A 144179-nucleotide genomic window follows, 5' to 3' on the forward strand; every position below is an offset into this window, starting at 1 on the left:
TTCCAAACATAGCCAAGCAGTGAGCCACTAGGGCAGGCTTCCTCAACCTCGGGCCTCCAGATGTTTTTGGCCTACAACTCCCATGATCCCTAGCTAGCAGGACCAGTGGTGAGGGATGATGGGAATTGTAGTCTCAAAACATCTGGAGGGACGAGGTTGAGGAAGCCTGCACTAGGGAGATATACCTATCGTGTTGGCCACTTCCAATCACAATTTGAAGTATTTGTGCTGACCTCCTAAGCACTATGCAGCTTCAGACCAGGGACCCTGAAGGACTGTCTGCTCCCACATCAACCTGCAAAAGAAAGATATTCAGCTGTTTGCTGTTGCTGGCTAGCGTGAAGCTTCTTTGACTGCATGCTTTTTGCTTTGGGGATGGGGGGCTGCCTGAGTGTTCTTCTTCTGTATATTTTAAAACAAATAAACAATTCAGCAACATTTCAAATTTATCAATCAATCATTCCACCTATGACTTCCCCTCCCTCCTTCCATGGTTCCCTCAAAAATTATGCTGTTCTTACTCCAATCCTATTTGCGTTTTAACATGTTTACACTGAGTTTTTGAGTTTTCTGCAAACATTTTCCAATCTTCTTCTTCTTTGGTGATCCCTCGTAGCCAAGTAAGATTGTCTTCCATGTACACGGTCTTAACAGTGAGTCTGAAAGTGACTGTGGAGGCCAATTCTGGATCCACACGTCCTTCCACAGTGGGGTCATAGGTTTCCGGGCGGGAGTTGATCACGGTGAGGGTTTGCTTTCCTCTTAGCACGTTTCTCCCTTGCGTCCTGAGTTCGAGTGTCTTCAAAGCCCACGACACCTTTGGTAAAGGCTGTTCTCCAACTGGAGCGCTCGCAGGCCAGTGTTTCCCAGTTGTCAGTGTTTATTCTACATTGTTTTAGATTTGCCTTGAGAGAGTCTTTTGTTGACCACCAGCATTTTGCTTTCCATTTTTAAGTTCGGAATAGAGTAGTTGCCAGATTAGCATGGCACTGCACACATATGTCTCTTGCAGGATCTACAGAATTCTCCAAACTTCTCTCCTTACAATGAAACTGGTCCTATCAAGGGCTGCGCCTGAAACTTTCTAGCAGAAGTGGTATAGAAAGACTGCAAATCCTGCTTTCCCTTGTCAGAATAAACAAGAGTGGCACCGCCTGTGTAATTTAGCTGTGCGGCGAAGCATGTTAAATTATAGCTCACTTTAATCTGCCCCTTTTAACCACCCCACATTCCATAACTGTTGTCTCAGCCCAGCATTCCAGCTCTCTGAAAGCTTTGATCGTGCACCCTTTTTTTACAAGAGACTTCAGCCTTATGACACACGAATCAGACACATGGCACGACCACCACCCCTGCAAAAAGTTTTTGCAGAGCACCAGACGCTTCCAAACCTTTCCTCCTTTCTTTTTGGCTAAAAAGTAAAATGCATTGCATTTGCATCCAACACTGTCCATACACAGGGAAACAAAGATTATTTTAGCAATTATGTACCCAAAGCCAAGCAGGGCATTTTGAAGCCCAGCACTAAGTGCCCCCTCCCATTGCTTGTGGCTTTAAGGTACGCCAGATTTCTCATAGCCGATGGCCAAAAACCCCTCATTAGTCCAATAAAACTGTAAGTAATTGGAGCCCTCACAGCAAAGTCAGTTTAGCCAGCACTTCTCACCCCAAGGCACAGCAAGGTTAGCCAGGCTTCTGTGAGAAATTCTGCCCCCATAATCAGGTTGCCAACAGCCCAGGAAAATAGTCTGGTGCCTGCTCTTGTGTCTTTTAACTGCCTTCCAATCTGCAGGAATCGGCAAAGGCTGCTTTTTGCAGCATGGAGATGAGAATGTTGCCACCAGCTGCAGCCTGCAGATCACGTTGCAGTTAGAGGTACAGGAGCAGGGGCTGGTTGAAATGTTGGCAACTCTACCCCAAAGCCCCTCAGGGGATTGTATTTTAGTATATTAAGTTCTCTTTCCATTTCTTTTAAAAAAGCCTTTAATATTTCTGTATGCATGGGAATATTTGGGTGAATGAGTCCTTTAACTGCTCACATTCAGAACTGGGGAAGCAGAACTGGATTTATAACTCTGGGTGCCTTCACAACTGCCTTTCTCCAAAGTAATTAATCTGGTTCTGCTTTTTTGTGAATACCACAGTCACTATTTTTATCCCATTTCATCTTAATTCCCAATTTTCCCCATTTGTTATGAACATTCCTTGCTCTGCAACAACAACAACAATTTTATTATTTATACCCCGCCCATCTGGCTGGGTTTCCCCAGACACTCTAGGTGGCTTAGAGAATGTATAAAACATAATAAAGCATCAGACATTAAAAACTTCCCAATACAGGGCTGCCTTCCAATGTCTTCTAAAAGTTGTAGTTTTTTATCTCCTTGACATCTGCAGGGAGGGCGTTCCACAGGGAGGGCACCACTGCCCAGAAGGCCCTCTGCCTGGTTCTCTGTAACATCTCTTCTCACAGTGAGAGAGCTGCCTGAAGGACCTCAGAGATGGACCTCAGTGTCCGGGCTGAAAGATGGGGGTGGAGATGTTCCTTCAGATACACAGGCCCCAGGCTGTTTAGGGCTTTAAAGATCAGCACCAACACTTTGAATTGTACTTGGAAATGCACCAGGAACCAATGAAGATCCTTCAAGACTGGTGTTACTCCTGGTCACCAGTCTAACAGCCACATTCTGAGTCACCTTCAAAGGTAGCCCCACGTAGAGCGTGTTGCAGGAGTCCAAGCAGGAGATAACTAGAGCAGGCACCACTGTGGCAAGACAGTCTGCGGGCAGGGAGGGTCTCAGCCTGTGTACCAGGTGGAGCTGGTAAACAGCTGCCCTGGACACAGAATTGACCTGCGCCTCCATGGACAGCTGTGAGTCCAAAATGACTCCCAGGCTGCGCACCTGGTCCTTCAGGGGCCCAGTTACCCCATTCAGGACCAAGGAGTCCTCCACACCTGGCCACCCCCTGTCCCCCAAAAACAGTATTTCTGTCTTGTCAGGATTCAACCTCAGTCTGTTAGTCACCATCCATCCTCCCAGTAACAGCTTTTGTCTAGGCACAGGAAGGCAGAATTTTACCTGGTGTGGTATTCCCTATTATGCTGCAGCGTAGGAGAAGCCCATCTGGTGAAATACTATATTCAGCAAGTTTTTTAAAAACCCACAATTGCTAAAGCAACAAAAAGTTCTTTGGCACCTTAAAAGCTCATAGGTGTGGGTCTGGGTGTGTAGGAGACAGTAACTGCACAAGCTTTTTGTAGTCCACTAAAACATCTACCACAATAAATCAATGAACCTTTAAGGTGTTCAGTATTTTTTATTGTAACAGAATAACAAGGAACTTCCTGTGGAATTTCTCTGTTCACAGGATTTCTGTGCAGAGAGAACTTGCAGCTGTTGGATTTCTCCTTGAACTCAGGGGTGTCTGGGAGGTAGGAACTCCAAGTTGGGTCTGCAGAAACAAGAAAATGCCCTGGTCTGAATGAGTAAGATACGCAACACCGTAAAGGAAGAAAGCACATCTCAGAGGCAATCATTTGAATTGGAGCCGTGGGATGAAGAGCTTTTCTGGAAAAGAATAAGACTGGTATAACTGGGACGGTTTCCTTGGTTGAAGGAAGCCGCATCGTTGTTGGTAGGAAGGAGTATTGCTGGAGTGATGTGAGGGAGGTCAACTTGGAAAATGAATAAATCAAACAATTTGAGAATGTCTGAGATCAAGACAGAAGGGAAGCAAATTGGGGTGCAGTTCAATGGAGGCTGGAGGGGTGAGGGTACCAATAGCAATAGGACAAGACCTCTGGATGCAAATGGCCACAACCTCTTTTGATTACAGATGTAAGTAGACATTGGGTATGTATCCTGAATAAGCCAATCCTGATTGCTGGCTGATTGTTCTATTAGGGTCGATCCTGCGTTGAAGGATCCCCCATGACGCAATCAAATGGGGCAAACCCACCAGGCCGCCACTTGAAGTTTTATGGCCTGTTAACTCCCGTCTGCAAATTTAAAGGGACTTTTATAAAAATCCAGTACCAGTTGCACTTGGTTCAGTTTGCATGTAAAGGCAAACCTACCAAACTCTCCAGGATGGTGATTCCAGTCACGTGATTTAAGAGAAAACAAACCATTGATCTGACTGAAATTTGAGAAGATCTACAGCATGGCAAGTAATAGATTTGTTAGCTGTTTCTAAGTGACCAGCATATATTTCTTTTCAGGCTGCAGCATTTACAATAAAAACTTGAAAATCTGCTTAGAGGTAAATGACCCCACTGTGTTGAGTAAGATCTGCTTCCATGCAAGTGTGCAGAGATGCAGTCCTTGTTGGTTCATCTGTTAGGTTAACTAGTTTAAAACAGTTTGTCAAACTGAAAAAGTGTTCCAAATTAATCAGGCAATAGAACTGTAATTCACACACACACATATTTATACAAATGGCAAACACCCTCAGAAGAGGCCCCCACTCCTGTATGAAAGAGGAGGATACTTCCTTCTAAAATATTGGTGTTTGTTTCTTGTAGAGTTGAAATATTCATTTTGAGTGAACACCCCTCACTTCCACCAAGAATGAGGTGGGTGGGTGGCATTAGAACAGAAAGAAAATAATCTGACACATTATCACCTTGACTATGTCAGATTTATATAAGATCCTATACCCAAAATATTCCCAGGGAGGAACAGTAGCTCTTTTCAGGCATCTGACTGAATTGCAAACTCATCTGCTGCCAAAATTAAACTGTTTTCTTTGCTCTGCAATTCTCCCTGGTGTGGGGCCAAGAAAGAAGAGTTGTGCTGTGAAATTATTTCATTTTTGCTTGGTGGGCAAAGACTATCCCATACCTAAATAAACTGATTATCATTTTGTATATGTTGTGAAAATATGGCTAGTCTCTATGCAAAGGAGTTCAACTGCCCAAGCTGAAAAAGACAAACCTGTTGCAAGCACTTCCGCTTTACAAAATTGTAAACAGAATGTTCACTGTGATCCCCAGTCAACAGCCGGCCAATTTCTGGTAGGCCACTGATGACCCACATCAAAGGGAAGGGATTCATTTTGCCAGTACCATTTCTCATTTTTCCAACCTTAAGTTAAGGTTTCCATTTGTCTGCATCAGTTTGTGATTTTTCAAATAAGAAGTCTCATGAAAATTTGTCAGCATTTTAGTGCAAATTTCTCCCGATGTACACATTTTTAATGCATTTTTGTCTGATGTAGACATTCTTGCAAGCAATTCCCCCCTGTGCATTCACTTTTTTGTATTTTTAAAGTAATATTTGTACACTTCCTCTAACAAGCATGCCTTTATTTTTTATTAAAGATTTTCTTGATTTACAAAAGCGTGTGCAATGCCCCTCTCTTATATTTTTTTTCCCATGTAACATTTTTACAAATCAGTTTCATTTGTTGAGACATTAGGAAGAAAAGGGGGGAAGGGGGGAGATGGGTGGGGGTGGGGTCAGGTGGCGATGTTTCTATTTTACTTAATATATGTGGGGTTTGGTGTCAGCGTTGCTTGTGCAGGTTCTCTGCTGTTCACTTGTGTTCCTTTGGTGGTGAAAGAGGTTGGGGTTGGCCCAGGGTGTGGTATTCATTTGTGGTTGGCTGTGGTGGTCGTTGTTTTCATGTGTGAGTGGGGTGGGTAGGTGTTTTGGATCAGACAAGCATGCCTTTATACACATTATTAGGTTGGAACACCACATTACAAAATTTAGAGAAGTTCACATTTTGAAGGCTGTGTTTGTTTGTATATTGTTCTGAAAATCTGAACCAAATTGAATTTCTCCCCTATTCTTAGTTGAGGGGTAGGTGAGTTTTAGGTCATCTCCTTACGCAGCACAGTAAACTCAGAGATGAAACACCCCCAGCAGATGGCTACCCACCTCCTGTTGGACGGCCTCCAGCCAGGGAAGGCTCCCCCACTCCTCTAGATAGCAAACTGCTCCTACAGTCAAGAAGCCTCTCTTAATGTTCAACTGAAATATGCCCTCATTAGATCTAGTCCTGAATTATGGATCAGAGAGCAGATCATTGCTCTCTTCTCTGTGACAGCCCCTTCAGGTTTATGGAAGAGGGTGATAATACCCCACCTTTCACAGTCTTCTCTGAGCTAAACATTCCCAGTCCCTTCAACCATTCATCACAGGACTTGTTTTCCAACATCTTCATCTCCTTTCTTTATCCACATCCTTCTTAAAGGGCAGTGTTGAGAATTGGACATAGTATTTCAGTTGATGTCTGGCTAGTGCAAAATAAGGCAGAACCATTATTTATTGTCACCCGGAAACTTGGCTTGTCCTATTTTCAGAGGATATTTTACTGATGTGAGACCACATGGAAGAAAGCATAACACGTGCTACATGTACATCAAATTTCTGTAATTGTTTCTGAGGAGGATGCATTGCAGGGGTCAGACATCTGCGCATGCACTCCATGTGAGAGAGACATTGGATTCAGTTCCCACTTATAAGCTAACTAGTTCCCAAAACAATACATGAGCTGAAACACAGCAATCCTTCAAAATTAGCACTTCTCCAAATTTTGCAATGCAGTTCCCCAGCAGACAAATGTATACAAAAATGCATATGCAAGGGTAAAGTGTGCATAAAAGTGCTTATATTATGCTGTGAACCGCCCTGAGATCTTTGGATAAGGGTGATATACTAATAATAATGATGATGATGATGATGATGATTTCGTGAAAATAACATCTGAGATTGCACTGCATAAGGGCAAATAAGGGTGCACTGTCTCGCCAGAGTGGTGCATGCTCTGGTTATCTCCCGCTTGGACTACTGCAACATGCTCTACGTGGGGCTACCTTTGAATGTGACTCAAAAACTACAACTAATCCAGAACGTGGCTGCCAGACTGGTGACTGGGGTGGCTGCCAGTCCTAAAGGATCTACACTGGCTCCCAGTACGTTTCCAAGCACAATTCAAAGTGTTGATGCTGACCTTTAAAGCCCTAAATGGCTTTGGCCCTGTATACCTGAAGGAGCACCTCCACTCTCAACGTCCAGCCTGAAGGACATCTGAAGACATCTGAAGTTAGCCTTGTATCGGGAGGTTTTTAATGTTTGATGTTTCATTATGTTTTATGTGTTGGAAACTGTGCAGAGTGGCTGGGGCAACCCAGGCCGATGGGCAGGGTACAAATAATAAAAAATAATGTCATTATTATAAAATGGTGTTGCAAAAATGTTTTCTTATTTTAAAAATGTGCATGAGGACTTAAAAAAGAAAGCAATCACAAATAGATGTGGAAATGTGGAGAACCAATCTTAGGATTGGAAAACTGAGAAACTAAGAGAACCCAAAGCCCCTACTCCATGTCTCCCATTACACTGTAGCTCCTCTGCCCCCTCGAGCACAAACATCCTTGCCCGTTTCCAGATGGTGCCAATGGGTCCTTGTGCATTCCGCTCTTGCACCCAGCTCTCCTTGCAAGCAAGGGAAAGAGGACCTGCTCTACAGCGGGCAAACTGTGCCATTTATGTCAAGCCATCCTCTTAAACCAACTCCAAGCCTGACAGCCCTTCCCACAGTCTAAGTGCAGGCATCCATGAAGGCTAATTTCTGTATCACTGCAGTTCCCCTGGGAGGCTGCCTCTTTGGCCATTCACCGTCAGCATTCCTTTCGACTATTCAGTCTGTACTTTGCTCTGACCCGGCATGAGTTTATTGTCAATTCAAGTTAGGACAATAAAGGGCACAGCCCACCCATCCTGTGCAAACCCGATTATCAATATTCGGGACCTGAGTGAGAGCACAGATCAACATGGGAAGCTGCTTTATTGTGCATCAGGCCTTTGGCCTATCTGGCCCAGTCTCATCTGATCTGAACTCCTGCATTTAACATTAAGAACTGGTGTCTGAGTTTGCTTGTTTTCATCTTTCCTCCTCATCTTTTTCCTTTTGTGCCATGTATTTTAGTTTGTAAGCCACAGGCCAAAGATTGTCCTTTTTTATTGATCTGTAAGTAGCACTGGGTTGTTGTTTTTTTTTAAAAAAAAAAAGCTTTAATGAAAGAAATATGGCAAATAAATGTAAAGCAATGCACTTCCGTTCCGCTCTGGCTTCTCCACAAGGTTATGCCTCAGCATCGTCTGAAAATGCCTTACAGGTCCTTGGTCCATCCATTGGTTCTTCAGCAGCAGCAGCAGCAGCAGCAGCTCTTAATTTTTCTCAAGCAGATCACCCACCTCAGCCTTTGCTAGTAGAGAACCTTCTGTCTGCCAATGCCAAGGAAGTGAAAAGTGATAGCTCAATAGTGGAGTATGTAGCCTGAGTACAGCACATGCCTTGACAGCTCCACAATAGATTTCAGGTAACAGAACTGGGGAAGACCTATGCCCCCTAGAGAGTTAGTGTCAGCCAGACTGGTAGGCAGTGGACCAGGTGATCCAAAAGTTTGGGTCATCCTAAGGCAGCTTCATGTGACCATGAAGAGCTATGGGTCCTCTCCCCAGGTGGCTGCTATGTTTGCAAGTGAAACGCGCTTTGCTAACCAGAGTCTAGAATATTGTTGGAGTAGTGCTGAGTGGAAGGGATTGTTGCATTTAAGGGAAGTGTCATGCAAGGCAATAATAAGGGGGCAGCCTTCGCCTATCGGCTGTCTGAGCATCTGGGGCAACTAGCAGCTGCTGATGTCTGTGTTCTGAGCAATATGTTCCCACATGATACTGTGCATTTATTTACTATGTTTTAATCCCCACTCCTACCCACAAGGGGCTTGGTGTCCCCCTCCTGACTCTCACAACAACCCTGAGAAGCAGGTTATTGAGGAACAGAGATGTAGTTTGTGATTGTTTAGCTGGAAAGATCTGCATTGAACTTTGGGCTTGTGTACACGCAGGAGTGACTAAGGCTTTGCATGCAAATAGTCCCAGGTCCAGTCCCCTAGTGTTTCCACTTCAAAGGGAGCAGGCCAAGGGTAGATATCTGCCTGGACAGCTGCTGCCAGCCAGAGCAGACAATACAGTGGTACCTCGGGTTACATATGCTTCAGGTTACATACACTTCAGGTTACACACTCCACTAATCCAGAAATAGTGCTTCAGGTTAAGAACTTTGCTTCAGGATAAGAACAGAAATCGGGCTCTGGCAGCACAGCGGCAGCAGGAAGCCCCATTAGCTAAAGTGGTGCTTCAGGTTAAGAACAGTTTCAGGTTAAGAACAGACCTCCGTAACGAATTAAGTACTTAACCCGAGGTACCACTGTACTGAGCTAGACAGAAGATCAGTGCCCTGAATCAGCATCATAGGTGCTAGAGCCCTGCGTGCCCAAGCACCCACAAAATTCCCCATGAAGGTGCCAGACACCACAAATTTCAGTGCCAGGGCCATGCATGTGGCATGGCACTCATGGCCCCAGGCCCCCATGGTCGCAGGGCCAAGCTGGCACTCCTGGTTGGTATTGGGTGCAGCTCAAGCCAATATATTTCTTTTTGTACCATTCCCTGTAGGAGCGATAACAACTATGCTAACACCAAAGGCTGTCGCTTGCTATTTAAAGTTGGCAGCCATATTCCAAAACCAGCTCAGCCACACAGCAGTAATGATGCTGTATGAGGGCGGGTTATGTGTGGTTGTTCCCAGTTGTATGGCCTGTTGACTGCTTTTCATGTTGACATCCAGCCCAAGTTCATTTTGCTCAAAAAAGGATTAGATAGAATTGATGCTATATGCCCTCCTTTCCCCTTTTCCCAAAGAATGTTGAGCTGTGCACCTAATGAGGACCCCATAAAGGGTTATTAGGTCCAATTGTCCCAATTATGCAGATAGTGGTGAAATTTCAGCAGAACAGAGAGGGTGTGTTTCAGATTAGAAGTTGCAAGCTTCCAAAATCCAGCTGGCCTTTTCTGTTGAGCCAGCATTCTTACAAGTTGCTCTAAGCCACTTGTTTGGAAAAGGGAAAGAAGATTTAACAAATTGGAGATTTGGGTGCTATCAAAGTCAGTATGTTGTGCCTCGTTCTGCCATGAGATGGAAACTCCCTCCAGGCAGGGAGATGAAGAGTCATGGGACGTCTAAAGGATTACCTTCGAAAAGAGTCATGAGACTGGTTTGAACAAAGAATCAACTCACATGCTTATCATATGAGACACTGTTCTTAAAGTGAGGATTCTGGTGGACTTCAGAAAGACTGGGAGTCCTAGCCTTTAGAGGAGATTAAACAACTCTGTAAGCAATAGAAAGGAAAGTGGGGAAAAAGCTTAAACTTTAATTCTGGTTATCTCTGTTCAGTGTCCACCATCTTTCCATTCTTCAAAGTAAAATGTTCCACGGAATAACAGGTAGGCTGACTTATTTCAAATTCTATGTTAGTTCATCATTGCCACTGAAACTTATTTACGTGCATTTCGTTTATCAAGATGATGATGAAATATGTAATTTTGGATGTTGAAAAAGAGGGTGCAAGAGCTGCAGTGATTTACCTTTGGGTGTGTTGAATCTGGCAGAATTACTATGAAAGAGGTTGCCAGAGAAGATAGGATAGAGCAGCAGTGAAGTTTAGAGGCCAGCATGCTAAAGATGCTTTCATGAATATATGTGGGAATGCTGGAATGAGACCTTGGTTTTGCAACACCTCCCCAAATCTATAGCCCCTTCCAGTCTCTAGGATTTAAAAACCCTGACCTCATTGGTGTTTGCCAGGGACGTGCAGTGACCACCACCACATATTGGGAAATAGCCACAGTCTTCCAAACAAAATTCATGCTTATCTTAAATTCTTCCAATATTTCTCCTTGGAAGGAACCTCCAAATTTACCTTGATTTTGCTCGGCAAAATTTAGTCAGTCAGAAGTTCTCATTCCAGATGTGAATGGATAATTTCTTCATTGACTCAAAATTCCCAATAGGACAATCGGTGTAGGCAAGAAGCAGACAACATCCACTGGACTAATTAACAAAATAGACTGTTCTCCGTAAGTCATAAATGTGTGGAGACAAACACAATTTTTCAGAAGTTATTGAAATGCTGCTTGCTTCCTCTGAAATTCTTGTGAACCTTCTCCTGACCAGGAAATACCCAAATGTGTCTTTAAATTGTAATTTGGGTGGTAACTAAATGAGGACATGCACACACCTTTAAAAAACAATTGGTGTCAGCTGCTAGAATATTTTTGGAGGGGCCATAAGATCCAGGCAGATTTCAATGGAAAGATTCATGACCAGAATTGTGACTTTGGGTACCTATTTGTGGATTGGTGCTAAAAAAACACAAAACAAAATTTGCTTTTCTCCAAAGTTATTTCATGGGGGAAGTATATTGTCTTCAAAACTGGCCATGGTTCCCCACCCTGCATGTTTCTCATGCCATATATTTCTACCCTCCCTTGAGCATTGTAAAAGGAGCTGGTGGGGTCCTGCAATAGATTATGATGGGGGGAAACCAACCCCCACACCCTTGTTGCCAGGGGGCAGGAGGTGGAGGTGGCAGGAGGCACAAAGTGGCAGGCAGCTGGTGTCAGAACCATGCAGATCCTCGAACGCTGGCTTGCTTTTGATTCTGGAAGGGAAGGGACCATCCCATGTGAGTTTGTCCTTCTAGCCTGCATGCATCATCCAAGCAAGCAGTTACTCCCTGGCCTTTACATGGCAGCCCAAGGGAAGCTTCATGGTTGAGCCGCCTCCACTCTGTACATCAAAAACAGCCAGCTAGTAAGAAATTCAACAAAAGAGGTTCCAGTTGCATCCTCTTGGGAGCTGCATGATGATGGTGATGCTGACACAAGAGGACAGACCATTGTTAACCACTGACCCGAGGTGCACTTCCAAAGTGGCTTAAACTCTGGTATAAAATTTGGTGTCGCGGTTGATAGTGACCTTGCTGGCTGTGCTACATCTTTTCCTCTCCTGTTGAGCAGGGTAAGACCCTGAACACTGCCATTAATCTGTCATAATCCTTTTAGAGTTCTTTCATGCAAAGGCTCCTGCTGGAAGGATACTTAGTTTGCCCAAACATCCAGGGAGCTACGGCTAGCCGTCTTCCTGGAGAGCCCAAGAAGACTTCATCTTGCAGAACATCCCCTGGGCATTCCACTACTGGGTAGAGGTGAAGCCAAACCAAGAAGTTGCCATTTCTCTAAGACTGTATATGTTTTCACTACAGTGTTTTCAGTGGATTATAATCAAGCTTTTGGTAAGAGGATTAAGCATCCTACAGCAGTGAAACTTCAAAGGCCTACTGTACATATGTTTGTTGGCTTTTCATTCCAGCAATTTATTGCACCTGCTTTAGTCTTCTCATTATCATGAGGAATATGCAGTAGGCAGGTACCAGCCATGGGAAGAAATTAGTTGGCTTTGCTTGTTGATGTGGACCTACCTAAATCACACTTCCCAAACCAAAATGCACACCAAAACAGCTGTTCTTTAACATTTGAATTTTTCCAAATTTTGTGATGCAGTTCTCCAACGTAGGAATGCTTCTTTTAAAAGGGGAAATAGATTTGGGGGAAATGTGCACGAAATGCATGCATCAGTGAAAATAATGTACAAAAATGCATTATATTGAGGGGAATTGTTTTAAATGTGTGCTTTATACAAAAATGCATACAACAATGTGTATGTTGTGGTGCAACAGTTAAAGTGTTGGACTAGGAGGGAACGTTCCCTGTGCGCTCCATGACTGGAGGGTTGTTATGGTCCAATCTCCACATGTGTTGTTGTTTCTTCTAGGGAAATGTAGCAGTTGGAGGGGGGTTGATAATGTGTGTGGAGGGGTGATTAGCTGTGGTAATATGGGGGCAGCAACATTGCAAGAGCTCAAGGTGTCCTTCACAGGCACACATGTGCCAGACCAGTGCACGCACACAGACTGGCGGGTGGGCATGCCAGGGGTGTATGCACCCCAGCGGGTGGAGCGCGGAGGGTGAAGTAGCCCACCCCAGCACCCCAGCCCTCGCTGCTGACACTGCCAGAGCAACCAAGCAGGGCTGTGCTGTGCCACCTGCCCACCTGCGCAGGGGAGAGCCTGACCAGCTGACATGGCACTTGACGGGCACAAAACCAGATGTCCCCATGCCAATGCCCCCAGTGCGGCCCAGTGCTCCTGCTTTGCACCCCCTCAAAAATCCATGCCTGGGGCCATGGCCCCTCTGGCATCCCCTGTGCTACACCCCTGTATGGGGGTTCTCAAGGGTGGGTGAATGCTGCTGGTATAAACACAAGTGTTTATAGGTTTTTGTTGTTATTATGTAAAACGATAAAGGTGGACCTCTTCCTCTCCCTTTCCCATTTTGTCCTCACAACAGGCCTGTGAGGTAGGCTAGGCTAAGAGATAGTGACTGGCCCAAGGACATCCAGTGAGCTGAGTGGGTATTTCAAATCCTTTTTGCTCAAAAATGAAGAAAAGGGGGGAATGATATATTTATTATGAAGTATTCCTAAATACCCACAACAAAGAAACACAAGGGTGCTTTTAAACTGCAGACATACCTCAGAGATCTTGCGGGTTTGGTTTCAGACCACCACAATACAGTACAGCAAATATCACAGTAAAGTGAGAAAGTTGTTTCCCAGGGCATTTGAACGTCCTATTTCCAAGACAGTGCGGTCTGTTAAGCCAGGCCACCCTGGCTGCGGAGGGGGAGGGGGGAACCCGGCTCCAGCCCTCGCCAGCTCCACTCCCCGGGCCAGAAGAGGGGCGGCAGTCGGGGTGTGGGAGGCTGGGCTGCTGCAGCTGCCCCCGGGTCCTTGTGAGGAGCATTATCTGCAAAGCACAATAAAACGAGGTATGTCTGCATTTAGATCTTGAATTTATCCAAGCTTGAGCATCTGAGCAGAATTGCTGTAAATTTTAAATCACTTTTGACACTCCTCTATTTGAAACACCAGGCATAGTCTTGCATGGAATGTTTGTATCGCCAGCCTAATATCTGCTGGTGAAAGACTTCCAGAAACACAACTAGTTGGCAAATCACGAAACCTGAGATCTTTGCATGGTTTAAGGTCGGCACTAGAGGAGATTTTGTGGTCAGCATTGCATGCATTTTTAACAGCTTTGTTAAAAGAGACTGTAAAGAGTTCCCAAAGGACCTCTTCACCGGCAGATAATAAGCAGAGTAAGCTTTTTGGAATGATATGTATGGAGCTATAATTATGGTGAATGATTTACCTGTTGATTTTCTGTCTTTGGGCCTCTCGTTACCTGTGTGTGACCCCTGCTTGATTTTTGACACTGTCTGCACCTGGGAAAGAGGGTTCAAATTCATATGTGATATCCATTTTATGCATATTTGAGCCACCTTTGCTAACTGTAGCAGGACCCAATCTACATATATAGTCTTCTGGGCCCAGAAAATCCCATCCCATTTCCACCCCACCCCATTCACATGCCATAGTCTTCGGGTAATAGATTCAGAGATATTTTAGTCATGGATAAACCTTCCAAAATTATTCTGGGGCAGTAAGTAAAACCTCTTTACTGCTGCCCAGAAAGGGGGAAATTATATTTCTATACCACATCATGTGTAAATGTCTTATCTATCCCAGACAGTGAGAGGACAATGATATTTCTTTATGAACAGAAGGTGCACCCCCACACTCGGAACAGAAGCTACCTGTACATTCTGCTTTTGCTACCTGTGACCACCTCGTCTGGGCTACTTTTGTTCCCAGAAGTGCTCCCAAGCACCTGGGTTTAGAAACATCGCCATTTGGGAAAACACAGAACAAGGAATCCTAGTTTGGGATAGTGAATGGTTTGGATTACTGGAATCGGGGGACATGCCCTTTCTTCCTTCTTCTGTGCAAGTTAATAGCAAAAATTATCCATGGTGGCCACTGGTTTAACATCTTTGTTGACTATGGCCCCAAATCTTGTTCCTGGTTCACTGAATTGCATTTGCCATTTTACTGCCCATTCTCTCAGTTTGGAGAGGTCCTTTTGGAACTCTTCACAATCTCTCTTTTGTTTTAACCACCCTGAACAATTTGGTACCATCTGCAAACCTGGCCACCCCACTGCTCACCCCTTAACTTTAGATCATTTATGAACAAGTTAAAATGTGCAGGTCCCAATACTGGCCCTTGGGGGCTCTACATCTCTCCATTGGGAGAATTGTCCATTTATACCTGTACAACTCCATTAACCCCAGCTGGTCCAGGCTGGAGGGCACAGTTTGGCAGAGGCTGCTCTATGGGTTTGCTTTGATTCCAGCTGTAGGACTATCTGTCAGCAGCCAGTACTGCATAGCTCGGTGCCAGAGGCCATGCTTTGTGTGCAGAAGCCCCCCCATTCAACCCCTGGCATTCCAGTTAGAAGACTCAGACAAGCAGGCAATGGAAAAGGCAAGAGCCTTTTCTGCCCTCTCCTAGGACTCAGGGGAGTTTCTGCCCATCAGAGAAAGCAATACATTAGCAGACCCTCCAAGGGTCCCTATTTTCCAGGCACAGTCCCAGATTTACAGACATCATCCCAGTTTCTGTTTTGAGTCCGGAATGTCCCACTTTTCCTTAGGATGTCCCTATTTTCAGTGGAGAAATGTTGAAGGGTATGGAGTTATCTGACCCCCAAGCCGTCTGAAGGCAATCCTGTATAGGGACTTTTTTTTAATGTTTAATGTTTTGTTATGTTTTAAAATACGTTGGAAGCTGCCCAGAGTGGCTGGGGCAACCCAGCAAGATGTGTGGGGTAGAAATAGTAAAATTATCATTATGGAATTGGACGTCCCTATTTTCAGCGGAGAAATGTTGGAGGGTATGCATTAGTTAGACAAATAATCTGGCCTGGTATATAAGGCAGTGTCTTGTATTCCTACCTGCTATATAATATACCTTTCCCCCATAGGATTGTGCCCGGATCCTAAGGACTTTCTCTGCGTGCCCCCATTGAGGGAGGCCCAGAGGGGGACAATGAGAAAACGGGCCTTCTCTGCAGTAGCCCCCACCTCACCCGGTTGATGGAATGCTCTTCCCAGGGAGGCCCACCTAGCACCAATGTTATCATAATTTTATTATAATTCTGGTGCTAACAAAGACATTTCCTAGGCATTTGAGCAGCACCAATGATATGACACTGTACTGCTAACTCTGGTGGCTGTTTTGTTTACATACTGCTTATGTGATTCTTACTGAGTGTTTTTTAAAAAATACTTTGGTTGTAAAATGGTTCCAGACTTTTTTTAAAGTGGGAAGCAATGTATAAATTGAATTCACCTAACTTAACCCAACCTACTTGTAGTAGTAGAACTTAATGCAGGACTCCGTCTCCACAGTGCAATGTAAAATTTGACTTTCCTAACAGTCTTAAAGTTAAGCACTCTGCTTAGCTGGTTTAAGTCTCGTCAAGATATACTATGCTGCTTTTGTTTTTCTTTTGTATTTGTGGTTCTTTTTTCTGGGGAGGGGGGTGATTCGTTTGACTTCCTTCAATCATTGTTATTTCACATTTAACCAAACCTACTACCATGTGTCAGGACAACCCATCAAAGGGGCCCAGTTTCACACATGCAAGGACCATAGCTGGCAACTTTTCCCTTTTTTAAGGAAAATTCCCTTATTCCGAATAGGATTCCTTGCAAGAAAAGGGAAACGTTGACAGCTATGGCAAGGACTACATTTGATCTTTGGAGCCCCTCTTTTTCTGGTTAATAGGAGGTAGGGGAAAGCCACCACAACAGATGCTCTAGTCTTGATCCTTTTTTCAGGTAAACTTCACTATCTACCATGTGACATCAAATTATTTTTTTCTTCCTTCCCTCCTTAGGGTCAAAAAGCTTGGATAGAAAAAACCTTTTTCAAGAGGGAGTGTATCTACATAATTGCCAACAGCAAAGATGCTACCAGGTGACCCATCTTCTGTTTCTGCACGTTGGTTTTGCGCGCCAAACAAGCAATCTTTTGTCAGCAGCAGGAGGAGCAGCCCTCATGGGAAAATGGGGGGCAGGTGCTCTCCCTCCCCAGAATTTGAGGCAGTCACTTTCATTGCTCAGAAACAAGTAGGGCGTGTCAGCCAGGATCAGGCTCCAGGCAGCTGGGCTCCAGGATCAGGGGGCAGCTGGAGTCAGTGCAAGTGGAAAAAGGGAGGAAGCTGGTCCAAACAGGCAGGTATTGTGTACCAAGGCAAGAGTAGAGGGCAAGAGGGCAAAAAGCAGGTGCACATTAAAAGACATGCAGGGGGCAATTTCTAAGGCAGCTAAAAGGTGCAGGGGGCTATTTTATTGACAGCATCCTACATAATTAAAATGGTGTGGCAGTGTTCAGAAGTTTAGGCAACTTGCTCTTGACTAGGGCTTTATAAACTGTGACTGGCCCTCGAGGTCAGCTGACAGGCTGCTCAGGCAGGCTGGTTCTGCAGCCTCCGTGGTACCCTTGAAGCAGAGAGCTCAGGCTGCCAGTGATTCAGAAGGAAAGATGCTGGAGTCTGGCTTCTTGGAGCCCCAGCTGAAAACCTTCCATGGCACCTTATAACTGAGAGAGAAAGGGCAGACTTCTAGATGGTATAAGCAGATCTGACAGTTTTCTGTGCATCTGCTTGTGTGTGCAGTGCTGCATGGAACTTGGCAGAAGATAAGCATACCATTTTCGCCCCAAAACATGCTCTGATACGTGATTTTTATTCCCTCCTCAGGGTCTAACTGATTTGCTTCATTTTTTTTTATTAAAAAACCCCCAAACCTGAATGCCTGAAAAAGTGCGCTGATTAGTCAGGTGTCAGGATACCCGCACTCAGCATTAAAACTGCAGATGGAAAGCACTGTCTTAAAAGAGGTATTCTCCCCCTTTCTCATTTAGGAGGGAATATCCATTCTAAGATGTTGCAAGCCATGTGCAGCACCCCAAAACAAATGAAGCAAGCCTTTTCTTTTTACTTGTATGAAAATATATGCAAAATCAATCCATTAATTAATCTACTAAAACTCCTGCACCACAAGGGGCAACATCCCTATTAGATTTTTAAACACGAAGAGGGGAATGTTCTACGTCAACTGCTGGCTGCAGGCTCACAGTTGCTCTTTGCCCTCAGGTGCTGCTGTGGCCAGCTTCTTACACAACACACCCCAATTCCTCCGAGTATAACTGCGAACAAGAATGAAGAAGAAGCCACGAAGCAGGTGGATACTCAGCCTGAGAAGTGGTTTGTCAGTAAACACACCCAGGCACTCCCAACTGATGCCTATGGAAATCTTGAGTTCCAAGGTGGAGGCCACACCAACAAGTCCATGGTATGTGGTAACCTCTATTTCACCAATAGAGACAATATAGCCCAGTGAAGAGAGGGGTAGATTTCCGAAGCCTGGCAAGGGGAATGTCCTTAGAGTGGCTGGGGAAACCCAGCCAGATGGGCAGGGTATAAAAAATAAATAGAAAGATGATATTATTATTATTATTATTATTATTATTATTATTATTTATTAGACAATGACCAGATTCCAGTTTTTGTTTAAAGTGAGTTTGGGAAAGTGGATTCTTCCTTTGCAACTAGACCACATTGAGGGAAGCCCAAAATGTTAAGACTGCTGACATTTGTGAAGCAGTGAAGATAAAAGGAGGCTTCCCAGTAAGCAAGGATAGGGGAATCCTCCATATAGCAATTGGAGGGGAAAGGGTCAATTAAGCCCTTCTTCCTTACATCTGGATTTAGAGATGCGTTTTTGCTGTTGTTACAGCTATCAATTGTATCATCAAAAGTGGCACAGTCCTGTCCCCCATAGTCCACCTTTTGTTTAGACTGGGCAAAGACACCTTGTGTCTTTGGAAGGGAGCTGAGCTCCTCCCCCTCCCCCTCTTACTCTTGAACATTCGCTTGGTCTTTGATGGGGCCACAAGACGCCTTGCTGTTTATGTTGCATTACTGATACCTCTGATTCGCCTGCGCACGTGCAGAGGAGCAGTATCTTAGAATGATCATAGAATCGTAGAACTGGACTTCCGGGGGCGGCGCGAACGGCAATGGCGGTCCTCTTCTGAACGGGAGAGGAGGCTCCGCAGGCAACGGGTCGTCCGCTACGGCGAAGCGGAGACCCACTCTGGAAAACCCCAGGCGGCAAGAGCCTGGGGTCTTGAGGCTCGGTGGGCGCCTTGAGCGACCCTCCAAGTGCAGAAGGAACCCCGTAAGGGGCTCCGGAGCGCGGAGGGGGGTTGCGGCGCTGAGAGCTGTTTCACAGCCTGAGGAGCGAAGCCGCGCTGCTACTGTCGGTGAGCGCTGATCCCTTTTCCTGCTAAATTACGGATTCGGACGAAAAAGCAACTAACTTGTGAGTAAAAGACTGAGTCACTTGAATTTGAGACTTTAAAGGGAAAATTTAAATTGGCTTGAACTTGGCTGAAAGCGGAGAGACGTGGAAGCAGGAAGTCCGTCTTCCGCAGCCATTGAACTTGAAAAAAGCAATTAGCTGGAGGAGTGGAGGCTGAAAGAAAGAGATTTTAAGTTTTACAGATCTAAGCATCTATTGAACTTGCATCTTAAAGTAAAGACTTTAAGCTAAAGATTTGGGATTTTTACTTGCACTTGACTTTCCTCCTTTTATTGGATTACAAATTAGAAGGTGAAACCCAGAGTCAGGAGCTGCCTGAGCACTAAGGGAGCTGTCAGCACTGCAGATTTGGATACTGTATATTGGAACTTGAAACAATCTGAGGGTATTGAGACCTTTTAAATTTGAAACATTCTTTTTGGAGATAAATAAGCACTGTCTGCAACAAAGTGACTATTTATAAACTCTGCTAAATATTTGTACTTGAAGGTTCTTGGACATTAAATCAGACTCTGAAAGACAGATTAAGCTCCCTCTAGAGGATTGGACTAAAACAGTGACTTTACATGCGCTTTTTACTTTCGATTCCCTTGCTGTTTGCTTGCTCTGGACCTTTCCATTCCCATGGGAATAACTCAGTGTGACCTTGACTGACAGATAACGTTGGAATGAGTGGCACAAGAAAAAGAGGGAGAGCTAAACAAACAACTTTAACAACTCTAACCTCAGCCTCACAGACACGTAGATCATCTGTGCCTACTTTGCCCTCAGAAGTGGAGGGAGAGGGCGAAGCAGAGCAGTTACAATTGGAAGATATGGCCTCAGGAGCATCTGTTTCTGTTCTAGACAAAATTTTTGAAAAATTGGAAGCTTTGGACAAGAAAGTAGATGCGCAATCAGCAAAGATTGACAAAAACACAGAATGTCTAAATAAATTAACCACACAAGTGGCACAGAATGCACAAGCAATTGGACAGTTAACGGAGGCCTCAGCAGAAAATCGGAAATTGACTGAGGACACTAGACAAAAATTAGAAAATTTAGAGCAAGAGGTAAGACCACTCACTAAACAAGTTGGGGAACATCAGATTTATCTCTCTATGATAGAACTGCGAAACCGTGAGAGCAACTTAAGGATTAGATCACTACAAGAGGCAGAAGAAGGACACCTAACTGAGTTTTTGACCAAAGAATTCTCCAAGTTCTGGAACTTGGAAGAAAAGGACTTTAAAATCGTGTCAGCTTTCAGACTTGGAAGATTCATAAAGAAGGAGAGGCCCAGAGACTGTTTGATAACATTGAGATCAAAGGAGGAAAGGGATAAGATTTTGGGACTACATTTTGTAAAATCACTGGAGGTCTTGGATAGAAGAATTGAAATTTATAAAGATATCCCAAGACTACTGCTTGATCTTAGAGCCGCCTATTCTGAACTTGTTAAACTACTAAGGAGTAACGCAATTCCATTCAGGTGGGAATTTCCCCAAGGAATATCTTTTACCTTTAGAGGGAGAAAGGTTAAAGTAAGAACATTGGAAGAGAGAGACAAATTCCTGTCTACATACGGAGAGGACCTTCAAAAAGGAATTGAACTACCTTCTGGGCCTGAGGCAACGCCAGTACCAACATCAGCATCTGTGGAACCTGAAGATCCTGAGAAGATACCACCCCTTGAAAAATAACCAGATAGTTCAGGATGTCTCTGCAACTGTTGAGCTGGAATATTAATGGTTGTAACATTCCGGAAAAAAGGAAGAAAATATTTCATATATTAAAAAAAGAACAATTGGACATTATTTGTTTACAAGAAACACATGTGACGAGGCTCCACAGAAAAGTGTTAATAAACAAAAGATTGGGCCAGGAATTTGTATCGTCCGACAAAGTTAAGAAGAGAGGTGTGGTGATATATGCAAAAGAGAGCCTGTCACCTAAATTCCTATTTAAAGATGAATATGGAAGAATTTTGGCTATTGAGATACAATATCAAGGAGAGAAACTGCTGATATTAGGAATCTATGCACCTAATGAAGGGAAATCGGAATTTTACAAGAAGTTGCAGGAGACAATGCTGGACTATCTAGACTACAACAACATCATAATGATGGGAGATATGAATGGGGTCGTATCAACTAACATGGACAAGTCACAAAGTCAAAATGTTACAAAAGACGGCAGACTACCTAAAACCTTTTTTGAAATGACTGACAATATGGATTTGATTGACATTTGGAGGACAAAGAACCCACTAGGAAGAGAGGGAACATTCTTTTCTGAAGCCCAACTGACCTGGACAAGAATCGACCAAATATGGATTTCTAGAGGCCTGGCACCTAAGGTCAGAAAAGTGGAAATCTGCCCAAAGACCTGCTCCGACCATAATGCAGTAAAGATGGATATGACACTATTACCAACTGGATCCTTTAGATGGAAGATGAATGACAATTTGTTTAGAGATCAGGAAATTACCAAGAAGGCCCAAAAAGTTTTGAAGGACTATTTTGAGATAAATATGAATAATATGGTGGAAAAAAGAATAATCTGGGACGCAAGCAAAGCTGTAATGAGGGGATTCTTGATACAACAGAATGCAGTAAAGAAAAGAACACAAAATGAGAAAAAAGATAAGATTTTGGATAAAATAAAAGAATTAGAGAAAAAATTAAGAGTGAATCCGAAGTCACAGCCAACTCTGAGAGAAATTAAACTTTATCAAACACAATATTCTAAATTGATAAATCAGGAAATTGAATGGAAGGTTAAATTAATGAAACAAAAAACGTTTGAGTCGGCGAATAAATGTGGAAAACTGCTAGCTTGGCAGCTGAAGAGAAGACAAAGATTAAATACTGTTACAAACTTAGAGGTTGATGGAAAAAACATTCAGAATCCAGTGGACATCAGAAAGTGTTTCCAGAGATATTTCAAAAAATTATACACCCAAGGGCCGCAAGATGATGCTGAGATTAAACAATTTTTGGTAAAAAACGGACTATCTAAATTGTCACAAGAAAATAGGACAATCCTGAATTCTAAAATAACACGACAGGAGATCGAACAAGCCATCCAGAACATGCAACTTGGCAAATCTCCAGGACCAGATGGGCTGACCTCCAAGTACTATAAGACATTAAAAGACTATTTGATACAACCTTTGATGGAGGTCAGCAATGAAATTATGGAGGGGAGGAGGGCACCGGAGTCGTGGAAGGAAGCGTTTATCACATTAATACCAAAGTCGGAAGCCGAAAAGACACAACTTAAGAACTACCGTCCCATCTCTCTTTTAAATGTGGATTACAAAATATTTGCAGACATTTTGGCAAATAGATTTAAAAAAGTTTTAAATGAAGTAATTCATAAGGACCAGGCCGGCTTTCTCCCAGGAAGACATCTGTTTGCTAATACAAGGAACATTATTGACATTTTGGAACTTTTGCAAACAGACATAAATACAAAAGCAGTTTTAATCTTTATAGACGCGGAGAAGGCCTTTGACAATATCTCCTGGAAATTTATGATGGGAAATTTAAAAGAGATGGGAGTGGGACGGGGTTTTGAGAATGGGATCGGGGCGATATACTCAGAACAGAAAGCTAAACTGATAGTTAATAATGTGGTTACAGAAGAGTTTAAAATTGAAAAAGGGACACGACAAGGTTGCCCTATTTCCCCTTTGTTATTTATTTCGGTTCTGGAAGTGCTATTGAACATGATTAGAGAGGATCGGTTGGTGGAAGGAATTCAGGTCGGTCAGAAACAATATAAATTAAAAGCTTTTGCAGATGACCTGGTTTTGACCTTGCAGAAGCCAGAGCCCAGTACGAAAAGAGTATTACAACTGATTAATGACTTTGGTCGGGTGGCTGGATTTAAACTAAATAAACAGAAAACTAAGGTTTTGGGGAAAAACTTGACTGATACAGAGTCAGAACGGTTTCAGAATGAGACGGAACTTAATGTGGTTAAAAAAGTAAAATACCTAGGGGTAAACGTAACAGCAAAAAATCTAAGTCTATTTAAGGACAATTATGAAAAATGCTGGACAGAAATTAAGAGAGACTTAGATAGTTGGTCAAAATTGAAACTTTCTTTGTTAGGCCGAATTGCTGCTATCAAGATGAATGTATTGCCAAGGATGTTGTTTTTATTTCAAACACTTCAGGTCTTGGACAAAACGGGGTGCTTTCAGAAGTGGCAGAGAGACATTTCTAAGTTTGTCTGGCAGGGCAAAAAGCCCAGAATTAAGTTTAAGATATTAACTGATGCAAAACAAAGAGGGGGCTTTGCCCTGCCAGACTTAAAGTTGTATTATGAAGCCGCAGCGTTCTGCTGGCTAAAAGACTGGCTACTTCTTGAGGACACTGATGTGCTAGATCTGGAAGGGTTTAACAATGCTTTTGGATGGCATGCATATTTATGGTATGACAAGGTTAAAGCAAATAAGGCCTTTAAGAACCATATTGTCAGAAAATCATTGTTTAATGTCTGGATAAAATATAAAGACTTGCTGGAAAATAAGACACCAAGGTGGCTTTCACCTTTGGAAGCCAAGGCCCGAAAAAGACCCAATATGGAGGCTAAATGGCCAAAATATTGGGAAATACTAGAAAAGGATGGAGACAATTGGAAATTGCAGAGTTTGGAGAAAATGAAAGACAAAGTGCGAGATTGGTTACATTACGCTCAGATTAAAGAAGTTTTTAAAAATGATAAAAAACTAGGGTTCCAGGTGGAGAAATCGAAATTAGAAACAGAATTGTTAGAACCAAAGATTAAGGTACTTTCAAGGATGTATAACTTGCTGTTGAAATGGAATACACAAGATGAAACGGTTAAATCGGCTATGATAAGGTGGGCACAGGACATTGGGCATAATATCATGTTTGAAGACTGGGAGAGGTTGTGGAACAATGGATTGAAATTTACTGCATGTAACGCTCTGAAAGAAAATGTAATGAAAATGATTTATAGATGGTATATGACCCCAGTCAAACTTGCCAAAATTTACCACCTGTCTGATAATAAGTGTTGGAAATGCAAAGAGTGCGAGGGAACGTTCTTCCACCTCTGGTGGACTTGCCCTAAAGTGAAGGCGTTCTGGGAAATGATTTATAATGAACTGAAAAAGGTATTTAAATATACCTTCACTAAGAAACCAGAGGCCTTCCTTTTGGGTATTGTCGGCCAAGGGGTGGCAAAGAAGGACCAGACATTTTTTATGTATGCAGCAACAGCAGCAAGGATACTTCTCGCAAAACATTGGAAAACTCAAGATCTACCCACACTGGAAGAATGGCAGATACAACTGATAGACTACATGGAACTGGCTGAAATGACCGGCAGAATCCGTGACCTGGGAGAAGAGAGGATTGAGGAGGACTGGAAGAAATTTAAGAACTATTTACAAAAGTATTGTAATTTGAGTGAATGCTAAACAAGACGCTAGATTAAAATAACTGAGCACCACTAAATTTAGAAGTTTTTAAGAAAATAAGTAAGATTGTGAAACTTAGCTCCTTTTGAGAATTATAAGATTATGAAATATAAGGGATATAAGAATTTTAAATAAGATGATAAATTGCTGACAAAACGTTATAACGATGAAAATGGGAGCGGGAGATGTGAGGAAGTCTAAAGAAAATGTGAAAATATGTTAAGATCAATGTTACATTGTTTATTATGTTTATTTTTATTGTAAAACTTAATAAATTGCCTTAAAATAAAAAAAAAAGAATCGTAGAACTGGAAGGGACCCCAAAGGTCATCTTGTCCAATCCCCTGCAATGCCAGAATCTCAGCTAAAACCTATCATGAAACTCTGCATTGCATTATGCTCGGGGCCATCAAATAAAAAAGAACAGCAGTGGATTTAGGATAGACAATAGAAAATATTTATTCATACAACACATACTTTCCTTTCTGCGAGACACAGTGCTGCTGGCCAGTGACTCTGATGGCTTTAAAAGGGAATTGAGTGATCAATCAATAGCTGTTAGTTGCATTAGCTGGCCAAACCTCCATATTCAGAGGGAGTGTACCTCCAAATGCTAGACGTTGGGGAGAAACATCAGGAGAGGGTCATGGCCTTCGTGGATTTGCTTTGTGTTCACCTGCTTGGCCAGGATGGGAAGCTAAACTTGGTGAACATTGGATCTGATTGAGGAGCATCTGATACATATATGCTGCTTAATCAACCAAACCCTCTAAGTGGTTTACATAAAACGACATGAAATATTCTTTTAAGATACTATTAAAATCACAGCTCAGAAAACAAATATACATAACATTTATCAAAACATAAGTAAAACCAGCAGTTTTGCAACAAATATACATATAAAACTACATATCTGGCCAAGAAGTTTTTAGCAGGCACCGAAAGCAAGACAGCAAAGGCACCTGCCTAATATCAGTGGACAGGGCGTTCCAGAGTTGACAGTGCTGCCACACTGAAGGATAAATTTCTTGCAGACGTTAAGTGGCACTTACAAAGAGCAGGCATGGATGGGGTAAAGAGATCCTTTAAGTAAGCTGATCCCAGCTGCTAAGCTGTTTGTGTCCACCTGCCTTGCAGTACATCCGAGTGTCATATGACACAAAGCCAGACTCGCTGCTCCACCTGATGGTGAAAGACTGGCAGCTGGAACTCCCCAAGCTCCTAATATCCATCCACGGGGGACTGCAGAACTTTGAGCTGCAACCCAAGCTGAAGCAAGTGTTTGGGAAGGGCCTCATCAAGGCCGCCATGACCACAGGGGCTTGGATCTTCACCGGGGGAGTCAGTACAGGTAAGAAGTGCGCTCTTAGCCTGCTTATTTATATGCTGACCTTTGGCTGATGAAAACTATGTTGAGAGATGAGCAGGGATTTAATCCAAGGGGCTGTAACTGTGTCATTTTCACCCAGAATGAATTAACTGTGCTGTGTGCTGTGTGCTCTTAAGAACAATGCAGCCTTCCATCCCCTTTCCTCTCCTCCCTTGGCCTGTGCTAGGAGCCTTGCCAGAGAGCTGTATGAAAAGGTTAAGGTACCCCTGCCCGAACGGGCCAGTCGTGTCCGACTCTAGGGTTGCGTGCTCATCTCGCTCTAGAGGCCGGGGGCCAGCACTGTCCGGAGACACTTCCGAGTCTCGTGGCCAGCGTGACGAAGCTGCTCTGGCGAGCCTGCACCAGCGCAGCACACGGAACGCCGTTTACCTTCCCGCTATAAAGCGGTACCTATTTATCTACTTGCACTTAAGGGTGCTTTCGAACTGCTAGGTGGGCAGGAGCTGGGACCGAACGACAGGAGCGCACCCTGCCGCGGGGATTCGAACCGCCAACCATGAGATCGGCAAGTCCTAGGCACTGAGGTTTTACCCACAGCGCCACCCGCGTCCCTAGAGAGCTGTATAAATCCCCGTTTAAGAACCCTGTCTGTTTCCAACAGCCGGTAGTCAAGGTTCAACAGACAACACAGTAACAAGAGATTTTTATACCATTTTCAGTTTTGCGTGGGACACCTCATAGAACAAAATGAAACGATGACATCCTGTGCTTTTTTATATTAAACCTTTGTCCATGTGGATCTTCTTATTGCCAACTTTTGAGTTTTAAAATACTAAACCACCTCAAAACAGACTGAGTCAGGGCAAAAAGTGGAGCGTCACATACAAAGGTGGAAGAAAAGTCATAACCTTGCAGGATATGTGAAGAACCTGGCCAGTGGAACCCAGACCGCCAACACTGGTTGCTTGATAAGGCAGGGTTTATTGTGCTCCTGTGCATGCGTGTGATAGAGGGAGGCTGGGAGGGTGACTGTGAGAACACACTTTTAATGAGCTGTGACTCTGGCATGCCCATCCATGCACACAACTGAAACGGAATGGGACTCAGTCCCAGTTAATAAGTTCCATCACTTTCATTGGGAATAAGTCAAGACTCACTTTTGCTGGGTGGAGGCTTAAAGTGCTCAATTCTTTCTAAAGATTTGGTGCATTTAAAACCTTTTAAGCAACCTTCCTGAAAACACTGAAGAACATGGTACCGGTAAAGTAAGGGCCCAGGTGTATGTGTCTCTTCCATTGAAGCAGATTCATAGCAAGTGCTCACTGGAGTATCCTAATAAATGAGAAATGAAGGGGGTGTTTTTACTGGAGAAGGCTCTTTCTGTCTCCCTCTGTGATGTATGCGGCTGCCCCCCAGGGAAGACTCTAACAGACTCGATCCCTCCTGTAGGTGTCATTCGCCACGTTGGAGATGCCTTGAAAGATCATTCTTCCAAGTCCAGAGGACGCATCTGTGCCATAGGAATTGCTCCGTGGGGCATTGTGGAAAACAAGGAGGATCTGATTGGGAAAGATGTAAGTTCCCACACATTCTGTGGATTTTTGCCAGATTCTCTTGTTCTCGCTGCCTTTGATTTGCTGGGATCCCTTGATTCTTATCAGCAAATCAGACAAAGCATTAAAGGGTTGCTTGTGTCGCCTTATGCAGCGCTGCATCCAAAGGTCAGGGCAGGAGTTTTGAAGGAAGGGGGAGGATGGTGGTTGCCACTTTTTGTGCATTCTTTTGTCAACCATGTTACAGGCAGAAATCAACAGGTGAAGCTTTCCCCAGCTCAGAGATATGCAGCACCATGTCCAGTCATTTAAGAGGAGGCAATCTTCACAGAGCTTTGGAGGCCCCTTCTCACAGGCCACATTCACACAATACATGTAAAGCCCTGAAGTTTATTATGGGTGCTAAGAGTTGTTAGGGGACCCCCCCCCCCAATTCCCCTCTAGAGAACTCCAGTTCCCAAAGTTCCCTGGGAAAAGGGGTTGGCTGTTAAATCGTTCGTTTTCTCTTTGCCTTTAGCCACATTTAGCTCAGGTTGAATGCAGTGCTAAATTATTATTATTATTATTATTATTATTATTATTATTATTATTATTATTATTTTATGTATACCCTGCTCATCTGACTGGGTTTCCCCAGCAACTCTTGGGCAGCTTACAGCATACATAAAAAGATAGTAAAACATCAAACATTAGAAACTTCCCGATACAGTGTGGCCTTCAGGTGTCTTCTAAAATCTGTGGAGTTCTTTATTTCCTTGACATCTGAAGGGTGTTCCACAGAGAGGGTGCCACTACTGAGAAGGCCTTCTGCCTTGTTTCCTGTAACTTCGCTTCTCGCAGGAAGGGAACCAGCAGAAGACCCTCGGTGGAAGACCTCAATGACCGATGATAATCTCTTAGCATGAGGGGGAGGGCCCAACTTTTTCTAGCCCAAGGGCAAGATTTTGTTCTGTGCGGCCTTCCGAGGGCCAGCTGCCAGCAGTGGTCAGGGCCAAGTGCAAAGGTGAGCAGAGCAATTACTGTGAATTTTGCCTTTGTGCAGCAGGCTGTTTTCTACACACTTGCAGATCCCTCTTTATCCTCCAGGCAAGCGAGAAGCATTGTCCTTCCAGCCAGCTGCAAAGCAGGACTGGTGTTGGGCGTGGCTTCAGAGCCTGGAGAGAGCCCCCCCACAAGTCAAGCAGAGAGGCTGGGGGGGGGGGAGCCCTGCATTTGGCCCCAAGGTCTAAGGATTCCCAGCCCTGGTTTAGTGTTACATGAATGACATATCCTCCAAGTGTCCCGATTTTCCAGGGACAGTCCCAGAATTACAAAAGCTATCCTGGCTTTTGATTTGATCCCATTTCCTCCACTAGTGCCACCGACACCAAGCTCCGGGAGGACGAGGAGCCGGCACTTCTCTGGAGCGACGGGGGGGGGGGGCAGCTGCCAGGGAGGGAGCAGCCTGTGGCCTCTCCAGGGCTGCTGCCAGCCTCCTCCCTTGGGCAGCTCATAGAGGAGGAAGAGAAGCCGCCAGCCCAGAGGCCCAGCCCCATGCGACGTGCCAGCTCTGAGGGGCAGGGGCCCCCTGGGTGGGAAACAAGGAGGAGCAGAGCACAAGGGGTCTTGTTGTTGTTTTTAATGCTTTGTGCAGCCGCATTTAATATTGCCCCTTTCTAAAATTTATTTATTGGTGTGTGCTTTTCTTTTTGTAAATCTACCAAAGAAAAAAATAAAATAAAACCAAGATTAAGGGGTTTTCTCAGGATGGTGGCGGGTGGGTGTGCTGTGTCCTGTTGCTGAAGGGGGGGGTGGAAATGCTCTGTAGGGAGCCTGGACAAAAATGGGAGATCAAGGAGGATCGGCTGGGGGGGGTGAGAAATGTCCCTATTTTCATCTGAGGAATGAATGAGGGCATGGAACGAGCCCCAGCTGCCCAGCTCCCCACTCCTCAAGGGAGGGCTCAGGCGTTTCCACTTGCAATCAAATGCGTGGATCAGAATATGGCTTATAATTCAGATTTTGCACATCTCTGGACAGTGTTCTTGTCTCTAAACATATAAAAATGCAATTTGAAACACATCTTTAAAGTTTAATCTGTTTTTAAATAAATGTTTATTTTGAAAGGAAATAAATATTCCAAAGTATGTGGTGTATGAATATGCAAATATTCATGGAAGTTTGAGGAGGGGTGGGGATGCAGATTAATTCGGTAGTGGGACAGAATAGGTTTATGCACAAACACATGCAACAATGACATTATGCACTGTCAAATCCACATTTAAAGTAACCACAGTTTCCCTGAATTTTTCAGACATAAACGGGACACTGCTTAGTATGAAAGCAATCTGCTCCTTGCTGCTGTGCCAGAGGAGCAGGGCAGGTGCAAGTCTGAGTATGGCTGGATTTCATTCATCTAGTGCTTTAGTATTAGGTCTCTTGTGTGCAGAAAAAAGCAGAATGCAAATATTAGTATCAGTAAATCTTAGTGTTTGGAGTCTTATGGCTTGGATAGCTGGGATAGAAGAGGAGAATTCAACAGCTGCATTTTTCTTATGCCTGTATGACAAGCTGCAGCTAGCAAACGTCTGCCTCCAACTTCACTCTTCCCCTTTGCACCCCAGACAGAATGAAGAGCTACCCAGTGGCTGACAGCTACAGTTGTACCTTGGAAGCTGAACGGAATCCATTCCGGAAGTCCGTTCTGCTTCCAAAACGTTCAACTTCCAAGGCGCAGCTTCTGATTGGCTGCAGGAGCTTCCTGTGCTCAATCGGTAGCCACAGAAGCCCCATCAGACATTCAGCTTCCAAAAGAATGTTCGCAAACCAGAACACTCTCTTCTGGGTTTGCAGTGTTTGGGAATCCAAATGTTCGACTGCTAAGGCGTTCGTCAACCAAGGTACGACTGTATACAGTCATACCTCGGGTTACAGACACTTCGGGTTAAATCTTTTCAGGTTGCGTCCTGCAGCAACCCCGAAGTAACAGAACGGGTTATGTCCGGGTTTCGCCACATGCGCAGACTCTCAAAATGCTGTCATGCGCATGCGCAAAAGCGGCGAATCGCGACCCGCGCAGACGCAGGTTGTGTTCTGCTCAGGTTGCAAACGGGGCTCCAGAATGGATCTCGTTGGCAACAGAGGTACCACTGTGTTCATCTGGGCCACTGAGATTGCCATTTACTACTCCAAAGACAGGAGCCTTTTATACTAAGCTGTCTTTCACTTTCTGAACGTGGCTTTACTGGAAATAGTGTTCAGAGGGGAGGTCCACATTGTAAACAGTTTTATACCAACTTAGCTTTATATCAGTGTTGGCTGAGCAGTGAGATCCTTAGCTTCAACTTTACTTCACACACCCACAAATTCACAAGAAGGCCTTAAGCAAGCCAGAACCTTTCTGCCCTCCCTTTGCACTAAGAAGATAATAATGCTGGCCTACTTTGCAAGTGAGGAAGGGCTGCTGACATAATGTACCGTATTTTTCGGACCATAGGACGCACTTTTTCCCCTCCAAAAATGAAGGGGAAATGTGTGTGCGTCCTATGGAGCGAATGCAGACTCCTCGGCTTCAGCGATAGCAATGCGAAGCCTCCGAAGCCTGCGCTCCGGAGGCTTCGCGTTGCTTCCGCTGAAGCCAGGAGAGTCTGCTCTTTGAGGCTGGCGGTGGGGGAAAGCAGCGCTTCCCCCATCGCCAGCCCCAGAGGATGGGGGGCAGCGAGAAGGCGCGCGACGCCTTGCCGCTACCCTCCAACCCGGCTTCGAGGCTGGCGGTGGGGAAAGCAGCGCTTCCCCCATCGCCAGCCCCAGAGGATGGGGGGCAGCGGGAAGGCGCGCGACGCCTTGCCGCTACCCTCCAACCCGGCTTCGAGGCTGGCGGTGGGGAAAGCAGCGCTTCCCCCATCGCCAGCCCCAGAGGATGGGGGGCAGCGGGAAGGCGCGCGACGCCTTGCCGCTACCCTCCAACCCGGCTTCGAGGCTGGCGGTGGGGAAAGCAGCGCTTCCCCCATCGCCAGCCCCAGAGGATGGGGGGCAGCGGGAAGGCGCGCGACGCCTTGCCGCTACCCTCCAACCCGGCTTCGAGGCTGGCGGTGGGGAAAGCAGCGCTTCCCCCATCGCCAGCCCCAGAGGATGGGGGGCAGCGGGAAGGCGCGCGACGCCTTGCCGCTACCCTCCAACCCGGCTTCGAGGCTGGCGGTGGGGAAAGCAGCGCTTCCCCCATCGCCAGCCCCAGAGGATGGGGGGCAGCGGGAAGGCGCGCGACGCCTTGCCGCTACCCTCCAACCCGGCTTCGAGGCTGGCGGTGGGGAAAGCAGCGCTTCCCCCATCGCCAGCCCCAGAGGATGGGGGGCAGCGGGAAGGCGCGCGACGCCCTCCCGCTACTCTCCAACCCTCCTGCGGGCTTTTGCGGGAGATGGGGGAATTCCCCCACCTCCCGCAAAAGCAGGCAAAAGCCGCGCGCTCTTTAAAGGGGCTCCGCGGCTTTTCTAGGAGGTGGGGGAATTCCCCCACCTCCTAGAAAAGCCCGCAGGAGCCACGCACCCTTTAAAGAGCGAGCGGCTCTTGGGGGCTTTTCCCCAAGGAGGGAGAAGGGACTGACTGGCCGAGTCAGTCCCTTCTCCCTCCTGCGGGCTTTTGGGGGAGATGGGGGAATTCCCCCACCTCCCGCAAAAGCCCGCAAAAGCCTCGTGCTCTTTAAAGGGGCTCCGCGGCTTCTGCTGGCTTTTCTAGGAGGTGGGGGAATTCCCCCACCTCCTAGAAAAGCCTGCAGGAGCCGCGCACCCTTTAAAGAGCGCGCTGCTCTTGGGGGCTTTTCCCCGAGGAGGGAGAAGGGACTGACTGGCCGTTTCAGTCCCTTCTCCCTCCTGGTCGGAAAGCCCGCAGGAGTCGCGCGGGGCTCCTGTGGGCTTTTGCGGGAGGTTGGGGAATTCCGCCACCTCCCGCAAAAGCAGGGAGAAGGTCTTGGAGTAGCGGACAGGCTGCGTGCAGCCTGTCCGCTGCTCCCAAAGCTGCGGGGGGGAAATCATATTTTTTTCCTTGATTTCCCCCCCTGAAAACTAGGTGCGTCCTATGGGCCGGTGCGTCCTATAGTCCGAAAAATACGGTACATGAAATGCTTCAAACCCTCTTTAAAGTGCCATGAAAATGCCAAGCAATTCAGAGCCCGTGTGGAAGAGTGTTTAGTGTGTTAGATATGGGGAGGCAGCCTAATCTACTTCAAAAGAAGAAAGAAAATAGAAGAATGGGGGTGTTGTGTGATGGCCGAGAGCTTTACAGGGCAAAAAACAAGTAAATGAATAACTGCCATGGTTTGCCTCCCCAAAGGATTCTGGGAATTCTAGTTTGGCAAGGTTTTTGAGAGATCTCTAGCTCCCTGATTACAGTTCCCAAAGATTCCTGAAGGAGATGAAATTACTGTTTAAGCTAGTTGAAGTCCAATATTCCCAGAATCCAGGTGCAAGTGCAAATATGACCCAGTTTTTATTTGTTTCTATTTTCTTTTTAAATTAAAAATGCCCTTTTCTTTTTGACAGGTGACAAGAGTTTACCAAACCATGTCAAACCCACTAAGCAAACTCTCTGTGCTCAACAGTTCCCATACGCACTTCATCCTGGCCGACAATGGCACCTTTGGCAAATACGGGGCAGAAGTGAAACTGAGGCGCCAGCTGGAGAAGCACATCTCACTCCAAAAAATCAACACACGTAAGTTGACCAGAGATATATAGCTCATTCACAAAACAGGTCACTGCTGAGTGCAGAATACAGTGGTGCCTCGCAAGACGAAATTAATCCGTTCCGCAAGTATCTTCGTCTAGCGGTTTTTTCGTCTTGCGAAGCAACCCTATTAGCGGCTTAGCAGATTAGCGCTATTAGCGGTTTAGCGGCTATTAAAGGCTTAGCGGCTTAGCGGATTAGCTGCTAAAAGGCTATTAAAGGCTTAGCGGCTTAGAAAAGGGGGGGGGAGCGGAAAAAAAATCTCAAGACTCGCAAGACATTTTCGTCTTGCGAAGCAAGCCCATAGGGAAATTCATCCTGCGAAGCGCATTGAAAACGGAAAACCCTTTCGTCTAGCGGGTTTTCCATCTTGCGAGGCATTCGTCTTGCAGGGCACCACTGTAACCTCATGGGTATAACCCCCTATCAAAAATCCGTAGAAGATCAATAGACCTTACCAGGGCCAAGCCAGCAATGAGGTAGCAGGATCCATAGGGCCATCTGCCCCCCAAGAAATGCATCACTCTTGGATCCTTATCCCCCCCCTTGTGCTTAATGCAGAGCTTCACTCCCCCTTCTTCCCTGGAGGGGGGCATTTTGTGGTTCATCTGAGATGTCAAAATGTCTTGGGCCAGCACTGGACCTTACTGGGAGAAGTCCAACAGGAAGAGCATGGGCATCTTTCCTCTGGGAGGCCATTCCTCAGTTTCTGTGGGGGCACAACGTAAGAGTGCAGGTGCTGGCGACTCCTGCTTTGCCTCCCCTGCCCATGCACTTGCCCACCGCTGCCCAAGAGTGATGAAAGTGGCTGGCAGAGTGGGCTGTATTCGTGGTGGTGAATGCAGGTGTATCACCCTGAGCAAATGCAGCAAGGAATCATGGGAAATGCCAGTTTCCTGCCATGGATGCCTATATGATGCCCATGGCTGGTAAATACACATTTGTTGCACCCACATGTTATATGTATTGACTTGTAAGTGCATATTTATTTGTTTATTGGCCTCAGCTGCCAGCACTTTCTGTCTTCTGTAGATGTGCAAGCGCACTGGTGGTCTGAGGCAATATATCCTGTATAAATAGAATGGGTCCTCTTTCTTTCTCTGTTCTTTGTACACTGAATTACACCACTGCCTGTGAAATCAGTGCCCTGAATCTGAAAACATACCGAAACTAACAGGCCTTCTACTGCCAGACCCATATTAAAAACTGTGCATGGATGCTAATTGCTGCATTTGTTGGCAATTCTGGCAGAAAGGTGGAGGCATCTGCTGGGCACATAGGTTGACTTGCCAGCTCAGGCTCAGAACCTGCTCTGGTGCCCAGGCTCAATCCCAAAATATGGTTAGGGAGGTGTTTCTCTCCCTCTCCTGTAATTCTAGAAGTGTGGCTTATCCCATGAAAATGAGAGGTGGTCATTTTGGGACATAAATATGGAGTTTGTTGCGACAAGATGTGAGGAGAGCTTAGTTATCTTTAAAAATGGATAAGAGAAATTCATGGAAGAGGAGATGAGGCCTGTCTGTGGCTTCTCACCAAGATGACTCTATGGAGCCTCCTTGTTCAGAAGCAGCAGGCTGCTGAATACCAGCGCTGTGGAACAACAATACTTCCTGCTTGATCCTCAGAAGCAGGGCGTTGGACTTTGTGGAAAGCATGGCCTCCATGGGGCCATCCCTGAATAAGTTTGGCCCAACTCATAGTCGTGAACATGCCTTAGACCTGGTGTTCACCTCTATGGATGTGGGTGATCTGACACTAAGTAAAAGCAAAACAAAAGCCATGGTTGGATCACTTCCTGGTGCAACTGGACTTCTCTGCGCCCCTTCCCCTCTGCAGAGCGGTGGGACCGATTCTGATGGTCCACCCCTGCCACTTAATAGATCCAAATGGTTTCCAGAGAGTGGAAGGGGATGTGTTATCCCATGTTGATGGCCTTTCAGCTGATTCCCTGGTGGTCCGCTGGAAAGCAGAGTTAACCAGGGCTATCAACTGTCTGGCTCTGAAGCGCCCTCTCTGATTGCATGGAGCCCGGACAGCCCCGTGGTTTTCCGTAGAGCTAAGGGCGATGAAACAATCGCTGAGACGGCTGGAGCACCGGTGGCGGAAAACTCATTCTGAATCCGACAGGACACGGGTTAGAGCTCAACATTGAGCCTACCAAGTGGCGACAGCAATGGCGAAGAGGACCTTCAATTCAAAGTGTTGGTGCTGACCTTTAAAGCCCTAAACAGCCTCGGCCCAGTATACCTGAAGGAGCGTCTCCACCCCCATCATCCATCCCGGACACTGAGGTCCAGCTCCGAGGGCCTTCTGGCGGTTCCCTCGCTGCAAAGAAGTGAGGTTACAGGGAACCAGGCAGAGGGCCTTCTCGGTAGTGGCACCTGCCCTGTGGAACGCCCTCCCATCAGATGCCAAAGAAATAAACAACTATCTAACTTTTAGAAGACAGCCCTGTTTAGGGAAGCTTTTAATACTGGATGAGTCATTGTATTTCAATATTCTGCTGGAAGCCGCCCAGAGTGGCTGGGCAAACCTAACCAGATGGATGGGGTATAAATAAAAATTATTGTTGTTGTTATTATTATTATTATTATTATTATTATTATTGATGGACCATTGGCCTGATACAGCAGGGCTCCTCTTATCATTCTTATGCCAGCTGGTGAGAGTGCCTCTGAGCATGCCCAGAGTGTCCCTGGGGACTAAGTAAGCGCAGTTTTCCTCCACCTTTCTGACCCAGCACAGGTTACATCCAGCTGGAAAACTGCTGATTGCTGAGTGATCATGACACACATCAGTTCCTGGGGGACTTGGTTCTGGCATCCTTTGCCCTACTTGGCCCAAAAGCCAAGGTGGGACTTTCACCCTTTTTTCCACCCACCTGCTGCCACAAACTCATAACTACATTTTAGCTTTAGATCCCCTTTTTGCAGAACAGGAGTCATAACTGCCCCTTTCTAGGGGTCAGACAAGGTGTGGTATTAGAGGTGTCTGAATACATTTCAGTCGTCTTTTGATTTACAAAGAGTAGCTGCTGAAAGTAGCCAAGCTGTGGGCTCCTCTGGATGACCACTTTTTTGAGTATTCAAAGCTTGTACAAAGGTTAGACCATGTCTAATCTTGAATGAGCATTTGTTCTGATGTATTTCAATCTCTCCTGCAAAACAGTGGCACTTGGAGGGTCAACTCTTTTCATGCAGTTCATTTTCCTGATTAAAATCATTGGCAATTAAAGAAACAAAACAAAACCTATGTGTGAATGGACTGCCTATTTGATGGAGCTCAGCAGTGGAAGCGGGATATTGGTGACCTGCCTCATGAACCACTTCTGTGCGCATAGGGTCCATTAAAGTACCCAGGGGGTCGGAGTTCCTTATCCGGAGGCTACAAAGTCTGACCTTTTGAGCCCCACAATCTTCCAAGCGCCCCTGTGATTCTGCTTAGTTAGGGCCGGCCCTATCATTAGACAGAATGAGGTGTCCACCTCAGGCAGCAGATGGTAGCCCTTCCAGAGCCCTTCTCTTGGAAGGCAGAGCTGTATATGGCACATGGCCTGTCTCTGGTCCGCTATACTAAGCTGCCACCTCAAAGTGCAATACAGGATGCAAGATTCAGCTGCCGCTCCAGCTGGCTTCTATATGTGGAATGGAGAGAGAGAGAGAGAGAGAGAGAGAGAACATACCATCTTGCCTTTCACCTCAGGCAGCAAAATGCTTGGCCCATGGATGAGGCATGGGGAGCCTGTGACACTCTAGGGTCACATTCATACCATACATTTAAAGGGTCACAATACCACTATAAATAGCCCCCCAAAGAATTATGGAAGTCATTCTTTGTTATGGGTGCTGGGAGTTGTTAGGAGACCCCTATTCCCCCCACAGAGCTACAATTTCCAGAGTTCACTGGGAAGAGGGATTGGTTGTTAAATTGCTCTTGGAATTATAGCTCTCAGCACCCTTAACAAGCTCCAGTTCCCAGGATTCTTTGAGGGAAGCCACAGCAGTTCAAAGTGGTAGTGAAGTGCTGTAGAGTGTGGTGTGAATGTGGCCTGGGTTTTGTTGGACTCTGATCAGCCAGTATGGCCAGGAGTCAGGAATGATGGCAACTGGAATCCCACAGCATCTGGAGGGCCACTGGGTTTCTCACCCCTCCGTAGAGAGACGTCTAAATTAAGGGTATTGCTGGTTTGGAAGTAGGGATATGGTGCTCAAAGTGTTCTCTCCCCCATTTGTCTAATGTGCATTAAAAAGAGAATGTGGGTTTTCTTCTGCTTTTTGTTGTTGTTCAGCTTTTACTACATCTTGAGACTAATCTCCTTATAACTCTGCCTGACCCCCAGCATTTTGAATTTAAGCACCTACTTCCTGAGGACATATCATGCCAAGTGCAAGATCATTATTTTCCTACTTTTAGTCCTCCAACTTCCTGACATGTGACCAAGTCTGCCTGGATCCTGTGACCTATGGGCTTCCCTTTGTCATCCTATGCCTGGAGATCACAGTGAGGCAGGGACAGCAAAGGGGTGCTCAGCTGTCGTCTCCAACGCCGACCGACCATTATTTGCATCCTAACAATAAACAGCTGGTAGTGCTCCTTAGGAGAGCCTTTAGATGGCTGTCACTTTACAGGCAGCATGTCTACACAACAAACACATGCCATTTCTATGCCACTGTAACTGCTGTGCCCTCTGTTGAGTTTTACAAGCAGGTTCTGCTGTTCATCAAAAGTACTGTGCAGTTTCACAGATTATTCAGCAGCTTCTCCTTGTCTTATGCCCTGGTATTTGTACAGCATCCTGCTTCATTGAGAATCTGAAGTTTCCACCCTTTCAAAACATTCACTTGGTGTTTAATGGCCTGCTTGGTTTGTCCTACAGGGCTGGGGCAGGGGGTCCCTGTGGTTGGACTGATAGTCGAAGGTGGTCCCAATGTGATATCCATCGTCTTGGAATGCCTGCGTGAAGAGCCGCCACTTCCTGTTGTGATCTGTGATGGCAGCGGACGAGCGTCAGACATCTTATCATTTGCACACAAGTACTCAGAAGAAGGAGGGTAAGAATAACTGACATGTTAGAATTGGTGTAATGTAGTGGTTAGGAGACTGAGTCCCTATTCATACATAGTGCCAAAGCATGCTGTGACCAGTTACACAAAGAATGTTGTGCCTGTGCACACTCTCCTTCCTCTTGCTTACCTTATTTCCATGTTCTTGAGAAACCACAATTTGCCATTGTCCCGGTGCGCACTTATCACTGAACTTAGCACTATGTGAACAAGCTTGATCAAGCCATGAGCTCGAGTGCCCCTGCTCCCCGAGCACATGCCAGAGGAGATGGGAAGCACCTTGGTTTAACCTAACCACAGTTTGCTGCTACATACAAACTTGGACAAATTATGTTTAGTTTCAACTTTAAACTTTATTGAAACAAGCCATGGCTAAACCATGATTTCTGATCTTGACTTGTTTTGATGAACCATAGTCTAAAAGAAACCACCGTTTCAGCTTTGGAGCTTAAACAGGGAAGTGGACACTTCCAATCTCTTCCTTGTGGCTGGACTGGATGAGGAGAGGGGAGCTGAGAGTACTGAAGTTAGAGGCTTGTTCCTCATATGGAGCTAAACGGTGGGTTTAGTGTAACATCCAAACCAGACTTACGTTCAAACAAATCAAATAGTGCATGTGAAGACTAGGAGAGGAGGGAGTGCACAATGGAAGTCTTATTTGCATGGTGCAAAACCTGAGCTGTTGACCAAGGTTCCAATATTGTCTCCTCTATGAACTTGCTGGAGGACTTTCTGTCAGGGGTGAGAAACTTCAGGCTTAGGGGCTGAATGTGGCTCTCAAGCCTCTCTATCCAGCCCTTGTGACCTTCCCCAAGCTAAGACCCCTCCCCAGACCACACCCCTCACTAGCCCTGCTTCACACCCTTCACAAGTGTTTTTGCCTGGCTGGAATGCATCCTTCAGCTGCAATAATTCCTTGTGTGGATGGAGCAATGAAACCTCTGGCTTTTGCATGGCTGGGGTGTTACCTACTCTACATCTGTTGCTCTGCCCACGTTTGCTGCTGGACATGCCCAGCACAGCTAACGTGGTGTTGGACTAAGAACTGGGAGACCCGGGTTCAAATCCTCACTCAGCCATGAAGCTCACTGGGTGACCTTGGGCCAATTGCTGCCTCTCAGTCTAGCCTACCTCACATGGCTGTTGTGGAGATTAAATAAGGAGGGAGAGAACAATGTACAGCTCCTTGGAGAAAAAAGGTAGGCTATACATGCAATAACTAAATAAATGTGGCATCCAGAAAGTTGCCTGCAAGGGAATGCAGCCCTCAGACTCCAAAGAGTTTCCTCCCCCTGCTTTTTAGGCACTGCTCGGTTTCAGTCCTTTGTCCTCAAAGGAACAATCACTACAGCCTGTAGGCCAGATCCAATGTTAGTTTTGCTCACAGTAGACCCACTGAAATGAATGAGCACAACTATCTTTTAATGGGCCTACTCAGAGTAGGACTACCTTAGATACAACCCTTAATTCACAGGGTGGTTGCAAGGATAACCAAAATAATGTATGCAGGGAGCTTTGAAAACCCTCAGGTATTATATAAATGCTAAGTATTACATTATTTAGATGTATTAATAAAAATGGGAACTTCTTCAGTATGCTCCAGAGCAGATGTTCCATTTTTAAATATATTACTCACCAGCTTAATTTTCACAATTTCACCCCCACCACTTTTTTTAGAGAAAACCAAAGGCCTCTTCTCTCTGAGTTAACCTCAGAAGCTTCTTGCTGATCTGGCATCTCTGTGCTGGATCTCTCAGGCCCTGTCAGGCAAAGTCCAGGATCTGATGAAGGTTCTCAGGCTAAACAGCTTCCCTGATAACAGGGGCCTTTGGGGAGCTCTCTCACCTCATTCTGATTAGAGAGCAGAATTTCCCGAAACTCAGCAGGCCCACGAGTCTGAGTGAATTGCCTGCTGGCCAAATTGAAATAAGAGGGAATTGGCCAAGGTTAGAGGGCTCTCATCACAGTGTGCTCAGGGAGGAGTGAGATAGCTTTTGAAGTCTTTTTCAGCCACATCTGATGTACTAGGACCTGTTTTTATGAACTAGCAAAACACCTGGCAGTGTGGTATTGTAGGACATAGATCTGGAAGACGAGGGCTCACAACTCCCACTTGGCCATAAAGCTCACTGGGTGACCTTGGACCAGTCACTGCCTCTCAGCCTAACCTACCTTGCAGGGCTGTTGTGGGGAAGAACCATGTATGCTGCCTTGAGCAGCTTGGAGGAAAAGGTGGCATATAAATGCAATCAGTCAATCAATAAGAAATTAAGAGAGTAATTCTTAAATACATTGTTGTTGTTGTTGTTTAGTCGTTTAGTCGTGTCCGACTCTTTGTGACCCCCTGGACCAGAGCACGCCAGGCACTCCTATCTTCCACTGCCTCCCGCAGTTTGGTCAAACTCATGCTGGTAGCTTCGAGAACATTGTCCAACCATCTCGTCCTCTGTCGTCCCCTTCTCCTTGTGCCCTCCATCTTTCCCAACATCAGGGTCTTTTCCAGGGAGTCTTCTCCTCTCATGAGGTGGCCAAAGTCTTGGAGCCTCAGCTTCAGGATCTGTCCTTCCAGGGAGCACTCAGGGCTGATTTCCTTCAGAATAGATAGGTTTGATCTTCTTGCAGTCCATGGGACTCTCCAGACTCTCCTCCAGCACCATAATTCAAAAGCATCAATTCTTCGACGATCAGCCTTCTTGATGGTCCAGCTCTCACTTCCATACATCACTACTGGGAAAACCATAGCTTTTACTATACGGACCTTTGTTGGCAAGGTGATGTCTCTGCTTTTTAAGATACTGTCTAGGTTTGTATTCTTAAATACATACTTGGGTTAAAAGTGGGTCCTGGGTCTTTAAAAAGTTGAAGACTACTGTTCTAATTTGAGGGAATTTGTCATGCACATGACGTGGCTTTACACCATATGCTCAGACAAATAAAGATTAAACAGTTAGAATTGGTTAAACTGGTTAAAATTATATAATGAAGACTTGCTCTGAGGAGAGCAACACAAGTTTGTACTCCAAGGGTTGTTTTCTGAAAACCAAACAAACAAATCCATTTGCCTTCATTTCTGAAGTCCAAGCATGAAAATATTTGTTTTCTGTTTTGTCTCTTGACTTTAGCATCATAAGTGAGTCTCTGAGGGACCAGCTGCTTGTCACCATTCAGAAAACCTTTAACTACAGCAGGAACCAAGCTCACCAGCTGTTTGTTATTCTCATGGAGTGCATGAAAAAGAAAGAACTTGTAAGCATCTTACACTTCACTTGCAAAACCAATTGAGTATCAGGGCCAAACATGGCATGGGGGACACTTCTCAAATGAGAGGCCCTGGGCACATTCTTTTTCAAGGAAAAGCAGCCAGAACCAGATCAAGGCCACTGCTGCACAGCGGGAGGAGAGAGCAAACCCTTTCCTCCCTGAGCCAGCTTGCTGCTGAAAAATCACACACCACGCGGTGGAGGAGGAGGAGGAGGAGGAGGAGGAGGAACACTCGTGATGGAAGCCACAGCCGGGGCAAAAGGGTGACAGGCACCTCCCAAAGCCTGACCCACCTTCCTCACTCGCAACCTCCAACCCTCACTTCTCGTTTGGACCCAAGAGTGAGATCTGAGGAGTTCCAGGGATAGGCAATGTGGTGCCCACCGTATGTTGTTGGGCTACAGCTCCCAAAATCCCCGATCATTGGTTTTGATGGCTAGGGCTAATGGGAGCAGGAGTTCAACGTTGTTATCTTTAAAATTGATTTGTTGCTCAATAATGATTTGGGACATCAGAGAGCCACTGCTGATCAGTGTGGGCAATATTGCCCTAGATCAGCCTTCCCCAACCTGGTGCCTTCTAAATGTTTGAACTATGACTAGAACTATGGACTAGAAAGACAAATGGGAATATGTTACTTAGCCTGATCCCATTTACATCCATGTTGGAGTGACACTGGTAGGGGAAAACCCCTCTTCCACATTAACTGGATTTAAGTCAATACCATTCTTTGGCTAATCAGCATTTTAGGACTTTGCCACCCCTTTAGATATTTAGCCAGTCACGTGGCACCACCATCTGGGCTAGTAGGGAAGCCCTTCTGATTACATAATCTGTCCATCAAGCTTCTTAAAGGCCTCCATCAGCAAATGACTTTTTTCGCATCTCCCTCCTCACAAAATAAAGTAAGCAAATTACAGAATGTACATTTTCCAGCAATAGCAATTAGAGGACATTTCCTCTTTTATTTATTTGTTTTTGACAAGAAGTTAGGAGACAAATTTGATCAGATTAAATATAAATCCCAGTGTTCCAGTCTGAGGATAAATTGTCTCCCTCTCCATCTCTCCTGTGCCAATTGAATGATACTCTTTATGGCTTTGCAGACCTCTCCATGGACCAGAGCAGCATATTATTTAAATACCAAGGCTACAATCCACGGCTGAGTGGCACAGCAGCCTATAAGGCAGCCTTATTCTACCTGACTATGCTGATTGGGGCGGATGGGAGTTGTAGTCCAGAACATTTGGAGGGCACAAGGTTGGCGAAGGAGAAAGGCTCAGGGCAGACATGATGGCAAAGTCCCGCTTGAACCAATCCTGCTGATACTCAACTTCACCCCACCAGTTTAGTTCCTGCCAATGCTTCTGCCGTGCAACACAGCTGTGTTGTGCAAGAGGCATGCTCAGAATCCTTGGAAGCCCTTCCCTGTGTCCTGTCTCCATCTGAGGCCTGGCAGATGGGCACGCATGATGACATGGCTTTCTTGGTGGCCAGACCTCATCTACAGAACACCATGTTCTGGGAAGCCTGCCTAGGGCAATGCTTGCCTGACTTCCTGAGCATGACCAAAATTTGACTTTTTGGGACTGCTTTGGGAGATATTGTGTTCAGTTGTTCGGAGCATCCCTGATACATGCAAGCAGTAGAGCTACACAGAAGAGCAGAGCTGCACCAGAGGGATATGGAGATGTTGTGCTTACACTTTCCCTTCACTTTTTGCTGAACTTTTAGATCACCGTGTTCCGCATGGGCTCTGAGGGGCAGCAGGATATTGAGATGTCCATCTTAACAGCTCTACTTAAAGGTGAGCTATCCAAGCAAGAATACGGAAAACTGATGAAATATATCACCTCCATTTGCATATCCGGCTAGCAAACCAACTGACTCATAAATCTCTAGGTTAATTATGTACCAAATGTTAAATGTTTATTTGGGCTCACTTAGAATATAGAGAAGCACAGCATCTAGAGGTTACATCTGCTACTGAATTTTCCATTACATTCTTTTTCCTGAACTTTTCCTTCTACCCTGAGATCATATGTGCTAGAAGATATTGTTTTTATTTTAATGCAACACAATAAATTATATTGATGGCCACTTGTGGTAAATGTTTAACAACTGATGGGAGGAGACGTATGCTAATGAAGTTTTTTGATAATCTAATATGACTCAGGACATGGAAGAAAAGAGGAGCCCTTCTTTGGTTTTAAAATTTGAACATGTTTGACTCTTGGCCTGTTCCACCTTCTGCAAATGGTTTACGCTGAATACAGAGTCGGCACAACCAGCCACGCTGACTTTCTTCATGCACAATGCATCCTCTATGGTCTGCTCCATGCAGCAGCGCTTGAACCAGCCATCCCATACACAAAGGCCACTAGGTGACCTGTAGGAGCAGTGATCTGATTTGCTGTGACCAAACAAGAGAACAGTGACATATGTGACAGCCTGTGTCTTCCTCAGTCACTCGGCCTTTCAACTGTGAGACAGCCACAATAGATCACAGTGCTGCATGGTGAGAAGTATTTCAGCAGCTTATGCAAAAGTTCACAGTGCTAAAACGTTTTCACTTTCAACTCAGTTCTTTGGATCCAAGCTATTGTTTTTGACAGCAGCTGCTACAGTCACCCAGAGGCCTCTGAACACTTCAGCAGCTCCTGGATGAGTAAGACATTAATGTTGCAAGCATGTGTGCCTCCCTGCATTCATACCTTCTGTGTCAGACGTGCATAGCAAGCATACCAGTGGAGACAGAGGAGATACGCAGTTCCCCACCAATTCTATGTTTTCAGTTCACTCAGTTTGCCAAAGATAGGAAAAAGACATCTCTCATTCTTGCCTCCCAGCTGAAGCTGTTTTTTTCTTGTAGCTTTTGAAACTAACAATTTGATATATTTCTTGAGGGAGAAAATACTTCCATCGTAGTGAGTAGGACTGGAGTTCTGATTTGCTTGCTTGCTTATTTAATTGGCAGAAAGCTGAGATTCTATACACTGAGTGGTAAATACTTGCTTGTTTGCTTAGGTACTAATGCATCTGCACCAGATCAGCTGAGCTTAGCACTGGCCTGGAACCGTGTGGATATTGCACGCAGTCAAATCTTCGTCTTTGGGCATCATTGGCCGGTAAATCTTTGCATAGAGAGGTTATTTGTTTTTTAAATAAAATAAAATGTCACCACACTCCCACTTCTAGGTTGGACAGCCATATGATTGGACATCAGGGATGATTGGGCAATTAGCAGTAGATCAGCACGGATTTCAGTAGCAAGTAAAGTTGCATCAGGGTGGGGAGAATCCTTGCAATTGCAGGTCTTGCGTGCTAATTGCTTCTTTCTCAGCCTCAGTGCTCCTCAACTGTAAAATGGAAGTATTAGGAGCACAGGAAGCTGTCTTCTACTGAGCCAGGCCATTGGTCCATCTAGCTTAGTGTTGTCCCCCAGAGTTTTGGGTAGAGGACATTCCCAGCCCGACCTGGAGATGCCAGGGATTGAACCTGGGGCTTTTTGCAGCCCCTTCCATCAGTCTTTCACCTGGTCTACTGGCCAGTTTTTTGTTAGAATCCCTGATGCAGACTGAAATGTTGATTGGTATATGCATAGGCAGGGAGATATGGGGCTCAGCAACCCCTGAACCTCCATTTCGTGTCCTGTTAACTGTAGCCATTGGGAAGCCTTGCAGTTACGGATGGGACAGCCCCAGAAAAGGAGAAGAAATCTCCGGCACCTCAAGCAAAAGCAGCAAGAGGGAAAGGAAAAGGCAAAAAGAAAGGTGGGAAACAGAAAGAAGAACCGGAGGAAGAAACAGATCCAAGGAAACTTGAGCTACTGAACTGGGTGAGCTTAAAAATGGCATTGCCCTTCCACTGCTCTGAACGCCAATTGTCTTCACCGGTTCATTTACTCCTTTATGCTTTTCCAGTTTCACAGCCAATTTCAGATGTATCTTTCTATCTGTGTTGGCAGAGGAGAAGTCTCCTGAAGAACAGCTGGGCCTAAACTGCACTGTGGCTTTGGCTGCCCTTTTAAAAGAAAAGTATTTCAGTGCACCTTTTAGCCATCTTCATGGTGTTGGGTTTTAGAGGCTTCACCCCCTGTTTTGTGGCTATGCATCACAAGATGACTTCAGAGATGCTGGTCCTTTCTGGCCTATCACTCATGTATAGCTTGTGGGCATAACGTTTCCCACCTCCATTGGCACCATGTGTAAATGACAAGTATGCCTGAATGTGCCCTTGAGATGTAGGCTCCAGAAGCCAGAATCTTGACCTGAAGTGGCCCTTCATGTGCTTACAGAATGGATTTTATTCCATGGTTGATTCTCTGGGCTTTAAAACCAAAAGGCTGGTGTAATACACAGCACCTGAACCTTGTGGCTATAGAAGCAAGCTGCCCTTTGCACATTTTGGAATGCATGTAAAACCTTTGTTTAGATGGGCTTTTGGTGAATCACAGAAGTTGATTGATCATCTGTAGCCCTCCAGATGTTGTTGGATCCTGGCTCCTGTCATCCTGGGCTGCTGGCCATGCTGGCTGGAGTTGGGAGTTCAACAACTTCTGGGGGCCACAGCTGTTCCCAAACTGTGGTTTAACAGATAAATAATGTGCTTTATCCAATGCCTTGTTTTAACTCCTACAGCCCTCTGTTTTTCTTACATTGTAGTTTTAAACTGCATTGTATTTAATGGCTGGTTTTAAATATTGACAGCTAGGGATGGGAGAGAAACTCCGTTCAGATCACATTTAAATGTGATCTTACCTAATTTGAGCTTTCTGAAACAAAAGGTGAGCCAAAACACAGCCATCCTTTGAAATTCACACTTATCCAAATTTTGCAGTGGAGTTCTTTACTGAACTGTGTAATGTAAATGTATTACACGTCTTATTGAAACTAACTTACAAAAGTGCATTAAATAAGGGATAATTGCTTTGCAAAAATGTGTATATGCGGGGACACTGCATTTTAAGAGGTGCATAGCAGGGGAAATTTGCACAAGAATATTCACGAGAAGCTACTTTGAGTTTTTTAAATCACAAACTGATGTGGCAATGCGGAGAGCTGAACTTAAGACTACAAAAATGAGAAACCGAGAGAAACCAAAATGTACACGTTGCCCATCCTTGTTGGTAACTGCCCAGAGTAATGCATAAGCCTTGTGTAGGTGAGAAATTAATAAATAGATGAGGTCTGGCTCATGCTTGTGGGAGACCTTGTGTGCTTCAAGCATGCAGGGGATGGGCAGGGACTGCTGCCAAGCAGGGGCGGGGGAAGGGGGGCGGTGGGGGCACGTCACCCCAGGTGTCACCGCTGAGGGGGCACTCACCGCGGGGCCTGTAGCATGCCTGCAGGCTCCACGCTGCCCCAAACGGTCTGCCCACCCAGTGGCGTCGCAATGAGGGGCGGGGGTGGTGTGCTCCCAGTGCCACATCTCCAGGGGTGACAAGGCAGCGCCCCACTGCGGCGGCGCAAACAGCCATCATGCCGCCGCCGCAAATGGAGGATCCTCTACATGACGTGCACCCGGGGGTGGGGCATTGCTATGTAGCACGCATGTGCAGCGTCACTACGTACTACGCATGCTCCGTACGTAGCGAAGCCGCACAAGCACGCTACGTAGCAGTTTGCTGGCGGCGCAGTGCAGGGATCCTCTGCTCGTGGCTGCAGCTGCATGTAGAGGAGGCAGACTCCTTGGAGTCCCCGCGGAGCATCCTGCCCTGGCTCGCCCCACCCCTGCAGGTGGCTGGCTCCACCCCTGGGTGCAGGGCATGCACACCACCCCAGGTGCCCAATCGACTTGCTCCGCCGCTGCTGCCAGGCAGCACTTATCTGAGAACACTGTAGTGAGAATCACCATCTTCACATGGGGACTGTCACTGTATGACTTGCACAGTCATTCACAGCAGCCCCCACGTGCTCCTGGTGCATGCATTAGGAAGTGGGGGAACCACATGCAAATCTGTGCTCAATGTGAAATAAATGTAATGTGTAATGAAATAGACCACAGGCAGTGTTATTTTTCTGGGGAAAGAGGTGCCAGAACTCACCACAAACCCTTGTTATCTTAGAATGGCAATGGCAGCCACCTGAGAGGTGCCTGAACTGAGTTCTGGTGAGTTCCAGCTGAAAAAAAGTTCTGACCACAGATGATGGTGACACCTCCCAAACAACAGCCTTTGGCAAAGCAGGTCTTCCAGCATGGCGTCTTCACACTGTTTCTATATATTTGGAATGTCAATTCATAGTGCATTCCATCCTCTCTGCAGGTAAATTCTCTAGAGCAAGCGATGCTGGATGCTCTTGTGCTGGATCGGGTGGACTTTGTGAAGCTACTGATTGAGAACGGCGTCAGCATGCAGCGCTTCCTCACCATCCCACGACTGGAAGAGCTTTACAACACTGTGAGTGAACTTTCTAGGAGCCCTTCCAAAGCATAAAGGGGGCGGGTGTGCTCTTAATGCTAGGGCATTTTGAGATAATATGCCAAGAGATGATATGTGCACAGAGGCGGGAGTGCACAACTCCCATTGGTTGTGCTGCTCTGATCACTAGTGCAACTGTTCCATTTGATTCTTCTGTTGCTCTACATTAAAACTCGCCCATCCACTAGTGCAAGAGGACTTGCGGTAGTGGACAGAGTGTGTGGGATGCAGCCCCACTTTTGGAAGAGAACATGGTTTGGAGGAATGAAGTAAAAAGCAGGAGGAGTTTGAGAGAGGAAAAGTATGAAAGGGAATGGGCAGCAATGAGAGGTGGACGTGGTCAGGATCTGGTACAGTTCCCATATTGGTGCAAATGGGCCTTCACCAACCTGGGACCCACCAGATGTTTTGAACTACAGCTCCCATCTGCCCCACCATCACAGGCTGGTGTAAATAAGAGAATGCTTTTATTAAACCATTCCCAGATTAAATATCCTCCTGACAGTGCCTGGCCATGTTGTCTTTTTCAGAGACTGGGTCCACCAAATACCCTTCATCTGCTTGTCAGAGATGTAAAAAAGGTATGGCAGAAATGTTTTCAGACTGGGAATGGAAGCAGAGATGAGCAAAATGTTTTTTCACACTTATCTCAATTGCACAAGTCAACAGAAAATCATGTGTTATTTGATGGTGTGTCACGTGATCTCCAAAATGTTTCTTCAAAAATTGCATGTTTTCTGTAATGATAAAGTCAGCTGCTTGCATATGTAGTTATTTGGAAGTGTCATTGCAAAAACATTGAATGATTAGAAAGTAGGATCTAAGGGAAACCAGGGTAAAATTTGGGAAGGGGGTAAAATGGGGGGGGGGTGTAAAATCATTCTGCATTTTCCCAAGAGTAGGGAGCTCCTATTTGTCTGACACATGAAGTAGACGTATGTGTCAAACCCATTGGGCCCACAAGATACTACTTATGGAGAGAAGAATATGTCAAAGACAGTTTCTCTGTTTCTCACATTTCCAATCTGTGTTCACTTCTCCACAATTCCACGGCAGTTTTGATGGTGGGGGATCCCAATCCTCACAATAATTCATCAGCATTTAAGCGTGGATTTCTCTTAATAAAATTTGTATGCCGTTTTAATTAATACACACATTTTGAAAGCAATTTTCCTTAATAAAATGCATCTTTTATATGTTATTATCACCAATATGTGCATTTCTATGCACACTTTCCCTCATATGTATACATTTTTGTGCACATTACCTGGTTGTAGAACTGCATCACAAAATTTGGGGAAGTGCAAGTTACAAAGGATAGCTGGGATTCAGTCCATGCAATGGTTCTTGCAGTGTGAATTAGGTTATAATGTTTTATTTATTCTTTAGGACTACTTTCGTTATGTTGTAGTTATGAATTTTTTCATGCTGTAAGCCGCCCTGAGCATGCTTTGAACTCTGGAAAGGCAGCATACAAATAAAATGATGTATGTAAAACCATAAAAGAGTCACATATGGGTTAAGTAACAAAGTCCAAGGCTTGAAAGAAAATAGTTGTGAATAAAAGTTGTCTTCTACTTATATGGCTTTTAAAAGTGATAAGACACATTCATGAAGAATGGAAGTCTTAAAAAGTTTTTTGTTAGCGATGATAACTAATGTGTGGGAAAGCCTGCGTTCAATGGCAGGAGACTTCTGAAGGGAACAGCGAGGGGAGATGATGCCCTCCCTGCTGGTGAGCCCCCAGAGGCAATGGGCTGGTTGCTGCTGAAAACAGAGAGTGAGACTACCCTGGTCTCTGGTCTGATCCAGCAGAACAGCTCATATGTTCTTTGGAGAGAAGGGAGACTAGCAAATAAGAAAGGACACCTTGCATTCATGGGGGTCTGGGTCATAGCTGGTCACATTCATGGTGTACTGGGTGCATGTTGTGAACTCATATCTCATGTTCCATGGCTAGCATTTTTCAATGTCATTAACACATTGTTGTATGTTTCTCCATCTCTCTCTCTCTCTCTCTCTCTCCCCCCTCCATTGCATTCCCATGGCTCATTCTCATTCAGCGACAAACTGGGGGATTTGGCTGGGTTAACATGGAGGTGAATGGCTTAGAGTGTTTCATTTTCATCTTAGTTAGCTATTGTCCCATGTTTTTGTAAACTAGACCTCATTGCGCATACTCGGGCACATAAAAGACAACCAGCTTAAACAAGGAGGCATTGTGTTCAGATCAGAGATTCAGGATGCATGCCAGATTTTTAAATGTAACCATCCAATCTTCAGCAATATGACAGAGGAGGTTATACAACCTACTTGTTTGCCAAATCAGGGCTGCAGATTAATCAAAAGCTTGTTTGGCATCGAGATGTTGTGAATTGTTATGAACATGAGTTTGCTTAATAGCACCAGGTGGTCAGATTTCTCTGTACCAAAGGGCCGCCCTGATACCCTTTGTGTGTCTCTGAAGAGCAGAAGTTGGGGAGGAGGGGACAGAGGAGGCATCTCCTACCCAAACTGAGATGGGGAGCACTGTCTTCTCCCAAGTTGTGGGAAAGGAATCCTTTTTCTCACTCTCCCTAACCATTAAAAAGCAGTGGGTCCCAGTTTGAGAATCCTGAGCCACAACATCCCGATGGACTGTTCACTCAGCAGCCCATGAACAAGTGACTTCTCTGTTCTTGGAAGAGATATGTTGCTGCAGTGGAGTGAATGGATGGGGATCAAAGGTGCTGGGAGGGAGGCTCTCTGTGTTGCCTGCAGCAGCTGTCAGAACCAAGAACACCCAGAGATGTGTTCAGGCATCTGCAGGCTTGTGAAGCTCATTCACAAGCAGCTGCATAGGCTAACACTGAAGCTAGTGAGAGGAGAGGCCGGCTGCAACGTTTTGATAGGCACTCAACCTGGTTTTCCTGCTTGCTGGTTTTCCCAACTGTGTCCAGTAACAGCAGCTGACTACATCACACACTCCTGCTCACACCATCACTGGGCTACTGGAAAGGATCAAGTAGTGCTTTTACACAGCTCCTGCTCATTTCAGTGAGGGTTTTTCCAGGACAGCTTCCCATGAATGTGTTGATCCTTCCTTCCCCCCCATCTGAGAGGCTGGTACAAATGTAATATCAACCAAGGGGAGGGGGAGCTTCCCTCTGCTGCATTATTGAAAGAACTTTGAACCGCCCTTAAGAAAATTGAATTCTTGAATGGATAAAAGCTCCAAATAGACAAAAGCTGATCAGATTAGGTGGAAGATGTAAAACCTAGTCAAAATACAGCCACTTCTAATGCTTTCAAAGATGCCATTTCATAGAGATAAAAAACAATGGTTTGCTACAGGGGGAGCCATCCGGGAGATTCCCTCTCTGGTGAATCAGTCCTAGTGGCGAGAATGAAATTCTTGGTTAGTGAGTGAAGATTTTTGACAGCAAAGGATTTTGCAGAGCAAAACATTTGTGATATTCCCTCCATTTTTAATTATTATTTAAAATTGATAAGAAATGGGAGTTAGTCTGAGAGCCTCCTAGTCATACCCTGGTGTAGTTCTGTTTCAGTTTAACAGAGTGAATACAGACAACAATTTATTGTGTCAATTTACCATGGTGCATATATCCATGCAGGGAACTGTTTGTCTGCCCATCCCCAGAATAAGGGAATGAGCGCTCACATCTTCCTTTGTGGGCACCCTTTGCAGGACCACACACGTCACCTCGGCCCACATGGGACCCACCAGCTGGTTGGGCTGGCCTGTCTCCCTGTGCTAGTCATTGGAGGTAACAGCCAGTTCAATCAGATGTCAGTCCTTCTAATTCAGAAGTCATTTCTGCTTAGGCATACATTTAACCCCACTGAGTTTAATGGGAACTACTTCCAGAGAAGTGTGTATAGGATTGTAGCATTAATCTACCATATATTTTGGAAAGATGTTTGTGTACTGTGCATTTGGATACCTCTTGAAATATCATAACCACATTTTGCATGATGGATCCTGAGATTAAAGAGCAGATTTTTGTCTATGCTTGGGTACAATTAGACACTGTAAATCTCATAAATGTGTGTCAGATTGTGTCCTAAATATATACCCTCGTGCTTACATTTTGCTTCAAAACAATTATTTGGGGGTTTTCTAGGGAAATCTGCCACCAGATTACCACATCAGCCTCATTGACATTGGCCTGGTCCTTGAATATCTCATGGGAGGGGCATATCGTTGCAACTATACACGAAAGAGCTTCCGAACCCTGTACAACAATTTATTTGGGCCAAAGAGGGTAAGAATCTGTCACAAGATTGGTGTCTGTTTTCTCCTTCTGTTTGATCTCTGCATGCACAGCAAGTACTGAATTTGGCTTGATCCCATCTTTAGCATTCTTCTATGAAACTAGATCAGATTTATTAGAAAAGAGGTACATGTTCCATTGGACTGGAAGGAAGGAAGGAAGGAAGGAAGAAAGGAAGGTGTTTGCAACTGAAAAAAGAAAATGAAATGTGACACAGGTTGATGGTTGGGTGCAGGCTAAGATTGGCCTGCCTTTGTCAAAACCCCTTTAAGGAAGGGGGAAGGAGGTGTGTCTTGTGCTGTGAGTCCATGGATTACATGGACCTTAAGTCTGACCCAGCAAATACCTTTGTTCTTAAGAGCAAAGGACCATAGCTCAGTTGCACAGCTCATTAGTAAAGCACATGCTTTGCATGCAAATGATCCCAGCTTCAATTCCTGGCAGCATCTCCAGGTAAAGAGGGATCTAAGAGCAGGTGATGGGGAAGACTCCCCCCTCCCCCTCCCCATAGTGCAGGGGTAGAGAACATTTTTCAGCCTGAGGTCTACAGTCTCTTCTGGAGCCGCATGCCAGTGTGCTAAATCTTGAGGTGGAGCGGGGAGGGGGGATATAATTATGAAAGCCAGGCTTTCTTTGAAACATGCAGCAGTATCTGCAATCTAGAAGATGGACAAAAATAACATTTCTTCACAAACTAAAAGTTTCATTTCTTTTTTGAAACATGCAGCCTAAAGCTCTCAAGCTTCTAGGGATGGAGGTAAGTCTTTTTTGTTTTTTTGTCACACAAGTTTCTTCTCTAATTAGGGGCAGGGGGAGTAAATTTATCATATGGTATGTTTGGGCAAGACCCAAACCAATGGATTCAAATGACAAGAAAGGAGATACTGACTAAACATCAGAAAGAACTTTCGGATGGTAAGAGCTGCTTGAGAGTTTTAAAGCAGAGGTTAGGTGGCCCCCTGCCAGGGGTTCTTTAACTGTTATTCCTGCATTGCAGGAGGTTGGACTAGATGATCCTTGGCATCCCTTTCAACTCTCAAGTTCTTTGATTCTTTTTGGATCATCTCATTTTGCTTCCAAGTTTATTGGCAGGCAGCGACTTGTGTTCAAGCTGTATGCTTTTAGGTGCAGTAGAGAAAATCCATATAGACTGCTGGAATCACATATAGATAGATTACCTCATTTGGTCTGATTCTTCCAGGACAGAGCAATGGATGCAAACCTGCAGTGAGTACTCTGGTAGCAGCTGTTCCACATGTGCACTGCACCTATTGCATTTCGAAGGGAGCAGCTGTTTGCGTGCGTCCCCCCCAACTTCATCCCATTATGATCCTCTTAAATAACACATAGGTTTTCTGGAAACCTCAGACCAACCCATGCTTTCTGGGTGCTCCTTGAGCTATTAGGATAAAGGGGAGAGTGTCCCTGTGCAAAGTGTATAAGCCTTTATTCTAAATGGGCAGAAGAACTTATTGTTATATCACAGATATAAAATATATAAATACAAAGCAAAGCCAGGCGCCCTGAAAGCTGGTAAGCAGCTTTGCCGTGTTCAAAGGAGGCATCAACAAGGCTTAATCTTCTTTGACATCTCTTTGTCTTTTCTGATGAGTGCATGACAAAGCATTCATCCCTCCTGAGACAGGAGATGGCTGGGCCTAAAAAGCTTAAAATGGGCAACAGTGGCCCAAATCTAGAGATATTCCACGTGCAGCTTGCCAGGCACCATTGCAGGGCTCGTGCCTTTGCTCCCAGGAGGTGGCAGCATGTTCACATGCGAGTCTTAGCATGCCACTGCCTATTCTGAGAGGGGTGGGAGACTGAGGCCACACAGGAAGAGACAATGGGACTAAATTCTGGCCACTTTAAATAGTCCCCCAAAGAATTCCAGGAGTTGCAGTTTTTTAAGATTGCACTCCCTTCGAAGGAGCAGGTTCACAGTTTGGGGGTGCCTCTGGATTCAGCTTTGTCCCTGGAGTGCCTTTCAGCAACTGCGACTGGTTTGACAGCTACAGCCATTCCTGGACCAGCCACAGCAGTTCATGTGTTGGTTACTTCAAGACCGGATTATTGCAATGTGCAATCAAGTCCCTCACACTTGATCTGGAAGCTGCAGTTAGTGCAGAATGCTGCAGCATAATTGCTGACAGGAGTGAGGCCTTGTCAATAAATAACACCTGTGCTCAGAGATCTGCACTGGTTGCTGATTAGCTACCAGGCCAAGTTCAAGGTGTTACTATAAGTATAGGAAGTCCTGAACAACTTGGGACCAGTTTACCTACAAATTGCCTTACCCCACATGTGCCAAATCGACCTATCAGCAGAACTGGCACTACTACAGGGGCCACATAATAGCCCTTCTGTATTGGGGAAAACTTGATCATTTAGTGTGGCAATGCCTATACTTTGGAACTCCCTGACTCTTGAGATCAAGCAGATGCCTTCACTGTACAGTCGTACCTTGGTTTTCTAACAGCTTAGTTCTCGAACGTTTTGGCTCCCAAATGCCGCAAACCTGGAAGTGAGTGTTCTGGTTTGCAAACTGTTTTTGGAAGCCGAACGTCCAAAAGCCGAACGTTCCACGGCTTCCGATTGGCTGCAGGAGCTTTGGTTTCTGAACGTTTTGGAAGTTGAACGGACTTCCGGAATGGATTCCGTTTGACTTCCAAGGTATGAATGTACTCTTTTCGCCCCCTGATAAAAACATTATTGATTAGGAAGTTGAGGTAATTTTAATCTGTTTAACTTTTGTATGTTTTAAAGTATGGTTGTGATTTTTTCTTGATTTTACTGTTTTACCTTTTGTAAGTCGTTTTGAGGTTGTTGCTTTTGTTACAATCAAAGCAGTGTATAAATTTTATTAAATTAAATAAATAAGGGTTTCTAGGATACCCCTGTTCCCCTCAAAGAACTACAACTTACAAAGTGATTTAACAACCAATCCCTCTTCCCAGGGAGCACTGAACTGTAACTGTGAGGGGAATAGGGGTGCCCTAACAACTCTCAGCAGCCTGGTAGGTGATTCTGGGACTTCCACGTGTTCTCCCCGTTACCCACTGAAGAACAATAACTGTGGAAAGCCTCCCTGTTCTAGGCTGTCAAGAAATGGTTAGTATTTGGTATTTCCCCTCTAATTATGTTTCCCTGCCCCGCCCTTAGCTGTGGCTCCACTGCCCATGCTGTCTTTCTGTTACCTCCTTCCTCATTGCCTCCAGTTCCAGTCGTCATGCTCCGTCCTCCTTCCCCATTTAGGAGATGGGATAGTTCTCCCTTTGCTGGGTCCTCTGGAGTAAGATCTCATGTTCAAAGGTGAAATTTCCATTCAGCCTCCTTCAAGACGCTCTTTGTTGCCGCCTGCTTTGCATGTGACTTGGCTTGCCCATGTGCTCATTCTAGCCTTTCTCTGCACCAAGAGTGCCTGCGTGACTCAATCACACTTGAAACAGGGATACAGCAGGATCAGCCATGCCTAGCAAGCGCTGGTTGAAAGGGCCCCAAGCCAGATCAGCGATTCATCCAGAGACAGAATAGGTAACCCCCTTTAAAGGCAAATAGTTGTGTTGCACCTCTGCACCAAAAGGCCGAGCCATGTGTGATGCTGAGATGCAATAGTATGACCTGTGTCCAGCAGAGGCTGCCTGGAAGGCAGTGGGAAGGGGGCAGATAATCATGCAGAGGTGCAGGGGGTCAGCCTCATTTACAGAGGGCACTTTGAGCTCACAGAAGCCTGTAGATCAGGGGTGCACAACCTGCAGCCCTCCAGATGTTGTGGGACTACACCTCCCATCATCCCTGATCACTGGCTATGCTGGCTGGGGCTGCTGGGAGTTGTAGTTCAGAAACATTTGGAGGGCCACAGGTTGTGCACCCCTGCTGTAAATAATGAATGGATTAATTTCTCAGAGATCTCCAGCAGTTCTCTCATGGCACTACAGTGTACCTCAGCCACAGTTTGGGAATTGCTGGGTCATTTATTTAGAAACCTGTTATTTAGAAGGTTTAGGTCCTTTTCCAGTGATTTCATTTGAACTCCAACATCATGTCAAATGATTTGAAGGTAGGATGACTGATGCATCGGTCTGAAGGACCTGCATCTGTCTATGTGCCGTTTGCACAGGTAACATCATAAGCTGTGATACCCACAAAAAAGCACATGTTGTGAATTTGCAGTGACGCTTTGCATGGAAGCATTGTCATCGCCATAAGAAGGCACTCTTGTACTAACAATTCAGGCACAATGATTTTGCATGCTTGTATTTCCCGCTTAACCTTCAACTTAACAGCAGTGCATGGCCTTTTCCTTAAGCATCTATCTTTATTCATGGGCACAACCTGTAATAATCTGCAGGAATGCCAGTAAAATGTAGCCTAAATGTGAAATTAACTCAATTGCTCCTTCCTAGGATGATGAACCTCCAACCAAAGGGAAAAAGAAGAAGAAGAAGAAGAAGGAAGAGGAGATAGACATTGATGTGGATGACCCAGAAGTCAGCCGCTTCCAGTACCCCTTCCATGAGCTGATGGTCTGGGCAGTGCTGATGAAGCGGCAGAAGATGGCTCTCTTCCTTTGGCAACGTGGAGAGGAGACCATGGCCAAGGCACTGGTGGCCTGCAAACTCTACAAAGCCATGGCCCACGAGTCTTCAGAGAGCGAGCTGGTGGATGACATCTCTCAAGACCTGGACAACAACTCAAAGTTAGTCACCCAGAGTGTAGGGCCGGACTGTGTGGTGTAGCGGTTAGGTTGTCAGACCAGGACCTGGGAGACTAGGATTGAAAACCCCACTCAGCTATGAAGCTCATTTGGATGACGTTGGGCCTGTCCCTGGCTCTCGGTCTAAGCTGAGACCTTCTGAGATAAGGCCCTTCTCCAGTTCCTGTTCTGCTTTTTTATATTTATATATTCTTAGTATATAGTTTATATTTATATTTTCTTAGTATTAAACATGAACCTGCCCCAATGTTACAATGATCTACTGACTGAGTCCTTCAGCTCTCTCAAGTTGAATCAGACAGAAGGGTCTTCTCTGTTGTGGCCCCTGGCTCTTGAATGTCCTCCCCAGGAAGTAGCACCTGGTACTGAACCTGAAGTCCATTCAGATCCAGCTGAAGACTTTACTTGCCCTGGTCTTCCAGTACATCCTCAAGACTGGTTTTAATAAGCAATTTTAATAGATTTTACTGGCTTTACTGCTTTGACCTGTTGCATTGTTCCTGTGATGTTATTTTTACTACCATGTTTAATTTGTTAGCTGCTAGCCAATCTGGCATTCTTTATCTCTCCAGAGATTTTGGCCAGCTTGCTGTTGAGCTGCTGGATCAATCATATAAGCATGATGAGCAAGTAGCCATGAAACTTTTGACATATGAGCTGAAAAACTGGAGCAACTCTACTTGCCTGAAACTTGCAGTGGCAGCAAAGCACAGGGACTTCATCGCACACACCTGCAGCCAGATGTTACTGACAGACATGTGGATGGGGAGGTTGCGCATGAGGAAAAATCCGGGCCTTAAGGTAGGCATGGACTGCTTAGGCCTTCAGGCACCTGGGCTTGCTATATAGGAGGGAGGGGGAATGTACGTATATGGAGGAGAATAGTATCGGGGGCAGGAATAATACCTCCTCCAGAGCCACAGTCCTGCTCCAGTTCCCCCTCCCTTCAATACATGCTGGCTTAAACAAATACAACCACGAGACAGGTGATGTGATCACTGATCTCCAATCAGACATCTCCAGGAATTTCTAGTTTGGCCCTGAGCTGCATCCTATGCAACTAAACCATAAATTTCAAATCATAAATGGCTCTTGCCATGCCCTGAACCACCCTTCTTCCTCTCGTGCAGGTTATCATGGGGATCCTCTTACCTCCCACCATCCTGTTCCTGGAGTTCCGTACCTCTGATGACTATTCCTACCAAACGTCAAAGGAAAATGAAGTCGGGAAAGAAAAAGAGGAAGAAAATGTGGTCAGTGGCAGCCCATCTCTATAAGCCTCTCAACACCACAAACGTGTCTCACCTTTATTCCCTGTTTAATAGTCATCATGGCTTCCCCAATTGCCAAGAATGCTGAGAATTGTAACTCAGCCAGGGATGCTGAGGATTTTGTATTTGAGATTCTTGCTCTTCCTTAGAACTTCAGCAAGTTCCAAGGAAGGATATTGTCAATCTTTGTTTCTCTCTGTTTTCTTATTTTTCAACCTTAAATTCAGTGCTCCACGTTTCCCCAGCAATCTGCTGAGAAAATCTCATGAAAATCCATCAACATTCTAGTGTAAATTTCCTTTGATGAACACATTTTTATTCAGTTTTGAACAATATACACTTTGCAAACATTTCCCCCTAACTTAATGCATTTTGAAATATTTATTTCAATAATAACTGCATTTCGATGTGCACTTTCCTTTTTTTTTTTTTTAAAGCAATTTATTAGGTTTTACAATAAAAATAAACATAATAAGCAGTGTAACTTTGATCTTAACATATTTTCACATTTTCTTTGGACTTCCTCACATCTCCCGCTCCCACCTTCATCGTTATAACATTTGGTCAGCAATTTATCATCTTATTTAAATTCTTATATCCCTTCTATATTTCATAATCTTATAATTCTCAGAAGGAGCAAAATTTCACAATCTTACTTATTTTCTTAAAAACTTCTAAATTTAGTGGTGCTCAGTTATTTTGATCTAGCATCTTATTTAACATTCACTCAGATTACAATACTTTTGTAAATAGTTCTTAAATTTCTTCCAGTCCTCCTCAATCCTCTCTTCTCCCAGGTCACGGATTCTGCCGGTCATTTCAGCCAGTTCCATGTAGTCTATCAGTTGTATCTGCCATTCTTCCAGTGTGGGTAGATCTTGAGTTTTCCAATGTTTTGCAAGAAGTATCCTTGCTGCTGTTGTTGCGTACATAAAAAATGTCTGGTCCTTCTTTGCCACCCCTTGGCCGACAATACCCAAAAGGAAAGCCTCTGGTTTCTTAGTGAAGGTATATTTAAATACCTTTTTCAGTTCATTATAAATCATTTCCCAGAACGCCTTCACTTTAGGGCAAGTCCACCAGAGGTGGAAGAACGTTCCCTCGCACTCTTTGCATTTCCAACACTTATTATCAGACAGGTGGTAAATTTTGGCAAGTTTGACTGGGGTCATGTACCATCTATAAATCATTTTCATTACATTTTCTTTCAGAGCGTTACATGCAGTAAATTTCAATCCATTACTCCACAACCTCTCCCAGTCCTCAAACATGATATTATGCCCAATGTCCTGTGCCCACCTTATCATAGCCGATTTAACCGTTTCGTCTTGTGTATTCCATTTCAACAGCAAGTTATACATCCTTGAAAGTACCTTAATCTTTGGTTCTAGCAATTCTGTTTCTAATTTCGATTTCTCCACCTGGAACCCTAGTTTCTTATCATTTTTAAAAACTTCTTTAATCTGAGCGTAATGTAACCAATCTCGCACTTTGTCTTTCATTTTCTCCAAACTCTGCAATTTCCAATTGTCTCCATCCTTTTCTAGTATTTCCCAATATTTTGGCCATTTAGCCTCCATATTGGGTCTTTTTCGGGCCTTGGCTTCCAAAGGTGAAAGCCACCTTGGTGTTTTATTTTCCAGCAAGTCTTTATATTTTGTCCAGACATTAAACAATGATTTTCTGACAACATGGTTCTTAAAGGCCTTATTTGCTTTAACCTTGTCATACCATAAATATGCATGCCATCCAAAGGCATTGTTAAACCCTTCCAAATCTAACACATCAGTGTCTTCAAGAAGTAGCCAGTCTTTTAGCCAGCAGAACGCTGCGGCTTCATAGTACAACTTTAAGTCTGGCAGGGCAAAGCCCCCTCTTTGTTTTGCATCGGTTAATATCTTAAACTTAATTCTGGGCTTTTTGCCCTGCCAGACAAACTTAGAAATATCTCTCTGCCACTTCTGAAAGCACTCCGTTTTGTCCAAAACCTGAAGTGTTTGAAATAAAAACAACATCCTTGGCAATACATTCATCTTGATAGCAGCAATTCGGCCTAACAAAGAAAGTTTCAATTTTGACCAACTATCTAAGTCTCTCTTGATTTCTGTCCAGCATTTTTCGTAATTGTCCTTAAATAGACTTAGATTTTTTACTGTTATGTTTACCCCTAGGTATTTTACTTTTTTAACCACATTAAGTTCCGTCTCATTCTGAAACCGTTCTGACTCTGTATCAGTCAAATTTTTCCCCAAAACCTTGGTTTTCTGTTTATTTAGTTTAAATCCAGCCACCCGACCAAAGTCATTAATCAGTTGTAGTACTCTTTTCGTACTGGGCTCTGGCTTCTGCAAGGTCAAAACCAGGTCATCTGCGAAAGCTTTTAATTTATATTGTTTCTGACCGACCTGGATTCCTTCCACCAACCGATCCCCTCTAATCATGTTCAATAGCACTTCCAGAACCGAAATGAATAACAAAGGGGAAATAGGGCAACCTTGTCGTGTCCCTTTTTCAATTTTAAACTCTTCTGTAACCACATTATTAACTATCAGTTTAGCTTTCTGTTCTGAATATATCGCCTCAATCCCATTCTCAAAACCCCGTCCCACTCCCATCTCTTTTAAATTTCCCATCATAAATTTCCAGGAGATATTGTCAAAGGCCTTCTCCACGTCTATAAAAATTAAAACTGCTTTTGTATTTATATCTGTTTGCAAAAGTTCCAAAATGTCAATAATGTTCCTTGTATTAGCAAACAGATGTCTACCTGGGAGAAAGCCGGCCTGGTCCTTATGAATTACTTCATTTAAAACTTTTTTAAATCTATTTGCCAAAATGTCTGCAAATATTTTGTAATCCACATTTAAAAGAGAGATGGGACGGTAGTTCTTAAGTTGTGTCTTTTCAGCTTCCGACTTTGGTATTAATGTGATAAACGCTTCCTTCCAAGACTCCGGTGCCCTCTTCCCCTCCATAATTTCATTGCTGACCTCCATCAAAGGTTGTATCAAATAGTCTTTTAATGTCTTATAGTACTTGGAGGTCAGCCCATCTGGTCCTGGAGATTTGCCAAGTTGCATGTTCTGGATGGCTTGTTCGATCTCCTGTCGTGTTATTTTAGAGTTCAGGATTGTCCTATTTTCTTGTGACAATTTAGATAGTCCATTTTTTGCCAAAAATTGTTTAATCTCAACATCGTCTTGCGGCCCTTGGGTGTATAATTTTTTGAAATATCTCTGGAAGCACTTTCTGATATCCACTGGATTCTGAATGTTTTTTCCATCAACCTCTAAATTTGTAACAGTATTTAATCTTTGTCTTCTCTTCAACTGCCAAGCTAGCAGTTTTCCACATTTATTCGCCGACTCGAACGTTTTTTGTTTCATTAATTTAACCTTCCATTCAATTTCCTGATTTATCAATTTAGAATATTGTGTTTGATAAAGTTTAATTTCTCTCAGAGTTGGCTGTGACTTCGGATTCACTCTTAATTTCTTCTCTAATTCTTTTATTTTATCCAGGATCTTATCTTTTTTCTCATTTTGTGTTCTTTTCTTTACTGCATTCTGTTGTATCAAGAATCCCCTCATTACAGCTTTGCTTGCGTCCCAGATTATTCTTTTTTCCACCATATTATTCATGTTTATCTCAAAGTAGTCCTTCAAAACTTTTTGGGCCTTCTTGGTAATTTCCTGATCTCTAAACAAATTGTCATTCATCTTCCATCTAAAGGATCCAGTTGGTAATAGTGTCATATCCATCTTTACTGCATTATGGTCGGAACAGGTCTTTGGGCAGATTTCCACTTTTCTGACCTTAGGTGCCAGGCCTCTAGAAATCCATATTTGGTCGATTCTTGTCCAGGTCAGTTGGGCTTCAGAAAAGAATGTTCCCTCTCTTCCTAGTGGGTTCTTTGTCCTCCAAATGTCAATCAAATCCATATTGTCAGTCATTTCAAAAAAGGTTTTAGGTAGTCTGCCGTCTTTTGTAACATTTCGCATTCATTGCTTTTGTCCCACTGTTGTTGTTGTTTTGGCAAACAGGCTTTGCAGGTTTTTGAAGCATGAACAACCTGACTACAGACAAGTCTACATACCTTAAGTCAGCCTTTCTCAACCTGTGGGTCCCCAGATGTTGTTGAACTACAACTCCCACATCACCCCTAGCTAGCAAGGCCAGAGCTCAGGGATGATGGGAGTTGTAGTCCAACAACATCTGGGGACCCACAGGTTGAGAACCGCTGCCTTAAGTAATGAAGGTTCTAGTATGGCTCTTACAACTGAATAATATGTGCATGTAGAAAAACAAGCAAACAAGCAAGCAAGCAAGCAAGCAAGCAAGCAAGCAAACAGGACAGTTTGTCTATGTTCAGACATTTTCTCTCCCCACCCCCTTTATAACCTTGAATGGATGAGAGCCCTCCAGTGGGAACAATCTATGATCCTAAGCTACCTGTCTTTCAGGATGCAAATGCTGATACTGGTTCCCGAAAGGGAGATGAAGAAGATGGGAACAAAAAGCAAAGGAGCCTTCCCATTGGAACAAAGATCTACGAATTCTATAATGCACCAATTGTGAAGTTCTGGTTTTACACAGTGAGTGAAAATTATTTTCATCCTTTGGTGAAAACAAGATGTTCCATTCTCTCCTGCTGATGTAATGTGTCACTGCTGACCATTAGCCATGCTGATGGGAACAATGGCCTAGAACATCTGGAAAACTCAGTGTTGTGGTAGGCTGGCCTCTCACTTCTTTATTCCCTACTCCAAAATTACTGGTAATTACTGGTTTCCAAAACACAACAAAAAATTGTAAATGGTAGGGTGGGGGGAGAACCCTGCAGAAGTGTCATCATCATTGTGCAACCAACATCACCCAACATCCCTACAAATGAATCAACCCAAAAATGCAGCGTGGGGTCTCTTTTTATTTCTTTTTCCAGATATCCTACCTAGGGTACTTAATGCTGTTCAACTATATAATCTTGGTACCGATGGATCGTTGGCCCTCACTCCAGGAATGGGTTGTCATTTCATACATTGTGACTCTGGCATTGGAGAAAGTAAGAGAGGTAATTTCAACCATTCTGGCAACTGTTCTTTTGAAATTCTCCACCTGCTCTGATGTCACAAGAAAGGAGGAAAGCAGTTAGGGATGCAAAAGCCACTCCCCCTGGCATAACCCTACAATCCACATGTTCACTGGGGTGTCTGAATGCCCAAGGGACCTGAAGTAGGATAAACCGGCTGTAAGAAGCTAATAAGTCTCAAGCTTCTTTCTCCCATTACCACATTAAACACCTTTCTTTCTCCCTTCCCACCACTTTGTTTTCAGATTTTGATGTCAGAACCAGGTAAATTGAGTCAGAAAATAAAAGTGTGGCTACAAGAATATTGGAACATCACTGATTTGGTTGCTATTTCTGTGTTCTTGGTTGGGGCCATTCTTCGTTTGCAAAACCAGCCTTATATGAGTTATGGAAGAGTTATCTACTGTGTGGATATCATTTTCTGGTACATCCGAGTACTGGACATCTTTGGTGTGAATAAGTACCTGGGGCCTTATGTCATGATGATTGGAAAAATGGTAAGTAACTATGTTTTGAAACAGAGAGGGCAGGTGTCATGGCAGGTATTAAAGAAAGGCAGAGTGGCGCTGCAGCTTATCCGAAAGCAAGAGGCCCTAAGAAACTGAATAGAGAACTGGATACTTACTGGAGGACTAGGAGCCAGAGAGAATTGTTACAACCCCATATGAATTGGGGTATTTCTATGCAATGTTTCATCAGATGGCTCTCTGCAACCTTAGCCCTCCATTTTAGCACAAATTGAACACTGTTGCAAGGGTTTGCTAACAGAAACTTGGAGACATTAAGGTCACGATCCAGCCAAAGTGATGCTTTTTTAAGATCCATTGAAGTTGATGGGAATGTTAATGATGATTTAAAACTTTTTTAGCCCAGCTTTCAGTTTTTTTAAAAAACTTACAACATGACTTCCAATTTAAATGATAACTATATCATCAAAAATACATTGCAGTTTTTGTTTTTTTAGCAGCAGTCAGAAACAATCAACTGTCATTATATGTGACAGGCAAATAAAAGCATTAAAGCTGGTTCCTTGAACTCATAAACTTTGGTTCCAGATAAATAATCCTGGGGAGACTGTTTCATAATTGATATGACACCACTGAGAAGGCTCTTTCCATAGCAACTGCCCACCCCCAGTCACAGAAGAGGGGGCACCTAGAAGATTAACCAAATTATATTTTAAAGGTTTCCATAGGAGTACATTGTCATGCCCTGAGAGTTGGACAGGTATTAACGAGGTGCAGATCTGAGGTCTGGAACTGATTGGCTTCATAGGAAGTGATTCATAAATGAAATATATAACAGATCGTGTTCATATTGTTTTTCAGTAATTTCTACGCTGATCCTTTCTTGATATGTTGCTCTACGCTCTTTCTTGGTGTAGATGATTGACATGCTGTACTTTGTGGTGATTATGCTGGTGGTCCTGATGAGCTTTGGAGTTGCCCGTCAAGCCATCCTGCATCCCGATGAGCAGCCGTCTTGGAGACTGGTCCGCAACATCTTCTACATGCCCTACTGGATGATCTATGGAGAGGTGTTTGCTGACCAGATAGACCGTAAGAACAGAATTCATAGTAAGATTCTGTTTCCTGTTTCTGAGGCAGATGATCGGGTCCAAATTAATCAACATTTAATTTGGAATCGGCATCACTTTTTCTACTTACGATTATTGTAGCTTTGTCTTTGTGGCAGACATGATTGAACTCCTCTGAACTTTGCCATCACCCTCAATCAATTCCCTTTATTTTGTAGGTTAAACAGAAAGAGCATGCATATCTTCTTCTTGTTGTTGTTGCTGCTGTCATTACAATTATTTATTGCCCACCCTCCCAGGAGAGGTTGTGGCAATTTAAAATTCAGAATGACAAACAGTTAAAGCAGATTACGTATTATAGGGTGGTTCCTGAAAACACACATTTCAGGTGTCCAGAGACCAGGGCAAAGAGGCACATCATCAGCATTTGCTGAAAGATGCATAATGAAGGTGCCAGGCACACCTTTGCAGGGAGGGAATCCCTTAGCTTAGGGGCTGCAACAGAAAAGGGTGGGGTGCCACCATCACCAAATTTCAGAGGAATGTGGAACTACCCCTAGGGCTCACTCTGCTGATCTCAACACCTAGAAGGGTCTGTACAGAAGGAGACAGCTTCTCAGATATTTGGGGCCAAAGCCCTTTAGGGTTTTGAACACCAACATGAGCCCCTTGAATTGGACCCAGAAATGAACCAGCCTTGTAGCTTGTCTTTGTGGCGGACATGAGGATCTCTTTCAAACTGTCTTCCCTTTATTTTGCAAGTTAAAAAGAAAGAGCATTCATATATCCCTTCCCTTTTACAGAAAACCTCTTTTCTGTCAGCAAATCTTAGGCAAATTTGTGTTATGGACCTGTGTGCATCTTGAGTCTTTTAAGAACCTGATGATACAGTCAACAGGGGGAGGAAATAGTCCCGTGAACACACAGTTCTCTAGTGAAGAAGCCCTGCCTGTCAGAGGAAGCTTTTGTGTGCCCTACACAGTTAAGGAGCAGCTGAGCATTTTTGCACAATGAAATGAGCATCAAGGAAATCACCACCACCATATTCTTTGTGAATGACCCTTGCATTTCTTTCAAGTGGGGTTGTTCAAAAACCATTGTCTCATTTATTTATTTTTAATGGCATGACTGAAGGTGCGAGCCTTCTGCATAGTTTTAATTTTTTTAAAAAAAGAACACCTCAATTTAACATGGTGTGCATATTTCTATAGAAATCCAGCTTTTTACGGTTTGTAGCCTTCTTGGCTTTACAGTGTGTGACTGATGCTTGCTGAAATCTTCCACTAGCAGCTATTCCTCTCTCCCTTCTGGACCTGAGCCGTGTGGCGCCCCTGACCCTTGCTGTAGCCTGAGATCCCTCTCTGTGAAGCAGATCTAGACTCAAGAGTGTGTTTCCAGAGAGCAAAAAGTGTTCCCAGGGCAGCCACACTGTCCATCTTGTGCAATTGCCTTGTGGTGCTTTGTGCTTGTGGTGAGAGTCTGCCCACGTCATCCTTACATAATTGAAATAGCTTGAATATTTACATGATCATCTGCCAGCTGCCTTTTGTAATTATCTTTTGATTGCCACAAATGCGCTGCCATACATAATGTTTCGGAAAGTCCAAGAGAAAAGGAAATTGCAAGGCCTTCTGGAGTCCTGACAAGAGCCATTGTTTCAGAGCATGTCTCTTGCCTGTTAAAACATTTGAAGGCCTTATCTTTCTCTGGCAGCTGAAGAGCAACCATATTGTCAGTCACATGTGTGTTTTTCCTTCCCTACTGTTCTCTTGTTCTTTTATCCCTTTTTAAAATGCTGCTTTTTGCATTTTTATTCTTTGCTTTCGGAACGCTGGGTAGTCTATGCCATGGAAATTAACCGTAAGTCTTTGCAGGGAGTTGACAAATCAATTAAATGTTTTTATTGGTGGATTCCACCCCCCCACCCCCCGTGACCCTTTAATTAGAGTTCATCTCAGCTTTAGTGCAATACCTGCCACTGCCATGTTGTCATGACCTGGTCCCCAAAATCACCACCATCTAAACACCTCATACACCCACCTTTGCCAGCTGAAGATTTGAGGTGTGGGTCTTGACCCATCAGAAACCCAAATTTTGCAACAAATCTCTGCAGCATCTTAGACAACCAGGGCAGGGTTTAGACCTATGCTGTTTCCATAGCAATAGTCCAAAATCCCCAGAAGAGGCTTTTAAACCTGTCCAGCTGTTTGTGTGATTGCTTTTAAAAAAGTTCCAATATCTGTGATAAAGGAAGTGAATCTTGGCTCTGTAATAGTCATAGCTGTCAACTTTCAGATTTGAAAATAAGGGATCAGCAGCCTCACCTGTCCCGGGGACAGTCTACGGGATATCTAACAATCCGGGATAGCAGCGGGAAACGGTGCTGGAATAAGGGAATTTCCTGCAAAAAAAAAGGGAAGGTTGACAGCTATGGTAATAGTATAACTCTGAATGTCTTTAAAGGAGCCTGCTTCTGTGAGAAAGGTGCTTCACAGACCCATTGAAATGGCCCTAAGTTGGTCCTGTCTTATTAATTTCAGTGGACCTACTCTGAGTTAAACGTACACTGACCTGGGTACCCAATTAGTTCTAGTCCCAGCCAGTAAAACTGTGCTTTCAGATGACCTAATAAGCCAGTGAACTCTAGACTGTGCCAGGCTCCACCCACCTCGTTATGCCCTGATCCTGCCCACAAGCCAACAGGCTGCACCCCCTCCCCTCACATTCTGCCCTGACCTGCCAGATTTCACCAGTCTGCCCCTTACCAGATTTGGCCCCACAGAGTTGAATTCCTATGGAGGGTGGGGGGCTGCTATTTTTTGAAATCAGAAATGTGCATGAGAGGGAGAAGGTGGTTGTTTGTGTAAACCCACCTGGGTGTGTTCAGAGGCTGGACTGCCCCACAAAAAGGACAGTTACTCAAGCATGTGCCCTGTGCCCTACAACAACCTTGGGCTGGGTCCCTCTGATTTCTACCTTCCCCCAGTTACACAGAGCCCTCACTGTATGTGCTCCATGTTGAATAACCATAAGCCAATTCCATCCTCAGCTCCGTGTGGGGAAAACCTTTATGATGAGGATGGCAAGCGTTTTCCCCAGTGCATCCCTGGCGCATGGCTGACTCCCGCAATCATGGCCTGCTACCTCTTGGTAGCCAACATTCTCCTGGTCAACTTGCTGATTGCTGTTTTCAAGTGAGTGTTTTGCTTATGAGGGAGATACTCACTCTGGATTCCTTCCTACTGTGAAGAAGTCTGGTGGAGTTTATTAGGGGGACCCTGAGAAAGGTAGGTGAAGAATCAACTGGCCAAAGAGAGTGAGGCGCATGCACAAGAAATGTCAGTTTTCCTCAATTTGGAATTGTTTGTGCTCTTCATGAGCATGCTGCTTTCGGTCTAGATGCTATCACCCTGCTGTCAGCAAGGGGGGGGGTGGATACTTGATACACACTTGAAAACCCTCCCCTTGATCAGGGTATTCATGCCTTTTCCTCCCTGCACATGTCCCAGGGAAATAGAAAAGCAAGGAGTGACTGTGATCTTGGTACACACCAGACTTTGGGCAGGTGAGAATACACCCTGGCATTGCCAGGGCTGCCTACATCCATCTGTTTTCTGATTAAAATTTTGCAGGTTAACGCAGAAGCAACCTGCAATGAACATTTCTTTTCAGAATGAAACCAGTTTCCCAAGAAGCCCTTTTCTGGGGTGAAGCATATGCAACAGATCTAGACTGTGTTTGGACTGTGTACTCAATCTCCATTGATTCTAGAATAAAGTGTTGTGTGTATGTAGGGCAAGGGCAAGGGAAGGGTAGAGCTTCATCTGTTTAGATTAGGACTGAAACATCCGTGGGCCTCCAGGTAGGAGCTGTGGTCCAGCAACAGCAGGAAGACCACACAAGTTGCCCTCCCTGGGTTTAGATGAGCTGCTACTAGCATTAGGTCTCATATGGCTGCTTGCTTTAACACGTACACACAAGCGGGGGAGGTGCCTATATTTACTGCTCAATCACACTGTTATCTTTTGCTGCCAGTATCCAAAACTGGATTGCTGGTGGGTGTAGATCCATGCCATTGTCCTGGGCACTGTGCCCGGTTTGGGTGCTGTCCTTTGAAATCAGACTTGCTCACAAAGCTATCTTTTATTTTGCTATCTACAGTAGAATATTCAATAGCTGAAAAGGTCGTGCATTTTAAAAGGAGTCACATGCCAGTTGCAGAGCTAAATTTAAAAGGGAAAAAAGAAGAAGAGAGAAAGTGATTCTCTTGCATGCACAATGGTAGTTATCTGAAGGGACTGCAAATAAAATCAACATTGTAGGAAGTAGGTCATGCAGTTAACCCATCCTTGCTTGGTAGTCACAGGGATGGGCCATGCTTTGTTGCATTGCCAATGCTTCTCTTCTCCTGCAGTAGACTTGGGGTCTACAGTAGATTTGTTGACTCTCACAAAAATGAAAAGAGACAGTGCAAGAACAGTGAAAGGATCTACATGGCCAAACACCATTGCACCAAATTGTCAAGTAGTAAAATATAACCATCACCATTAGGGATGAGGGAGAAAAACAATACACAAGCTGAAATGCAGCTACCTTTCAAAATTTGCATTTCTCCAGTACTTCTACAGCCAGTTTTTGGCATCTGTCAAGAGACAATGGAGTGTGCCTCTGTGGGTGAAGTCCAATGGCTGCATTAGCAGCACTGAAGTGACCTCCCTGGGGTGCAAGCCTGGACAGTGTGTATGGAGGCTGCCTCTGGCTGCCCAGATCACAAGACAACCCTCTTGGCCTCACTGATGTGGTCCAAAGGAAAGCAGAGCAAGATGTTTGGCAGTAGCTTGGCTGCAGGAGTTGCCAGAAGGAGGTGTACAAGATACCATCCAACCGTCTTACGGACTCCACTCCAGATTTGTGTAGGGTTTACTCCTTAGACTTTTCTTACTTATCCTACAAAGCAGTGGAGGTTTAGAATCACAGTTTTCCTTCTCCTAGAAGGGCTTCCTTCCCAGGTTGACAAGCCCCATCTGCCCCTCACTTCCCTCTACAGGACATGCAGAAACCACCTTATTGGCCATTGGACCCACTCTTGCTTTCATTTGCTCTGCTCCATCCACTGGAGCCTGTCTTCACATGCAAGGGAAGTGTCATAGACTGGCAGGGTGCTGAGGAGTGTATACCGGGGGAAGCAGGGCTGGATTCTGACCCAGGAGAGGCAGGAGGTTTGTGAGGGCCTATACTAGCTGGGAGGTGAGAATCAGAGGCTGAAGAAGTTTCAGAGCTGGAGAAAGAGGAGGAAAAGGCAGGCCAGGCAAGTGAAGGATGAAGTGCTTCCCCACCCTCTCCTGCACCACTGTCTCCCAGAATCAGGAGGGAATAGAAGAGGGACGAGCAGAGGAAGTTTCCATGCAGGCAGAGTCTCTGGCTACATGAGCACAGCCCAACTTGGAAAGGTACATAAATTGGTAGGGGTGGAACTGGGAGTAGCTGCCTAGATACCAGATTGATGTGTGTAGGTATCTGGAGCAGTAGAAGCAAAGCAACTATGTTATCTTTGACAATAAAGAGTGAACTCTCTGCCATGCACATTCCTTTGACTGGAAGCACCCTTGACAGAAAGTCCCTAACTCACCAAGGTTTTGAGACCCATCAGCTACCTTCATCTGGTTTAGCTGGCCAGTTAAAACCCTTCCTGGGTTGTGGCTGCTGTTGCATGCTGACAGCTTCTAGGAGCCACCAGTGAGAACTGAGTGCAGGATGGGGACCAAAGGTGGACAAACAAACCCAGAAGGAGCACAATGTGTCCCCCACCTCAGGCTGTTGGTCTCATTATAATGGTTCTAGGGGTTGCTCGTGCGTAAGCTTGTCCCAACCTCTGGCTGGGTTGCCTGAGTGAACCTTTCCTGTCCGGGCAGCCACTCGCCCGTGACTGTCTCAATCGCTGGCAGAATCCGTCAGTGGGCGTTTCTTAAACTTCTTCCAGCAAAGAAGCTCTTTGACGCCAAGTCTCCTCCTACTCTCCCTGCGCGGAAGCCTTCTGCACAAGGAGGGCGTAGGCAGTGGAGGACCCCTCCTCTCCCCGCTGGTCCCCGGCAAGGAGTCATGGGACCGCCTTGCCGATTCCCCCATCTGCCCCCCTTCTCCACTGGAGCTACGTTGATTCTCTTCCCCAGAAGATGGGTTGCCTCTCCCACTCCCGGGACGCTCTCTGGGATCCCTTTGGAGCTTGCTCTCTCCCTCGGACACTGATGGCAGTTCCCTGACACTCATGTATTCCCATTCCTGAAGAGATGCAATTGCTATGGATTTCCAATCAGATTCCTGAGAGTAGATTGATCAGTGTGGTCTTCCCAGAGGCAATACTCGGTCAGAGTTTTGGACTTGACAAAAGGGATATGTCTCCATGGTAATTAAGATGGCCCAAAGAAGCTAGGAGATGGTTAGAGAAAATGACGCATCCTTATTTTTTCCTCTAGCTGGGGGTGGCAGAACAAGCTACCTGTGAGTAACAGCAGATTAAAGTTTGGTACTAAGAGAGACCCAGATAGCTGAAACAAGAAAGGGTTTTGGGTCACCTGAAAGACTAACAAGTGTATCATGGCAGAAGCATTTGTGGACTCAAACCCAATTGCCTAAGTTCAGGAACACTTGCGCCATAACAAATTTGTTAGACTTTAAGGTGCCACAAGACACTTTCATATTTTTGCTACCAGAGCGTAACACAGCTGCCCCTCTAGAAGTGTTTTTCAGAGAGAAGTGTTTGGGATCTATAAGCAAACAGCTTCTGGGGGTGCTAGCTGCCTCTTTCCAGGTCTGGTGTGGGGGCAGTGGACTTCTGTGCTTCTACCTATGCTTAACCTGTCCACTTGTGAATAAACTCAAATACAAAATGCCAATATGTTTCCAGTAACCTGGTTTAGCACACACCCTGCACTATTGGCATGCAGCCCCCAACAAACTGACCCCAGGGGAATGCAGTCCTCAGCAGAAAAAGGGTTCCCTGCCCATTTTCTGTGAACCAAGTTCACAGAATATATTTCTGAGAGAGATTTGCAAACATTGCTATTTAGGTCAATCTGATCAGCATTTTAAAAAGCAAGACAATGTAGAGCTTCTATGGGCTTTGATGTTACAAAGGGCCTTTCATGAGTTGAATGTTTAATGTCACATCAAACGCCAGGAGGTGTTGTTTGCAATGCTCACTTTGAGCCATGCTTCAAATAATCAGCCCCAAAAGAAATGATATTTTGCAGAGGTCCTTTGTCAGTGGGCAACTGGTGCAACTCTCTCCCCAGTGGTTGCCCTTCTAGTCCATACTGAGACATTATCTGGGCATGAGAGCAGCAATTGTTGGGCACCACCCTACTCTTGAAATCTCAATAGAACAAATCTGCCCATTTCAGTTCCTCATTTTTCCAATCTGAAGTTCAATTTGCCTCATTTCTGCATCAAGTTAGGGATTTCTCTTCCGTCTGCACTTTTGTCTGCATCCCTTCTGATGAATTTTGGACATAATTTTACCGAATATATGCATTTATGCAAGCAGTTTTCCCAATATAATGCATGTTTTTAAGGTTATTTTCACTTACAAGATGCACTTTCGTGCACACTTATTGGTTGGAGAAGTGTCTTGCAAAATTTAGAGAAGTACGAATTTCACAGGGTAGCTGTACTCTGAGATTTACACCGGACAAGAGTGTAAACAGAGGCTGAACATGGAGCCTGGCACACTTCCCTTGCGAAACTCTGCAAGCTATCCGTGCCCTGCGAAAGTCCTCCTCAGGCCTCTTTCTCTTGCCGGTAGCAGAGCGTAACACAGCGGTGAGAAGCGGATTGCAGCACGTGTGTAATAAATCAGAGCAGACACAAGGCAGTCCTTATCTTCCCTTGTCTTTAATCATGAAGAATAACACCATAAATTCAGACCTGGCGAGAACTGACACATTCTCCCTCTCGCATAGCGTCCCAGAGTCAGACTAAAACACTTAGAGTCAAACCACTCCCTTAAGTGTTTCTAACCACGCCTCAGGAAAGAGACGTCACCAGAACTCTTTAACTCTGTGAGTTCTGAAACCAATAACACCCCCTCTCGTCACGAATCCTGAGGGAAACTGTGAACCCCTATTTACAGACCTCTTTGAGTTCAACTCACCTCCCATTGCCTTTTGCCTCCCACTGGCATTTATCCCAGGCAATTGTTGAATCCCTTCCACACTCCCAGAATCACACTGTGCGAAACCAACCCACGCACTGGTGACCTGAAACCTCTTAGGTGGAATCCCCTTTGTGGTCCGAGTTGACCGCCGGAGCACAACCTCGGGCGCTCCTCCTGACCCACTAGGGTCAGCAAGTGTGTCTCCAGCAAGCTCAGAAGACTCCCCCTCTGACTTGCTGCGTCTTCGGGCCTCCTGCACTTGGCTAACAGGAGATGAAGGCTCACTCTTGGGTTCCCTCTTAACCTGTGGAGAAACCCACCCCTGTGCTTGACCATCATCGGCAACCTGGTCTTCAGCAACAGGCTCCGCCTCTGCCTCTCCTTCCTCCCTTTCCTCCTCCCTTTCCTCCCCCTCAGAATCGGACAAGCATTCTGAGAGAAAATCAGAACCATACCTAGGCTGTGACCAACCACCCTGCTCAAAGAACTCAGCATGTTTGCTGACCAGCAGCTTGGTCTGATCACCCTCTGGGTATGCAAACTTCCACCCATTTGTTGCAGGATCATACCCACAGAAAATCATGTCCTGGTACCTAGGACCACCCTCCTTCCGTTGCGCTGTTGGTATTAGCACTGAAGCCTTGGAACCAAACGAACGGAAGAAATGCACCTGTGGCTTCCTCTTGTGCAACAGAAAAAACGGTGTGTCACCTACATCGTGATTGTAGGACCTGTTAAAAATAAAGCTGGCAAACTTCCAAGCCTCACTCCAAAAGCTCTGAGGCAGCCCAGAGTCACACAGTAAAACCCTGACAACTTCAGCCAGTGCTTCACTCCTGTGCTCTGCCACGCCTCTCTCTTGAGGAGACTTTGCACCCGTCACCTGGTGACGAATTCCCTTTTCCTTGAAGAACTCCTTCAGAGCAGACCCAGTGAACTGTGACCCACGGTCGCTCCTGAACTCTTGCACCTTGGTGGAGAACCTTAGTTCCACCTCCGCAACCCAATCTTGGGTGAGTTGCGCCGCCTCTCTCTGCGACCTGAGAGAAAAAGACCATAAATTCTGAGAAAAATCATCCGCTATCGTTAGCAGATACCTGGCCCCACCCAGACTCTCACACTTCATTGGCTCTGTAAGGTCTGTGTGAATCAACTCAAAAGGTTTTGTGGTTACCCTCTTTACCCCGGGAAACCTGCACCTTTGAAACTTGCTGCATGCCCTGCACACTAGGGATCCCTCACATGGCGTGATTTTACAACCTTTGGTGCAGCCTGGCAACCTTTTAACATCCTCCAGACAAGCATGAGACATTCTCTTGTGCCATACATGAACACATGAATCATGGCTGGGAACACTAGCACACTGCGCCTGTGCTTTCCCTGCATTCCCACCACCCTCCAGAGGTGTTTCCAGAACAAAGAGATTGTCCTTGCTTTCCACGTTGACAAGTTGCCTCCCCCCTCTGAAAATGGAACAGGTATCATTTTCAAAACAAATTTTGTATCCCTGCTTCGCCAGAGCAGAAACCGATAACAGGCAACACTTCATCCCTGGTACAATGAAGCACTCCAGCTCCGCCTGCAAAACAGAAACATAGACATTTGCTGCTTTAGATACATTTCGTTTTGTCCCGTCAGCTAATGTAACAGTCATTCCAGCCAAAACAGCTCTGCAATTCCGCAGCTCCCCAGCAGATGGCGTTATCAGGTGATGACTCGCTCCTGAATCCAACACCCACTTCACAGCTGTGTCCCTGCTGGCATTGTTGTTCAAAGTTGCCAGAGAAGCCGCGAGATGATAACAGTCTCCCTTCTCTGAGTCACGTCCTTCCTTCGCGTTCCCACGCTGGCCTCCTCTCCGAGACTGGTTCCCATGGGAAACGACCTTGGAGACATCCTGCCCGGCCTCTCTGCTCCTCTGCGGACAAGCCCGTTTTAGGTGGCTGTTCGATCCACAGACATAACATCGACGAGTGGAAAAAGCCTGAACACAGCTCTCATCTGGCTTGCCCCCCCCACCTCTGCAACCGGTGGAGCTGCCTGCGCCAGACCTGCCTTCTCGGACACGCCTCTCCTGTTCGTCCGAAAGACGCCCTGTCACGTACGATAGCGTCAAATCCTGTGGACTCATCGATTCCATAGACAGACACAAATTGTCATAGCTTTTGTCCAGAGAGCTGAGCAAAATATAAACCTTCAGCTCTTCTGAAAAGTTGACCTGCAACAGGCGCAACTCATTGAAAACAGATAGCATCTCAGTAACATGCTGTCTGATGTTCCCACCGGGACGCAGCTTCATCTCAAACAAGCGTCTGGTGGTGTGGATCTTTGCACCAGCCGTGGTTCTGTGGTGCACCCTCTCAAGGGCTTGGTAGGCCTCCTGAGCAGTCTCAAGCCCTTCAACCAGAGGAAGTTGGGAGCCCTCCAAACTGAGCACTATAGCTCCCAGGGCTTTCTGGTTTTTCCTCTGCGACACGTGAGCAGCCGCTATGTCCGCTGCCGCTGCTCCTGCTGCAGGTGGTGGGAGAGGGGGCCCCTGGGTCGCCTCCCACAACCCCTTGGCTACCAGCCAGGCCTTTAGCTTCCGGCTCCATTCGGCCCAATTTTGTCCATTTAATTTCTCGAAGGGAACTGAGAATGATTCACGATCGTCTGCCATCTCCTCCCCCGGGGGCTAAGCTTACTCACGTCTCCCGGCAGTAGCTTCCTCCGCCTCCCGGCTCCGGCAGATCGCTTCTCCCCAGCGAGCTCCTTCCAGCTTCAAAGACACAGCTCCAGAGCTCCAGCTGGCCCCAGCAACTTTCCTGCTGGCTTCCCCCACACGTGGGACGTTCCTGCAATGCTTCAAAGCGTTAGCGAGCATCCATAACCTCTGAGATTTACACCGGACAAGAGTGTAAACAGAGGCTGAACATGGAGCCTGGCACACTTCCCTTGCGAAACTCTGCAAGCTATCCGTGCCCTGCGAAAGTCCTCCTCAGGCCTCTTTCTCTTGCCGGTAGCAGAGCGTAACACAGCGGTGAGAAGCGGATTGCAGCACGTGTGTAATAAATCAGAGCAGACACAAGGCAGTCCTTATCTTCCCTTGTCTTTAATCATGAAGAATAACACCATAAATTCAGACCTGGCGAGAACTGACACATTCTCCCTCTCGCATAGCGTCCCAGAGTCAGACTAAAACACTTAGAGTCAAACCACTCCCTTAAGTGTTTCTAACCACGCCTCAGGAAAGAGACGTCACCAGAACTCTTTAACTCTGTGAGTTCTGAAACCAATAACATGTACTTCTATTTGCTTATTGTTTCAGAAAGTGTGAATTAGGAAGGTTAACTATTGCAAACTGAATCAATCCCCTTCAGTCCCTAAGCTCAAGGAGAACTGGTCCCAGATCTGTTGGATCTGCACTATCTCTGAACGGATGCCATCATTTGCATGGCAAGGCAAATAGGGTTCACTCTGGAGACAATTTCCCCTCTCTGTGCCATGTTCTTGTCCCCACCCCAAATGTGGCAACTTTAAACTGGCAACATGTGAAGAGACGACTGAGTTCTCACAACTTTCACTTAGCTCTCTGGCAATTTTGTAGTGAAGCTACTCATCAGGGGTGTATCTTTTGCAGCAACACCTTCTTTGAAGTGAAGTCCATCTCCAACCAAGTCTGGAAGTTCCAGCGGTATCAGCTGATCATGACCTTCCATGACCGGCCAGTGCTTCCTCCACCCATGATCATCTTTAGCCACCTTTACATCATTATAGTTCGTCTCTGCTGCCGCTGCAAGAAACGAAGAGAAGGGGACCAAGATGAACGCGACCGAGGACTGAGTACGTGGGGGGACAGACATTCTCTCTGTGCTATGAGTCTGGGTTGACTGGGCACCATAGCAGGGGTCAGGCAGGGGTTTGAAGGTCCCATCCATAGACCATCTGCAAGCAGAAAGTCAGCACAGAGGGGCTCCAACTGGAATCCTCCTTGTTTTGACTTTCTGCCCACCTTTCGTTTTTGAAAGGTGGGGAGAACTCAGAAACATCCCCCATCTATAGCCACTTTACTGTCTCATGCTGCTGTGTGGAGAGACCAGGCTTAGTTGCACTAAATCAAAAGCAGGTGGGGAACCTGTAGCTGGACTACAACTCCCATCATCCCCGATTGCTATCCAAAGTGGCAGGGGCTGATGGGAGCTGTAGATGCTGGAAATGGTTGTGAAAGGGGTACACAGAATGGGATAGGATATTGAAGGGATAATCTGTGTCCCTGAGTCAGGTGAACCAGCCCTAAGCGGGCAACCTTGAGCACACTTTCTCATTGAGCATAGTGAGTAAGCATGCATAGGGTTATTTATGCATGTATTTCATAAAATTCATAGAGGGCTTGAATGTTAAAGAAAAAACCCTCAAAGCAGTTTACAAAAAGGATTGGGATGCATATCTCAATAAATACGGTGGGCTTGTTTCTGAGTAAACATGATCAGGATTGAGCTGTTGATATTTTAGACTACTTTCCAATAGTTGAAAAAGTTTTTCTGACACAGGACTCCAGATTGGATTTTAATTTCTGCAAGGGACAGTGTGCAAACCGCCATACTATAGAAATTCAGTGTTTAGCTACTGCCTGCTTGCCAGATTTTTGCCATATAGGGCTCCAGGCTAGAATATGCACCGAACTGTACCTTAACATTGCAAGCCTCACCATGTCTACTCAGATCTATTTACTCCCAGAAAAGTGGGGTTAGACCTGCAGCATTAGAGCCTAATGTTCATTACAAGTAGCCTGAAAATGCACATTGAGGTGGTAGTAGTCTCTTCCGAGTTTAGGGGGTTTGATAGACATGGTAAAATACATGCTTTCCCTGCCTCAATTTCTTTCAGAGCTGTTTCTAAATGATGAAGAGTTGAAAAAACTGTATGAATTTGAGGAGCAATGTGTTGAGGAATATTTCCGACAAAAAGAAGATGAAGAACAGTCATCAAATGATGAACGTATTAGAGTTACTTCAGAAAGGTAGCCAGTGAATTTGTTTATTTTCTTGCCAGTTGCAGTAGGCAAAGAGGAAGCATGGACTTCAACACTAGTGTCCTTTGGAGATGTTGAAGGAAAGAGTAAGTCTAGGGCTTGCCGATCAGAAGGTCGGTGGTTCGAATCCCCATGATGGGGTGAACTCCCATTGCTCGGACCCTGCTCCTGTCAACCTAGCAGTTCGAAAGCACATCATAGTGCAAGTAGATAAATAGGTACTGCTCCAGTGGGAAGGTAAACGGCATTTCCGTGTGCGGCTCTGGTTCACCAGAAGCGGCTTAGTCATGCTGGCCACATGACCCGGAAGCTGTCTGTGGACAATTTTGAAGGAGAGTTGTGCTTAGGATCACATATTGGTTTGAAGGCTATGAATTAGGTCCATTTTCATTCAAATGCAAACAAAATATAATTTCTCTTCCATCCCTAGTAGCCCCCCCCCCCATGGCAGGGAATTGATCTGTAACTCTTGGGGTTCTTCTTACTCAGGAAGTTGGGATGATTTGCAAGGTGTCACCAAATATGCTGGGGAATCACAAGCTGCCTGTGGGCCCTCTGGCAGCGTGGCAGTGCCCACAGTACCATGCAAAAATATTCTAAATATCGTATGAATTCAACCAAAGGAAACTGCAACAGAGGAATGTGTGACGTCTAGCTAAATTACTGTTATAATCCTTCTAAGTTATTCTAACACTCTCTGGTTCTTTTCTTTTCTTGGTTTTATTATAATTAAGTTTGTGGCAGCCAATGGCATGAAGAAATGAGTAATAACCTACTGATTAACTGAGTAAAACTGGAAGCTCTAATAATTAATAAAACAGCTGCCCTCCTCATAAGTGCTGTTCTGAGCTAATAATGACAGTGCAGGACAAATCTGTGTTGCTTAATGAATTTATTCCCCCCCCCTTTGAATTCTATAGAGTTGAAAACATGTCTATGAGATTAGAAGAAGTGAATGAAAGAGAACATTTCATGAAAGCCTCTCTCCAGACGGTTGACCTTCGACTTTCTCAGCTGGAAGAACTCTCTGGCCGGATGGCGAATGCTCTGGAGAAACTGGCAGGCATCGACAAGGCTGAGCTCACTCACACACGTTCCCGGGCATCCTCGGAATGCGATGCTGCTTACCTCCTCCGGCAAAGCAGCATAAACAGTTCTGATGGCTACATGTACAGGTACCACGGTGATGATCTTGCCTATGATGACCTGCCTACCCCAATGTCTCCAGCCTTGGCATTGCGTAAAGCAGATTCAAAGCTACAGCTGGCTCCAGAACGCCAAGGAAGTATCCACTCTGCCACAAGCGCCTCTACAGATCACAGCAAAAACACTTTAGATGTTACGCAGAATGTTTCTCTATCCCGTTCTGGCTCAGTTGACAGGCAGGAACACTGTAAGAATGAAGAGACAACACCCCAAACTCTCAACCAAATGGATATGGTTGGGAATGGGCAGCCTGGAACTGGACCAAAAATTCAGAACCCTCATTTAGCGTTAGAAAAGACCAAATTAGAAGCCACCATCTCCTATCCTTTGGACAAACCTAGGGCAATGAGGTACTACCCTTCTGAAACATTCAACGCTTGCGAAGCAAGCATGATGAAATCAAGGAGTTACATATTTGCACAAGGTGGAAATATGGTTGGAGGAGTTAACAACCGGACCATTATGGACCAAGAGTATAGGACCATCATGGATGAAGTGTGCCCTTCCACAATTGAACAATGGACTGCCGAGTGGAAGTATGAGGTTCAGCAGAAACTAGCTAGTGAGCCTCCTCCTGAATATCCTGGCATTGTGTCTGAAGCGGAGATGCAAGCTGAGCGGAAACAGCTACTGACTGACACCGAAGAGGACAGTGATGTTGGTGAAGTGGTGGGTCTCAGTGCCTCCCATCCTTCCTCACCTGTCACCAAAAGGATCCACACAGACAATTTGTTGTCAGTGAAATCTGACAGGACTTGTGGTTTTCCTTCCGTACGGTCAAAGAGTTTACACAGCCATTCTCGAAAACCCAAATCCATTAAGGACAGGCTTAATAGACCAGGACATGCCAGCAGTGTCAGCAGCCTAGTGGTGACCTGTGGAACTGCAACGGAAGAGCAGAAAGCAAAACAAGAAAATGCCTCCGCAGAAACTGAATGCTAAAATGGCCTTTTCTCAACAAGCAATAGTTGGGAGACGTGGTTAAGCCACAGGTAGAAGTGACACCCCCAAATGCCCATCCTTTAAAGAGCCAGTTTGCATTTGGTAGCTCACTATGTTCGCTTTTACAGATGCATTCATGTCCAACAGTTCCTGCTTCAAAGCACTTCCTGCTTTTGTGAAGGGAAGGTGTGCTCTCCCTGAGGGTCATAGCTACCTCTGGAGGGCCCGGCCAACAGTGTCAACATGGATTCTTTAATTCATTATGTCAATGATTCTAAAAGCAATGTAGTTTAGTGAGCTGGAGGCTGGATCCTCCTGACCCATAAGAGCACCACTGCTTAAAACAATGGGTCTCATTGAGCGATTGACAGGCCAACAGCACTCTTTGTGTGCTTCAGGGCAATGCTGCAGAATGAATCACCAAGAGGCCCTTTTTTAACACACATAAAAAGTGGCACAATCACCAGCTCTTCTTCTTGCAAAAGTGAATGTTGTGTGTGGCAAGTGTATATTCCCTCAGCACCCAGTACAGGTATTTATCAAGGATATACCCACATATAACACTGTATGTGATAATTCCTGTCTACATTCACTGCCTGCAAACTCAAGGAGGATCCTTGAGAGACAGCAGTTTCCCATATCTATAGTGGCACCAAGGAAGAAAGTGGGGGGCAAGAAGGAGTACCTTGTGGAAGAGGTATGACTTTGTGAACGGAGTCTTACTGGCACTATTTTTACACCACTGTTGTTGTTGTTGTTCTGGTCAGCCAGTTTGGGCTAGTGGCAATCAGATAAATCTTTTTTTCATGCGCAGTTCAGCCAACTGCAGACTTAAATAAATGTGTTTTCAGAGTTGGTTTTTTAAAGATCATCAGTGTTGAGGTCAAACATATCTCCTTGTTCCAAAGCTGAGAAAGTCCTGTTCTTGTACCCAACAGTCTCATTGCTCTTAGGAGAGGACCAGACAGCAGGGCCTCAGAAGCTTCATGCTTAGGCAGACTCACTTAGGTGTAAGTAGGTCATTAAGATAACATGGTCTCAAGCCATTTTTGAGGTAGAAATGTCACCACAGTATTATTTCTTTCACAAGAGTAGGTGGTATTCTGGAACTGCAGTCAGCCAATTAGATAAAGTGCTTGGAAACAAAAAAAATTGAACTAAAAAACTTGCTCACGAGTATGTGACATGGCTTTGGGGTTTCTCCCACCCACCCACTCCAGTGCACCAGTCCAGCTGGTGTGCTTATAAAAACTAGTACCGTATTGGCCCAAACAGAAGCCACTTTCCCCCCAAATTCTGATTGTGAAAAGTTAAAGTGTGGCTTATATTTATTACCTTACGGTATCGATGCTGAAACAGCTGCCCACAAGGGCTGTCGGGGGTGCGGGACAACGGCGCCCGTCTCGATCGCATCTCCCAAGCCTCCCCCAAGCCACAGTAAGGAAGGGGGAAGGGGAAGAGGCCACCGGCAAAGCAGCGCAGCTACCGCCCCCCCCCCCGCCAGGAAGCAGCCCGGGAGCATGGGGCAACAGTGCGCAGTCCACCTGCCACTCCCAAGCCCCCCTCGGTGCCAGTTTGGGGAGGTAGTGCCGGGAGGCAGGCGCACAGCGCACTCGGAACCAAATACCAGCACCAGCCGCCCCCCTGCCCCCCGTTCAGGGTGGTAGTGCCAGGAGGTGGGCCGCACCCACAAATAAGCCTTGAAATTTAAAGATGCAGCTTATTTGCGGGTGCGTCTTATATTCGGGCCAATATAGGAACTTCTAAGCTTGTGATTTTACTGTTTGGGGACGCTTTCGCTTCAGGTGATTCCCATACCTCAAATGCTATCATGTGACTCAGCAAGTAATGTCCTTGGTTTAAGGCAGTGGTGTTTTTTGGTGATCTGCAAGCAAAAGGTGAACGACAACAATGGGGACTTGAAACTTTAATTGCATCTAAGGGCAAAACTAGATGTTACACTCAGCTGCACATGGCATTACTCGGGTGGCCCTCTTTATATTGAAAAGATTATTTCTGGAAATGCAGTCAAGATTGGAGAAATGGAGAAACTTAACTCACACCCCTGATTCAAATGATGTCCTCTCTCTACAACTTTCCCAACTGCATCTATGCCATTGCAAATGGACATTAGAACTTCCATGAGGGGGAAAATCCAAGGTGGAGGTGATCTGCAGCAGCATAATGGGGCCGGGGAGCAACCTTGTCCAGTCCCAACTGCCCTTCGAAAAGCTGCTTTTTCTGCTCAAAAAGGGGCATCAGGGTAAAGGTAAAGAGACCCCTGAACATTGGGTCCAGTCGCAGATGACTCTGGGGTTGCGGCGCTCATCTTGCTTTACTGGCTGAGGGAGCCGGCGTTTGCCCGCAAACAGCTTCTGGGTCATGTGGCCAGCATGACTGGCGAACCAGAGCAGCGCACGGAAACGCCGTTTACCTTCCCGCCAGAGCGGTATCTATTTATCTACTTGCACTTGACGTGCTTTCAAACTGCTAGGTTGGTAGGAGCAGGGTCTGAGCAACAGTAGCTCATCTCGTCGCGGGGATTCGAACCACCAACCTTCTGATCGACAAGCCCTAGGCTCTGTGGTTTAGACCACAGCACCACCTGTGTCCGGGTAGGAATGCACAAATTTGCCTGATTGGCTTCTCTTGGTTTCTAATTTTTCCACTCTTAAATTCAGTTCTCCACACACGAACCAGCATTTTTTTATTAGTCCTTATGAAAATTCAGCAGTATTTCAGTGTGAATTTACCATAAAATACAAATCTTTGTATGCCTAAAATACACACTTTTGCGAAAGTTTCCCCAAATATACTCTATTGTGTGCTATTTTCACTATTCCATGCATTTTTTTGCACATTTTAGTACTGTCGTACCTTTGAACGGAATCAAAGTGCGGCTTCTGATTGGCTGCAGGAAGTTCCTGCAGCCAATTGGAAGCTGAGGAAGCCCCATCAGACATTCAGCTTCCAAAAATAGTTCACAAACCGGAACAGTCACTTCCAGGTTTGCAGCGTTTGGGAGCCAAAACATTCAAGTACTAAATTGTTCAAAAACCAAGGTACGACTGTACATGCATTTTTGTAAACATAGGTTGGCTAGAGAATCACACTGCAAAATTCAGAGAAGTGCTAATTTCTAAGGAAGGCCACATTTCAGTTTGTGTATTGTTTCAGAAATCGTGGACTAAGATATCTAATTAAGATATTACTACTAATCCAGAATACAGCAGCTAGACTTGTGACTGGGAGTAGCCACCCGGACCATATAACACCAATCCTAAAGGATCTACACTGGATCCCAGTACATTTCCAAGCACAATTCAAAGTGTTGGTGCTAACCTTTAAAGCTCTAAGTGGCATTGGCCCTGTATACCTGAAGGAGCGTCCGCACCCCCGTCATTCAGAGTGCACAGAGATCTAGCTCTGAGGGCCTTCTGGGCAGTGGAGCCCTCCCTGTGGAACACCCTCCCATCAGATGTCAAGGAGATAAAGAACTACAACTTTTAGAAGACATCTAAAAGTTCCTTCCTATATCAGGAAGTTTTATTATGTTTTTATGTGTTGGAAGCTGCAAAGAGTGGCGGGAGAAACCCAGCCAAATGGATGGGGTATAATAATAATAGTAATAATAATAATAATAATAATAATAATAATAATAATAGTAATAATAATAATATCTCACACCCCTACATCAGGCTACTGTTACACGTCTGCACACATGTCTTGGCCTTCACAGTCTTGTATTATCTGTTTGGCATAGCCCCAAATTCCTGCACCTTCCTAAAAATCATTTTTTAATGTACCCTGTAGGTCTCTATACTTCCTGATCAAATTATGTCGAACAGAGGTGATTGCCTTAAGTGATAGCATCACATAGGTGCTGCTGCCTTGTGGAAGAACTGTTAATGGACATTTGATAGGAAGGGACTGCTTCAGAGCACTCCAAATGCGGTGGGGGTGGTGCTATCTTTGAGTTACAGTAAGGGTGGATAGGTAGACTCTAAGGGAGAAAATTGAAGATTTGCTTAAGGGACATTTGTATTCAATGATTGCAGAAGCAGCAAAAGAGGAAATGAAACTTGCTTTATGAATAGAAGCAGGTGAAAGTTATGAGACCTGCTCAAGAAAAGAAATAGCAGCTGCATTGTACCCTGATCTACAAGTCAATTGCCAGAATCTCCCACAGAAATGCTGGGAATTGGGAGAAATTTAAACAGAGTGGTGGGTGTTCCTTTTCCCCTCCCTCCTGCATCTAGCTCCCAGTGCCAATGTGACAAACACCAGCAGGTGCAGAATCGTGTGCTGGAGAACCAGATGATACGTACCCCACAAACCTGCTTTTGCAAGCATTTCCATTTTGCGCACACCAGAAATGCACAATCTATTCACAACTAGCTCTGCACCCTTATGACACAGGAGGAAAAGAAGATGAAGCTTCATACCGAGCCAGACCATCTAGCTCAGGATGGTCTACACTGACTGGCAGCAGCTTTCCAGGTTTTCAGGCAGGGAGTCTTTCCCAGCTTTACCTGGAGATGCTGGAGATAGAACCCAAGACCTCCTACATGCAAAGCAACTGCTCCACCACTGAGCTCTGACCCCTGTTTATTCAGATACAGCAAATGGGGAGTTGGCAAGTGGTTTTTTCTTCTTTAAAAACTTACTGGATGTTTTTGTGGAAAGACTAAATCTGGATTAAATGTGGGGAAATCTGGGCTGGCAATGATGTTCATGTGGACGCTGAGAAAAACGTGCATGCAAGATAACACTAATCCCACAATAAACCCTTGTCTGGAAGCACTCTTCATTTACGGATAAAAGCCTTTAATTTACTACAGCTGCTAGAGACATTGATTCAATTTGCACATACACTGTAGAACCAACATGCTAAAATCTAGATTATTTCATATTCATATTGTTATTTCTAAGAGAAACTTAGCATTTAACAATGAATAAACAACAACTAAAATCAGATTAAAAAATTTGAAAATCTGATCTATTTTTTTAAATTTAAAAACCTTACTTTTTAAAAAAAAACAACCGCGATTTTTATTTATTTGTCTTAGCAGAGCTTGCAGGAGGCTTCCATGAAAGGTACACATATATGCACCCTGTAGTCTCAAAGTTGTGCACTGGGACTGAGTTGGATGTGCTCCTACACGGGCATATTGCTGGCGTAGCACAGTGGCCACTGAATCCTGTAGCCTCCTGAGCTTCAGCACAGAACGGCACAGTTACTTATCCAAAGGTTAGCTTTGTAGCATTACAACTAAATAATATATGATAATTTATTTCCTTTTGTGAATAGCATTCTATTATGAGTAACGGAAGTTCTTCCTATTCTTTCCAGGAGGCTGCTTTCCCCCCTGCAAAGGTGGAGGTTTTTTTCTTTTTAATCAAACCATTAAGCGCATTACCTAAGCAAAAGAGGATTTCAGCTATTGGGATGGAAAAGTTAATTTTTCACAGATTAGAGGTCAAACGTTTATGTTTAACTCCTGGTAGTCCTATTATGTACAATAAACTTAAAGGTATTACAGCTGGATCCTGAGTTGCTTTGTATGTAGAATCCCATTTCAGTGGCTCTCCTCTTTCCCACAGTCCAAGGGGTTTTTATTGGTGGTCACTCTGTGTCTCCTCCCTACACTTAGCATTTTGATTCCCCTAACTCTTAGGCTTAAGGAGACAAGTCAATCTTAAGCCCCTTCTTCCCCGGCAGAAAAAGCAAAAAGACAAAAATAGGAACCCAGACACATGACAGGGAAACCTTCCCCAACCTGGCGCCCTCCAGGTGTTTTGGACTACAACACCCATCAGAGCAACTGGAGGGTATCAGGTCAGGGAAGGCTGTTATAGAGTGTGCTCACAATGGAATCCAGAAACTGGCTTCACATACATACACCCACGCCCCACTGATATATTGAAGCAAAGGCTTTCTTTGAGACTCCTTTTTAAGCATTATCTCAGAAGTTGTTTACAACGTCATGATTACAACAATGACATGGAATACAATTTGGTAGCATTGCCTTTCACAGTTTACTTTTGCATAACAGTTTTGTGCAATTACATGATCATTTGGCTTTGCATGTCTGGTAATGCTATTTGATATAATATGCAGATGCCTTTCATTGTTTGCCTGTATTCCATCAGCAAAAAACAAACAAAACAAAACCCCAAATCCAGCAACATCATTATGAAGTGATGTGTTAACTAAGCCTTTATCCTTTGTTTCTAGTACTGAAATGATTATCATACAAGTTAATCCAAGAATAATATGGAACTCTCTGAAATGACACCTTTTCTTATCTTTGTATTTTTGTGTAAAGCATTTTAAACAAAAAATATATATTAAGTAAGGACTGTATTTTAAAATGTAATAGCATCTTAATAAATTCACATTTTGTTTTTAAAAATTTGTCATGGAAAATCACAACTCACTTTGTTTTCTTAACTAGATGTTGAAAGGAAGGAAGATAAAAGAGTATATGGAAAAATATATCAAAGTTCTCCAGGCTTCAGGCTAAAAATAGGTGAGGAAGGAGGAAGGAGAGGGCACAGAAGGTGCACTGGCATAAGCTCCCATTGTGGCAGGGAAGACATTGCTCTCTCACCAATGCACATACAGAATCTGGCCAAACTGGTAGAATTTAACAGGGGTGATGGGAGTTCTTCATTCACTGTACCTAAGCACAGCAGGCTAGCTTACAGGAACTAAAGGAGCAAGGGGTAGTGGCTGCCACCCACAGCATCTGCCACCTAAGGTAATTGCCTTCATCTGCTTAATACAGTGCTACCTCTGGTTATGTACTTAATTCGTTCCGGAGGTCCGTTCTTAACCTGAAACTGTTCTTAACCTGAAGCACCACTTTAGCTAATGGGGCCTCCTGCTGCTGCCGCGCTGCCGGAGCACGATTTCTGTTCTTATCCTGAATCAAAGTTCTTAATCCGAGGTACTATTTCTGGGTTAGCGGAGTCCGTTACCTGAAGCGTATGTAACCTGAAGCATATGTAACCCGAGGTACCACTGTAGTAGAACTGACTATTAAGCACAAGTTAAGTTTAACTAGGAAGAAAATGCCTTACCCTCACTCAGGCATGCACACCCACCCTGTGTTTTCTGCCATGTCCCCTCCCACACTTTGTGAAGTACAGCCATAAGAAAAATGCTACTCTGGAAAGGCTCTGGTAATTCTTTTCTGTGGAATGAGGATCACAACAGCCAGCATTCTTGCAGAGATAGTTTTCTCCCCTAAAATAAAAAAGGTTTGAAGCCTAAAAGGGCAAAGGTTGGAGAAACTGGGAAAGGGATAATTTACCGCTGTGTGTTTAAAACTGTTAAACAAAAACTCTTAATGAGAAAACACAGGATGAAATCGAAGTGCATCTGTGAAGGTGAAATGTGGCCTATATGCCAAAGTTTAATCCAAGGAGACCTCCAGTTAACCGTTAAACAGAGGGATGAATTCTGTGCTATCCGCTGTGTTCATACTGACCAATAAGCAACCTGAAAGTGCACTGCTTTTGAAGCCAATATTTGTCTTAACACTACCAAAACAACACATACCAGTAAATTCAAGAAATTCAAGAAAATAAATGTCTAATATGCCAAAAGTACACTTTTGGCATATTTTGACACTTTCCTCAATAAACATAAATGTAATAAAAGAAATGAATAAAAAGGTAGTAAAGGGAATTTTGTTTCATTTTGCTTCTCTAATGTTTGAAAATTCACCAACATCACAAAGATAAAATTTTGTTGCACCAAATTCAGATACTTAGGGATACATATAACCAAAAACCTCAACAAACTATACATCCACAATTACAAGCCCCTGTGGTGAGAAATTAACAAAGACTTCAGGAAATGGAACAACACCAACTTCACCCTCTCAGACAAAATAGCCGCGATCAAAATGATCACTCTCCAAAATTAACCTACCTATTCCAAACCTTCCCAATCTGGATTCCCCCAACCCAACTCTGTAAATGGTAGAAAAAAACTACACTCGTTTATTTTCTTGCACAAAAAGCCAAGAATAAGCTCCAAATATCTGTACCTCCTTTCTTCAGAATGAAGATGGGGAATTCCCAGCATAGAACTACATTGCCAACCAAGTGCACCACATAATCCCATTCATTCAAGAGGATGAGATAAAACAATGAGTCCACTGTGAGAGAGACATATTCAAAAACACCCCCATCACAGCATACCCATTCCTCCAAAACAAAGGAAAATCCCCACAACGCTAAACAGGTTTACACAAACTAGGGGACACCCAAATACCCTGGCTAACACACCACCAACTGCACGCCTTCTTAAGACAACCCAGCAGTTAAATCAGCTGCCACTTGGCCCTTGACCACCGCAGAAAATCTCCTCCTAACAGCAGAGGGACATGGCAAGGGGCTGGTGCAGTCAAACCTCGGTTTTCGAACGTCTCGACTGCCAAATGTTTCGGAAGCCGAATGCCGAAAACCTGGAAGTAAATGTTTCTGTTTTCAAACACGCCCCGGAAGTTGAACAGCTCCTGAGGCACATCTTTTATTTTTTTCCGTTGACTTTGCAGCCAGCCCGTTGATCCTCGGTTTTTGAACATTTTGGAAGTTGAACGAACTTCCAGAACGGATTATGTTCAAAAACTGAGGTTCCACTGTATCCACAATATACAGAATGCTGCCCCAGAATCCAACAAACCCCCTCAACGCAATCAAAAAACAATGGGAGCATGACTTGGCCACGAAATAAACCCTAGGCAGTGGACTAGAGGGGAGCTGGCAGGCAGCCCTGCCCCAAGTGAGCCAGGACCAGGCGGACATTTTCAAGGCCCCCTCCCCACACCAGGCTGGAAATGGGGAGGGCAGGAAGGGGCAGAAACTTGCTTTATTTTCTGGATACATTTCCCCCTTAAATTATGGAATAATAAAACATATAATCTATGGATTTAAAATGTTTAATGCATTTTGTTAAGGTTCAATTTCTTCGATGAATAAAAATAATGTCTTTTACGACCATTTAATTCAATAAATGGTTGCCTATAAAAATGAAATAAATTCAATGCATGTGTGCCTTAGCAATATTTGCCTTGACTGAAAAGGAAAAAACCTCCCGATTATTTTTTCAATAAATGTTTGCCTTTAATTTTTTTAAAAATGAAAAGGAAGCCCTCCAACGGCCAGGCTGGCTCCCCCACGCCTTTTGCGGCGCCTCCTGGAATGGCCGCGGGCCGAGCCCGGGGGGGGGGAGGCCCCGTTCTCGCGGAGCGGCCCCCCCGCCCGACCCCTCCCTCCTTCCGCCACGAGCGTTGCTGGGAGACGAGAGGCGAGAGGAGGGCGGGGGGGGGAGAGGAAGAAGCGGCTGCCCCGCCCCGCCCCGCCCCGCCCCGCGGCGCCTGGCTCGTGCTATTGGCCTTCCCCGTGGGCTGCGGCTCCTCCCCTTCCGGGGCGGGGCGCCGGAGCCCCTAACTCCCGCCTTGGTAACCTTCAGAGCGGCGTGAGGATGGCGGAGGCGGAGTCAGGAGGGAGGGAGGGAGGAGCAAGCAGCGGCAGCCGACGCGACGACGGCCGCGGAGGGAGCGCGAGCGCGTGACGTCGGGGGCGTGGCTTCTCTGGCGTAGTAGCCGCGGGCGTGAGGTGGGGCCAAGAGGCGAGCCCGGAGCGCCGAGGGAGAAGGAGCCCGCGAGGGGCGAGCGGGGTCGGCCTGCTTCGGGAGTCGCCGCCGCCGCCGCCGCCGCGGTCATGTTTCCTCTCAAGCCCCCCAAGGCCACCTTCAAGTCCTACCTCTTGCCTCAGGTAAGGCGCGCGCGCCCTCCGAAGTCACTTTGGGTCTGAGGTGCGAGGAAGCCCCTTTCGGAGCTCCGGCTTGAGCTGGAGGGAGCCGCCGCCGCCGCCGCCGCCGCCCTCGCCCTCCTGCTGCTGCTGCGCGCTGGGCTGCCCCGCGAGTCTGGGGCAGGAGCGAGGGCGCCCCCGCCACCTCCGTGGGCCCCCTAATAGAGCAGCGCAGCCCCTGTGTCTTGCGGGGGGGGGGGGTCCCAAGCGGATGACGGACCGTCTGCAAATCCAAGAAATAACAGCGATGATAATAGGAAGCCTAGATTCATGCATGCGCGTGTTTCGATGTCGTCGCTCGCCCTGGGACCTTAGAGTGGAGGATGGGAAATAAATAATAACAATAAGTGCAATTCGCACTGAGCTCAGTGGGACTTGTTTCAGTGGGTATCATGATTTGGTTTGTTTTTTTACAGCTGAAGTCACCCGCTCCTGTCTTTGCTTGGTGGGACTTGAGGAAACACTGAGTAATGCACAAGTTTAATAATAATAATAATTAATAATAATAAACGGATTATTGCAGAAGTTGCTTAGCTAAACATCCGCACTCTGAAATGTAGCAGGTGCTCCAGTGCAGCAGCATTCTCTGCACGTATGGAAGCTTCCTTGGCAGCAAGTCAACTCCATGGGCTGATTTCTGGGGAAACGTCCTGGAGCAGGGCTGTCACCTTGCAGTCCTAATGCATTACTTTGCAATGAGCCCTCTTCCCTCCTTTCCCTTAGTGCAACTTAACTTTTGAGGAAAGTGTGTCTAGGAAACCAGCTTGCAGTCTTGTGGGATTGACTTTTGCGTTAACATGTTTAGGATTGCTTTCTTATGCCCTGGTAAAGAATGCTATCCTACACATACCTCTTCTTGGAATAAGCCCCATTGGGGTTTGAGTCTGCATAGGCATGCATAGAATGGCAGTGTGTGAGGCATGCAGTTTGTTTTACTGTTTCCTCAGAAGCAAGCTCCATTGTGTTCAGTCTGTGTGGGCTTGTTTGTTAATAGCCTGAAGGATCAAAGTACAGTGGTACCTCGGTTTACAAACTTAATCCATTCCAGAAGTCCGTTCTTAAACTGAAACCATTCTTAAACCAAGGCACGCTTTCCCTGATGAGGCCTCCTGCCGCCGGTGCCCTTCCACCGTTCGGATTCCATTCTTAGACAGAGGTAAAGTTCTCAGACCAAGACACTATTTGCGGTTTTACAGAATTCGTAAACCAAATCGTTCTTAAACTGGACTGTTCTTAAACCGAAGTACCACTGTATCACAGTCCCACTTTCCCAGAAAGTGGGCTGTGGAGATTCTAAGAACAATTGTGCTAATAATTTTAAATACAATGTTTCTGAAATATATACAGAGCTTGATGGAAAACTCTTATTTCAAGCAATACAGTACTAAAATTATGCCAAATTTGGAAGAAAAATAGGCTTGTTGGTTCTGTATCATCCCCATGAAAGTGACAGAATAACACATTCCTTAAAACTCACAACTAACTTCTTTCTTTTCTGTAAAGCTCCAATTTTCTCCTGTAGTTAGTGAAATGGGACAGCAGCCAAATGGCTCCTTAAACCAAGGTTACAGTCGCCAAAATGGAATGTCTAGTTGCAATTTTTGAGCAGGACGGCTCTAAAGTCTTGTTTTTCAAATAATGCACTGGCTGTGCTTGATTATCAGTTAAACATCTGGCTAGTTCAGGTGACAACCTTGAACTAGGTTAAGAACTTTGAGAACTGAAAGAAGAAAAATCACTTTATCCAGGGACAGTCCACATATATTCCCACCTCTTTTTCTTAATGGTGACAATCCCATTCACAATGTAAGAATATTCTTCACAACTTTGAGCAGGGCCGTGGGGTGGGGTAAGTGAAGATAAGCTACAACAATTGACTATAATGTTGTTCACTGCTCTTGCTCAGGCTTTACAGAAAAAGCATTTTGGTTCATGAAATTCATTCTGATTGTGCATGTAAAATATAACAGATAGAATTCTACAGGATATGGTATGAAAACAGTCAAGATCCAATGATCCCTAGACATGCACCTCCAGTTGGTAGAGATGTCAGGTGCCATCCTGGCATCCAGGCATCTTCACTTGGTTGCAAGTGGCCGATAGCCAGGTGCAAAATGCACCTGGTGTCTGGCTGATTTTGAGCACTGACAAGGAGCCAACAGTTGCAGGGTGAAGGTCAGGCAGACTGAAGCCCAGAATGAACACAGACTTTAATCTTTGAGAATTCTTGGAAAAGAAGTGATGTCCCTGCAGACTGGAGGTGTTGTCCCTATCTTCAAAAGGGCGGGGGGAGACCCAGTAACTATTGACTAGTGAGCTTGACATCAATTCCAGGAAAGGTTTATAAACGACTTGAATGAAGGAATTGAGGGGATGTTCATCAAATTTTCAGATGACATCAAATTGGGATGGGGGAGCTAATGCCACAGAAGACAGAATCAGGATTCAGAATGACCCTAACAGATTGGAGAGGTGACACTAACAAAATAAATTTCAATAGGAACAAATGTCAGGTTCAGCTCTTGGGCAGGAAGAACCAGCTGCACAAATATAAGATGGGAGACACCTGCCTTGTTAGTTGTACATGTGAAAAGTATCTAGGGGTCTTGGTGGACTGCAGTGTGATGCAGCAGCAAAAAAGCTAATGCTGTTCTAGACTGCATAAACAGAATTATAGTGTCCAGAACAAGGTAAGTAATAGTACCACTCTACTCTGCCTTGGTCAGACCACACCTGGAATACTGTGTCCAATTCCGGGCACCACAATTTAAGAAGGATATTGACAAGCTCAAACATGTGCAGAGGAGGGTGACCAAGATAATCAAGGGTCTGGAAACTAAGCGATACGAGGAAAGTTTGAAGGAGCTGGGTGTGTTTAGCCTGGAAAAGAGGAGACTGAGAGGAGATACAATAGCCATCTTCAGATATCTCAAGGGCTGTCACATGGAAGTGGGAACAAGCTTGTTTTCTTCTGCTCTGGAGGGTAGGGCCCAAACCAATGGCTTAAAGTTGCAAGAAAGGAGATTCCAACTAAATCTATGGGGGCAAATTCTGTTAGTTAAGAGCTGTTTGACAGTGGAACAGATTCCCGAGGGAGGTTGTGGACTCTCCTTCCTTGGAAGTTTTTAAGCAGAGGTTGGATGGCCATCTGTCATGGATGCTTTAGCTGAGATTCCTGTATTGCAGGGGGTTGGACTGGATGACCCTTGGGGTACCTTGCAGCTCTACACTTCTATGATTCTTTGTCACCTCTTTTTGTGTATAATGCCTCTTTGCATACTTCCCTTTCCCCATTTTTTGGCAACTAGTTTAAATATGTGGCCTTCTTATATACTTGGCAAAATTTGTATTTCAGTGTTACAACAAGAAATAGAGTTGTCTGGCTCTCCTCAGACTATCCCTGCTTTTAAATGTCCAGTTCATAACTTGGAGGAATGGCTAATATGTTTATAAGGATTACTTTAATCACCTTTTTATCATTAGACATTCTTTGCTGTTAGCAACTGCTTGCTGTTAATAGCTCAGCAGGTACACAATTTTATATCACAGTATCTTGAAGTTGAATAAAACCTGCACCTGTTAAGTGCTGAAGGCACAAACTCTAGCAAGACAAAAAATATCAACCCTGGAGGTACTTTAAATTGCCTTCAAAGTACAACAATTTGAGTAAAACATTGCTTGTATCTTGTATTTCTTGCTTATTTTTAAATTTAGCTGTTTGTTAAACGAACTTCAGCCTGGACACTGAGATCCAGCTCTGAAGTGAGAGGTGAGGTTACATTGAACCAGGCAGAAGGCTTTTTTGGTAGTTGCTCCCGTCTTCCCACTAGATGTCAAACAGATAAACAGCTATGGGATTTTTAAAAGACATCTGAAAGCAGGGAAGTCTGTTCAGGGAAGTCTTTAGTGTGATGTTGTATTGTGCTTTTACTATTTTTTTTGTTGGGAGGGGCTGGGGCAACCCAGTCAGATTGGCGGCTGCATAATAATAATAATAGTAATAGTAATAATAGTAATTATTATTATTATTATTTTCTTATTTTTTATTATATAAAAAACTAGCCTGATTTTTTTTCTTTTTAAAATTCCTGTTTGAAGGATTAAAGTTAAAATGCTACTTGATTCATGTTACTGAGAGATCTGAGGTTAATTTTTTTGGTACATCTAACTCTGATACAGCCAATTTAAACTGTATTTTAAACAGGAGCTTTTTAGTAAATGTGAAATACCCTGCTTTCAAAAATGATTTGCCATTAAACTTAAAAGTTGACTTCCTGAAGCAAAAAGGTGTTGGTTAGTGAAATTAAAGGGTTGGGAGAAGTTACTATTTTTTCACTGTGACATCAGATAAATTGGTGAGTAAAGTAAAAACCCTTGGAGTGGGGGTTGCTCATTTTTAAATAGGGTGAGTCCTGTTTCATACATGCATGGATGGACACAACCAGAAAATGAATGGAAAAAGAAAAGCTGACACATATGTCTGTCAAACCTGCTTACCTACTTTCCCACCCTTAGGAGTGAACAAAAGTCTTCAACAGGGAGGGGATGTTACCTCCCTTGCTTCCACCGCATAGAGAGGGCCCTGGCAGTGTGCTTCATCTGCCTCTGTCACTTGAGTTCTGTTGCATCAGACAAAAGGCCAATGTAGTTCAACTTAGTTCAACCAGATGATCTGGGAAGCGCCCCCCCCCCAGAGCATGAAGGCAATAGCCCCCTTTTTCTATTGTTTCCTCGCAAATGGCATTCAGTTGCATACTGACTCTGAATTGTATGGTACACATAGCAATGACATTCCCTGAACTTACTCTCATGATGCCATCTCTTCTTGGCAGATGATAGATCTTGTGGAATATTGTTTCTAATTTTGCACCATGTGACAACACCATGTTGCTGTGGCAGAGCTTCTGATGAAAACTCTCCCCTGATATCACAAAAAATTGTGAAATCTGCCAATTATCCATTCCTGGATCAAGGTTAACCATCGTAATTACTTTTTTTAAAAAAAAAATCTGTGTCCCACTTCTTGACATAAAGCTTCTTCTTTTCTCCATCGTGTTGCTAATCAAAATGATTTGTTTTCCTTTTGGCCAAGCACAATTGAAATGCATTTGCTTAGATTTTTACTCAGTTTTGGAATTAAGCTTTTTTAAAAGATAGATTTTTTTTAAACCCTTGTAAGAACTGTGGAAGAAAATGCAAAGAAATAGAACATGTGACTAAAAACAGCATGCCAAAAAATCCCAGTAAAAGTGAGGCTGTTCCAAAGGGCTTACACCCTCTTCTTATGCCTGAGGAAGTTTTTTCAAAGCTTCATGGCATGCTTTATGCTGCAGCAAGGTGTCCAGGAGGGTTGCAGTTGCACATGCAAAGTTGATAAGACTTCCCCTATTAACCCACTTGCATAGAAGCCAGTTGTTCTGATACTGCAGATAGTTGCCAGCCTTGTTGAAAGCATAATGTTTATACAGCAGTGGTCATGCACTGTATTTGCTACAGACAGTTATGTCTGTGCCATAACAGTCTCAAATTGAGAGCTAAGGGCGGCTACCTATGTTTCTTTTATCTTTCTTTAATATCCTCTCTCCTTCTCTTCATTTGCTGTCTCTCTTGGTCCTTTTCTTTTCTTTTCTTCTTTCTGCGCGCATACACACACACACACACACATCACGAGAGCGAGCTATGGGTTAGGTTAGAATATGTATTTCAGACTAGGATTCTACAAGCAATTTAGATTAGTTCATGTATATTACATCTCTCTTTTATCACTATTGTGTTTCAGACTGAAGACAAGATAGCACCGGAGCCTAGACTTAAAAAATTGGAGCCAGTTCTTTTGCCAGGTAAGCATTCTATCTGTTGCAGTGTTTTGGGGCCCATATGGGTATATGCAGGAACATGTTTGTCAATCTTTAAGATGCCTCTTCCTAATTCTGACATCTGATCCTGTTCTACTCGGTGTTAGAAACTGGGGTAAAAAGGCTATTTGCCCCAACCTGAGCACTAAAATAGTATGTCTAGTTGCATTTTTTAAAAATTCAGCAATACTTTTTATTTGTTTGCTTCATTCATTCATTCAGCCTTTATTGGCATAATTTAGACAATAAAATCATAAGAGAGAGAAATCATGCATGAAACATTGGTAATCCAGACATACTAAACATATAAGACGTATAAAAGACTCAGTAGCCACCATAAAGTAAAATCAAGTAGTTTTAAATTTGACTTTAAAAATCTTGGCTAAATATCCTGAATAATGTTGAAGAGAGGGCAACCCAAAATTATATGGTATATTGCATCTGGTGTATTCATACCACAAGAGCAAAGTCTATTCTGGAAGGGTATTTTTTGGAACATTCCAGACAGTACAAATGAGGGGGATGTGTTTGAATGGGTTAACAAAAAAAGCTTTATGATACAAAGGGGTAGCTAAATTATAAAAGTAGTTGGGTATCTTTCCATGACAAGGCTGCAAACCTAAGTAAGCAGATGTGCATACAGAGGGCTGAATAGAATAGTCTTGAAATTCATGATCTAACAGCCTCTGCTTAATGAGAGAGCAAATATGTAACTCATCCAGTAAGAGGAGAGAATCTATTGCAATCCCTATTTGTTTTAGAAATTGATCAATCAATCAATCTTTATTGTGGTCAAAGACCAGACAGCAAAATTAACAGCAGCAACGTACGCTTCATCAGCATCAAGTGGCGGATTTAATTAAAAATTCCCTATAAACTTATTTATGTTAAAAAATAACATTCCTTCAACTAAAATCTGTATTCCAAAGTTTAAAATCAGTGCTTATTCGTCAGCCATCACTGTCACCACACTGTCTTGTCCTTGTTGCCATAAAACAGAATTTTGTGACAGGCCTGGTGATATTCAGATAGTTGTCGGCAAGAAGGTATTTAATATAGGTTTCTTCAGAGCGGCCAGGTAATTTCCTTAATAATGGCAAAATTATCTCTCTTCAGGTATCATGATACAAAGGGCAGTATAGAAGAACATGCACAATGGATTCAATCGCATCAGAGTTGCATTGGCATAATCTCTGTTCAGTTGGGATGCTGTGATATCTGCTCTCTAATAATGCTGAAGGGAGAACGTTAAAATGGGCTCTGGAAAATGCCCAATGATGTTTAGGGTTGTCCAGGGCACTTAAGTGGGGACGTGGGTGGCGCTGTGGGTTAAACCATAGAGCCTAGGACTTGCTGATCAGAAGGTTGGCGGTTCGAATCCCTGCAACGGGGTGAGCTCCTGTTGCTCGGTCCCTGCTCCTGCCCACCTAGCAGTTCGAAAGCACTTCAAAGTGCAAGTAGATAAATAGGTACCGCTCTGGCAGGAAGGTAAACGGCGTTTCCATGCGCTGCTCTGGTTTGCCAGAAGCGGCTTAATCATGCTGGTTACATCACCCGGAAGCTGTACGCTGGCTCCCTCTGCCAGTAAAGCGAGATGAGCACCGCAACCCCAGAGTCGGTCACGACTGGACCTAATGGTCAGGGGTCCCTTTACCTTTACCTTTTAGGGCACTTAAGTAATTTGCTGGGCGTGATCTTTCTATGTAAGGATTTATAAATTTTAGAGGATTGGTTAAGATCATTTTGGTATTCTATATCCCAGATTCGTTCTTTAATTAATACTGTATTTTTTGCTCCATAAGACGCACTTTTTTCCTTCTAAAAAGTAAGGGAAAATGTCTGTGCATCTTATGGAGCGAATGCACTGGTCGGCAGAGGGATCCCTCGGCTACAGCTGCAGTCACGAGCTGAGGGATGCCTCCGCAGCCAGAGCCATGGCTCCTGTCCGTCGCTCGCTGTGAAGCCAGCAGAGCAAGAGCCGCTGCACAGCTTTTGCTCTTGCTCTGCTGGCTTCTCAGCGCAGCGGGATGAGGGATGGAAGGGGCTCTGTGTAAGGGCTCCCTTCTGTCCCTCATCCCGCTTTGCTGGGAAGCCAACAGAGTAAGAGGCACTGCGCAGTTAACGCTCTTGCTCCGTTGGCTTCAGCGATAGCTGAGCAGCGGCTCTTGCTCTGCTGGCTTCACAGTAAAGCGGGAGGAGGGACGGATGGGAGCAAGCAAAGCAAGAACCGCTTACATGGCTTCTGTCCCGTGTTGCACAGCTGTCACTTTGTTTGCCCATCCCTCTCCCACCTCGCTGTAAAGCAAGCAAAGAACCTGTCCCGGTATCTCCTCCTCTTTCACGGTGAGGCGGGAGGAGGGATGGGCAAGCAAAGTGAGAGATGCGCAAAGTGGGAGAGAAGCAATGTAAGCAGTTCTCGCTTTGCTTGCTTTAAAGCAAGAAAAGCAAGAGCCGCTTACATGCTCTGCGCAGAATTTTTTTTTCTCTTGCTTTCCCCTTCTAAAAGCTATGTGCGAAAAATAAGGTACTTCTAGCCCTTCCTGTTTAATCTCAACTTAAAAGATATTCTGGATAAAGGCCATATAAACTCAGTTTTCTTGTGATTCTCTTCCACCATTTTGTTTGAGAATTATCAACCAGCATCAAGGGGAACAGCCCAGTTGGGGTCTTATTGAATCTTAGCCATGTATGCAAAGTTACTAGCCACTGTTTTTGCACTATAGGCCCTAACCACTGCAGGCACATTCTGATTACAATCATTTAATTCGTGCTGCTGAACACTTAGCTGAGTTTGTTATCCTTTTAGGATGGGTCACCCATTTTATATTGTAATGGAAGACTCCTACGTACTTAAAACATTTTGCTCTTGTTTGAATTCTAACTTTTTACTTGTTCGATTTCTTGATCAACAATACGCCATATTTAAATAGGCATCAGCTCTTTGAAAATAGCAGAACCTTAGATTTTGTATAATTGATCGCTAGATGGTTTCCTTGACAGTATTGGTAGACTACTTTTAAGTACCGTATTTTTTGCTCTATAAGACTCACTTTTTCCCTCCTAAAAAGTAAGGGGAAATGTGTGTGCGTCTTATGGAGCGAATGCAGGCTGCGCAGCTATCCCAGAAGCCAGAACAGTGATCCCTCTTGCTGTTCTGGCTTCTGAGATTCAGAATATTTTTTTTTCTTGTTTTCCTCCTCCAAAAACTAGGTGCGTCTTATGGTCTGGTGCGTCTTATAGAGCGAAAAATACGGTACCTTTAAAGCCCAACTCTGGTAAAAGAGAGAAGGGCAGTGTCATCTGTGTATAGAAGTGTAGTAACTGCTTTAGATCTTAACATGAGGGGTAGCCTTTGACAGGGAGTAGGTGATGGCTCATATCTTTTAAGAATAAGTTGATTAAATGTGGGACAAGGATGCAACCTTCTTTAATACCTTTGGTGTTAAAACCTTTGGTAGATGCAAAACTAGAAGACTTATTTTTAATAAATAAATAAAATCTTATAATAATAAGATTTGTTTATTTATTGTGGCCCTCCAGTTTGGACCACAAGCTTACCATGGACTGGGGAGCCAATATGCTCAAGTTTTTTGCTTAAAGCCTTCCCACCTTCCTTCACATCCATCAAGTACAGTGGAACCTCGGGTTGCAAACGTGATCTGTGTGGGAGGCACGTTCGCAACCTGCAGCGTCTGCACACATGCAGGTCACAATTTGGCACTTCTGCGCATGCACAAATTGTGATTTAGTGTTTCTGCGTGAGCGCTGAAACCTGGAAGTAACCTGTTCCGGTACTTCCGGGTTCGGCGTGGTGCGCAACCCGAAGACACGTAACCTGAAGTGTCTGTAACCCGAGGTACAACTGTACTAACGCCTCTCCTTGCCCCAGGACTACTTTTCTCTTTCTGAAAGGACGTGTCTTGTGCTACATAATTGCAAAGCCATGACGGGCACACTATATTCTCCTTTATTTTGGTGTGTCCCTCACAAGAGAGCAAAAGGTCAGCCCTGCCCCCTGTCACTGCTTTCCCACCTTTGGCATAACTTTTGGCCAGGTTGCTTCAGCGTCCCTTTCCTCAAAGGCATGTTGCACAGACACAGAGGTGCCGCCTCCCCGCATGTGGTTTCCAAGGAACCCCCCTTCCACATAAGATAGCTGACATGCCTGCCCCACCGCCACTGCTGCCCCCATCTCTCCCCTTTGCTTCTGACCCTTCTCTGCTCCCTACCTTGGTATGAAAGGCTGAAGTGCACACCCACCACCAGAAGGAGAGCCAAGTAGACTGAGGAGCTCTGCATGTTGAACTTGCCCAGGCGCCCCTTTGGCTCCCACTAGAAGGCGGCTGACATGTGGGCCAGGAGCAAGCTCAGGGAGGGGTGACTTACACCGAGCAGGCAGAGGGACTCCTGTTAGAAACTCCTCCCTCTGCATCCTCTTCCCACTGAAACTCTCCCCACCTCTTCCCTCCTGCTCACCCCACCTGTGTCACACAGGACACCAAGCCAAGCTGCAAAGAGCACTGAGAGAGGCCAAGATGGCCGCCTTCCTAGCAGCATCTGTGCAACACTCTCAACTCACTCTCTGCTGCCTAAGCCTTCTCTCTCTCTGTCTCTGTCTCTTTCCACTCCAGGATTCCTTTCCAGTTCCAGCAGTTCATTGGTTAAAAACCAGATACCAGCCCTAAGAGCCCTGCCCACCCCTACACGTGCATGTGCCTTCTGACCCCACTGTACTTGGAATGGAGGCATGTGTCCCATGAGCCAGTACAGGGTGCATTTGCTTGGAAGTAAGCCCCACACAAGATAATGATGCACAAAAATAAGCATATTGAATGGGACTGCTTGGGGGGCTCCCTCCCACCCCCAGCATTAAGAAAGAAAGGAGAGGTGAAGGGTAGATGGCAAGCCAAGAAGGGCGGAGGGGATGAGGAGGAGAAAAATAGATCAACCTTTTCCCTAAAAAGCAAACGGGGAAGTGGGGTGCAGATGAAGGCTGCCTACTTGGTCTCTTTCCACCCCCGGCCATACACAGCCTACATTTTTAACAGTTGCTATCATGTGGAGTAGATGAATATTTATTTCCCAGAAGGCTCACTGTGAAACTCCACTTTTTCTCCAGTCCTATAATTTAATGTGAGATTAAGCAATAACTGATTGCCACACTTGGGTGCTGATAAAGCAAGTGATGAAGCTTGCCTCCAAGCGTGGAGTTTCCTTTTTACTTGGGCTTTAGGTGAAGAGAGCTCAGCATCCAGCACTTGAGTAATGGTCCGTGTTCGTTGCTCATGTATTGTGTGGGAAGGGGCCAGAAATTCATGGTAGAGCACCTGTATGCAAATGGTCCTAGGTTCAATCTGCAGAAAGGGCTGGAAATGCATCCTTTCTGAAACTGTAGAGAGCAGCTGCCTGTCATTTTGAACAATACTGAGCTAGATGGACCAGTAGTCTGCTTCAGTTGAAGGCAGCTTCCTATGATGTTGTTCCTATGTTGTCTGTACAGCACCGGTGACATGCACTCAGTCCAGGACCGCCACTGAATTGTCTAAAACTCTGTATAAAACATGTAACTATTAAATCTGTAAAAGATAACTGGCAGTGCCCCATCTGTGGGTATAGTAATCTAAAGTAACTATGGTCTCTTAATTTGCCTAATTATGTGCTGAACTTTGGTTTACAGCCCAATGGGTCTTTCTTTTATCGGTCAGAAGCACAGAGAGATGCTGGCTTGTCCTGCACACAGCTCAACTGCATTCTACCATAGTCGTTGCGCAAAGCTTAGTTTTCCACACTTCATGATTTATTGGTATTTGAGATTTCTCCACACTTGGCAACAGACTTGCTGTTTCAACCTACTTGCAGGGTAGGAATAGTTGCCGGGTCATGAACTGCAGAGAACATAAATAAATATCATACAGGAGGCGGCACACTGCCCCCCTCCCCCTGGGAGCTGCTCCCAGATTATTTAAGCATACATTGCAAACAGATAAAGCAACTCCCTCTGTTAGCTTACAAGCTTAAAAGTGCCTCAGATCCAAGTTATCAGAATTCAGTTTTCCAATTAAAATAACAGCATAACTTTCGGTGTGTGTTTTCACTGAAGCTTTGACCCATGGAATATTTTTGTGAAGCATTCTAAAACTGCAAGCAACATGGGAGGCAGTTGCTGATGTGGGCTGAAGAATGAGTCATTATTGAGGCCAGCTGATTCTGCAAAGGACAGTCTGACTAAAGAGGAATTAGAATGTCACATCAGAAAATAGAGAATTTAAGTGTGGGGGGACTGAAGATTGATATACTGTTAGGATATATAGTGAATATTTTGCATTCTCTGTATAGTGGGAGTGCGTCCAGAGTACAACAGTGTCTTACTTCCCTGTTAGAGGAGAAAAAAGGAGCTCCACCTCTGTGCGATAGTTCTCTATCCTGTTGAATGCAGCTGCAACAGGGGTAGGGGAACCTCCAGCTTGTGGGCATGTAACATTGGCCCTCCTTGAATCCCAGGTTGGCCTGTTAGGCCCTTCCTTGTTGGAGTATGGCACGTTCTCCCCCCCCCCCCTCTTATGGGCAATGCAACTTACCTTGCTCCAGGATCTTGAAGGAGTGTGCAGTGAAACCAGCTGCAGTGGAGGAGAAAAATTCAATTTTAGCAGAGGTTTCACTTCAAACCCCTTTGTGTTCCTAGAGCAAAGCCTCCTTGAAGCTTCGGAAAGCTGTCTGGACAAACGCTGGCTCCCTTGGCCTGAAGCGAAATAAGCTCTGCAACCCCATAGTCACCTTTGGTTCAGGGGTCATTTACCTTTTACCTTTACAGGCAACAAGCAATTTACTTGTGTCCAATTGACTTGCAACTCTGCACACAAACATTGCGGTGACACAGAAGTGGCCAGAAAAGGGTGCAGAACAGTGGCTGTGTGGAGCGGAGCATGCAGTTACCCAGAACGCAACACCCACACAAATTGGGGGTTGCCTGTAATGTCAAGTGCTTGGTGGGTGGGTGAATTTTTCAAATTTGGCCCAGAAGGGGTCGGTCAGATATAACTGGCCCACCACACCCAAGGTTCAAGTTTCATTTTTGTCTGTACTAGAAAGAATGTCATAGCAATGAGGAAGGTTTTTAATACTTAAGCCCCATTTTCTCCTCACTTTCCAGACAGCAAATTATACAGTGTAAGTTTGGGATTTCCCTCCAGTTGTAGGAAGTACCGGTAGTTATGAGACTTAATTGGCCATCGTTAGTAGGAGCTTACCCTCCAGTGAGTTGATATTGCTGACAGCATAGAAGAGAAAGAGGCATATTGACTGTGACTTGTGACAACACAGGTTTCTATTGAATTCTGCAGAAATTTAGGGTAGCATTTCCATGGGAAAGCTATTGCTAAAGTCCTAACAAACTTTGGCCAAAAAGAGGCCTCAGTTATTTTTCATGTTTCATCTTTCACAACCAGTGTACAGAATGCATAGTTAACCAGCTAATTCAGGATGCAGGCAGGTAGCATTGTTCCCTGCTAGATCTTCTAATTTCGTCCTAGCTACATTCCATTACTTATTCTATGCTTAGTTCTCTATCTCTAAATCAGAATATTTGAAGAATAAACTTCGTTAACTTTCTATCTATGAATGTTCTGAAATTTGCCCATTTTATCAGAACTCTGCAACTGTCCTTACTAACATCTTGAAAAGATGTAAACTCTGCTGCTGACACACTTCAGCAAGTTTAGTTGCACCCTGCTTGCTTGTATTACTGTTCTGATCAGAAGTGAGTTAGTCACTGTCCCTATTTAACATGCTCTGTTCTCCTGCTCCCAAAGAGCTAATGTAATTGGGCAGAACCAACTGATGTATGTAGTTTAGTTAATTGGTTAGAATGTCTTGATAGGCAACATTTTGTAAATTCAGATAATAAATGTTCATCTTTTGTTACCCTTTCTTCGCACACTCTACTTCCTTCTGTTGTGTGGGTGGGTTCAACGAAATGTCCTTTATTTACTGTTCTCTCACCCCTCTTTTCTTCCCACATTGTCAAGATGGTAGTGCTAGATTCATAACAACAGTGTGGATTCCTGTACGTTAAACACTGAACCCCAAAACATGAAATTTTAAGCCAAGTTGGAGTTGTACTGCTGTAAGTTTTTGGTAGTGTTTTTGTGGGTTGTATGTTTTTAAAAAGCACAGATTTAGAACGTTCTCTCTTTTTATATTCCTTCCCCATCAGTTGCTAGATGCATCATCAAACACAAATCACAGTATTCTAGAAGTATGTATACAGTTGAGTTATGCTATATTTCCAACTACCCCAAACCTGGTTTCTGTGATTATTATTATTTTTTACATTTATAATAAAACACTTGCATTTAAAGGAGAGTTTAGTTTCGGAAGCATCGGTATGGCATGTGTCTAGTTCTATATTAAGCACTAAAATAATTTCTTACATTTGTGGTTCAGTGCAGGAAGTTCAATGACTGCTTTGGTTGTTCTGAGTTAGGAATGATTCATGTGCTAACATTCTACCCCTTACGCTTAAAACTTTTATGCAGGCTCTGTTAGAGGAGGTTGCATTTATGCATAGATGGGTAAAATTATAGGTAAGAGCTATCATCTCTAAACTAAGCTTGGACTAGTACAAATCACTGAATTATCTGAGAATGCCCATGTTCCTATTGATTGTATACTTGATATAACTCATTTTTATAGACATACGGAAAATATCCATAACAAAAGTTTTGACTGAAACTGAACCCATTTTCAGATTATTGTGGTTCTTTTCCTTTGTCTACTATTAAACCTGTGAACCTCTTTCTTCAATCAGATGAGAGCAGTCATACATATTTTATGCAACTAATTGTGGTCTGGATTTGGAACTGAGTGTAATGCACAAGAGGTTCTTTGTGCATATTTATAGTGGAGATCCTGACCTTAAATGACATGCAGATGATGGTTGGTTAATTTACAAGTGCTTGGAAAGGGGCATTTGTTCTCATCTGAGCCAATGAATGGTCAATAGCAGACCAGGTTGGGATACCAGTTAGTGTATGCCATGGTTTGCTTCTTTGGTTGTGCTGGAACAAGCTCTTACTTGGCACTACCAAATGTAGATCAGAGCTTTAGGAGACAAGGAGTTAAAGGACATGCTCAGGGTAACAAAGATGATCATGAAAATCAAGAACGGTGTGTGTAATAGCGAGCCTTCTGGGGCTTTGAACTGGTTTTCTGAGTGGACATTTTAGAAAATGATTATTAATCTTACTATTTCATGAGTTTATATCATGTGTATATTTGGCTAATAAAACAATCTGTGGCCTTTTAAACTGTGGGGGGTATTGTTTTTGTTTGTTACTATGCTATGTATTTTTGGGTTTTATGTTGTAAATTGCGCTGTGATCCTAGGATGAAGGGTGGTATAGAAATTTAATAAATAAACAAAATAAAATATCCTACATTTATCCCAGGTTGGAATTCAGGGTGGCTTCCAACATTTTAAAGTAGTAGTATCAGATGCAAAGTTTTTATTTATTTAAAAAAACTAGTTAAAAACAGTAGTTAAAATACATTAAGACCCATTAGAAAAACAGTTTGGCCTGATAGCCAAGTGATCAGCATCGTCTGCAGCAGGAAGGTCTTAGCTTGCCGGCAGAAGGATAACAAACTTGGAGCCAATCTAATCTCTCTTGGGAGGGAATCCCACACTATGGGAGCTGCTAAGAAAAGGCTGCTGACTTGTTTTGATCCATTAGGCAGGTGAGGGGGTGAGGGAAGAGGAAAGGTTGGGGAGTGGGGAGCCTTGTGGGTGCCTCATTGGGGTATGGCATTATAACTTCAAAGTAGGGGTTTGCTTGATGTACGTCTTCTGGTTTGTTGTGTGTTGTGGGAAATGATTGACTTATCTGGGGCAGCGATCAACATTGCATAATATTAAAAAGTAATTTTTGTGACCAATCTGAAAAGCCCTACTCTTTTGCTCATTCTTATCACTTCCATCCTAATCACTTCTCTCTCTTTCCTGTAAAATTTAAGTCATCATATCAAGAGATCCTACTGAACAATGTAAACTGTTACTCTTTCTGCAATGTCCAAATACTTTGGTTTCCATTCTGAATTATAAAATTGCCTCATTTTGAGCCTAGCCCCATGTAATCTGCCATTAGCGTCAGCATCTTAAGCATTAATTCACAGGGAAGGATATTGAATAAAATCTGAACAGGTGGCAACAGTTAAGATAACAGCATGCAATTACTTCTAGATCTCTTGTGGGACCACTAACACATTGTAAGAGCTCATGAAAATTCCCTTAAAGGTTTCTCAAAAAGCACTTAATGAGTTTACAAATAGAATCTCACCAGAATGCAGTTTTTCTCTTTTGAACTTTAAAATAGCTACTGAGCAAGCTGAACAGAAGATTCATTTAAACATGGATTAGAGGAAATTTACATATAAATGCTTGGTGCATGCTAATAAACCCATCCTGTTTTAATATTCCACTCTTCAGTAAGAACTTATGTGACTGAAAATGCTGTGAGACCATAATCAGGTCAGAAAGCAAATTTATTCAAGGTTTTTTTCAGTTTAATATACTAGTTTGCTCTCTGGGTATCTGTTTATGTACAGGGCATGTGTAAACCATTATATGGTTGAGAACTACATCCATCTAAATATGCTATAAGCTGCTGCTGCTGTACCATAAGTGCACCAGTTGCTGGGAGAAATTGTGAGAGTTTTCCCTAGAGAAGTCCTGTGTCCTAGGTAAGACTGAATGATTTGCTGGGATGATGTGCTGGAAGTTCCTACTTCAAGTCACTTCACTTCATGGGTGGCCTTAGCAAACCACTATTTCTGATCCTCACTACTTTTTTGCCCGCCCTCCCCCAAGCTACAACTGTCTTGTGGCAGTAATGGTATACAGGTTGATATATTCTGGATTGTTTTATTTGATGTTTTAATGTGTTGTAAACCGCTTTGAGATGGTTTTCTTTAAAATATTGAGCAATATAGAAATGATGATGATGATAATAATAATAAAAAATATAAATGCCACCACAAAAATAGTGCCTCAACATTCCGTTGTGGTGACAGCAACCTAGGTTTAAGGTGCCATTTGGAGATAAGCTTAGATATCTGCGTTTCTGATAGTGGCAGGAAGGCATCATAGGGCCCACCTCCAATTCAATACTACAACTTCTTATTTTTCCACATGCCTATATCCTTTCCCCAGAATATATCCTAGGACATTTCCCATGTCAGCTGAGTGCATGCATTGGTGCTGGATTCCTAAAATGTACTGGAACAAATGAGCTTTTACATCAGAAATAATCCAATTGTAGAAATGTGCAGTAAAAAAAAAATTCTTAGTCAAAGATTTTGAAGTTTTACAGCAAACATAAGCACGTGTTTAAAAGCACAGATACTGCTAATATGACAAGCAATATGGTACCCACCCTTCAGCCTAAAAGAAAATCTTGCCCAGCTTTCAGAAAGACAAGTCATGTTCAGGATGCAGCTGTTGAGTTTTGCTCCTACTTGACTTTCTTGGTTGCATTTCTCTTTGATACTTACATGACTTCCTTCCTGTTTTTGTCACATTAAGTAGACTTATTACATTACAATGCTTTTGGTACCAGTTAATTTTGCTGGCAATTTGCTCAACAAAACCTAAACACAGAACCCTAAAACATCAGAATACAATGCAACATAGACATGGGGAAAGGGATCTCCAACAAACAGTTGACGATCAGGTGTTGTTGTTTTTAAGGTGTCCCATTCAGTCATTCATAGTACAGTATTTACGTGGCTTCAGTGCTCACTATGTGAAGTAACTTTCAGTGTTATGTCTCTGCTGTTTAATAAACAATAAGCTTTCATACTATTTTTCTATTGTCTGTTAACATGTTGAGAAGGCATAGGATTTATATATCTGTAGTTTACTCTTCAGTTTCAAGCCCAAGAGCACACGACGGGTGCCAGGTTTTTCATTTGCTTTGCCATATTTGCACTACATCTGGGGACCTTGTTCAGCAAATTCCTCCCATCTGTACAAGTTGCTATGTTCAGTTCAGCAGGTGACTTTATTCTATTTCAAACGAGAGAGAGAGGTAGTATATATTGAAAATACCATATTGAAATAAAAACAAACAAACCTTAACTGTGGACAACATAAAATAAATCTTGATTGAGGTGGAAGCCCAAGTGTTGGGGCTGGTTTCTGAAACCTAAAATCATACTCTCTGCTTTTTCTTCTGACCTCTCCCATCCCTCCCCATCTTTTTATAGCATGCTGTTGCATAGTGATATTTCCTGTTTTAGCATTTTATGCTGCCTCACTTCAGAAAAATACAGTGCTCACTTTCATACAGTGAACTGAGGATAAGCTATGTATAAGATTTTGAAAGTTGACATTAGAGCAAGATGCCAGCTAGCAAAGTGTTCATGGGTGTACTTTAAACAGAATCTTTTAATGAAATCAAATTGTTGCATGTGTTTTCTGAAAGTATTTGAAATGTAACTCAAATTTGAGAGAATGTAATTTGGATGTAATCCTCTGGCTGGATTAGTGAGCATGTCTCTGTGAATGTCTTCACAGTAATGTGGTGGGTGGGTTGTTTTCTAGTTTCTTGGCACTCGTCTCCTGTTTCTGCTCTTTGGCTGTTCAAGTCACACACAAGTGACTGTCGTTCTGCCCTCAGAACAGCTTATGCCATGGAAAAGGAAAGTGAAGGAAACTGCACTGTTGCTCACTTTAAACATTATAGAGAGCAAATACCAACTTTGCTGCTTACCTTTCCCTAGTGAAGCCAAACTCCTGAACTGTATTATTTGGCAAATAAATAAGGTTGGTGGGGGTTTTTGAGTGGTTATTGCAAGTCAATTTATCGCTTGCTGGATCATGCAGGTTTGGGATGGGAGAGTAGGACAACAAGTGACCTATGTTCTTTCTACCTTTTTGGCCTTGCTGGTTGAATAGAAGATCAAACATCTTCCCTCAGCCTTGCAAATAAGGATGGAGGATGACCATACTCCCCTGTCCAGTCTCTTATTGTCATTTTCTGTTGGGGGGGGGCATAGACACAAAAGCCATTTTTCTTTAGTCTGGCAGCAAGCAATGCAGAGTAGTTTTCACTGCCACCTCTGCATACTCTGCTGTGGTCTTGTGGTTGTATCTGTCAGTATATTTCTAAACAAATCTGATGATCTCTTCTTTGAAATTGAAGTCTGCAGATCTGGATTAATTAACCCATTAAAAGTGGTGTGACTGTCTAGAGGGATGGAATGATCCAAGGGTTGAAAGGCTTTATAGAATGACCTAAGAGCAACAGTGTTGTGAAAGGAATAGGAACTCTCCTCTTCTTTTTTATTAGCTATTGTAAACAGCCATTGAAAGATGATGTATATATTTAAATAAATTTTATATCATGATGAGGATGCAGTTTAAAATATTTGGAGGGCTCTTGGTGTATAGAAGAGAAAAATAGTTTTTAGTAACTGGAGATGAACATCTTGAAATTCAGATTTTGCATTGGATTGAGATGGGGAACCTGTGGCCTTCCAGGTGTTGCTGGACTCCATTTCCCATCATCCCTGACCATTGAATACGTTGACTGGGGCTGATAGTAGCTGGAGACCAACATCTGGAAGACCACAGGTTCCCCCATACCTGTGTAAAGATACTTGGGTATCATGAAGCTTTTTATTCTCCAGATTGGGATTACTTGATTAATAGGTTCTATTTAGTAATTCTTTATGACCAAGCAATACATGACCCAAGCAATACATACATTGAAGTAAAGCTTAAGCTCCTCACAAAGGAGATTCAGTATTTGCTTCACAACTAATTCCCCCTCCCCCCAAAAAATTACTTCGTAAAATCACAGATTCATGGGTGTGAATTTTCTCCTTGCAGGTTGCTGTGATTAAGACATTGAGTGAATCTTCTTTTAATCTGCTTTCCCCCCCTTTTTAAAGGTGAAATTGTGGTGAATGAAGTGAACTTTGTGAGGAAATGCATTGCAACAAATACAAGTCAGTATGATTTGTGGGGAAAGCTGGTTTGCAGCAACTTCAAGATATCCTTCATTACAGATGATCCTATGCCACTTCAGGTTGGTTTCTACGCCTATTGAGTTCCATAATACAGTTGCCCTTGGCTGACAAGAGGACCCAAGAGACAGACATCCATTGTGAAGGTCCTTGTACCCATGACCTCCTGCTTAGATTGTCTGCTGTAGCAGGACTCATCTGTAGCCAGCACACTTGCAATCCTGAGTCCATACATGTTCCAGGAGTAGGCCTTTTAATTTCCCAAACCATTCCAGGTTCCTTATCTTGAACCAAGCTTAATACCTTGGCTCAGAATTACCTGCATTTGCTGGGAGGGGTGTGTAGGCAGGGAGAAGCAGCAGAATAGCCACACATAGGTCTACTGGGCTCCTCCTGATGTTAGCTACCATATGTTCTCCTGGATTCTTCATTCAGCCCTAATGTGCCAGATTTTGAATGCTTAATATTGCGTTGCTTACCCTGACCCCAGTGTGTTAAAGTGGATAGAGTGTTGAATTTGCATGGAGACCAAGGTTCATATTGGCTTCCAATGGTAAATCTTGCTAAGTGGTCTTGAAGTGCTTAGGCTAAGTGCTTGGCCTAACCTACCCCACAGGGCTTCTGTGATGGGAAACTGTGAGTAAAAATATGATAAATGAGTGACCTCAAGGAGTACCCTCACATCCATCCTCTTCTTACTGGCCACTGCCAGCTCATGCCAAAACTGTTGGTGATGCACTTTCCTTGACTTGGCTGCAGCTGCTTTAATGGACAGAAAGTTGTGGGTTCCACAACAAACATGGAATTGCAGCACATCTCTGAATTACTTGGCTGTCATTTTAATGGCCTCGGCAGTGTGCAATACCAGGGAAAGACAAGGCTGAAGCAGATGGATCTGCTTCCTAGTACTGGGCACTTCCCTTGGTGGCTTTGCACATCCACTGAGAGCTAGGTAGCCCATTGATGCCCAGATTCAGGTGGATAGCCATGTTGATCTGTCATAGCCATAATAAATAACAAGATTGAAACTCAGGCATACTTGGCTTCTTTAGATAGCTTGGCTTAGAAGCTGGAGAACAGGGACCTGGCCTGGCAATGAGGGGTGGTGTTGGTTGAGAGATGGGCCACTGCTCGTTCCTGACCTTGATGAAGAATGCTTCTGCTCTGATAATAATAAAGATTAATGTATCTAACATAAGAAGAGTCCTTCTGGTTTACTTAAAAGGCCTCTCTGTAGGCCAGGTTATAGAAGTCTTACTTACCAGGTGAAGCGGCCTTGGAGGGGAAGAGCCAGAGTGCCAGTGGTCCCAACTCTTACTGTGTACCATGTGCTCAGCATCTTAAGAGAGGCACACCCTCTCTGTTTTTTAAAAGAAAAGATAAATAATTGCTAAAGCATCAGTTCTTTCCCACACTCTTTGAATTTGAAAATCCAATCCAAATAACTTTATTGCACTAGCCATTGGCCATGACAAATCTGAATAAAAATTATGAGAGTGCTATTAAAGAATTAGAAATGGTGCAAAACCAATTTCTCAATTTGAAAATCGGTGCAAAACAAAGTGCCTGGAATGAAAATAAATTTGATGTAACTTGCCATGCACTTCAGCAACAATGGTTCCCATTCATCAGCTCTTGTGTGCACTGGGGCTTCCTGATTTTCTTACATGAGGAGATAGATGTCTGGTGTGTACAAAGTGGGGAATCGCCACATGTGCAAAGAGCATTTTCCTAGAAGAGAACAGCAAGCCTGGGCTTTGATCACAATTTACATTGCTTATTTTGCAAATGTAGTCTTGTTTTGTTTATAAACTTAAAAGTAGACACTGGAGTTTGATAATGATGCAGGTCCTGCTGATTTGCCTACTTGCGTGTTGAAATTTTAGCGGGGAATGTTACTGTCATACATCTAGATTATTGTTTTAGTTTACAAGAAAATAGGAATAGTTTGGAATGAAATTCCAAAGGTACACAACAATATGATCAGTGCATTATGAATTAAAGTTCTTTTAGGGCACTCCAAATAGTAAACATATCTAGCATGATACAGTGGTACCTCGGGTTACATACGCTTCAGGTTACAGACTTCGCTAACCCAGAAATAGTACCTCAAGTTAAGAACTTTGCTTCAGGATGAGAACAGAAATTGTGCTCCGGCGGTGCGGCAGCAGCGGGAGGCCCCATTAGCTAAAGTGGTGCTTCAGGTTAAGAACAGTTTCAGGTTAAGAACGGAACTCCAGAACGAATTAAGTACTTAACCCGAGGTACCAAAGTACTATCAAAACAGTTGCACAGTATAAGTTAAAACTAGTATTAAAATATCAATAAAAGAAGGAAAGAGACAGCAGATATCTTACCAAATGCTGAAAATACTTATATGGACATTAAAAATATACAAATAAGAACTAGACCAAATGAAATTTAAAAACTGCCAGATGATAGTAATGAGATACTGCCCTAAAAAAAGCACACCACCATGTTCTTTGGTGCAGGTTAATTCTGTGTCCAGGGCAGCTGTCTACCAGCTCCACTTGGTATGACGGCTAAGACCCCACCTACCTGCACCCTGTCTTGCTAGAGTGGTACTTGCTCTGGGGATACCTTTGAAGGTGACTTGGAAACTACAACTGCTCCAGAATGCAGCAGCTAGACTGGGAGTGGCTGCCAGGACCATATAATGCTGGTCCTAAAGGCATGAGCACAATTCAAAGTGTTAATGCTGACCTTTAAAGCCCTAAACAGCCCCTGCCCTGTATACCTGAAGGAGCGTTTCCACCCCCATCATTCAGCCTGGACACCGAGGTCCGGCTTTGAGGGCCTTCTGGCCCACTGCAAAAAGTGAAGTTACAGCGAACCAGGCAGAGGGTCTTCTCAGTTGTGGTGTCCACCCTGTGAAACACCCTCCCACCAGATGCCAAGGAGATAAACAACTCGATGACTTTTAGAAGACATCTGAAGGCAGCCCTTCAGGGAAGTTTTTAATATTTGATGTTTTATTGTGTTTTTAATATTTTGTTGGGAGCTGCTGCTACTACTGATTGCTGCCCCTCCTTTGGTTTCTCTAATGTAGTTTGCAGGAGAATATTTTTAGCTTAATGTTACGCTGAGTGGCGATAAAATATTGACCCTCAGCCCTCAAGATGATTGCATCTAACCAAACAAAGCATACATCATACTTCATCTTCACAATTATTAGGCCAAAATATAAAGTGAGTTGTGGTATTTATCATGAACTTATTTCCTGTATTCCAGAAATTCCATTACAGGAACCTTCTCCTGGGAGAACATGATGTTGCTCTAACATGCATTGAGCAGATAGTGACAGGTACGTATTAAGGAGCTGGATACGAAAGATAGAATTTTTTTGCTTTGGAGGGGGGTACATTTATGTTTAGGAAATTAAAACAGAATAGTCAGAATTCCCAGCTTCCAGTTCTGCCAGCGACTATGGTGGCAGCTCTCTGGGGCTCAAGAGAAGCTTTGATGGAGTGGAGGGGGATAACTGAGGTGCTATGCATCCCAAAACGCTTCGAGAAAATTCCAGGGGATCTGTGGTCCCCATTTGTGCCTGCTCCCTGCCTCCATGAGGGACAGGGAGGGTGAGGCGCTGGGTCTTAAGCTTTCCATCACAGAGTCAGCCTCCATGTCTGCCATGGCAAATGACAGATTTCTTTTTCAATTCGGATAATTGGATATAAGTTAAAGGCACCCTATGGAGAAGATGAGAACAGTAAGCTGCAAACAGTTTGGCTGTTAAGACTGAGGTTTTGTGAAGAAGGTAATTCCTGCCGTAGATGAGAGCTGGAAGCGCAGAGGGGTGGATGTTTATATTTTGTATTAAGGTTTGCAAGCTTTTTGTCGCATCTATGCCCTCTTGATTAATAGAATAAAAGTTAACAAGTCTAGTAAACTTCTAGTAAAAGAGAATAAATCTGAGATTTGGTTGGAAAGAAACTGTGTATGTGAGTTGGTGGAGTAATGGCAATGGGGAAGGGACGATCTGCTTTCTTTTTCTTTACCAAGAGAACACTACCTACTTCACCTAAGAATGTTGAAATATAAAGAATTTAAAATAAATAATTAGTAGTTCCAAATTATGCCAAATTATGCCAGTAGTACAGAGGTGGGTTAGATTCTGACCAGAGGTGCAGTTGTTAGCGTTGAAATTGAATGAAGGAAACACAAGGGAAAATTTTATTTGTACACCACTTGGAAAACTTTTATCAAGTTATTTATACATTTTCTAATTAAATCGTAATAAATGAATAGTAAGCAGGTCAGTGTGCTCTTCAGATGGGAGCTGTTGTATATCAGTTTGTTTCTGTTAAGCATTCATAACATGGTTATTTGTTATATGCATAACTGTCTCCTTTTTATTTTAAAAAAATCTCTCTCTTGCAGTAAATGACACAAAGAGGAAACAGAAAGTTCTCGGCCCCAACCAAAAGCTTAAATTTAACCCAACAGAATTAATAATTTACTGCAAAGACTTTCGTATCGTCAGATTTCGTTTTGATGAAGCAGGACCCGAAAGTGCAAAAAAGGTATTGCAGCAGGTCTGATATTTGTCTTGAGTATTGCCTAGATAGAGAATTAGCCAACAATTTATGGTTTTTCTTTCAAAATGAAAACCTGCCAAATAATTAAATACCATTCTGGTGTATCTGAAACTGGTTACTTGTGTTTCATCCATGGGTTAATCGTTCCATTTATCACCATAAACATCAGTGAATAACTTTGAAACTATAGAGGTAAGATGATAGTACATGCTAGAATCTTGAAGTTGCTTGAAGTGACAATGGAAATGTGTTTTTACTTAGACCTGGCTCTCATTGAGGTGGTAGATTTGTGTGTGAACTATAACACTTGCCTCTGCAGATGGGGACTTGCATAATGGAATGTACCTTTGTATTTAAAAAAATTCCTTCCGCATAGCACATCAGGGAGAAGCTAAGCTTGAACCCTTGGAGGGAATTGGTTTGGGGGAGATTCAGTCTTGTGATCCCCCACCTTCATTCCAACACCAATGGTGCAGCCCAGACCACAGTGAGAACGAGGTCATGGGGTCCTAATCTCTGTCACTCACATTTATACACATCTGGCTTACAAGGTAGGAATAGTAACTCTTATCATAGGCTGATTCTGAGGAGGAGCTAGCTAGCTCTACTGTATCCCATATACACATGAAGCAAGTAATTAAGTGATGAAATCTTGCTTAGCACTTAAGCCCATTTAATGTAACGTTAAGGCTTATGGCTAAATAAATTTCCTTGTTTATCTTAAATGTAACTTGCATATCATTTTCATGAATCCTGCAGTTGCTAAGCCAAGTCACTTAATAGGAGATGAAAGATTTTGGGTAGTGTTTTTAATGCTGGTGGCATTTGGAAAAACATATACTGGCTTATTCAGCCAATATATTTGCAAGCCTTTTGCCTGCATATACAGTCATTTTGCTCCATCTTTCATGGTGTGTAGCAGCCAGACCAATAAGTTTGTGTTATATCCTGGCTTGTTCCAAAGTTGGTAACTATTGTTTGTAAGAAAAGAAGAAACCATGGTTAGAATCATAGAATCATAGAGTTGGAAGAGACCACAAGGGCCATCGAGTCCAACCCCCTGCCAAGCAGGTTAATTAAAGACTTAATGGTTTGATTGCTGTGCACTGCAAAGGAGTGGTGCACTCGAGCAAAAGACTTGTGTATCCATTTCATAAGCAAACACAAAAATACAGTCATCCAAACCAGGCCTCTGTGTTTTTTCTAACCCTTGAAAAATATTTTTCATCACCACCATATTAGGTTTTTTTCTGGTTCTTGCAGTTGCAGAATGTATTCCTTGCCTGTCTTTGCAGCAACCAGTCTTCTAATATCTTTGTTCCTTAAATGTTTAATACACAGTAAAAGGGGCTTCTGTTTTTTGGGAACCACAATTCAGGTAAATGAACACTTGTTTCCTCTCACTCAGGCTTGGGTCCACCTTCTAAAATGTCACTCGCACACCTTCTGTGACCTAAGGCCAACCATCTGTTTTGGTGTCTGTTCCCTAAACTGCTGAGAGCCAAACTAGATGCAGTATGAGTTCATGATGGGATTGCCCAGAACCTTCCGCTTTAGTAAAAAATAGCAGTGTTATTTATCTAGGTTTATTTCCCCATTTGTCAAAGCAGTTGCATGGACATGGTAATTTAAAAGAAAAAAAAAACAGGTAGGTAATTTGGGTCATAGGTTTCCTACATCTACTTTGACCTCTAGTTTTAGTGCATTAGTCTTCAGCCAATAAAACCCACTTCTGGGTCATCGCCCAATCTAAAATGCACCCCATTTCAAATTATAGTTTGAAAGTGTAGGGATTGAAGACTCAAATACTCTAATGGTTCATTTTAAACCCCCTGAGACTTCACAGTAGAGGTTTTGTTGATACTAGAAATGGAAACCGTTGGCTTTATGCTGACAGTGGCTGTCCTTTGAGCTGCCAGTAGTCAAAGGTTAGGACATGAAAATTTACACGTAGCTCCTGGAAAGTTGAAGTCAGAGTTTTCTCTGGCAGATGCTTAGCATTTTGCACTTGTTTTAAAAACTACTGGATGAATATTTAGGCTTGGTTAAAGAAAGAACAAGAAGTCCATTCAATGTGGCATCTGCTGTTATATTTGCTATTTTGGTTTTAAATTTCTCATAGAGCTATATGTAGAGCTAAGGCTTTACTCAAAAACAAATTTCAAGTGAAAACTGTAAATACTTAATATCCAGAAACCAATACAGAGACTGAATCAGCCTTAAGCATGCTTTCTTGTGCAGCACACTGGTATTTTTTGTATATGAAATGCTTAAAATTTCATTCCCATAAGAAGTAACTAGGAGACATTTGGACTTTGAGATCTTTGAAGATCTCAGTATATACATTGCAATATAAACATTGCTTATATTGATAGTATTAGCAGAATCTGTACTTGAAATGCATGATTTGGGACTCAAACTTTGTGCATGTGTGATTGAGGGAGCAACATGACCAGCACATTGATAGTGAGATGCAGAATGCCGAATCTCCTAACCATGATTAGGAGATCAAGAACATGCCAAAGGCTGAAAAGCCACTTATCTGTGCCCGTCCCATTCTTCAGCTTGCTTTAACCATAATGTAGCATTATGTTATTTTAGTGCTAAATATGGTATTGTATGTATTCTTTTGTGCCCAAGGCATGTAAGGCCACTTCCAACTCTGGTTTGGCTACAAAAGCAATGCTTGTTAGCGTCAGCCAGCAGAGGTGAGAATTTGCGCTATAAGAAGGAAGCAATGAATGCCCACAGTCTGTTCCTGATACCTTAATCACAGTTCAGGGGGCCAGAAAGGTTAAAATCTGCACCATCTGAGCCTTACCATCTTTCTTCAGTTTTTTTTGGTTTTTTTGAAGAAGTTGAGGGGTTGCATAGGACCAATGGTGGGAGCCAGTTCATGCTGCTCTCTTTCTTGGTTGGTATTGATCACAGTTTCTCACTTAACAGGCAGATGTAGATTTTGGGAACTGGCCGGTGTTTGGGCTGATCTCTACACTTCTGCTTTTGCCATAGTATTTCTCTCTAAGCATTTGTAGCCTTGCGTTTTAAAATCACATTCCTATTTCCTTCTGAAAACGGAGGAAGCCCCCTAGGCTTTTCTCTGTTGCAGAAGAATTCCTGATAAGTTTTGTAGCTGTTTGCATGGGACTAATAAAGTGATCCAAAATATTTATTGGTAATTTTCCTTAGCATTTTTTCTGTTCTGCTTAAACAAAGCTAACCGGCCTGGAAGGAGGTCCCTGTTACAATCTGTGGGAAGACAGAAGAGGAATGCTAATGGTTTTTCTTTTCTACAAATAAAGCTGACTGTGTTTGCACACTTGGTTCAAGTCTCCAAAAGTACATCAAATCTTCCATTGCTTCCTTCCTGAGTCTCTCCTCTGGAATGTGACATGGGGAAGAATCCCCGGTAGTAGTTGCCAAGGGAGTGTTATTGTTCCCTGGTCAAATCATAAAGGCTGTATGTAGCAGACTGCATCTTCTGTATCTGGTGGCCTTCATATCAAAATGGGTGAGCCTAGTTGCATACCATCTGCATGCTGCAGCTGGGGGGGGGGATTGCAGTCTTGCCTCCTCCCTCTCCAGAACCCCTTTATTTAAAAGCAAATTAGAACATGAAGATTTAGAAAATAACTTCTACTATATTTGCTTTTTTTTTTCTTGTCATACTGAAAGAATAGGAGACAATGTCCCATAACCTACTGAATAATAATAAAAATCCATCTGCAGTGAATTAGCCCTTCTGTTTTCAGTTTCCCTGACCATATGTGTACATGTTCATAGTGACTAATTAGCTTGAGCTATAAGGTGGTGACTAAATAGGGGTGGAGGGACAACACAAAACTCCGTGTTGCTTAAGTTTGTTATTCAGTTGTGTTTGCTGTCAAACTACAGCTGAAAATTCTCAAGGAAGACAAATAAGGTGGGTGTGGGAGGAAGTGAAGGGAGGGGAAGGAGAAGATAAGTGGAAGCAACTAGAAGAAGTCAGCAACTTCAAAGGAAATGGTGCATTTTTAAGTTGCAGTCCAAAGCAACAGTTTCTATTGAAATTGGGGAGATGGTTATCTGAGATTGGTACTACAGCTAAAATTTCTGAACCTTGGCATGGGCTAATGATTAATATATCAGAAAACTAGTTTTTATTTTATTCCTTGCATTTTTAATTTCGGGAGCACCTGTATCTGCTTGGGTTATACAGGTTGCTCTATAGAAAGGAAACAAGGGTTGTTCAGTAGCAAAGTGCAAATGTTATCATACACACTGCCAGGAAGCTGTAGGTTTTTTGGCTGTGGCCGTTTCTCCAGCGGCCCTGCTTTGCCTGACAAAACTGCCTGTCTCGAGCAGGAAACTCTTTTTAAAAAACAATGTTGCTTGTTATACAGGGTGCTCTTGATCTCTTCCCATTCTCTGATGTGAGTGCAGTTGAAGATAAAAACCTTCCTCTGCTAGTTTCTAAGAGGAAGAGCAGAGCATCATTACACAGAAGAATCAGTTGGGTAGGATGGGAAAGAGTGATTGGCCGACATGCAAAATCTGTATTTAGTTTTTGTGGGGTGTTCGATGGCTGTTCTTCTACTTTTCCCAAAAGCACATTGCCAGTATAAGACATTAAAGATGGCTTGCATGCAGAAGGTCTCCAAGTAGAGCTGGGAGAGTTTAAAAAGTTTAGACAGTGCTGAGATAGATGGACCCATTAGTCTGATTTGGTAATAGGGCTGGGCACCTACCTGGGAGTCAAACCCATTGAACTCAGTGGGGCTTATTTCTCAGCAGACATATATACTGTATAGGATTGCTTGGAAAGTGGTCTTACCAAGAAGAGTTATGACTTCTATATATTTGGCTTTGATCCAAGTGTGTCTTCACCATTTTATCACCCATGCTGCTTCCACACATTTTTAAAGGGTTCCCCAACCCTCAGGAATGACTTCAGGAGGCAGCTGTAGCAAGAAAGGGTAGGGGGTTCTTTGGATCCAACCCTTGCTTATTTTTTGTTTAACAAAAATGCTCCCAAGAAAAGGGCGGGCAGTGGTAGCATATATCATCTGCCACATGGCAGTACAGTAAACCTTAAGCGGTGTGGATCAACAAAAGCTAACCTATACGTAGATATCTTATATGTTCATTGCTACATGGTGAAGGTAGCTGGATTTAGGGGGAAGAGGGGCCTTTTTGTATATGAAAGCAGACCTCAGCACTGCTTTTGCTGCACTGTGAGCTGATTTCAAGAGCTTTAGCTTGTGTATCCTAAAAGTTTATTCTTTGCCCAGTAAGCACTTGGGTGGGGCAGTGTGTGCAATGAAATAGAGAAATGTTTTCTCATGGCAGACAGAAAAATCTTGAACTTTCTCCTTTTCCATGACATTCCGAGTAAGTTCAAGGAATTTGCCATTTGGCATTAAGAAACTGCTTTCATTAAAGCCCTGGACAATGGCACCACTATGTGTAGTTTCTGTTTTAGGCATAAATAGCAAACAAACCAGGCATTTTGTAGAAAAATAAATCAGGATTTCCAGGTAGATAGTAATTTCTCTTGTCAAAATATCCATGTGGCCATTGTTTTCAACAAAATCCTGTGGACTGTTTCTGTTCCTTTGCCCCTTGTTAAAATGCAAGTAAGGATTTATAGGGGAAGAAAATGTGCAACACGTGTAATAACAAGGCAGAGGTATTAGGCCTTGCCTATATTTGTCTGTATGTTGCTTTGGTCAAGGTGAGAATGAATGGACTTCGTGCAGATTAGAACTGTTCCATGGGATAAAGTTAGCAATTTGATTTTTTTTAAATCAATGAAAATGTTTTTTTTTCAGTGCCTGAAATGGAAACTGGGCAACATTTCTTCTCTTTCAGAATGAGTGGGAATATGTTTAAAGTGGAATTTTAAAATAATATGGTAATGCAGCTAATTCACACAACTGCAAATCTATTCAGAGATGATAATAGCATTGCTGCAGCATCTACCTAGGAATCAGTTCTGAGTAGAAAAATAAACTTATGCTGGTATTTTCAAGTGGAGATTATATTCTGGGCTGAAACACAATATAAAACAAATGAACATGGCATCAGGGTAGCTAATATTGTCTACAGGTAATATGAAACATGCAAAACAACCACCACCACCCATATTTGCTTGGAAACAAGTCCCAGAGTGGGGGTTATTCCTAGGTAAGTTCATTGAATTGCAGCTTTACTGCTCATTCACATCATGGCATAGCATGGCCACTTGGTATGCTGGTTATTGCTGAATAAAACCTAGAGACCTATCCATGTTAATTTCATAAATATACTAAACAGTACATTTTCCCCAGGTTATATACATTATATACGTGTTCTTGAAGTAACACAGTAAATTTATATTTGAAACATTGTGAATATGTAAACTAGTTCCCCAGATTCCTTAAAAGTTTTTTATTTTCAATTTCCTGCAACTTCAAGCCTTTCTGAAACTGTATATCAAGTTGCTCAGAGGACCCTCAGGATAAAGGAGTGATGCTTCCCTCTGAAAAATGTCGAGAGCCAAGAATAAGCCATGGCTGACTCTAGCTGCCTGGCAAAAAAACGTAGTCATCTTTCTGTTTAATGAAATTGGAAATTGGATTTTAGAAAGCACGTTAGTGACAAAAGCTGGGATTCAGATAACTGTATAAGCATTTTTCTTCACCCAGGGAGGGTTCAGGCTTGTGTCATGGTTTATTTTACAACGCCTGGTGTCCACTGGGTATGGCACAGCCCTTGAGTATGTCTAAGGAGCTCTTTTGATTATGATCACTGTTAGTGAAAGCCAAAGTAGGTGATGGCACTTGGAAGTTGGAGGGATACAGCTCGCCCTTCCTTAGACAAAATCACATAGTTTTGCTTTCTCTGGTCCGCCATTTCCTCATGCAGTCTAGTCTTTTCTAGTAAAAAGTGGTTGGAAGCAGCTCAATGCACCCCAGTTCTTTTTGTTTCCCTCTGTTCAGGTGTGCCTTGCAATAGCTCATTATTCCCAGCCAGCAGATCTTCAGCTCCTCTTTGCATTTGAATATGTGGGCAAGAAATACCATAATCCAGGTAATGCAGACATTTTACTTTCCCTCATAGCCTTTGGAGGGGCCTTTGGAGTGAGAGCATGGCTGCCAACTTTTATGGGAGCTTTTTGGTGAACCCAGGGGTTTGTTTTGGAGGGTGTCATATAAGCAGTCCTACTTGAGTGGTAGTACATGTTTACATGCATAGAAAAGCTCACTAGAAATGTATCTGTGCCTAAGTGTGCTGGGGGGTGATTGCAGTTCTGAAGCTAGAAGAGAGCCCTTTGCTTGTCAATAGGCACCATGAAGGCTGAGCTTTCATCTCCCCTTGCTGTGTTCTGGGTTTGCCAGAGGAGAAACAAGCTATGCTCAACGGAGTTTTGGAGTTCAAGGTAGTTTGGCTGGAAAAGAAGAACCAGCTTGTGTCACATGGGAGTGTTACAATGGTGCCCTTCCTACCTTTTCTTCCCAGTCTTGGTTCCTTGGCTGCAGTGAGATAATAGATTTGCAACACCAAGCTCTACTAATAAGGCTAGAGTCACTTCCACGTAGACTTTTTGTAGCAAAGTAATCTGTAGGGGGAAGTATTTGAAGGTTGCTCATTTAAAGAACCTCTCAAGAATTAAACCGCTGAGGAAAGGAGTGGTAGTTTTCAATATGGTAGTTGGTTTAGCCTCAAAATATTGGGAATCTAATCCTAAATCCATTGAAACTTATGAAAGTTTGCATTAACAGAAGCATTCCTTAAAATGGCATAACGTGTTGTCACAGATAGATTAAACACATTAAATTAATTTGACATATGGTAGGGGTAGATCAGAACTTCTCTTTGTTTCCCCATTTAGTGCAAGTTCATGTCTGTCAAAACTTGGCCAGACACACAATGGAAAATAATAGGGTTTGGGGGTGCTCTGGCCCCTACACAGCTGTATTTTCAAGATAACTTAACAGTTTTATATAAAGCAGCATTGGAAGTTTGGAGGTCTGTTTGTTTCCTGCAAGATATTGTACATCTGTTTATTTGCATGGCACAACTTGGAAAGTACTTTTTAAAAAATCACTTCCTTCTAGCAAAAAAAGTGAATGGAATAGATCCTGGAGGAGGTGGTGGTGGTGGCCAGCTGACTCCATTGTTTGAGACATACTCTGACTGGGATAGAGAGATCAAGAGAACAGGAGCATCAGAATGGCGTGTATGTTCAGTGAATGAAGGCTACATGATATCTACCTGGTAAGTTTGCTTTTCTTTTATAGCCAGGAAACCACACTGGGATTGAGAGGCAGAGTTGGCCTCAGGGCACAATTCCATTCCCTAGCAATGAGCCTCTTCTCAGTGATCTTTTGCAACCGGATTTTGATGCAGTTTGTGAAAACAACACTGCCATGGCTGCTGTTATGAATTGCATTGGTACATAGCAGTCTGTCTGTGAGCCACTGGCTGGTAAATCTCTGGTGCTTTTGAAAGAGGAAATAGTTTTTTTCAGATTGCAATTGAAATAATGCAGTTTAGGTTCCATTTCTTAGTAAAGAATAAGCTAGCTCTGCATTGTCATTAGAGATAATAATGACCAGATTAATCTTAAGATTTCTATGGTTGATTTCTAAACAAAAGTAAAACATTGACACTTCAACTCTTGGCTTTAACATTCTAATCAATGCTGCATATAAAAAGACTTGACTTGTATGACATTTCCGAAGTAACTATTGTGAGTGTATTTTGTCTTGGCTCCAAGTCTTCCAGAATACTTTGTTGTGCCATCATCTTTGGCGGATCAAGATCTGAAGCAGTACTCCTACTCCTTCACTGGAAGACGGATGCCAGTAAGTGTGAAGCTGACATTGCTGCTTAATTGGTAGTGTTGCATCCCTGCTAGAGTGCAGCCCACTCCGCTACACAACTATGCAAGGGATCTGCAACTATTGAGTTCCAAACCCTTCGGGGTCAGAAAGGAAAGGTTCAAGGAAAGTGTAAGGGCAGCCCCGGTGAATCAGATTGAGGACTCACTGGGCAGCCAGACTTGCTGGAAGCCTAGAGCCCATGACCCTTCCCTGCTATTGCACCCTAGCAACATTCAGAAGTACACTGCCTCTGAATTTGGAGATTAATAATAATAATAATAATAATAATAATAATAATAATTTTTTATTTATACCCCGCCCTCCCCAGCCAAGGCCGGGCTCAGAGCGGCTTACAAGCAATAATAAAAACAAGAAGAATGATTACAACTTAAAAACAAAAATAAAATACAACATTAAAATAATGGAACATTAAAATATTAAAATGTAGCCTCATTGCAGGAGGAGAAGGAAAAGAAAAAAGAAAGAGAGGGAGGGAGGGAGGGAATCAAATTGGCTCCAAGCCAAAGGCCAGGCGGAACAACCCTGTCTTACAGGCCCTGCGGAAAGAAATCAGATCCTGCAGGGCCCTGGTCTCATGAGGCAGAGCGTTCCACCAGGCTGGAGCCACAGTTGAAAAGGCCCTGGCTCTGGTTGAAGCCAATCTAACTTCCTTAGGGCCTGGTACCAGAGTCAAGGAGGAATAAATTTCAACTGTCATCACCACATCTTGTGGCAATGAATTTCATAAATTATTTCTTGGACTAAGAAATCTTTCAGTCTGTCTCAAATCATCTTCCTATCAATTTCATTGGGTGACCCTGAATTCTAGTATTATGGGAGATGGAGGGGAAAATCCCCCTTTCCACCCAAATGAATGTAGGGAGGGGAGGTGGCAGATGAGGATATCATAGCAGTAAAAGAGCTAATGGAGTGTGATTGTGCTCATGTCCTGCTTGCAGGTTAACCATAGGCATCTAGCTGATCACTGAGAACAGAATGCTGGATTTGATGGACTCCTGTTCTTAAGATATTGTGCAGGGCAGGAAGGGAATAGAGTACTGTAGGGTTGTAGGGTGGGTGGTAGTAGCCATAGGGTAGGAGGGACACCCCTAGAAACTATTCCAGATATTTTAGCCTTGTGAAGGCCACACTTCACAATGTATTTCTGGCATTTGCAAAAAGCATGCTTTTTGGGTGGCGCTGTGGGTTAAACCACAGAGCCTAGGACTTGCCGATCAGAAGGTCGGTGGTTCAAATCCCCGCAACAGGGTGAGCCCCCGTTGCTCAGTCCCTGCTCCTGCCAACCTAGCAGTTTGAAAGCATGTCAAAACACAAGTAGATAAATAGGTACTGCTCCGGCAGGAAGGTAAATGGCGTTTCCGTGCGCTGCTCTGGTTCGCCCGAAGCGGCTTAGTCATCCTGGCCACATGACCCAGAAGCTGCACGCTGGCTCCCTTGGCCAATAAAGCGAGATGAGCACCGCAGCCCCAGAGTCGGCCACAACTGGACCTAATGGTCAGGGGTCCCTTTACACTTAGTACCCGGTTGTATTTTTCCCTGGCTCCTGAATGCTATCTTTTAAGATATTGTTAATACCACGCTAATTTTATTGTGAACCACCTTTAGGTTTTTTAAAATGAAAGATGGTATAGAAATGCTTTAAATTAAATGCTGAAGATCATTTTGCTTTCTGGAACTTGAGCAGCTACAACCAGCAGCCTGTGACCTTTCCTTCCTGAACACAAAGATAGTGAGCTTCTTATGGTCGTTTAGAGGTGCTGTAGGCTTGTTGAATATAGTCCTTTTCATGACTTGTACCTTGCCTTGTATCCACAATATAAAGGATTCACTTTCTTCTAGATGTGGTGCTGGAATCACTCCAATGGAAGCGCACTTGTGAGAATGGCCAGCATTAAAGACCAGTTGCAACAGCGAAAAATAGACCAACGGTAAAGATGGTAGTATTGTTTGCTTAGTGGGCAAAATCAGATTCCCTTTGACCCTGAGTTTGGAGATTTTTGGAAAATGTGTGTGTTCTTAATGTAGCATAGAAGCAAGTAGGAAATATGTTAAGGTGCAAGTGAAGGGTAAGATGCCTAATCTTTGTGAGAAGTATCTGTGGGGCAGAACCGACGTCCTTTCACCTAACAGTAGGACCTTTGGCAAATGTTGCCTGTGACCCTTAAAAACTCGCCTTTCTGCAGAGAACTTAGTGATTAAATTCTGCACCATGTGCCACATCTACTATCTCATATTCTGCTGACAGAGGAGATGAATATCCCTGAGTGTTGAGTTAGATAAGCTAGTTGCTCTAAAGCATTGTTAACTTAGTCCCACTTGAGGGTCGTGATCAGATTCTCTGTTGGTTGTTGAAGGCTATGTGGAGATGGGCGGGGTGCTAATATGAAGGTATGTAGTTGTGCTTTCTGGCCCCCATAGGTAAGGGCATCATCGTGCCAGTTGTTCCCTGGTTACAGGGTTATTTCATATCTCATACCCCCACAAAATAGGAAAGCAGCAGCTTGCCATTGCAAAAAACACTTGCAACCATGCCCAGTCAGCTGGTGAAAAGGCTTGTTATCAGTTTTTAGGCCAGAGGATCAGCAGGGGAAGGAAATACTCTTAGGACACAAACTTTCCCTTCATGACCAACTTTGCTTCAGTACTTTTTTTTATGCTAGGATTTGCAATGCTGTCACTAGAAGCCATCCACAAAGAAGTGATGTTTACAAATCTGATTTGGACAAGAGTCTGCCAAATATCCAAGAAATCCAGGCTGCCTTTCTCAAACTCAAGCAATTGTGTGTCAATGGTATGTTCTTGGCTGCTGTTTTCTGTAAAAAGTGTGCAGTTGGGTATCTCAAGACAGGAATTCCAACCTTTCAGGGTCTGTGAGCACATCTAAAATTTTAAGAATTGCTTGTAGGTGCAGCCAGAATAGCTGCCATGTGGGGGGGGGGGACTGGTTTCAAAATGTTCAGAGTGCCTTCTCTATGTCTCCATAAAGTTGAAAGTGTAAGGGAAAAGATGCAGGCAGGAAGATGCCTGTCAAGTGGAGCTCACCCTCCACCAAGGACCCAGTTGCCCGAAGGTCCTTGGCATCGACGCATCCCTCCTTGTCCCCTGCATTTAACCAAGGAGCTCTGTGGCTCCCATCATCGTGAGGAGGTGCGCATCTTAACACCCATCCACCCAAAATGCATGACCCGATGTTGGGCTGCATCCTGAAAATAAGAGCCAATGCTCCTATGGTGAAGGACTTGTGCTGCCGTCCACTTGGATGAGGATATCCAGGAGAATACAGAGCCTTGCAGGCCCTGCATTGAGAACACTAGCACTAACTTTTTCAGAAGAAGCAATGGGTAGGATGTGTTTCTAAATACATCTGGTACAATGTATGTGTCTGAATTCACATGCCTGTCCCTCACTAACATGTATTCATTCACACACTATCCAGCTGTTTAGGATCTCTTACTAGAGTTAAAACATGTTCGTTATGAATATGTGTTTACCCTTAACACACAAGAAAAGCCCATAAGCAGTTCTCACACAAACGGAAAAAAGATTGGTCTATAACATGAAATGAAAGTGACAGAATATATTAATGCTTCTTCAGACAGCAATATTACAATTTAAGCAGAGTTGAACTTTTACCTAGATGAGCAATTCTTATAATTCCAATATTTCTGTTGTCTCTTCCTAGAGTTTCCTGTCTGTTTCCCATTTTGTTTATTCTTCTTGCTTGATTGAAAGTTAAAATAATATAATCCTAGTGAGTGATGACTAAACTGGTTATCCTTGATTGTTTCCTGTTAAAGTTATTTTACTATTATCTGTGTGGAAACCATTCTTTTACAGGTGCTGGTAACTAGATTACATGTGCTGATCTTTACATTACGAGTTCAGGATGTCTCATCAATGCCTTCTAGAACATGTTTGAGATAGACTGGTACCAAGGTCAAGAAAAGTTCATAATGAGGACCCCCCGCCTTGCATATTAAGCTATGCCTACCTTTATTCCTGCCATGATCTACAATAATAAACCACAGAAAAAGTTCAGATTGTCACACACCTATTTACACATTCTCCTTGTTCTTTAGTTGTGTCTGACTCTTCATGACCCCATGGACCAGAGCACACTAGGCACTCCTGTCTTCCACTGCCTCCCGCAGTTTGGTCAAACTCATGCTGGTAGCTTCGAGAACACTATCCAACCATCTCGTCCTCTGTCGTCCCCTTCTCCTTGTGCCCTCCATCTCTCCCAACATCAGGGTCTTTTCCAGGGAGTCTTCTCTTCTCATGAGGTGGCCAAAGTATTGGAGCCTCAGCTTCCTAGGGACCTTTAATTCTGAAGACCTGGAGAATACTGTCTGTGCCTAAAAGGCTGTTCATACATTTCAGGAGTAGAATAGGGACTTTAGGCTGGTTAGAAAACCCTAATTAGCAGGGTGATAATTAATGGCAGAGTTAACAAACTGTGGATAAATGGTGGGAGAGGTTGTGCTGTACCTTTGAGGGGAGCTAGCCCATCCCTGATGCCTTAAGCATAGTTAAGAGACATGTGGCGTCTCTCCCTACTGTCCTGTGTCCCAGCTAGCCTAGTAACCTGTTCTCACAGGAGCTACAAGCAGGGCCTGAGCAGAACAGTGCACTGCGCTCCTTTGATTCTCAGCAACTGGTTTCCGGAAGTATACTAGTTTGTCCCCAATGAATGGTTCCCTTCTAAGGGGAGTATTTCCCTCTTCAAGAGTGCCACTCTCCTTGCCTAAGACGCTCATTCTCCCTGACAGTAGCGAAGGGAGGGATTATTGTGAAGTAGGATGCAACTATAACAACCCTAACCGGATGTTTGCCTCCCTTAGCTTCTTTAAGTCTACCACCGTGGCCTCAGTGAACTTGTTCCTGCACAGCCAGGCACTCATTGCACCTCAGACACACCCACGGTTTCTCTCCGACTGGGAGAGTCCTACATGTGACACAGTGCAAAACACTAGAAAGCCTCCACACCCTCCTGGCACTCAACCCATGTAATTGTTTTTGTCGTTTAAGATACTATATTGAGAGTATGGCTTTTATTAGATCATAGAAAGAAGGGGCAGATCATTGCATCCTGGCCTGCTTGCCCTGCCAGGGAATGCACATATCTCCTTAACACACCTTGACATTTTGTCATCATGGGATTGCATTGGGAGTGAACAGGAGGTGTTGATTAAGTGAGGAGTGGAGAATGGGCAATTGGCTTGAGTCTGCTGGGAGTTTACTCCTCTAAAGACAGTAATATCACTATACGACTCATCTTTCAAATATGGGGAGCATGATTTCTTACTTCTTTTCTCTTCTGGTCACAGAACCTTTTGAAGAAACGGAGGAGAAATGGTTGTCTTCCCTGGATAATTCACACTGGCTAGAGTATGTGAGGTATGTGCAGAAGCTGCAATTAAAAATCTCTGTTGACAGATTTATTTGCATCCTAGATCAGAGGTCAGCAACCTTATCCGAGGATGGGCCAGTCGACGTTCCGTCCGTCGGAGGAGGGTGTGTGCACACGCATGCTCTTCCGGGTTGGAGGAGCGCCCATGCGCGCACACTATTTCTGGCGCTCCTCTGACCTGGAAGTGGGCCAGAAATAGCATATGCGCACAGGCACTTCTCTGTCCCACACACTATTTCCAGCGCACCTCTGGGTTGGAGGAGCGCCCGTGCACATGCGCACAGGCACCATCAACCTGGAAGTCGGTCACAGCACCAGTAAGAGCGGGGGGGGGGCAGGGGTCACCATGGGCCGGTTAGACAAGCCTCGTGGGCCGCTACTGGCCCATGGGCCTTAGGTTGCTGACCCCTGTCCTGGATGTACAGAAGATAAAATATTGACAAGCACTGTGTCACTTTGAAGTGAGAGACTCAATGAGATTCTCTACACAGTTTGTAAAAAATGTTGTTCTTGGACATAAATGATTTTGGGAAACTAAATTTCACTAGAGATTTAAAGTGAGTTTGCCTCTGCAAATATCTTGCAGTGCACAGCTTATTCCAAAATAAAGCTAATAGTGGACTTGCTTGAGTATTGAATAGTTCTAAATAATTTAAATAAATTAATATAGGCTTTTTTTGTCTTGGTCTAGACTTTTCCTGAAGCATTCCGCAGAGCTTGTATACATGTTGGACTGTAAGCATGTTTCGGTAGTTTTACATGGTAAGCTGCTCAAGTGTTTTTAAGCATGTTGATGCTGCTGCAGACATTATACCAGTATATTTAGGAATAATTGTAGTAGCTGTTATCCACTACTCAAAGTGTGGACACCATTATTAAATTTATCCTTTCCACTGTGTTTATCTCTGAACTCTTTTTTTAAATTATTATTAAATTTGTATACTGCCCTTCATATATCTCAGGGCGGATTACAAGATAAAAAAACACACAATACATAATAAAAATATGAACAAAACAAAACCGATAACCTCCACCCCCTCCTCTTCGCCAGTTCCCTCCCGGTCCTTGTCTGGTGTGCCCTTGGCCTTGTGGCTTCATGACCTGAGCAGTGCAACAGGTGGGTTGCGCCTGCCAGGCAGCTGTGCAGGCAGACTCCCTTTCCCCTCACAAAGAGGCCTTTTCTGCCATATTGTCCACAATAGTCTTAAAAAGCTCCCAGAACCCAGTAGCAGGTTAGAATAGGAGGCTTTGCCTTTATGATTTTTGGAAACTTTACTGTTCAGAGGTGGTATTAAAAAGGTAACCCTTCTTGAGTTTGAAGAGGTGCTGGTAATATAGGCAGCCCATTACTGACCTCCTCTTCTACAAAAACAAACACTGTGCTGATTCACAACTAAATAAACACAGTTCTGAGCAAGCAGTTGTGTTACCATTTTATTGTAACCTTCTAAAACTGATGCTTATAACATTGATAATACTTTGTAAGTGGCTTTGAGGTCCGTTCAAAAAGCTTTATAAAAACAAAGCACATGACCCTGTGCTATTTGTATTGTTGTTAACATCTTTTCCCCCCGCTCACTTCATATTTCTTTTTTTATATCACTGTTACAAATGTCAACTACAGAGGAAGAAGGGCGTGACCTGAGCTGCTGTGTGGCTTCGCTCATTCAAGTGATGCTGGATCCCTATTTCCGGACCATTGCTGGTTTCCAGAGCCTGATTCAGAAGGAGTGGGTCATGGCAGGGTACCCGTTTCTAGATAGGTGTAACCACCTGAAGAAATCTGACAAAGAGGTAATTGAGGTACTTAAGGCTGTGGTCTAAACCACTGAGCCTTGAGCTTGCTGATCAAAAGGTCAGCGGTTCGAATCCCCGCGACGGGGTGAGTTCCCGTTGTTTGGTCCCATTGCCTGCCAACCTAGCAGTTCGAAAGCACGTCAAAGTGCAAGTAGATAAATAGGTACCGCTCTAGCAGGAAGGTAAACGGCGTTTCCGTGCGCTGCTCTGGTTTTGCCAGAAGCGGCTTAGTCATGCTGGCCACATTGACCCAGAAAAACTGTCTGTGGACAAATGCCAGCTTCCTCAGCCTGTAAAGCGAGATGAGCGCCGCAACCCCAGAGTCGTCCGCAACTCATCTGTCAGGGGTCTTTTACCTTTACCTATTTTATACATTTGAAATGGATTTTTCCAAGGAAATAACAGGATTTGGGGAAATCTCTGAGGGCAGGAGGCCAGAAGAGTGATGGATTGGGAAATGCACAGAGATGAGATGATGCACTTTTCTTTCAGGGCTGCAATTATTTGAGAACTGGTTTTAAATTTGGGACATGCTGGAATGTGTTGAAGGGGATTATTTGAATTGTCAAAATTTGGACTGTGCCTTCAGGTCAGGAATACAGTTGAAACCCCAACTACCTTGGGCAGCTCTGGCTGGCAAAAAAGCAAGGGAGAACTGGCCTCCTTTTGGGATGCATAGCACCATGTTAAGAGCGTTGTGCTTAATGAAACAAATCCCCCCCCCTTTTAAAGATTTTTTAAAATTTATTGTCAGTAGTACAGAAACTTCCCTCCAGTGAGTATGTTTGAAATGTATTTAGAAACCCCATTGAGGGGCCAACAACATTTTCTCCCAGTTTTATTCAAGTGAACATTATTATTATTACCATTATTTATTGTCTTGGCATACCACCATCTGAATATCACAGGGCAGTTCACAACATAAAACTATAACAGAAAAAGCCCCATTCTTGTGCTGCCACCCTCCAGACCTCTCGTGAATGAGGTACACAAAGAAGGGCCTCAGATGATGATCGCAGGGTCTGGGTCAGCTTCTTTGGGAAGAGACTGTCCTTGAGGTATTGCTCTTCTGAGCTGTTTAAGGCTTTATAGATCAAAACCAGCACTTAGAATTGGGCCCGGAAACTAACTGGCAGCCAGTGCAGTTGGACCAAGATCGGTGTAATACGCTGAAACAGTCTTGTTCCAGTTAGCAACCTGGTTGCTGAATTCTGCACTAGCTGAAGTTTCTGGACCATCTTTAGAGGCAGCCCCATATATAACACATTGCAGTAATCTAACCTAGAGGTAGGGAATAAATCATTTGAAGTCCATAATATGATATCGGATTCATAATTTTTGACCTGGCAATATTGCGAATCGTATGTGTGTGCGTGCAAAAATCATGATGCAGGAAAAACCATGAAGCCAGCCAATGCCTCTACATAGCTCCATCCTTATTTCAGACATCATGATATATCAGTATGTTGTGATCTTTAGCTGGTGATATATCATGGTGTTGAAAACCAGATATCACCCAGCCCTAGTTACCAGAGTATAGATGAAGGAAGTTAGGCTATCCTTGTCTAGAGATGAGTTGCACCAGGGCCACCAGCCAAAGGGCTGATGGAAAGCACTCCACACCACTGAGGCCACCTGAACCTCAAGCGACAGCAAAAGATCCAGAAGGCCCCCAAGCTACATACTTGTTCCTTCAGAGGCAGTGTAACCCCATCAAGAGCAGGCAATCTCTCGGCCATCCAGTCTAGGAAATCTCCCACTAACAGTCTCCAAGTCTTATCTGGATTGAGCTTCAGTTTTTTGGTTCTCATCCAGTCCATTACCAAGTGTCAGGACTGGTCGTTGTCCTCTTCAGATCACCACACAAACGCTTCTTGTTCTTTTATAAAACTTTTTATTGTGTATTAACAAAACATTCTTATAAACGGTTCTTAACTATTATTCCTCAGAGTCACTTCTTTCAGATACCTTCTGAGCTCTGCTTCTCCGTGACCAGCCACCCTCAAAATGGCGAAGGCGCCTTTCCCTTCGCTTTCCCGCTCTTTTTCCTACCCTCCTGGCTAGAGCTGACCTGTATCTCCCCTCCTCCCAATCTGAGCTAGAACTGAACCCTTGCCTTTCCTGTGAACAGCCATTCCCTCCCTGTTGTTCCTCTTGCTCCCTTCTGTTAGATTCACTGCTCTCCCTCCCCCCTTGGGGAATGCTTTCTCCCTCTGATAAACTGGAAACTTCTAACTCTTCCCTGACACCAAGGCAAGACAATGGTCCAGCATGCACACTGGCAGATGTAAAAGAGACGTAGAGCTGTGTGTCATCAGCATATTGCTGCCAATGTACTCTTGATGACCCCACTCAGTAGTTTCATGTAGATGTTAAACAGCATGAACCCTGAGAAACTCCACATTGAAGGCTCCACATTGAAGCCAAAGAGCATTCCCCTCTGGAAATGACATCCAAGTAGGATCGGGACCACCGCAAAGCGGTGCCACCCACCCCTGTCTTGGACAGCCACTCTAGAAAGATACTGTGGTTGGTGGTATCGAAAGCCTTGAACAAGCATTGCTAATTTGGGGTTTGAATTACACAATCAGAATCAGAAATTATTACCTTCAGGTTGGTACTATAGGGTTTTATCCTAGGTGCCCCCTGTCGACACAAGCAAAGAATTTCAGGGTGTTTTCATATTTCTGACTGTCCTGAGTCTTATGGTTTCTGTGGGACTACAAATTCCACCCTGTAACTATTGACATGCTCATTGGTGTCTTACCTTACCAAAAGTTTTCAGCTGTTTCATGACATTTTAAACAAATCTGTTTCAGAAGTGGCTGTGCACAATAATAGATTGTACAAGCAAGCCTTTGAAGAATCAAAAGTCCTGAAGTTTACAGAATCGTGTGGGATTAGAACTAGACTTTTTGTTCTAACGGAATTGGTAGCTAGGTATAAGCTTTGTTGCAGCTAATCTTAGAGCCATGCAAGACAGAGAATTACAAAATAGAGCCTAAAAGCCCAGTGTTGGCTAAAACAGTGGTTTAGCGGAAATTTAAAAATGCAGCTAGTTAAAATCAGGGGAAGAGTGATTTGGGACCCTAGTACATTGGTGCTTTGAAATAAAATTCTCTCCTCCCAAGCCATGAGAAATCTGACATTACTCCTAGCATAGGCTTCAACAAGCACTATTTTCACAATTTTTTTAAAAAAAAATATTTTCTGTAACCATGACAGACAGAATCTTAATTTAAGGAAATATTTATGTCCTCTAAAAAAATCTGAATGAAGAGCTGTCTGCCAGGCAGAAAACTACATTTCATGGTTCACTATAGTTCACACAGCTAAGTTACAGACTACTGGCTCTAGTCAGAGGTACTTGAATGTAAAGTAGGCATTTCCATATGTGTTACTCCAGTTTGTACACTTGCTTTGTAGTGCATTATATTTTGTAATAATAATCTCAGCATTGATTTAATGGTGACTGCAGTAAATGTAGGGCTTGAGCAAACTTGCATAAGTCTTCTGTGTGTAACATCTTCCTATCATTTCCCTCCCACTCCAGTCTCCCTTATTTTTGATGTTCCTGGACTGTGTCTGGCAACTGCTTGAGCAATACCCATCAGCCTTTGAATTTTCTGAAGCTTACTTGACGATATTGTACGACAGCACGCGGATCTCGCTGTTTGGTACCTTCCTCTTCAACTCTCCACATCAGAGAGTGAAGCAAAGCACGGTGGGTGCTAAACATTGTCTGACCTCAAGTAGAAGCTGCAACACATGGTTAGGAAGCTGGAAAACCACCTCCAGTAGTCAAGGTGGAAGCCTCTTAACTGTCGTGCCAACAAGGGATTGTAGCTCACAGCTATGAGATGGAAGAGCAGTTGGCACATTAAGGACCAAAAAATAGACTCTGCTGATTTCTTATTTGTATATTGAGTTTTAATTAACAGTAGTGGTATTTGTCATCAACATTGCTAACGCCACATGCGAGGAACAAGTTGCACTTTGGTCCTGTGGTATTCTTGCCCTAGATTGTTAACCATCAACTTGAGAGAAACCTTCAGCAAAACCACCTGGGAGAAAGCCATTATGATCAATAGATTTCAATATAGGTAGAAAGTTTGGGTTTTATTTTGCCTTTATTCCTTACCATTTTTCTAGAATTCTTCGAGCACAAATGCAAAAATACCTTTTTAAAAAGTTAGGATTCTTATGGGATAGGTTGAGACACAGCCACATTTGTATACTGGGGAACCGTGGAAAATATTTTGTCTGAATAGTTCTGGGGTCTCCAATGCAGAGGCCTGCAAGGCACTTCCTCCCTAATGCTGTGCATGATTTCTGTAATTTTCCTTTTATTCTCGACACACAACACACACACACACACACACACACACACACAGTGGGAGGTGGGGTATGCAGCTATAGCTGTGCCATTGGAGCTGGGGGAGGAGGAGCAAGGAACAGGCTTTGTCACCTTGCAATTCTCCTCTGGAACACACAGGGAAAGGGAAAATAGCATTCCTCAGGGAGAAGGCTTATTTGACAATATACTGGTCTGGCTCTAGAGGAAGCCAAAAGGGGCTTGTTATTGCTGCTTGCCTGCTATTGATTACAAGGAGGTCATTCAGTTGAAGGTAATATCATAAATTGGAAAGAGCATAAGAGACTGTTTCAAAGTTGAAGAATTTCATTAACCTGCTTCAAGAAGGCTTTAGCAATTGGAAGAATTGTGTTTAAATTCTGGCAAAACTCTTTTAAGGCATCACCCAGTAACTTGGCTTTCGTCTCTCTCCTCAGATGTCCATAGATGCCACAATGTTTGGCCTCATTCATTTTAATAATGTAATATAAATATAACAAAATCTCTAAGCAGTTCACAGAAGCTACAATAATAAATTCACAATGAAAAGAATCAGTGCATATCAAAATCCAATAAATCATTAAGCAAAGCATCACAAAAAAATCCTTTGTGCTCCATTACCATAAAGAGAGGGGGGGAATGCAGGATCTTATTTTTCTGCAAATAAAGGGTTTTATATTTATTGGTGAAGTGGGGTTGAGTGTGTATATATGTGAACTTATCTGAATTTTCTTTCTTTCAGGAATTTGCCATAAGCAAAAACATCCAGCTAGGTGATGAGAAGGGCCTCAGATTTCCTTCTGTTTGGGATTGGTCTCTTCAACACACTGTGAGGGATCGTATGCTATTCCACAACCCCTTGTACATTGGGAAGAGTGCACCGTGTGTGCACAATGGGGCTGTGAAATACTTCAAGCGATCAAAGGTAAGAATGGACCAGTGAGTCAGTCCAGCTACGCCAGTGGTGCTTCAGTTTAGCTGCTGCAAAGATGGTACCTCATTGCTGTTGGAACGGGATCCATTTTCAGTGCACTGGGCCAGTGCCCTTGTGCAGCCCAGCAGTGTCCTGCTGGAGAAAATCAAAGACTGAAACAGGGGCAGCACATCTAGTCCCAACTCACTGGCCAATGCAGGAAATCCAGAATGAGAGCATTCCCAGCACTGGGCTGCCCAGTCGCCATTTGAAAATCTCCAGTAAGGGAGATCCCATCTATGTAACTGGCTCAAGAAGCTTCTCCCAATGTTCAACTCAAATCCTGTCCTGAAACAAGTCCATTAGATCTTACCTTGCCCTCTGGGGCAGGTGAGAACAAACAAGTCTTTGTCCTCTCGTAGGATCTTCAGGTAATCAAGTGGTGATACTTTCATTTATTTCATACTACATTGTTCATGAGAACTCTGCTTCAACTTTCCAGGTAAAGCAGTTTTCTAGCAGGTGATTCCCCACCCTTAACATGGTTAGTGGTTTTGACCTTAACTACCAAGGAAAGCAGTGTATGCTTGGTTGCCTCCAGTCACCACGTGATGATGATGAATCACCACATGATTCAGAGATAGTGAATGAGGGAATCTGGGGGCTGCCTACCTACTGACAATGTCTGCTAGGAGAATGTAGTTAGAGGAGGGAGAAGGAAACTGATGGGTGGCTTCCCCAAATCATTCAGTCCCGATTGGTGGGATGTCGTAATACATTCAGAAGCCCATGAGCTGGGCCAGTGGGTATTTCGTTGCAGTGTTTCAGTCAGTGCTTTTCTTCTGTTTTTAAGGGCAGGTACCGAGTACCCCCAGGAAAAAAGCACTGGTTTCAGTGATTTTTCAGAGCAGTCTTGCCTCTTATGCAGTAGTCCACCAGCCAGAGCTCACACAAAAGCCCATGTGAATGAGCTTGCGGGGAGGGGGGGGTGTCTCCCTGCCTCCTCTGCACCCAGCATAGAAACAAGCAGCCTGCCGGAAAAGGGAGCCCTCGTCTTCCACATCCAGTAGAGAAGCTCCTTTCAGGGCCCTATTTTCAAGGTTTCTTGGTGTGAGTACTGCATTTATTGCAAAGTTATTTCTCAGAACTGTTTCTCAGGTCATGGGATAATAGAAAAATAAGGAAGATAATTGTATTGGACCAATGACTTTTTCAAGTTCACACATAGCTTCTGCTGACATAATAAAAGGGTAGCTAGTTTTTAACTTACATGTCTGTTTTTTTAAATAACGGAACCATTTTTTTTAGCAAGCAGACAGATTAGGCACAGCACTTCAAACACTGACCTGCATGAAATTCCATATTAGTGTGGTTATCTTTTAGAACCCTCTACTAGAAAAAAATAGTGGAAGTGACTAAAATACTTGCATAGATAATCAGGTTTGCTCTCCATATAACCAGGAATTATCCACTATTTCATCCTACCTAATGAAGCACTTACTGCTGGTGAAGGATTGCATATGCTCTTGCTAATGGAAAGTTTCTCATTTCCACATGCAACTTTGTCTCATTACCTTTTTGGCCCCAGAAAGTACTTCATCATTATATGGCATCTGTTATTACAAATTGTGCTGATTTTTCCAAAGGAGATTTGACAAATTCATGGAAGAATAGAAGTAATATAGCCCATCATTTTGGGCTATGTTAATAGTATCTAGAAGTAATTATTCCAGGGATGGGGGTGGGGTCTACTTAACTGTAACTGGAGCTCCGTGGAGATCAAGTTGAACCTGATGGGAAACTGAAGGTATTTTACTAACTTTTCCCTTCCCAGAAGAACTACAGTTCAACACTCAGGGGCCTCCCGCCCTCCCTGAAGAACGGTATTATCAGCGAGCAAGACTTTCTTCCAAGAAGAAATTCCCTAATACTAAAACTGAAACCAGACTTTCTTCACCATACGGATACCACCACCAATGGCATGGAGCAATATTTCAGAGAGTGGTTTTCTAAGCCAGTCGACCTGCATGGTGTAATCCTGCCCCATCTCTCTGGAACACAAATCAAACTCTGGAAACTCTGCTACTTCCGCTGGATCCCTGAGGCCCAGATCAACAGTGGTGGCTTCATTACTGCCTTCCATAAAATCTCTTTATTAGCAGATGAAGTAGATGTTCTGAACCGGTGTCTGAGGCAACACAGCGGAACCCCACCTTTGCTCACCAACACTTCTGAACTCGATCAAAGCCGGATGTACTTTAGAGCAAATGGGCTCAATGATTCCTCCACAACCCCAGACTTCCTTTCTTCCTCTTTCCCATTTTCTCCTGTAGGGAATCTCTGCCGACGGAGTATTTTGGGAACACCACTGAGCAAATTCTTAAGTGGTGCCAAAATCTGGTTGTCCACAGAGACACTTGCCAATGAAGACTGATGTCTTTAGAGACATAGAAGGGAGACAAGGAGGAGAGACTGACACATCATTTTTTGCAGCACACTGCTAACCACAGCACCAGAAACTGTAATAGCTTTATATACTAAGGTTACTTATGTTTTGCACAAAGTATTTAAAAGCAGCTGTGTCATGCTTTCAGATCGCACAATTTTTATTTTTATTTGGGTTTTGTTTCATTTTTCTTCAGCAGTCCAATAACTAAGGCACATACCATTTGAGGTTAGTCTCCCCACAAACACACCACAATCTAAGGTCTGATTGTGTTTTGTTTGTGTCCCAAAACTACTATTCCCTGCTGCTGATTTGAAGCACATCTCTTGTCAGCTTGGATGAATTAACAGATGAAGACAGACATTAGAGTCAAAAAAGTTGCTGCATCAAATTTGATTGCTACAATTGGTACAGATATAAGAGCCATTAATTTTATCAGTCACGTTTCAAATTCATGGCATGATTCAGCTGAGGGTAGGGACTTTTAAATCCTGTTTATTTCAATGGTACTTTATAAAAGCACCTTTCCCGTTGAAATAAATTAAAGTGTTCATCTTGATCAGGTTGGCTATGGGAATGGTGGAGAGATCTAGTTTAGTCCATGAGCATTTTTCCTCTTTTCATTTAGTATCTGAAACTGCCTTTTAGTTTCCAAAATCTGCCTATAGAACTATGTGTGCTGACCTCACTACCCCAGTCCCTCAACTGGGGTTTGCTTTAACTTATGGTTAAGGCATACACTGGCAGCCGTGTTAGCTTGGCCTAAAGGATTCCCCTAGGATCAGCAGCTGTGGTTTCAAAGTAGGTGTCAGTTCCATCCGCTAGGTTGAAAGGAGTCCTTGGTAGCACTAATCATAGTTAAAGGGGAGAGGAGAATTAGCTGCCAATCTCATTACCATAGTTTGGTGTCATTACAGCTGAACAAACCTCAGAATAATGTCAGTCAATTATAGCCTTAAAAGTGCCTTTTCTTGCTTTTGAAGTAAGATTTCTCTCTCTCCATCATGGAATTCAATTACTCTAATGTGGTAAGCTAATAGGCTACACATTAGTAGTATCCATTTCCAGAATCTCATTCATACCACAATTTATGGACGTTTCCAAAAGCATCTTATCCTTTGACCTTGTGATCAGGAATAGAAAACTTAATCAGAATACCTCTGAAGTATATATTTAACTCAATGGGTACAGAATATTAGGTGGAAGATCTTAGGCCCAAATTAAGATTGCTGTAAAATGTCTTTTAAAGAAAATGCCTGTATTGTATTGAATTTTTATGTTAAGGTCAAGTTTGGTGCTCAGTGGATGCTGATTTTTTTTTTAATGGCCAAAACAAAATGGCATGCGGAATGTGTGGGATAGTGGTGTATGAAAGAATTAACTAGAAAACCTTGATATAGTAAGAGTTTTTTGGGCTTTATTCCCATGCCAGTAACATCCCAGTTTACTTACCGAGTACCATACTGTTGCTTCATTTCACACGTGGTCATGAAGGTGGACTAAGATTCACATTCAAAAGTGGTCAGCTAGTTTATGCAGTGTCTTCAGTGGCATGTGCCAACATCCAGAAGTGCAAAATCAGCTCTACATCATCATGTAGAGCATCATGCCCCCTTTCCCCAGCTACCCCTTCCAGGTCTCTTAGCTTTTGCACATTCTGCCCCTGATCCAAAGCATGCATGTAAAAGCCAAGTGAAAAACTGCCCTTCTGATGCTCAATTGTCTGGCAGGGCTTAGGGTTTGTTTAAAGCCAGGCTGCCTCACTCGCTGCAGATCAGAAGGCTTCTATGTTTACAGGAGCTGTGTGTGTGTGTGTGAGAGAGAGAGAGAGAGAGAGAGCAAAAGACTTGGATCAGACTGGGATGTTGGGCATGCAGTGCCATCTTCAGCATGCCCAGCCCATTGAGCACCTATAGTCTCCAGTTGCATTGGGTGTCTGTAAAATACTGTAAACACACACCCCTTTGCACACTTGACCAAGCTTCCACTAAGTGAAAGTCAGGTAGACTAGTTTCACTGGAAAACAGGCAAGGGCTGATCAGTATTGGCTGCCTGTCCAAGGCGCTTCTCTTCAAAAGTTTAGTGTCTTGTTAGAATGGACAAAGCTTTGTTCCCCTAGTGTTAAATTTCATCCCATGTCCAGTTTGTATACCAGTCTCTTTGTACCAGATCATAGACTTTATTAAGGTGACTTTATATTGATTTTTACTTAATGCCTAATAGTCTTAATTACATTTCAGATGTACCAAATTTTGCTAATTAACTGAAAGTTGGATGAATACTTTGCAAGAATTACTGAGTAAGGTGTTTTAACGTTTGAGACATGTGTCCCTTCCTTACAGGAGTTTTTTTAAAGTGCATTTTTGTAGCCTGTGCCCTTTTTATCCTTTTGATGTTACTGAACTTTGCCTTTAAGAATTGCTGCCTATAAACTGTCCATACCCAATGGATTAGAACAAATGGCTTTAAGACTAGAGAGTAAGCTAAGCCAGGTTTATACGGTTAACTCCAGGCCAACAGTGCCTGGATCGCTGCCCAGGTTTGTACTACTGTAAATGAAAGAGACTGGGAAAGAAGCCTGTTTAGCAGGAGCCTGAACTTTGGAGTACCGGGCCTGTGATATTTTTAATTGGGCAAAATGCTGTGAGTCCTACAATCAGAAATCAAGGAAGTAATGGAGTGGGGCCGGTGAGCAGTGCTTTCTGATCTAGCCTTGCACAGTCTTGTAATCACATAGTTATGGTGGAGTTGTTGCCCCTCTCCCTCCTGCCCCATCATATGACGACATATAGAGAAGTCTCTGTGGTTTGACTGAAGTGGGCTGGGAGTGGCTACCCACGTTTCTTGATGCAGCGGTACCACAGGGCAGGGTGGAAGACAGGTGACTTGCCTTCTGGGTAGCGAGCAGACATTTAAACCTTCACAAAATCCCAAGGTAAATTGCAGCAAGTCCTTGATTGAGGAAATCCAGGCTCCATTGCTTATCTAAAGGGCTATGAACTGTCAGGCTTCAGCCAGCCCCCTCTGCTATATGCAGTGCCTTCACTCAGTTCAAAAGGGGGCTTGTAGGTGGCCACAATCCAAAGGGATTGTACTTTCTAAAACCAGGTACCTTTTTAGGATTTTTTTGTAAGTGTAGAAAAGAATAGATGCTTATTTTTGTATTTTTTTTCACCCTAGCAACAAGCAAAATGCAGCTGCAATTATTAAAGGATATTTTTTGTTTAAAAAAGCAGGGGGGTTGGTGTATGGAGTTCTAAATGGATTATGGTCCACGTAGAAATCAATGCCTTTTAGTTACTGCAGAGTGGAAGTTGACTGTTACGTAACTTATCATGAAAGTGCAATTATATTTAACCCCTTGTGCAGGTTGTGAACCAAAGAGACACCACTGAAAAGTGAGTGTTTCACATTGGCAGAAGGAATCCTGTTTCTAGAGTGGTTGTTTTTGTAGATTCTCTTTCAGTTTAGCTGTTAAATCTCCAAAGAAAAGGTATACATTAAAACCAAACCTGTTGTAAAATTTTATTTAAAGGCTGAAGTTGTTAATCAGAAAATTGACTGCAGCAGTCAGGACCCCCTGCAGCTCAGAGGGTGAAAGAGCCCCTCCCCCCTTTTGAAACGGAATCTAAAGCCTTGATGCCGAAAACAATGCCTTACTTGAGTAAAGCAAAGCTGACAGGAACACATACAAAAAAACCCCCAACCTGTCAATGTTGTGAATATGAAGTAAATCAAGACGTAATTAAAAACAAACAAACCTTCCAGTGTAGTCTTTGTTGGTGTGGAACTTGACTTTTTAAGAATGGTGTGCATTAATTTACGTAGTACAGTTACCATCCATATGTACCTGAGTAATGGGACATATCTATGTGAGAACAAGGTTTAAATATGTTCAGTGCATTTGAAGAACATTTAAGAGGATACTCCTGTGGCCTTTTTGCAATGAATTTGTGAAGTGTCACTTTGGCTTAAACATTCCCTACGTGCACCAGCATAAAGTCCAGTAGTGTTTTTCCGGGGAGGGGGGTATTGGCAGCCAAGCCTTCGTAAATTGGCAGTGACCCATTTACAGTGGGGCAGAGCTGAGAGCTCTGCTCCTGTCACTTGCTTGTCTTTGCAAGAACAGGAAAAAAGACTAAGTGCCAGCAGAGAGAAGGAACAAACTTTCTTACAAAGTTTTTAAAAGTAGGAAAAAACTTGGACTGTTTTCAGTCACATGCTTGAGTATGGAGGGAAAACACTTGAAGTAGGGATTTAGCTGTTTCACGTTTCTGCACTTCAGAATTCCCTTGCTGTAGTCTAGAACGTAACCCTAGTTCACCAATTCTGCAGATGACCAAACTGGGAGGGGTAGCTAGTGCCGAAGAAGACAGAATCAGAATTAAAAATTACCGCAGCCTTAAATATTTGAGTAAGATTGGAGAACAGAGACCATACTAACAAAATTAATTTCAATTGGGACAAATGCCAGCTTCTGCATTTAGGCAGGAATAATCAGCTGCAAAAATATAAGATGGGAGACACCTGGCTTGCCAGTAGTACCTGTGAAAAGAATATAGGGGTCTTAGTGGACCACAAGGTAAACATGAGCTAACAGTGTGATGCAGCAGCAAAAAAAGCTAATGCTATTCTAGGCTGCATCAACAGAATTATAGTGTCCAGATCAAGGCACTCTATTCTGCCTTGCTCAGACCACATCTGCAGTCCTGTGTTCAATTCTGGGCACCACAATTTAAGAAGGATGTTGAAAAGCTGGAACATGTGCAGAGGAGGGAGACCAAGATGATCAGGGGTCTGGAAACTAAGCTTTATGAGAAACGCTTGAAGGAGCTGGGTATGTTGAGCCTGGGAAAGAGGAGACAGGAGATATATAACCATCTTCAAGTATCTAAAGGGCTGCCACATGGAAGAGGGAGCAAGCTTGTTTTCTCCTCTTCTGGAGTATAGGACTCGAACCAGACATCAGGAAGAACTCTCTGGTGGTAAGAGCTGTTTGACAGTGGAATGGACTCCCTCTGGAGGTTGTGGGCATTCATGCCGTGGAGGTTTTTAAGCAGGTTGGATGGCTATCTGAGATGCTTTAGCCAAGATTCCTGCATTGCAGGTGGTTTGACTAGATGGCCCTTGGGTCCCTTCCAACGCTACAATTCTATGATTCTAGTTTAAAATACACAAAAGCTACATGTGTTAAAACACTGCAATGACAAAACCCTTAAAAGCCTCTCTGCTAAATAAGAGGACATTTTTTGTTTTTTTAAATAAGGTTTGCAGTAGTTTAACAGGTTTTGTTTAAGATGGGATACTGTTCTTTAACAAAACTCTAAACAAGCAAAAGGTAGCATCCCCTCTAAGTCATTCTCAGATCCCTGCAATTGAGAACATTCAGCAGGGTGGCCCAACCTGTGGGCCACATGTAGCCCACAATGCCTTTTTGGTGGCCCTTGGAATTCATCCAGAAGAGCAGCAGCTGTGAGGCATGAGCGAGAGTCCTGTCTTTTCAAACAACTAGATGCCTCTGCCGCAGCCCCCAGCCCTGGAGAGCCAGGCGATGGAGCAGCGCTTGCTGTTGCATAGGTGTACTAGAGACTGAATTGTTATGGCCTGTGAAGGACAACATTTCCCCTCTTCCTCCTTTCCGGCACAGCGCTGTACAGCAACCAAAGTTCCATGTTTATGACTTGTACCATGGGTTACTTTGTCGCAGCATGGTGGGTGGCTTCTTGGTGGCTTTCATCCTTGAACCAAGAGCAGCTCAGGTAAGTGGAGGGGAGAGAGCAGGGTGGCAAACCAGTTGGCTGTGCATGCTCACGCAGACCCTTTGGGCTGCTTCTCTGTCATAAGGCACCATGGATGAACTTTTGTTAAGGCCACATAGGCTGTAATCCCAGGCATGCTTACTCTGGAGTAAGACCCATTGGAATAAATGGGACTTACTCCCTAGTAAACAAGTACA

At 44.0% G+C, this 144179-nt stretch overlaps 2 protein-coding genes and 2 long non-coding RNA genes across 12 annotated transcripts; 3 read left to right on the forward strand and 1 right to left on the reverse strand.

The window, feature by feature from the left end:
- Positions 1-10089: 10089 nt before the first annotated feature.
- On the forward strand, positions 10090-18022 carry LOC308462875. Its single transcript, XR_013979402.1, has 3 exons — positions 10090-10301; positions 16721-16800; positions 17981-18022. It is a non-coding gene; the product is annotated as an uncharacterized lncRNA (long non-coding RNA).
- Positions 18023-18042: 20 nt separating this feature from the next.
- On the forward strand, positions 18043-81021 carry TRPM1 (transient receptor potential cation channel subfamily M member 1; the record flags this gene model as incomplete). 8 transcript variants are annotated; one of them, XR_013979371.1, is made up of 15 exons in its annotated part: positions 18043-18179; positions 25786-25999; positions 27428-27552; positions 33045-33216; positions 38105-38279; positions 41414-41537; positions 43287-43359; positions 44580-44680; positions 45217-45390; positions 47818-47952; positions 48504-48554; positions 52098-52238; positions 52975-53004; positions 55407-55556; positions 56651-56743. XR_013979371.1 is itself a non-coding variant. In XM_080980703.1 (15 exons), exons 1-14 carry the CDS (start codon positions 18177-18179, stop codon positions 55509-55511), a joined length of 1530 nt encoding a protein of 509 aa, XP_080836829.1. In that variant the 5' UTR covers positions 18043-18176. The 8 variants fall into 8 exon arrangements, 7 of the variants coding, with proteins under 7 accessions (XP_080836829.1, XP_080836828.1, XP_080836831.1 ...); XM_080980703.1 differs by having other exon boundaries at positions 55500-55556; positions 56651-56876; XM_080980702.1 differs by lacking the exons at positions 55407-55556; positions 56651-56743 and having other exon boundaries at positions 52975-53300.
- Positions 65090-67914, reverse strand: LOC308462890. Its single transcript, XR_013979418.1, has 2 exons — positions 66893-67914; positions 65090-66830 (listed from the first exon to the last, which is right to left on the reverse strand). It is a non-coding gene; the product is annotated as an uncharacterized lncRNA (long non-coding RNA).
- Positions 81022-89786: 8765 nt separating the features above from the next.
- Positions 89787-141988, forward strand: MTMR10 (myotubularin related protein 10). Of its 2 annotated transcripts, none has more exons than XM_080980720.1 (16): positions 89787-89961; positions 95777-95837; positions 109803-109939; positions 113130-113202; positions 114279-114433; positions 121396-121486; positions 122515-122674; positions 123177-123264; positions 125143-125231; positions 125964-126094; positions 128631-128700; positions 129405-129475; positions 130338-130507; positions 134064-134234; positions 135607-135789; positions 137612-141988. In XM_080980720.1, the coding sequence occupies exons 1-16, from the start codon at positions 89908-89910 to the stop codon at positions 138209-138211; spliced, it is 2304 nt and encodes a 767-aa protein (XP_080836846.1). In that variant the 5' UTR covers positions 89787-89907; the 3' UTR covers positions 138212-141988. The 2 variants fall into 2 exon arrangements, with proteins under 2 accessions (XP_080836846.1, XP_080836847.1); XM_080980721.1 differs by having other exon boundaries at positions 114279-114421.
- Positions 141989-144179: the final 2191 nt, after the last annotated feature.

This window comes from Podarcis pityusensis (genome assembly GCF_964106645.2).
Source record: "Podarcis pityusensis genome assembly, chromosome: 14".
Taxonomy (NCBI): domain Eukaryota; kingdom Metazoa; phylum Chordata; class Lepidosauria; order Squamata; family Lacertidae; genus Podarcis; species Podarcis pityusensis.

Coding starts and splice junctions, on each gene's coding strand:
- MTMR10 (XM_080980720.1), top strand. CDS start 89,908: ATGTTTCCTCTCAAGCCCCCCAAGGCCACCTTCAAGTCCTACCTCTTG. Junction 114,434..121,395: donor CAAAAAAGGTATTGCAGCAG/GTCTGATATTTG, acceptor CCCTCTGTTCAG/GTGTGCCTTGCAATAGCTCA. Junction 130,508..134,063: donor TGAAGAAATCTGACAAAGAG/GTAATTGAGGTA, acceptor CTCCCACTCCAG/TCTCCCTTATTTTTGATGTT.